The 144,179-nt window shown below is 45.0% G+C and overlaps 1 protein-coding gene across 1 annotated transcript; it reads right to left on the bottom strand.

The window, feature by feature from the left end:
* Window positions 1-68,657: 68,657 nt before the first annotated feature.
* Window positions 68,658-141,014, bottom strand: KCTD15 (potassium channel tetramerization domain containing 15). The gene is made up of 5 exons (XM_035120478.2): window positions 140,092-141,014; window positions 133,254-133,432; window positions 89,106-89,250; window positions 78,129-78,434; window positions 68,658-70,631 (listed from the first exon to the last, which is right to left on the bottom strand). Exons 2-5 carry the CDS (start codon window positions 133,415-133,417, stop codon window positions 70,476-70,478), a joined length of 771 nt encoding a protein of 256 aa, XP_034976369.1. The 5' UTR covers window positions 133,418-133,432; window positions 140,092-141,014; the 3' UTR covers window positions 68,658-70,475.
* Between the last annotated feature and the right edge of the window lie 3,165 nt (window positions 141,015-144,179).

Genomic DNA, 144,179 nt, shown 5'->3' with positions numbered 1-144,179 from the left:
CACCTGAAAGAAGAGGGCATTCCAAAGTTGATGTGCTTGTTACTATTGAGAACACCCTCTCACAAGTCGCCACATGCTGTACCTGAGAGAACTGTGTCACCGTGAGAAGAGCACCCCCCAGTGCCTCCAGCTTTATATGTCAAAAAGCACACTATAATACTTCACATGTGTACGAGACCTACCTTCCCATGCTGTTACTATGTTCCAAAGCAGGAACTATTTGGGTTGCCTGGGACCTCCCTGGGAGCTGACTTTCCCAAGACTGCTTCTTAACCTAGAAGCTTGGAGGACTGCACTGTAGCAGCTCCCCCCCCCCCGGCTACCAGCTAGGACAAAATTCCAAATGGCATACATACAGACAGGTAATTGCCTTCTGGACCCAGAAGATTGACCTGGGAACTGATGAGGCTGTGGGCGCTTGGGACATCTTCATTTTTTTAAATTTTTAATTCATCTTTATTCATTTTACACACATAGGAAAAGCAATACAATAAAACAACAGGAAATAACAGAATACAAAAAGGCAAGAAAACAAAAAGAAAAAAAGAAAAAGAAAAACATATATATAAAAGAAAAAAAGAAAAATCTAATAATCTTACATTCCTCATAACATTATAGACTTCCCCGGTTCCCCCCTCATTGATTCCCTATTTTGATTAATCTTAAAGCAGTTTTCACAATATTTTAAACTTCTTTTTAATATCTTCTCTAAATATCACCATTCGATTATAATCTATAACCATAAATTTTTATACCCTTATATTCTATTTATTTGTATCTCCCCTTAGCTTATAAATTTTTACCAACAATGAATCTCAATTTTTATGTTACCTCATCACTTGTAATCTTTATACACAATGTAATAAAAAATTCATCCCCCCTTCTCCAGGACCCAGATTTCCCAGATATCTCAGTGAATTCCATATTTCATACCAGTGTTGGACTTATTCAATCAATCCAGCCAAAAGTCACATAATTAACCTTTTTAACCCACTCCCACCCTTTCCCAAAACTTCCACCAATATTTTTTAAACCAGCTCTGCTGTTTCCACACTTCTCCTTCTCCTTCCCCGCACCCTCCATCTTCCTCCCCATTTTCCCAGAGGTTTCCTTGCACTCCCTCTCTCACTGGGAGTGCAATAGTCCCCTCTGGTTCTCCCTTGAGGAGTTCTTTGTTCCGTTCCAAATTCTGTTCCACATCTCCCACTTGTGGAACATTCTGCCAGTCTTCTTCTTCCTCTTCTTTGCAAAATTTAAATTCTTCAGGATTATTAATACTGTCTCCCATTTGTGGTTTTGCCTCTAACTCCCCTGGACAATCAAATAATGTCTCTTCTCTTTCCACTTCATTTTCCATGCAGCTCCTTGTGTCACTTAATTGTTTATTAATTTATCGCAATTGCTTCTTATTCTTGGCCAGTTCATGTTTAATGTCAGGGCAGTCTCGAGCAGGTTGGGCGCCCTGGCGCTGAGGCGTGGAGATCGCTCCGGCGCCCCCGTCCTCGCAGTGTGCAGTATGGCTTCCGCACGGCTTTGCCGCGTGGCGCCACACCTGCCAGCCCGGTGCCCTGGTGCCCTGCGCCACCGGGACTATACCTAGAGCCAGCCCGGTTTAATGACCAAAAGTTGCAAAAAGATCTTTTGCCAGTATAAATCTTGTGATGATGTTGAGTCTGCCATCATTCTTGCCTCTCAAATTCCATGGGAAAACAGCAAATAACAAATCCGGAAATGGCAGGGATCAAATTTCCAAACAGACACCATTTAAAGTCCAGTTCTGGCTGTTCTTCTCCATTTTAATTCTTTCATTTATAGCTCCAAATACTAATCCACAGTCTTAAACACCTCTTCAATATCTCCTTGTACATTATCAAATCCAAATGTCAATGAAATAATCCAATCTTGATGACAACAAAATTAAAAACCCATTCACTGATCTCTCCAGGCACCTAGATCCAGCTTCTGGGGGGATTTTTTTTTTTTTAGCTTTCTTTTAAAAGTCTTGCAGGCAATTTGCTTCAATTCAGACCTCTTTCCCCCAAGCCTGCTCCAGGCGAGCATTTTACAAGTCCAATTCCTGGTCAATTGATTGCTTCCTTTTCACCTTTCCAGCTAGGGGTCAGGTTACTGCATCACCATGTAATCAATGTAGGAGACCGACTTTCGTTTTTAGAGTCTCCTACCTTGGCCAATTGTTTAAAATTATACAACCAATCAGTCTTTTTACTCATGGTGCCCAATGTCAATTCTTTTTATTTGGAAGAATCCACTGCTCTCCGCTGCCGGCTCACTCGCGCCGGGGCTCTTACTAGAGCTTGCCGGGGAGTAAAGGAGTCGCTCTTTGGGCTCTGCCAAGCTCTTCGTCCCCAGAACGCTCGATCCGGGGCTCTTTCGGGGGGCCGCGTCACTCTCGCGGCTCCCCCCCTCAAAGCCAGGTCCCTCGGAGCTCGAGGGAAACCTCGCCAAACAGCGCTGGCGGCAGACCGGAAGTCCACTTGGGACCTCTTCAAGGCAGTGGAGTGAAAACTTTCCCCAGAAGGAAAGGGACGCACTTGAGCCCTTCTGCTGATCATAGGTGCCTGCGAAAGGATTAATTGTAGTGTTGTGGAGAGGGTGGATCTGATTACACAGATGGATGAACTTGTCATTCCCCCCCCCTCAATTTTTTGTTTTTCTACTCTGAAATTCTCAACCCATTTCTGTATCTGCTTGGGTTTTGCTCCCCTGCACATATTTGCAGACAATGTTTCCTTAATATATTGCATTTTTAGTATGTTAGTTTCACAAACATATGCATTTGTGTTTGTTATTCTTCCCCAACATATGTTTTCTGGCATGCGTTTCTTGGTTGGAGAACTGCATTGCAATATTCAGGGAACTGCAAATTTCAAAGGATATCTTTTGGTTGGCATACTAGTTTGCCTAAAAATGTGAACTGAAGTTCTTGTCTCACATCCCAAAGGTCTGAATGAGAAAAGGATCTCTTCTAACCCTGTGACTCTTGACTGTAAAATATCTAGATGCAGCAAGAGTGTGGGAACTGCACTGACAATTTAGTGCCCAGGCATGCCCTGTGTTAGCTTGTGGTTATTATTTCAGTTTGTACCTTTGTGCTTGGAGGAGAGAGGTGTATGTGTGTTTGTGCAGAGAGGAAGACTCATCCTTTTGTCCCTCACCTGGCCGGGGGGAGGGGACAAGCTAACCCGGTAATTCTGAGATGAACAAAGAAATACATTAGGCTTAGTTGATTTCTTGAAATTTTTGATGGTGCTGGTGGTTTCCTAAAATGTAATGGGGAAAGAAGTAACTACTGGAGTGTTAATGCCATGATCTGATCCTTACCATGTATTTATGCATAAATAAAACCTTATTTCATAGAAGCACCATCAGTTTCCAGTGAGCTGAAATTCCAAGGAAACTGCACCACTAAAACTTCTCACTGTCCAGAAGTGGAATACATGTGTGTAACAGTATACCATAGCTGACAAGTTCTCCCTTTTTTTAAAGGGAAATTCCCTTATGCTGAATAGGCTTCCTTATGAGAAAAGGGAAAACTTGACAGCAGAAAACTCAGGGGCTTGAAAGAAGATGAAAGGACTTTAATAGATTATTGGACAAGACCTGGACATTATTGATTAGAAAGCAGCGACAAGAGGAGGAGGGAACTTTCTGAATCTGAAGCATGGGAAGTCAATTTTAAATTTGTATAATTTGGCAGAAGATTTGGATTAATTGTTTAAATGAAATTTGTATAATTTGAGAATTAATGAGATGTTAAAATTGGGAAATCTAATAAAAATGTTTATTAAAAAAAGAAAAGAAAACTTGACAGCTATGCAGTATAGTGGTGCCTCAACTTACGAATTTAATCCATTCCGAAGGCACCTTCGTAGGTCGAAAAATTCATAAGTCGAAAAGCGCCATAGGAAACATAGGATTGCATTGGAAATGGAAAAATTTGTAAGTCGAAGCAACCCCATCTAAAAATTCGTAAGTCGAAAAAACCCTATCTAAAACCGTTGCTGTTTCCGTTTGGATGCCGATAAATTCGTAAGTGTGTTGCCATTTGCCCCATTCGTAAGTCGAAAAATTCAGTTGCCGAGTTGTTCGTAAGTCGAGGTACCACTGTATACACCTGTGATTTATCTGAAAATGGAGACAATGAATGTGCAAAAAGAGCAAAACGTTTACCCTGTGTTATCATGGCATAGGACAAGGCTGGGAACATCCCAGCATCCTTTGCAATGCTATAAGGCAGCCTCCCTGTTGTCTTTGTCCATGGAGTTTTCTTGGCAGGGATACTGGAGTGGCTTGCCAGTTCCTTCTCCAGGTGGATCACGTTTAGTCAAAACTCTCCACTATGACCTGTCCATCTTAGGTGGCCCTGCATGGCATAGCTCATAGCTTCTCTGAGTTATTCAAGCCCCTTCGCCACGACAAGGCATTGATCCATGAAGGAATTTTGAATTATGGTGCTGGAGGAGACTCTTGAGAGTCCCATGGACTGCAAGAAGATCAAACCTATCCATTCTTAAGAAAATCAGTCCTGAGTGCTCCCTGGAAGGACAGATCGTGAAGCTGAGGCTCCAATACTTTGGCCACCTCATGAGAAGAGAAGAATCCTTGGAAAAGACCCTGGTGTTGGAAAAGATTGAGGGCACTAGGAGAAGGGGACGACAGAGGACAAGATGGTTGGACAGTGTTCTCGAAGCTACGAACATGAGTTTGACCAAACTGCGGGAGGCAGTGCAAGACAGGAGTGCCTGGCGTGCTATGGTCCATGGGGTCACGAAGAGTCGGAGACGACTAAACGACTAAACAACAACAACAAGGCAGCCTCCCGCAATATGGTACCTTCCAATTACATGGTGCTGGGGCTGATACGAGTTGTGGTTCAGGTTGGGGGAGACTGCTATAATACAGTTTCTTTCAGATTGCATGGAGGTTCTTGACCAAGGGTGATCACCTGGAACATTAGATGGGTGGGCTGGGAGACCCGCAGATGTGTGGGGCTAATGCCTTGGGTGGCTGACTTTGGGTGGGGGAAAAAGCATTTGGGGAGGTCTTGTGGGGGGTCTGGGTTGGAGTGTGGGAGCCTCTGCTGCACTGAGGAGAGCAAAAACAAAAAACCCAGCAGCCAGAAGATAATTCTTCTTGACATTATTGTATTTATTATGTAATCTTTAGTCTATTATGTATTATATTTTATATTGCATTCAGTATTTTATATTGCATTTCTGTTTTGTATTGTAAGCCATTTTGTGCATTATTGTAATATAAAAGCAGGGTATAAACATCTAATCTAACATTCTCATCCTTCAGTCCAACTAATTAACATGTACATTACAGTGAATGTCTGAAATTTAGTGCATGCTGGCAGCCCCAGATGAAGTCTGAAAACTCAAGAGTGTGAAAAATATCTCTCTGTTTTGAATGTGTGTGGAATTCATCTGTGAATGGGATTGCTATTCTTCAGGCATGAAAGCTAACATTCATCAAAGCTTGGAAGTTCACTGTAATGTAATTTGGTGGTACTCTTCCTTTGTTTGAAAGTAGGATGCATATTGAGTGGGAGCCACTCAGATCAGGATTGTAACTTTATATTCCTTGTGATGATATAACACTTTTGAGAAGGCAATCTTTTAGCGTGGTAGGACTTATTCTCTGGAACTCCCTACCCATTGAAATTAGGCAAGTGCCTTTATTGTACTGTTTTTGATGCCTGCTTAAACCTTTTTTTCGTTTAGACATGCCTACGTTGACCTGTAATTTTTTAATGTACATTTGCTTTTAAAGTGATTGATTTTTTTTGTCTATATTTTGATACTTTTATTACGTCTGCAGTTTTAAAATTTTGTATTTATCACTACTTTTAAGCAATATTTTATATTGTTTTATGTAAACCACTTAGAATTTTTCTTCTTATTAAGTGGTCTATAAATCTTGCTAAAGTACCGTATAATATCTGCCAAGCAACAGTTACTACTCTATGGGATGGTTCAATTAAGTAAGCCGAGCATGGTTGTGAACATCTTGAGAATTGTAGTGTTTATCATTTTTAATAATATGCTCTTGACGCTTTTAAGTGGTGTTATGACTGTAGTATTATGTTTTCTTGTTGTAGCCTCCTTGTTGTTTTTCTATGGAAATACAGTTCATAGATATTTAAATAAATAAATCAACCTACCAACATTATTTTCCTCTTCGAAAAAAAATGCCTTCCAGTGGGCCATTGTTTCCAAGATGAAGGTACCCTTCTTGGAATGAACATCACCTTAAACAGACCAGTCAAACCGCCTCAGATAAATTCTCCTAAACACCTTTGAGTCTACTTGCAAGGAAAGCTTCCATCACATAAAGAACTTGTTCAGAACTGACACTGCGCTAGAGATGGCAGATCAAACAAAAAGGTTTTACCTACCCCACTCTTTCAGCGTGAATTGTTCCCCTAAATCTTGATAATGGAACACTTCTGGCTGGCTGTAGCCCATCATCTTGACATTTGGAATACAGATATATGAGAAGCATGTCATGTTAACAGAGCACTACAACAGGTATACTTTGTCTCAGTTGATGGGAGGATCGCATCATAGAGAATAATTCATACTGACAGTAAGAACTTGCAGATGGGAAATCTAAAATGGATAAGTCATTATAGAAATTTGTCGGACTGGGTGAGTGGACAGAGCAGAGTGGACTGGCCACCCCACTTAAACAAAACCATTGGGGGGGGGGTTTGTTCTGAAAGGTATTTCTTTCTCACCATACATCCCAAGTAGTGGTGCAGTTTTGATTTGGCAAAATGTTGAGTTTCTACCAGAACGAAAGAATGGGGGAAAAAAAATCCTAGTTCAGATTTTTTAATTAAAATGTAAATGTGACATTTCCCAATATGTTCTGATTTCTTCATCTTGTCACTGAAACTACATTTCAGGAACTTCAAACCTTTGTGTCCCCATATTGGGCACATTTTACACTGTGTGAAAGTATATAAACTAGAGAAGAAGAGAGTCCCCAGATTTACCAGTCGACCTGTTTTCATTCAAACCAGCATCATTCAATTACTTCAAAGGGTTCCACATGTTTCTCTTATGGCAATGTGATGTTTCTGGGCCAATTTTTCTATATCATGTTATATAGGATCTTGGTGTCTTACTACACCACAAGCTTAACTTCACAGTCAAAAGAGTAATTCATAAGGGGGGGGGAGCTAATGGTACCCTAGGCCGCATTAATAGAAGTATAATGTTCGGATAGAAAGGTATGCGGGGGGCACTGTGGTCTAAACCACAGAGCCTAGGGCTTGCTGATCAGAAGGTCGGCGGTTTGAATCCCCGCAATGGGGTGAGCTCCTGTTGTTCGATCCCAGCTCCTGCCCACCTAGCAGTTCAAAAGCACGTCAAGTGCAAGTAGATAAATAGGTACCGCTCCGGTGGGAAGGTAAATGGCGTTTCCATGTGCTGCTCTGGTTCACCAGAAGCGGCTTAGTCATGCTGAACACATGACCTGGAAGCTGTCTGTGGACAAATGCCGGCTCCCTCGGCCAGTAAGGCGAGATGAGCGTGCAACCCCAGAATTGTGCATGACTGGACCTAAAGGTCAGAGCTACTTTTACCTTCTTAATGCTCAGATCTAGGGAAGTAATAAATCTGCTCTATTCTGCTTTGGCCAGATCCCACCTGAAGTCCTGTGTCCATTTCAGGGCACCAAAACTTAAGAAGGATATTGTCAAACTGGATTGTGTGCAGAGGAGGGTGACCAAGATGATACAGGGTCTGGAAACCAAACATTATGAGGAACAGTTGAAGGGGTTGAGTATGTTTAGCCTGGAGAAGAGAAGACTAATAGGTGACAGGATAGCTATCTTCAGATATCTGAAAGATGGAAGATGGAGCAAAATTGTTTTCTTCTGCTCCAGAGGATAGGACCCGAACCAATGGATTCAAATTGCAAGAAAGGAGATTCTGACTAAAAATTATGAAGAACTTTATGACGGTAAGAGCTGTTTGACAGTGGAATGGACTACCTCAGAAGGTGGTGGACTCTCCTTCACATGAGGTTTTTAAACAGAGGCTGGGCAGCCACCTGTCAGCGATTCTAGTGCAATGCAGGAATCATAGCTAAAGGCGCGACTGAAGGTTATCTAGCTAGAGAACCCTGAGTTTATGGCTAGCCACATTTTTATCCAGTTGGGCAACACCACAATAAATGGTCAGAGCCAAAAGCATTTAGATGGAAATCCCAGATAGCAATACATTTTTGTCACATGCAGGGTGACCTTGATCCCCAAACAATCTCCCTGGCATGGCAAAAATCAGTCGTCACCCATGATGCATTAGTGAAAAGTATCCACTCTGCAAAATTATTCCACCTCAATCTCATCATGTCTTTGCCACTTCAAAAATAAGCATAATAATCTTTAGTTGTCCTAATCAGCTGCAGTTTTGTTCATATGCTAAATAATTGAAAAGCCATTTCTAAGAGGATAGATGATGTGTGATTCTTGGGGTTGATTTTCTGGGAAGTGACTGCCCAGGTACTTTAGAAGGTTACCACATCTGATTGAAGTCTCTTCCCCTTTATATAAGCAGCATAATTAATGAGGTTGTAATGAATTCAGGTGCTGCTGGTTTGTTACCTCGAGAGAGAGAGAGAAAAGTTACAAGAACAGTTTGAAATCTGAATTGGAAGGGGGGGGAGAAAAGGTCGTGATTAGTATTGATTGTGAAGTACTGTATTTTAAATTAATGTGCCTCATGTAATAGTTGGCTGCCTTTGCTAATTTTTAGACAGAGCTGGCTCCATGCTGTCCAGCTGTGCATTGCACATCCAGGATAAAAGTTTCACAATTAGCTTGAAATCATAATCTTTGAACTGAAAAAAGATCCTAATCATGGCAGTGGGGAGAAAATGTGCAGGAAATGTTTTTACTGAGAATTTGGTTTGTATGGAAAGCTGCACAGCATTCTTCACATGGAGGCAAACAGGACCATGAAACAGAAACAGACAACATACCGTATGCAGTATTTCATTCCTGTCTTTACATTGAAAATATATTTTCAGAACTTAGGGTATGCACTTTTTGTTCCATGGATGCTGACTTTTCTTCCAGCAGCTCTTGTGCTTTTAATACCAGAGTTACAGGCAGGACGTCCAAAGGTGAATTGTTTCCCACCATCACATCTTGATGCCATGAAAAGATTCGACTACTCAGTTTCAACGCATCATGTTTTCAAAGTGCAAGAACCTGAAAGATACTGGCAAACCAAGACTCTGGACCCTGTTCCTCTCTGTTTGTTGGATAATAAAGTGACCTGAATTTTCATTCATAGAATCATAGAGTTGGAAAAGATACCCAGTAGTCCAATCCTCTGCAATGCAGGAATGTCAACTAAAGCATCCATGACAGATGGTCATCTACCCTCTGCTTAAAAACCTCCAAAATAGTGTGAAATCATATGAGATCTATCTAGCTATACTGTATGTCATGCTCAGAGAAGCCCCCTTGAAATTAATGGAGTTAAGTCACTTCATTATTGGGATTGAAATTTGATATATTAAGTCCAAAGCTTTGTTTTGCCCCTATTGATTATAACGGGGGATCTAAAAATGACAAACTCCTTTCCCCATTTTCATATACAGTGTGGTTGAAAATTGCTCACACCCTGCTCTCAGAACCAAACCTCAGGGGAGAGCGAAAACCTGTGGGTTTACTTCAACATTGCCCCCCCCCCAATAACTGCAATTGGAATGTACTGGGAAATGAAGTCACTATGATTAAAAACTAGACCAGCTCATCAAAATGAAAGGTCACTCCTTCCATCCCTCCCCTCTCAAGTGCTATCAAACTCCTGGTTTAATTTCTCAGGGGAAAAAAAGGGTGGTGGGAAATTCTAAGAGGTGACATGATAGAGGTTTATGAAAAAATGCACGGGGTAGAGAAAGTGGATAATTCCTCCCCCCCTCTCATAACATTAAAACTTGAGGACATCCAATGAAGCTGAATGTTGGAAGATTCAAGACAGATAAAAGAAAGTGCACAGTTAAACTCTGGAACTCTCTCCCACAGGAGGCATTGAGGGCCACTAACGTGTATGGCTTTAAAAGAGGACTGGACAAATTTATGGAGGATAAGGCTATCAGTAGTTAATAGCCCTCCACAATCGGAGGCAGAAATGCTTCTGAATACCAATTGCTAGAAATTTCAGGAGGGGAGAGTGCTCGTCTTCAGGTCCTGCTTATGCGTTTCCCACAGGTGCCTGGTTGGCCACTGTGAGAAGAATGCTGGGCCAGATGGTTCATGGCCTCCTCCAGCAGGTTTTTCTTATTTTCTTATGGACGTGCCTTTCACTTTATGGTAAAACTGAGGTAACAGAGCTACAAAAGTCGCTCACCCCCTGAGCTTGCAAACAGCACAATCCAGCTTGGTAACATGAAACACTCCTGCAATCACCCTGATTTCCCTCGTGATTTAGGGTACGCACAGAGCAGGTGCCCACCCCTAGCAATGGCCTTACCCAACAAGTGATTTTTCTCCCCCCCCCAAAGATTTTTATTAAATTTTCACATAAACACACAAGCAAACAAACACACATAAAAATACACACATAACACAACATCTCCAACGCTAAATCTTGCGTATTATATTCCTCTACCTTAATATAGATCGCTCCGCCGAGCTAAGACTTCCCTCCCTCCCTTCCTTCGGCTTTGTTTCTCACTCTTATCCCACGCAGTTTCTTTTACCTACTTATTCAGAATCGGTTTGTAGGGTTTATTTTAGTCCTGCAAGTGCCTTTAAACTTCTACAGTTCTTCTCCATATATTCCACAAATTTACTCCATTCCTTTTGGAACCTTGCTTCCCCCTGGTGTTGGATCCCGTAGGTCAACTTAGCTAACTCTGCATAGTCCATCATCTTCATCCTCCACTCCTCAACTGTCGGCAAGTCCTGTGCTTTCCATTTTTAGGCCAATAAAGTTCTCGCCGTGGTTGTGGCATACATGAACAGTCTCTGATCTTCTTTAGCTATTTCCCCTCCCATTATACCCAATAAAAAAGCTTCAGGTTTTTTGGGAAAGGTATATCTAAACATCAACAAGTGATTTTTCTGTCCATTTTTTCATTCATGAAGCCATGCCTGTTGATACAAACAGCACTCAACAAAAATACAAAGGAACCATTGAAGCAAGAGGCCAGCACTTTTAATTTTGCTTTCAAAGCCTTCTCTTTTTTTTCAACTACAGGGAAATAGGTTTATACACAGCATCTATAGGAATAAAGGGTTACTTTTAGGTTGAACTATGAACCCCTCCAGATGTCCTTTTTAATTGCACATTTGTGGTGATTTGTGCTCGTGATGCTTCTGGTGCTGATCCTGCAACAAATACTGTTTCCGCCTGCAAAGGTTTGGGTTTTTTTTACACTCCTTCACTTCCACTCAGTGCAGATCCTGCAACTTCCTGCTGAAATGCCACAATTCTTTATAGCACCAATGTCCTGCTTTATTTTTGTCCCACCTTTGTTGCGCTACAGCCCCTCCAATTAGCAGGACAGTGGTACCTTGGTTCTTGAATGGCTTGTCTCCTGAACAAATTGGCTCCTGAACGCCGCAAACCTGGAAGTAAGTGTTCCGGTTTGCGAACGTTTTTTGGAAGCTGAATGTCTGATGTAGCTTCTGCTTGACTGCAGGAAGCTCCTGCAGCCAATCGGAAGCCGTGCCTTGGTTTTTGAACGGTTTCTGGAGTCTAACAGACTCCCGGAACAGATTAAGTTCGAGAACCAAGGTACCACTGTAAAGAGAAAGCACTGGGGAGCCTTGCAAAACCAAACTAAAGCATAAAAAATCTATCATGAATGCATTCTTACCGTGTCAGGCACACATTCCCTGAAATAAAAGACCAGTCTGGGGTGGCCTGTTTTGTTCATCATCATCATCATCATCATCATCATCATCATCATCATATATTATTTACATCCTGTCCATCTGGCTGGGTTTCCCCAACTACTCCCCAATTACTCCCCAGATTAGACTTCTGGGGTTCCTTCTGTGATTCTATGTTCCTCTGGCACTGTGACTATTACTTTCCCCAGGTCGACTTTAATAAATACCACTGATATAGCTGATGATCAGACATCATGTGACTTTTCTGAAAGTTAGTGATGAACCATGATGTAGATGTGTTTTGGGTAAATCGAACTCTAAAGAGTGAGACATTATGGAATGCAAAGCTCACTTGGATGATATCAAGCAATCTTGCAAGCTTAGAAACTGTTGTGGATACAACCAAATCCAGGGAAAGGTAATTCATGATGTAGCTCTCAACCTACACCACCAGCTGCCTCATATGGTGTATTTGACCTTTCTTCAGCTCACAGTTCTCAACTGAGGTTAGTGATCTACCTCATCCTTGTATATTGCTAGTGATTTAGCTTCCGCTAAAATTATACTGTAGCCTGGAAGTGGGGAACCCTTTTCAGCCTTAGTTAACATTCCCCTAGCTCACCTGGGGCAGTAGGCCACTGGTAGGTGGGGCCAAAGCATAAGAAATAAGAAGAGCCTGCTGGATCAGGCCAGTGCCCTAGTCCAGCATCCTGTTCTCACGATGGGAAAAAGGAGGAGGACCTGGGCACGAGAACTCTCCTTCCTGTGGTTTCCAGCAACTGGTATTCAGAAGCATCACTGCCTCCTGTGGAAACAAGTTCAGAAGTTTAACTATGTACTGCATGAAGAAGGACTTTCTTTTATCTGTCTTGAATCTTCTAATATTTGGCTTCATTGGATGTCCTCAAGTTTTAATGTTACGAGAGAGGCTTTGAATAGCTACTAGTCACAGTGGCTATGATCTGCCTCCACAGCTGGAGGCAGTAATGCTTATGAATGACACCACAAAGCCCTACCCCCTGTTCCTTTGTGCTCACATTTTACTCCAGAGCTATTGAAATATTTGTGAGTATCCAATGGCATCACTGCAGCTCAGCCACCTGCCAGAGGGCCTCATCTAAATAAATTGAAACTGGCAGCAGCTTTGACCTACAGGCTTCTGTGACATCACAGCATCTCAAGCAATGCCAGGGAGGCCAGGGAAACACCCAGCCTACCCCATATCCTCTACTTTGTTCTTTGTTATTGGAGTCACAATATTTTGGGGGAAATTGGCAAGAAGTCATTTTTCACCATGGTTTATTTGGTAAAATTTAAACTAAGCCTCATTCCCATTCTTACCTTTGAGGTTTGTGCCATAGAGCTGCCTTTGCCCTGGGAGTGAAGTATAGATATTGTGGGGTGTGGAGAGGGAGGAGGATGTTGACTTAAAAGTATGGAAACAAAAATTCTATGAAAAAAAGCTTGCTTTAGTTTTCTTTTTCCTCACCTTTCTGTAGCAGACATCTTTTCTGACTAAAATAAAAAAATTCCTTCAGTAGCACCTTAAAGACCAACTAAGTTTTTATTTTGGTATGAGCTTTCGTGTGCATGCACACTTCTTCAGATACAGTGAAATGGAAGTTTCCAGGCACTTATGTAGAGAAGGGGTGGGGAGGGGTGGGGATGGGGAGGGGGGATCACCCAGAAGGGTGGTGGAAATGGGTGATTGACTGACTGATAGCTGTTGATGACCGCAAACGACTGCAAATGGTTTTGCATGAAAAAGCAAGGGTTGAGATGGCTGAAGATCGCTTATCATGTATAATGAGATAAGAACCCGATATCTCTGTTCAAACCAGGTCCCTCCATGGTTTTGAGCTTGGTGATAAGTTGCAATTCAGCAACTTCTCTTTCCAGTCTATTTCTGAAATTCTTTTGTAGTAAGACAGCTACTTTGAGATCTTGTATAGAATGTCCTGGGAGATTGAAGTGTTCTCCTACTGGTTTTTCTGTCTTCTGGTTCCTGATGTCAGATTTATGTCCATTTATCCTTTGGCGTAGGGTTTGGCCTGTTTGTCCAATATAGAGAGCTGAAGGGCACTGTTGGCATTTGATGGCATACACAATGTTAGAGGATGAGCAATTAAATAGTCCTGAGATGGTATGTTGGATGTTGTTGGGGCCAGTAATGGTGTTGTCTGGGTGTATGTGGCAGCAAAGTTGGCATCTGGGTTTATTGCAGGCTCTGGTACCAGTGTCCATGTTAAGTCTGGTGGTTGTATTATTGTGGGTGAGGAGTTGTTTAAGATTGGGTGGCTGTCTGTAGGCAATGAAAGGTCTTCCTCCCAGAGCTTGAGAAAGGGAGCTGTCATTGTCCAGGAGAGGCTGTAGATCTCTGATGATGCGTTGTACTGTTTTAGCTTGGGAGCTGTATGTGATGACTAGTGGTGTTCTGTTATTTTCTTTTTTGGGTCTGTCTTGCAGCAGGTTCTCTCTAGGTATCTGTCTGGCTCTGTTGATCTGTTGTTTAACTTCATCAGGTGGATATTTTAGTTCTAAAAAGGTTTGCTGTAGATCTTTTCTGACTGTGTGGCAGAGATACCATCTCTGGATTGAAACCTATTTATTATTTTAATGAAAAGCAAGTTTGCCTGTGGTGAATGCATGCAGGCTTATGATACAATACCCTAGGGTGGAAGGGCAGGAACAATTACATTAATTCATTTCACGTAGAACTTTAGAATAACTAAACACCGAGGCACCTCCTGCCATTGCATGGCCCTGTTCCAGTAGCATACCCTCTGATGAAAATTGGGACACAGTATTCAACAACAACAACTTTATTATTTATACCCTGCCTATCTGACTTGTATATAAAACATAAAAACACATATAAAAACATAATAAAACATGAAACATTAAAATTATCCCCTATACAGGGCTGCCTTCAGATGTCTTCTAAAGGTTGTATAGTTACTTATCTCCTTGGCTCGGGGGGTCACATAATTCCATACCCTCCAACATTTCTCTGATAAAAACAGGGACATCCAAAGGAAAAAGGGGGGCATTCTGGGATCAAATCAGAAAAAAGGATTGCTTCTGTAAATCTGGGACTGTCCCTGGAAAACAGGGACACTTGGAGGGTCTGTTATATACACACCTAAAAAGGTAGGCCAGCTTTGAATAAAGGCAAATATTCAGACCTGCACCCATTTTCATTTTTACAATAAAATGATTTATAGTATTGCTGTTGATACTTAACTTCCCTTTTGTTTTTGCAGGAAAGCACTTCGTGATGAGAGGACCGCATTTGCAAGCTGAACAATATGAATCTTTACTGCTGTTCTGGAGGTGGTCAAGCCCCTTCCTTATGGAAGGATCCATTTCCTGCCTTCAAACTCACTGCAAATTTCAAAAAGTGTCTTTGTCTCCTTTGGGATCTTCATCTCAAGATGAACTCTCAGACTGGGCTGCCGATTGGCCACCTTGCTTTTGGCAGGGTGAGCTGTTTTTTTGCCCCTGAATTGCTACTGCCCCCCCCCCCCCCGTGCTAAAAAAGCATTCCTCTCAGATATCAAAAGCCCAGAAAGCATTCAGTGGCTACCTGTCCTTTTAAAACAGGAGGTTATCTTAAGAAGGAGATGCCTTAAGAAGGTCATTACTCCAGTCTAATTTCAAAGTGGCACCAAAATGAAGGGTTGCCTTTGTGTGGGATTAATTTAAAAAACCTCAGGATTTGATGTCAGTGGGAAAGAAGCAGCGTGGGATTCATAATGCTGCCTTCTCCCGCTCCTGGCCAGCGCCTGCAGCTAATTTCTTAGGAGATGAAAACTCTGACAAGCCCTTCAGTTAAGCTGAGAGCAGGCAGCCGTCCAGCAACACCCACAGGCCTTAGAGGCATCCTGTGACCCCCTTAGAAAAGTCACATTCACTTTGCTCTTGAGAAAGGAAAAATAGCGCTACGGGCATTTTGTTTTAAATCATGTGAAATAAGGAAATGTGAGGATGTGAAAATGAAGTGAAAAAACTTGGAATTCATTTCCTCCCTTTGCCAGAGACTCAAAAGCAAAAAAAGGAAAGAAAGAAAGCTTCATTTTGAAAGTGTGTGTAAAAACCGGATAGATTCACCAGTAGGCAGTAACTACAAAATGCTTAAGGTAAAATATGTAAATATGTAAAATAATCTCTTGAAAGCCATCTCCTTTTGCGCCTGAAAGAGTTTTTTGGGTGCTTCTTTTCTTTTTTTCTTTTTGTTTCGTTAAAGCATCCTTATTTCTGAGCAGCATTAATAGAAAAAGTTGCTCTTTAGCAAAACAAAACAAAACAACAACAAAGGCAGGCGACATTCAGAGGAAGAAAGGGAGGTTTGGAAATGAATCTTCACACAGATAAAGGGGAAGAAAAGGGGGAGATTTGCAACTTCCTTGTTCTTCAGCTGCCCTTTTAGTAATAATATGAATTATAATAATGTAACATGCAAATTACAGAATTCAATTTTTTGAAAGGGTTAGTTACACCATGAAGCAGTGCAGGAGGACAGTGCCAAGGCAGCCAGCTCTCTTGTTTCATTCTGGAGCCGAGTTTTCTTTTTTTACTACTCTTACGCCTTTCAACTCAGACATGCTTTTTATCTCTTTTGGCAAAGTAGATCCAACCCAATTTCCTTTTTCCTATGACAGAGGTCTATACAAAGGCATACTCTGATTTCAGCGTATCAGTTGGCTAAGCACCGCTAATCCTCTTCCAAACGCCTAACCTTTAATATAAGTGTTCTACCTTGGGAACCCATTGGGGATATTCAAATAAAAAATGTCTGGATATCTCGTCTTTAGAATCTTAAAGGCTCTCCAAATCATCAACACTTAGAGTGAATTACTATAATTATAGTTTAAAGAAAACATGTCTCATTTAAGCTTTTCTTTTCTTCTTTCTTTCTTTCCATGTGATGTGTCTGTTAATAATACTAATAATACTAATACTACTACTAATAATAATAATTCAATAATAATAATTCAGTAATAATAATAATAATAATGCGCAGAAGTGACTTCCGGTGCCGGGCTGCCCATGTCCGCATGTCTGGGCACCAGAAATCGCTTCTGTGCATGCCCGGGCATGCACAGCTTAAGCAAAATAGTGAAAAGTGAATTAAAATGTCCACTGGGGCAGGGAAGGAAGTCAATGAGTGTTGTGGGAACAGGGAAGAGGAATTGTGCCCCTCCCTCGTTGCCAGTGGGATATTACAGGCTCCCTCTAGCTGGGCGCATGGGCCAGAGTCGCACATGCCCATTCCACAGAATGCTTGCAATCGTGATGCATGGAGCTCCATTCATTGTTGGGGTAAGAGGTGCCCTTTCTTAGTATCAACATATATAGATTTGTGTGCCGGGAAAATGTGATTCCTCCAGCGGAAGCATTGCCTTCAGGGAAGATGATTAGGACAAATGAGTAGCAACTGAGCAAAAATGCAATTGCAAACCTAACGTGCGCAAACTCTGCAATCATCTGGAAATGTATTGGTGCCCAAATCATGAGAGGAAGATACCTGCTTTTTAAAGTAGCTGTAGCCACAGCAATATATAGACTGCTCAATAGTTTCTCTGTTGTTGCCTTTTGGTCTCGTAAAGAATAATAATACTGTACTGTATTCAGTGTGAAAGAAACCTCAGTTTTCAGCTTCCTGTCAGCTTCCATTTATTATTTTTTTTAAGGGAGGGAGGTTTTTAGGCTGCAATCCTACCCACACTTACCTGGGGAGTAAGTCCCTCTGAAGGTAACATGAGACATGTATAGGATTGCAGGGTTATTCTATTTCCCTGTTTCTTGCTGTTCTGTAAAATGTGCTCCGAAATCTTAGCCTGTGTCCAGAGGTGATGAAAAACAGCTGCCCCCCCCCATGAGTTTCGTTCCCTTTGTTCCAGTTCTAACCTTAAGATTGTAGAGGAAAGTCGAAAGTATAGTTAAGAGCCTCACTGCAGCATTTCACCTAATAAAAAAGATATATCAAAATATACGTTGATGATGTAAAAAGAGGCTATTTAAACCATATTATTCCCCCCCCCCACTTTGGAGTGCTGAGGAAATGAGATAGCTTGCTGGTGTTTTGCTTTCAGAAGTTAGAAGCAAATCTCTCTCGTTTTTGTGATCATTTCTCTTCTTTTAATACATTTCCCCTAGTTGAGGAGTATGGATCAGAAACTCACAAGGAAAACTGATGCCCTTTCCTGCAGCTAAATTAACCGGAATCACGTGGAAAACAATCTGAGCCTTGTATGAAAAGGGGAGCCATTAAAACTAGCCCAGAGCGATGGACTGCACCCAATATCAGTGGAACAGCACACACTGCAGATGTGGAGGGTGGCTCTCAGGCATACTGAGCTGTGTTGTATAGCTACAATTAAAATCAACTCCTCTGCCAAAAAATAAAAGGGAGGAGGGTAGAAGGAGAACATCAAAGACAGATTGAAATGTGTAGTTAGTAATAAGAGTGGTCTCCTCTTGAACCAAGCCCTGCAGCCATCCATGGCCCCCTTGTTAATGAGAAATTTTGACCTCTGGTTTGTAAGTTAAACTTGTAATCCCAGCTAATGAAGTAAATCAATCCCAACTTCAGACTGTTGTTCCCATTTTTCTTTGCTCACTGGTGTCTGGGAGTTTAGCATCCAGGTCTGCAAACATGATATGGAATTTTAAAAGAGAGAAAATAGTTTATTGCCTCAGATTCAGCAGACTTAAAGGTGGCTTTTGGCTGAGAAATAATTCAGATTTAACATGCGCTTGCACAACACACACATCATAACAGGTGGATGTTCTTAACTGCCTGTAAATATAATCTTATTGATTTCTTTATATTTCTGTCCTACCGCTTCCTCAGGGATGCCTTGCACAGCCACATATGAACACAGGAATTCCAGTTTAAATTGGGAAGCAATTTGGCTGCTCCAAAGTCTGTTTCAGGTATCCATTTATACTTTTCCCTGAAAATTTAAACTACGGTATTTGTTTTTACTCAGAAACACATCATATTAATTCCACACAGCCCAATTCAAGCATGCTTAGGATTGGAGCCTTAGTTGACAATGAGCCTTGTTCAGAGGCAATGGAGGAACCTTCCCATTTTGGCTTCTCTGTTTCTCATTTTTCCAGTCTGAAATCCAGTCCTCCACATTTCTGGCACGTCAAAACTCCTATTGACCGATCCCAATGGCTTCCTGTAGATGTTGATTGGCACATCCACTCCCCTTCCCTTGGGGGGCGGGCGGTGTTGTGGACCAGCATCCGGGACCCCCAGTGACCTGGCTTGGGGGCAGAGGGATGCCGCCCATGTCATGGGGATTCCTGACTACGTCATGTCTCTGGCTGTCCAATAGGCATGGCCAGGGACATGGCCGCAGGCTGTTTAAACTGTGGTGTGACAGGGGGCGATCTCCCAATATTACTTTCTGGACATGAACCTGGAGGTAAGAATAGAGTCATTCTGCAGAGCTGACCCAGAAGGACACCATGGTATCAAAAGCCACTGAGAAATTGAACAGTCTTGCACTTCCTCTTTCTGCCTTCTCTCTCTAAAGATCATCCATCAGGGCATCCAAGGTGAATTTGGTCAAAATGTTGGCCTGGACCCAGACTGGAATGGATCTAGATAATCAGTTTCATCCAGGAATATCTGCCACAGCTTCACCACTACCCTCATAATCACCCTCCCCAGAAAGGTGAGTCCAGGGCTGCCTTTCCCCCCCGAAGTGCCCACACCACCACCTCCTCACAGAAAGGTGCATTCCCCTCATCCTTAACCCACCTGGTCACCTTGAACCCCCTCTGGCTCAGTTTCACCAACCATGATGGGCAGAAATCAAGAAGGTAAGTAGTCAGCCACATCCATACAAGTCCATGTCATCTGGCTGCGTTAATGGAAAGTGACCCCACAAAAAAATCAGCAGAGAGGTAACACTGGACACCTCATTTGGGACTATAGCCATAATGGTAACATCAAAACTGCTGTGGAGTTGAGTGACTTTATCTTCGAAATGATGGGCTAGATCAGGCATTCCCAAACTTCAGCCCTCCAGATGGTTTGGACTACAATTCCCATCATCCCTGACCACTGGTCCTGTTAGCTAGGGATCATGGGAGTTGTAGGCCAAAACATCTGGAGGGCCGCAGTTTGGGGATGCCTGGGCTAGATGGTCACAGCAGCCTTCTGTTGCCTCCAGGGAGAGACCAGTTTGGAGACAACCCAAAAAGCTCCGCCAGATTATTCCTTGAAGATGCAATAGAAGCAGCAAACTAAGACTTCTTCACTGCCTTTATTGCCACATGGAAGGTACAGTTATGCAGTACTTGGTCATTCTCAGAGTGAAATCTACACCGCCGACTCTGTCACCTAGCCTTTGCAAGAGGAAGCCTGTCTTCACCCATGCAGGTATCACTTGCTCTGAATTGAAATGCCCAAGAGTTTCAATTTTGATTTTTTTAAAAATGAATTTGTTACTGTAACCTTCAGCAGATGATTTATTTTTACCCTGAGACTCATTACGACATGGCTGCCTTCTCAGGCACAAGCTGACATTTTTTTTGGATACTTGGGTAACTGTAAGTAAGCAGTAAGTTTAAATCTTTCCTCTTGTCTCAGAGGGGAATCTCCCCACGCAAGCAATGACATCTCAATCTTAAGATGGAAGCATTGTTGTAATGAGACCCAAGGTCTCATTGGAAAAACAGCAGTTGCTTGAGACCTAGTGAGCAAGGGCACCTACTGTTCAACACCAATAAGTAAGTTGCTATCAGGAAAATCATTTCAAGGACCAAATCATGCATGCATTCCTGAACATCAGCATCCCTACATATCATGCAGAGATTATAATATTGAAAAAGGAATATTATTATTATTTTATTATTTATTAAATTTGTAAACCATCCTATACCCGTAGATCTCAGGACAGTTCACAACACAGAATTACAATATAAAAACACACAAAATACATAATAAATTAAACCAAAACCAAAAAACTCAATAATTCCCCCCTTCCACAACACATTTTGAAAATGCATTAGATGTCAATCAGCCAAAGGCCTGGTTAAAAAGGAACACTTTCTCAAGACTCTTCCAGGTGGTTCGTAATCTATCAGAACCACCTTCGTCATCGGGGCCTGATAGGGACCCCAAGATCTCCTGCAATGCTTTTGCAAAGTTTTTTGCAGATAAAGTCGCTCAGATTCGGAAGGAGGTAGACTCCACCATGGGAGCAGGGCCGCGACGGGAGAGTGCTAGAGCCCTGTCTAGTCATGTTTCATGGGATCAATTCCAATCTGCTACCTCCGAGGATGTGGACAGGCTGCTTGGATGAGTGAAACCGACCAACTGTCTGCTTGATCCTTGCCCATCCTGGCTAATAAAAGCGAGCCGGGAAAGGCTGGGCGATGGGCTCCGCGGGGTGGTGAATGCTTCCCTCTGTGAGGGAGTCTTCCCAGACCCGCTGAAAGAGACGGTCATTAAACCGCTTCTTTAAAAAACTTAGACCCGGCAAATATGGCTAATTATCGCCCAGTCTCAAATCTACCATTCTTGGGCAAGGTGATTGAGTGGGTGGTTGCTGAACAACTCCAGACACGCCTGGAAGAAGTGGACCATTTGGATCCCTTCCAGTCGGGATTCAGGCCTCATCATGGGACTGAAACTGCCTTGGTCGCACTGGTTGATGATCTCTGGCGGGCTAGGGACAAAGGTGAGAGCTGTTTCCTAGTTCTGCTGGATCTCTCAGTGGCCTTTGACACCATTGACCATAACATCCTTCTGGACCGTCTAGAGGGGCTGGGAGCTGGGGGCACTGCTATACAGTGGTTCCGCTCCTTCCTCCTGGGCCATGTTCAGAAAGTGGGGGGGGGGATGAGTGTTCAGACCCCTGGGCACTCACTTGTGGCGTGCCTCAGGGTTCCGTTCTCTCCCCTATGCTTTTTAATATCTATATGAAGCCACTGGGAGAGATCATCAGGGGGTTTGGGCTGGGTGTTCATCAGTATGCGGATGACACCCAGCTCTACCTCTCTTTTAAATCAGAACCAGTGAGGGTGGTGAATGTCCTGTGTGAGTGCCTGCAGGCGGTTGGAGGATGGATGGCAGTTAAAAGATTGAGGTTGAATCCTGACAAGACTGAAGTAGTTTCTGGGGGACAGGGTGTGGGTGGGTGTGGGGGACTCCCTGGTACTGAATGGGATAAGTGTGCCCTTGAGGGACCAGGTGCGCAGCCTGGGAGTCATTTTGGACTCACAGCTGTCCATGGAGGCACAGGTTAATTCTGTGTCCAGGGCGGCTGTCTACCAGCTCCATCTGGTACGCAGGCTGAGACCCTACCTGCCCACAGACTGTCTCACCAGAGTAGTGCATGCTCTGGTTATTTCCCGCTTGGACTACTGCAATGCGCTCTACGTGGGGCTACCCTTGAACTGCAATTAATCCAGAATGCAGCAGCCAGACTTGTGACTGGGAGCGGCCGCCGGCACCACATAACACCTGAGAGATCTACATTGGCTCCCAGTACGTTTCTGAGCACAGTTCAGAGTGTTGGTGCTGACCTTTAAAACCCTAAATGGCCTCGGTCCTGTATACCTGAAGGAGCGTCTCCACCCCCATTGTTCAGCCCGTACACTGAGATCCAGCGCCAAGGGTCTTCTGGTGGTTCCCTCACTGCAAGAAGCAAAGCTACAGGGAACCAGGCAGAGGGCCTTCTCGGTAGTGGCACCCGCCCTGTGGAACGCCCTCCCATCAGAGATCAGAGAGATAAACAACTACCTGACATTTAGAAAATACCTAGAGGCAGCCCTGTTTAGGGAAGTTTTTAATCTGTTATATTTTAATGTGTGTTGGAAGCCACCCAGAGTGGCGGCGGCGGGGGGGGGGGAGAGACCTGGCCAGATGGGCGGGGTATAAATAAAAAATTATTATTATTATTATTATTATTATTATTATTATTATTATTATTATTATTATTATATAAGGCACCTAAAGGTATATAATGAAGGTGCCAGCCAAACCTCCCTGAGGAGAGCATTCTACAAATGGGGAGCCACTGCAGAAAAGACCCATTTTCGTTTTGCCACCCTCTGGACCTCTTGTGGAAGAGGCACATGAAGAAGGGCCTCAGGTGGTGATCTCAGGGTCTGGGTGGGTATGGAAAGAGGCGGTCCTTGAAGTATTGCCATCCTGAGCCATTTAACGCTTCATAGGTCAAAACCAGCACTTTGAATTGGGCCCAGAAACCAATTGGTAGACAGTGCAGTCACATCAAGATTGGTGTATTAAGCTCTGGTGTACAACAATTCTGCACTAGCTGAAGTTTCCAAACTGTCTTAGCAGAGGTGGGATTAGTTGTACCAGGAACACCATTGGCAGAAACCACTTTCTAAAAACATATAAGGACTTTTCCAAGTGATCTACCCGGTGGGAGTGGTGTAGACATTGTGCTGCCCAGTTTTTAAGAAAGCAGCACTGTAATAGTTTCCCCAGTCCATGTCTCCCCAACCAGCCTTAATATTGGCTACTTAGTTGTTGTATTTGCAGCAATCTTGTATCCCAGAATGAGTTTGCGACTGGTCTTAGTTGGGGTTGCTCTCCCCTGAAGGACCAAATTTGCATTTTGCTCGGCTCCCTCAGCCAGTAAAGCGAGATGAGCGCCGCAACCCCAGAGTTGGTCGCGACTGGACTTAACTGTCGGGGCCTTTATCTTTTTAAAATATATATATAGCTGATGGTGCTTCTGCTAACTACATCTAGCAACAAACCATAGTTTTCAACCATAGTTAGAAGCCTCCAGCTTGTATGGACTTCCTGATTTTCTATGCACACATAAGGAGAAAGGACATATTGCATCAGCTTCAAGCCAATGTCTGTACAGATGTAACAGTTGAGCATGGTTAAGGCTGGTAAAGCGAATTTGTATGGCAGAGGAGAGAGGTTGTGGGAGAGAAAGCATGGGCATAGGCAGGGGGCAGGGGGGCAGTCGCCCCCCCCAGAAGCAGGGCCGCTGGCCAGCCTGCCCCGCTGCCCGCCGCCGCCCGGTGCCGCTCCTTTTCTTTTACGTCTCCCTTCTCCCTGGCTGGCTGTGGGGCGGGTGGAGGGAAAGCCAGCCAAATGCTTTGCGCGGCTCTGGGACTTTCCCTCCGCCCGCCCCACAGCCAGCCAGCTAGAAGGGACGTCTCCCTTCTCCCCGGCTGGCTGTGGGGCGGGCGGAGGGAAAGCCCCAGAGCCGCACAAAGCGTTTGGCTGGCTTTCCCTCCACCCGCCCCGGCGATCGCGGAGGGGGAGGAGGGGATCGGAACAGCCCGATTTCGGGCTGATCCTGGCGCCCTCTCGCCCCTGCCGATCATGGGGGGATCGGAGCAGCCCATTTTCGGGCTGATCCTGGTGCCCCCTCACCCCTCCCGATTGCGGAGGGGGAGGAGGGGGTTGGAGCAGCCCGATTTCAGGCTGATCCTGGCGCCCCCTCGTCCCTGAACGACCATGGCTTGCCTTGCCCCACTGTGGCCCCTCCCCTCCCGTGCCTTGCCCCCCCGCCCCCCTAATTTTGATCCTGGGTACGCCCCTGAGAGGAAGGCCTGATTTGCCAACCATGGTCAAGGAATAATAACGATGGTTATATCTGCCTCATGATTCAGAATATCTTCACTCCTGGAAATCTGTTTCCCCCCAAGCATTAATTGTGTCTTATCTAATCAACATTGTTCATTTTTCTTCATCAAGCAACATTTTGTCTTGGACTATAAATGCGATATATATACTCACTGACATGTACATGGACCTGGATGCATACATGTACGGTATATGTGTGATAGTATATGTTGTTAATAGTTTGTGCTCTTTTTCCCCTGCCTCTCTTTTCAGGGGCCCAAAAATATTATGGATGGCTTGATCCTCTCTTAGAAGCTAATTGCAGCACAATATAAATGAGAGTTTACCATAACCTACTTTTCTGCACTCGATTTGAAAGCAGCTCGGTTAATTTTGACAACAAGTGGAAAAGCACAGCAGTGTCTCTATTCACAAATGATATACCTTGGTATATGGGGGATCCTGTTGAGAAGAACTTCACAAATAATCATGGTTTATTAGCTGCACAGTCTTTCCCCCTTTGTTTCTATTCATTTAATTTAAAGTGAAGCAACTCAGCATGCAAAACTAAAATTAGCTGCAAAGGGGGAGGGAAAGGTGGAAGTGAATAAACAGGAAAATCCATTAGAGTCGATGGGTTATTGGATCCCTTGCCATTCCCTCAGATGGCGGCCTATTAAAAGTGGTAATGCTTACCTCAGGCGTAGCCTCCAGGGCCAAAATAAGGCCAAGGCACGCATATTTCACATGCATCAGACAGAAGAATTAAATAGACCAATGTTCCCTAAAAGACTGAAGTACATCTCTTTCTGACGTTCATCTTGGGCAAAAATTCATTGATCTCAGTATGTCCCTTGGCAATTATAAAATATTAAACCCAAGTCACACTTTTCTAGTTGGCTTAATCCGCCCCCCTCTATTCGGAGCTTTCTATTTGATCAATCTTAACAAGTTAAGAATAACATCTAATAATAAAATAAAATAAAAAACCTGCAAATTTTTAAAAGTTTGTGTATTTGACAATCGTTTTTAGGTTTTATGATTTGCAATGCTGTTTTATTGCATTAAAATAGATCTGTGCCCGGCTTGGGGGGGGGGAAGTGTGTTGAAATCTGTTTCTGTTTCTATTTTAATGATCAGAGCATATTAATTTTTCTTACACCTTATTACAGGAAGTAGAAATTATATTTTACAGTGAATATTTTCTATTTTACTCACAGATTTTTTAATTACTAGGAAGCCCATCTTCCAACTGCTGCCTCTCCTGATATATTTTTTCCTCTTCATCGGACAAGGCTGTATGACAGGAACATGTTAAATGGCTACATTCTAATTCTTTTGAAGGTGATTAAAAAAACAACCCCTTATTTGTTGGCTTCTATAAAATGATTTGGCTGTTAATAGCTCTATGAAGTATTTAAAAGTGATCCAGTTTGTGGGAAAAAGGAAAAAAAACCTTTGAACCCAGAAGAGGAAACAATTGTGTCCAAACCTTGTTAAAGGTAAAAGTAAAGGACCCCTGACAGTTAGGTAACCTCAGTTTTGAATGCCCACTTATTCTACTATCAGAGAAGAGACAAAAAAGACTGATTTAATGATAGCAGAAACCAAAGTGTTCTATGACTGAGTGCATAGAGGGAAGCAGTTCTGAGAAGCACCAGCAGAGGATCAAAACTTAGGGCGGCAGCCATCTTGACATCGGTTGTTGACAGTCAGTGTAGACAGTACTAGATGGACCAATGGTTTGATTCGGTGTAAGGCAGCTTTCTGTGTTTCTATGTTCTTATCATTTTGCAAGGTTTCACAGAGAGTGGTGTCCAAAGACAGTCTTCATGTATCTAGAAACTCACTCCTGAACATATGAAGTCACCTTAATCCATGTTCAGGCATTCAAAGAATGGATGGCTGATTAAAGGAGTCACGGCCAACTCTGTGCCCTCCATATGTTTGTTGTTGGGCTACAACTCCCATCATCCTTGACCTTTGGCCACACTGGATGGGGCTAGTGAGAGTTGGAGCCCCACAACACCTGGAGGCAGCCATGTTAGCTTCCCGGCATAAAACAAATAGGGTCATAGGGGCCCGTCACCTGAATTTGCTTAGCAACACCACTGTGATCATTAAGAAGAACTTTCTGATGGCAAGAGCCGTTCAACATGGGAATAGATGACTTTAGAAGGTGGCGAACTCTCCTTCCTTGGAGATCTTTCAACAGAGATTGGATGGCTCTCTGTCCGGGCTTCTTTCAGCTGTGACTCCTGCATTACAGAGGGTTGGACTAGATTACTGTTGGGATCCCTCCCAACACTACAATTCTAGGATTCTATGCTTTGTTCCTGATTGTGGGGAGACTTGAAGTGAATTCTTCTGTCAAGCGTGCCTTACAACTATGGGGCCAAATGTCCTGTATTGCAGATCTCTCTTTGAAGGCATCCTCTGTTTGCAGGGCTGTCTGGTCCAAGTCTAGTTTAAAGATGAAGAACCCCAAGGAGGCAGGACCTACAGGGGTGGCCTGGAAGCTGCCAATCAGCAGCGAGCACCAGGAGAGCAGACTGAACAGCAACACATCAAGTTACCAGGCCACAACCTTCCACACTGCAGTGGTGGGGAAGGAAATTGTTACATTATTTATGCAGATACATTATTTCTAAGGCTGTGTACACGCTATGCATTTAAAGCAGATGTAACCCCCCCCCCCAAGAAAGAATGTTGGGAGCTGTAGTTTAATAAGGGTGCTGGGAACTATAGCTCCATGTGTGGTGAACTGCAGTTCTTTTTTTGCAGGTGTGTGCTTAAAATGCATGTTGTGTACATCACCTAGACATATAATTCAGGATATGCAAGTGTTATGAAAATCTGTGCCCTCTTTGCCCTGATTTTTTTGGGGGTGTGTGTGTGTGTGATGCCTAGGTAGCTTCACTAGCTTAGATACCCTTCAGATCTTCCTGCTCAGTAAGGGAAGGCCAGAAAGTAGAGCGGCTAAGAACTGGGATGATTCCAGGGGTGGGGCCAGCACATGCACCTCTAGCCCCCTGCCTCACTCAATGCTCTCATGCATTCTTTGAGCAGGGCTTCTTTATATGGAGCCTAACTGTTGGTCTACCTAGACCGTGTGCTCTCTAAAAAGCTGGGAGTGACTCTCAAGCTGGTCCCAGGCAGAAGGCCTCTTTCTGCCCGCTGTGTAAGGTCCTTTAAGTGAAGGTGCGCCTGCTGTTTAGCGGGCATGTTCTCTGCCACAGAGACCACCTGGTACCACCTGCACAGCAAGCATGTGCTCTCCCACTGAGCAACTGTCCCTCCTGTTGAGTGCAGGAGTACTTTTGACCTTTTGTCTTTGAACAACTGATTGCTCGGCTGCTCTACAAACTGCCTTTAGGAACCCTTCAGCTCAAAAGTGGTTTGCCATGCACCATGGGAGACCACAGAATACAAAAATGCCTGTCCAAAATCTTTCTTGGACATGAAGAATGAATGGTGTGGCCCTCTGTATATTAGAAAACTTTCAGAATAGGAAAAATTGAATTATTAAGGGATGCTGATAGCAGTGTACAAATATATTTGTTTTCTGTTGTAATGCCATTTGTTTCTGTTAGTAATTTTTTTTAAGAGAGAGAGAGAGAGAGAGCTGTTCACTGCTATCTAATTAAATGTAAACTAATTTGTAGACTGGAGGTTTTCAAAACAGTGAAGGCTCCAGTTCTTTTATTTTACACTCTTGGCATTCAAGAAGTTGCATTCAATATGATGCAGGTGATGTGTAGGAGTTGGATTAATTTTCAAAGGAAAAATTGAAACAAGCAAATTGAACCAAAGTAAATGATTTTCTCTGTTCAGTTAGCAAAGGTGATGATTAGCTGGTAAAGTTCAGCTTGGAAAAACTGAAGTGTTGATGGAAGAATTTGCCTGTGAGCAGAGCCCCATCCAGAGATATGGCTTTCTAAGCTCTTGACCCTTTACCCACCCGCTCCATGAGCAGAATGAAGAGCAGGAGGTCACTGGGCTTCCATTCACGTGTGCTCACACATACGCCTCTTCTGAATCCACATCAATCCATAAGTTTTTAAAAAAGAAATCTGCAAGGAAACCCATATCATTTTACAAAGTTTCACAGAGAATGGTGTCACAGTGTGCAGGTCTGGTCTGTGATATTTTGTTGCTCAAGCCAGAGGACAAGATGGTCCCCTCCTCCCCACTCCGTATGCAGAAGATGACTGGACTGGTGGTTGAACGTGACTGAAGGAGCGTCTCCACCCCCATCGTTCTGCCCGGACACTGAGGTCCAGTGCCGAGGGCCTTCTGGCGGTTCCCTGCGTTGTGGAGAAGCCAAGTTGCAGGGAACCAGGCAGAGGGCCTTCTCGGTGGTGGCGCCCGCCCTGTGGAACGCCCTCCCATCAGATGTCAAAGAGAAAAACAGCTACCAGATTTTCAGAAGACGTCTGAAGGCAGCTCTGCTTAGGGAGGCTTTTAATATTTAATAGATTATTTTATTTCATTTTTCTGTTGGAAGCCGCCCAGAGTGGCTGGGGAAACCCAGCCAGATTGGCGGGGTATAAATAATAAATTATTATTATTATTATTATTGCTATTCAACACTGGTGGTAGGATAGAGTCCTCCATTGCAGCAGGCAAGTTTAGGGCCCCAGGTCAGGCTGAGTGGTGAGCACAGCTCTGTCCTCCCAACAGGAGCTATAATATTATGATTCTATAATATGAATACCTTCCCAGAAGTGTTTGGTATGCCCAGGATACTGGGCTAGATAGGCCTTTGGTTTGATCCAGCAAGGCTGCTCCTATATTCATACCTGACAATTGTCCTGTGACAACAGGCAATCATGAAATTCCACCCACCCACCACCACTCCAAGTATCAATAAGTTTGCCAGTTAGGAAAGTGTTCCTGGCTACAAAATATTATGTCTTGAGTTCTGGGAGAAGGCAATGATGTTGCAACAGAAGCATCACATTGATTGCTAGCTGCCTGTCCCAACCTGGAACAACCCCGATGTTCTCTGCACTACAACTCCCATCAGCTCCAGCATTATACAAACCATGTTTCCTGGGGCTGTTGGGAATTGTAGTCCAAAATATCACCAGGCTGAGGAAGACTAATTTGTGACAAGCAGCAAATGATTAGCAGCTGCACGTCTATTGGGCAAAACCTTGCTTTCGTTTGTTTGTTTTGGGAAAGCCCTATGGCACATGTGCCCATTGAACCATCTTTTAAAAAATCTTCACGTCTGGTTTCCTGGGGTGCCATACTTTTAATAGCATCTGGACCTGCAGAAAATAACCAGGTTTCTTAAATGCCATCTTGATTTAAGGAGATTCCACGTTGCTAATAGACATGTTATGGTATTCACATGATAATTGCAGTTATCACATAATAATTTGAAATTGCTCTCATTGGTCCTAATGGCTCTCTGCCTCTCATGACCTAAGGCATTTACCTAATATTGAGAGCCATTCTAGAACTAGAGGAGCGTATTACGGCATGGGTGTTTTCTATTAGGTGATTGCTATTGAAGGCACGAATTGGCTTTTTTGTCATTTCGCCTTCTAAGCCATTCCCAAAACAAGGTATGTATTTATTATTTGTTATGTTTCTATCCCATTTTCCTTCCTTGATGAAACTCCAGGCAGTATACAGTGGGAGTGGAGGCAAGGTGATCTCCTATTTTGGCACTGACCAGACACAGACCTGCTTAGCTTCTGTAAACCTCTATTGCATGGCCTTCAGACTTGCAGCTTGGGATGTTGCAGGTATTGTCAAGTAGGGTAAATGATGGTTGGGTGAAATCACAAAAGAGTGTTGCTGCAGGCTTCCCTTCATTGGAATGAGCCCATGACCTCTTTTCATTACCCTGTCATTCATTATAGGTGACATGATAGAAGTTTATAAAATGATGCATGGCATGGAGAAAGTGGATAGAGAAAAGGTGTTCCCCTCCTCCTGATAACATTAAAACTCATGGACATTCGATGAAACTGAATGTTGGAAGATTCAGGACAGTCAAAAAGAAAGCCCTTCTTCATGCAGCGCATCATTAAACTATGAAGCTCACTCCCACAGGAGGCAGTGATAAGTGGTGGGCTTTGGGCTCTCAGATTTCAGTGGTGCCCTGTGTAATGCTAAAATTTGGTAACCCCCCCCACCTCTCTCACTCCGTTCTACAGCTTTATTGTGGTGCCCCCTGCAGCAAGGCACCCAGTTGCAACAGGTGCACCATCCTAAAACTGCCTTTGCAGTGATGGTCACCAACCTGGATAGTTATAATGGAAGATGAGAGAAATTCCTAGAGGAGAAGGCTATTCATGGCTGATAGCCATGATGGCTGTGCTCTGTCTCCATAGTTGGAAGCAGAGATGTTTCTGAATACCAGTTGCTGGAAACCACAGGAGGGGAGAGGGCTCTTATTCTAGAGTCCTGCTTGTGGACTCCTCGTTGGGGCATCTGGTCGGCCACTGTGAGAACAGGATGCTGGGCTAGATGGGCCATTGGCCTGATCCAGCAAGGCTCTTCTGATGTTCTTATCTTCAAATCCCAATTTCGCCCCCAATTCTTTGCCTTAAAGAATTTTGATGGTAGACATACTACTTCTGCTGCAGAACCCAATTACTGTTACACCTCATACCCACATTTGGGTTATACAGACACACAAATTTGGGTATGTGCTAGCATTGCTTTCTCTTATTTGTCATCTGCCTGCGTACTGGACTATGCATTTGCTTATAAAATAAATGGAATGGAATTATCATAAAACTCATTTTCTCCATCCATCGCATTTAGGAATTCTTAGTTGTTTGCAAGTGTTCCTTAATTAAATGTGCATTTCTTGTAATTAAATCAGAACTTTAAAATTGTTTACATGTTTTCACAGGTTGAATGTGCCATGTATGTGATGTTCTTGTCAAAAACTCACAGCTTTGCAACATATTTTGCGGTACAGAATGTGTAACCTCATTTGTTAAAATGGCTGAATGCAAAGAGCATCTTAACTACTCACTTAATTCTTTTTTTAAAAAAAAGGTTTTGGGTGGCTAGTTACCATAGTACTGACCCCACAGTCACCTCTCTCTTGTACCTGGGCATTTTAGATCTGCAGTCTTAGCATCCAGAATTGTTCCTTCCTTTGGAGTTTCAGCAGCTAAATAAGTTGCAGGCCCTTCAGCTATTCTCATAAAAATTTGCTTCCAGACAACATGGTCTGTTTATTGTGTAATAATCGAAATGGCACTAAATTGCAATGATTGTTGAACACTTAGGAATTGCATTAACCACTTAGCCGCTAAACTCATTTCTCTGCTTCTTCCTAGGTTCTTCTCATTCAGAAGTGCTGGGTTTTATTTCTCTCTTAGTGCTGTTTGCTTTGACACCAAGAAACATTGTTGCCTGTCACATACATCTTTTAGTCTGTTGGCTGTGACCTTGACTTAGAATTTTCCAGAGGTTTTAAAGAGCTGTGAAACTGATACAGTGTCTGAACACCCACACCCACACACCCCTCCACTTGGGGAGAGAAAGTGAGGATACTGTATCTGCTGTTGGGGCTCTTTGGGGGACATTTTGCTGCTTCAAGCAACTGAGAGGGTGCCCAGGAAGGATGCCTTTTTATGTTGCAGTATGTGTTTTCAATTGCATGCCCAGCATTCCAACATGGCACTGGATCCTAAAATGGATTGGACACTTCCTCACTGGGTGAGCCTAGTGCTATGGTCACTGCCAAAGAGACTGCCTGTATTTCTTGTGCACTTTGACCAGCCTTCAGGTTCATCCACACTTTCATTTAATGTGGATAGGGACCACTATTAATTCTCCATTGCCCATACGACGTTCTCCTCCAAATCACTGCATTCTCACACTTTCCCATCCTTCAATCTGGATTTACTCGTACCAGGGATACTCTAACAATAAGAGAGTATGAGGCAACCCAGATTGATGAAAGGGAAAATGTGGGATGGCACTGATATGGGGGAAGAATGTAATGTGGACAATGGAGAAATAATAGAGGTACAGGAAGCTCCTTATCCACATTAAACAACAGTGTGGATGAGTCCCTAGATAAGCCCTCTTCACTATCTCCTTTGAGAGGGGAACAATAAAGGAGAAGTAAGTCAGTGGCTGGGACCCAAGTGGCGCTGTGGTTAAACCACTGAGCCTAGGGCTTGCTGATCAGAAGGTCGGCGGTTCGAATCCCTGTGACTGGGTGAGCTCCCGTTGCTTGGTCCCAGCTCCTGCCAACCTAGCAGTTCGAAAGCACCTCAAAATGCAAGTAGATAAATAGGAACCGCTACAGCGGGAAGGTAAACGGCGTTTCCATGTGCTGCTCTGGTTTGCCAGAGCATGCTGGCCACATGACCTGGAAGCTATACGCCGGCGCCCTTGGCCAATAATGCGAGATGAGCACTGCAACCCCAGAGTCGGTCACGACTGGACCTAATGGTCAGGGGTCCCTTTATCTTTACCTTTAAGTCAGTGGCAGACCTCAGGGTCTCAAATTTCAGTGGCGCACTGAGTGACACCCAAATTTGGTGCCCCCTGCCTCTCACCTTCGATTCTACATCATAGTTGCAGCACCCACTGCGGTGGCCCCGAGACTCCATGCCCATTGCGGCCGAATCAGTTGCACTCCCAAAATCCACCTCTGAATAAGCTGTTTCCCTTCCTGCATTCTCTAGATTTCCTACATCTCTCGCTTTGGGATGTCCACTTCTCCCTGCATTTAAGCAATTAGGGGGTGTTATTTTGGAACTGGACTATAGTCAAACGTGAAAATTTTAATCATAGTTCCATAAAAAGTGCTTTACACATCTCATCTCACATATCCTTACAACAACCCTGCAGATGGCGGAGACGGAGGTAGAGAGGCTTGCCAGTTCATAGCTCAGTCTCCTCAAACACTATCATATAATGAAAAAACTAGACAAAATATTGTTGTATACATTTCTTTCTATAAATCTTTCGCTTTCTCCCCTCCTCATCTGCCTGGTGATAATGCTTCTACTTAATTACACACACACCCAAAATTTACACCCCCCCCAAAAAAAACCCCACAAGCTGGTGACTTCCAAGATGTATGGAAACTTTGTTAGTACGTTAAGTCAAAATATTAGAGGGGGATTTCCCTGAGAGGTGCATCCTCTGTGTTGATTTGTATCTCTGAGATAGGAATGGGAAGAGAGAGAGAGAGAATGAGGGAGGGCTGCTTTTCTTTCCATGTTAAACCATGTTGAAATCCTACAAAACCAACAAGGCAGCTGGCATCATGATGATGCGATGCAGGTAAGGAAGAGTTAACCGGGAGCAGAGCGGGGGATGGCTGGGGGGCAGGAGTGCTTCAGAACAGAGCAGTGTTCGTGCGAAGGCAAGTCATTTCCCGAAACACTGCAGACACATGGCCTCCGGCTGTCTAAAACCTTTGGAGACCAAAATGGCTCGCAGGAGTTAGAAGTAATAAGGTGTTTTTCCCTGCTTTCCCCTTCACTGAAATTCTGTGAGGTTGCTATAGATTACCAAAGGAACAATGTGGCTGCTTTCTCTCCCCCCCCCCTTCCTGCATGTGAGCACGCCTGTGTTTTATATGGGTATTAAGATCCATTACAATCTGACATTTTTAAGATTGGTGATCCTGTAGTTTGGTGTTAAATTGAAGTTGTTTGTTTTTGAATCTAATTCTTTCATTTTTCAAAGGTGGTGGGGAGGCAGCTATGCTGTACTGGGAGCTTATTGAGCTATGCCAGGATTTAGTGATTTGATTCGAATCTTTCTCTCTCTCTCTCTCTCTCTCTCTCTCTCTCTCTCTCTCTCTCTCTCTCTCTCTCACACACACACACACACACACACCTTGAGACACAATTATTCTTTTAAAAAACATCCCCAAATCATTCAAATTATCTGTGGCACATTATATCTGTGTTTCTCTCCCCTCCCTCTCTCTCTCTCTATCTCTGTGTTTCAGGTAGGTATTGGAGAGATCTGCAGATGCTTGCCTTAATGCATTCCTTACATGATACCGTTTGGACAATAGTCTGCCCAGCATTTCTTATACCTAATATAGCCTGTTCATGATTATGATAACTCTATATGTCTGCAGCAGCTAAATAAACACAACATCAAGTAAATTACTGCAGCTCTGCTCTTAGGGCCAGGAGGAATTCTGAAGGACATCTGTTAGCGCTTTCTCAAACGCCCGAGCCTCAGTCTTGGGTTCCAAACGTTTCTGTTGTTAATTACTACTTGAAGTATATGAAATAGCCGTGGAGATGTCCTCAGGAAGGCGAATCTGGTTTTGTCTAAATCTTCTGCCTGTCCTCGATTCCCTTGCCAAACCTCTCAGTCTGTTATTCTTAAATGGAAACCATTTTTATATACTTTGGTAAGTTGATGCAATACAATTGTGCCTGATTTTAAATAGATAGAAGTAGCAGCCTCTATGATTGCCTGTGCCGACGAATCATTGTAAGGATGTTCTGGTTGTTGTTGTTTAATGGGAAAGAATTACAGGTGAAACTCGGAAAATTAGAATATCGCCAAAAAGTGCATTTATTTCAGTAACGCAACTTAAAAGGTGAAACCAATATATGAGATAGATGCATGACATGCAACGCAAGGTATGTCAAGCCTTTATTTGTTGTAATTGTAATTATTTGTTGTTAGGCGGGTCAATTATAAATGGAATGTAATTAATGAAATGTAATAGTGATGACATTGGGACCAGGCGGTGCTGTGGGTTAAACCACAGTGCCTAGGGCTTGCTGATCAGAAGGTCAGTGGTTCGAATCCCTGCGACGGGGTGAGCTCCTGTTGCTCTCTCCCAGCTCCTGCCAACCTAGCAGTTTGGAAGCACGTCAAAGTGCAAGTAGATAGATAGATACCCACTACAGCGGGAAGGTAAACGGTGTTTCTGTGTGCTGCTCTGGTTCGCCAGAAGCAGGTTTGTCATGCTGGCCACATGACCTGGAAGCTGTATGCCGGCTCCCTTGGTGAATAACGCGAGATGAGCGTCGCAACCCCACAGTCGGTCACGACTGGACCTAATGGTCAGGGGTCCCTTTACCTTTAATAGTGATGTTTATTTTTGTATTATTGTAACTGTTTGTTTTATTACTGTGGAATTTCCAGAAGAAAGCATTTTTAAAAATTAAACGAAAAATAAATAATAATAAATTGCATTACTGAAATAAATAAATGCACCTTTCGATGATATTCTAATTTTCCGAGTTTCACCTGTATATGTGCATCTTAACATTTTGGGAGATAAGTGGAGAATTGTTGATAAGTATATTTCTGCAGCATCTAAATCAGTCTTTGCCAACCTGGTTCCATCCAAATGTTTTGGACCAGAAGCTCCATCAGCCCCAGCCAGAACAGCCACACTTGCTTGTTATCCTGCTGGCAGGTGAAGGCTGCTTTATTCTGACAGGCCTTTGGGAACTGAACTTTTTTTTTTAAAGGAAAGAGGTTTTTTGGCATTTTTAAAATTATAATTAAAGGTTTCCTTGAGTTACAGAAATATATGCAATGTTTCTCATAACATGTTTACAAATCAGTTTCATTTGTTGAGACATTGGGGAGAAAGAGGGGGATAGGGGGAGATGGGGGGGGTCAGGTGACAGTGTTTCTATTTTACTTAATATACATGGGTGTGTGTGTCAGCGTCGCTTGTGCAGGTTCTCTGTTGTTTCCTTGTGTTCCTTTGGTGGTGAGAGAGGTTTGGGTTGGCCTAGGGTATGGTTGTTCATTTGTGGTTGGCTGTAGTGGGGTGGGTGGGTGTTTTGGATCAGATTAGCCATACTGATTTGTATGCTGTTGATGTATTTTTGTCATTGTCCTGTTGGGCTGTGTATGTGATAAAGGGGAGGCATACCGGGGTGAAGTTGTCTTCTTTTATTTGTCCTTGTGTCAGTTTCAGCTTATTGGTTAATTTTTCTATTAGGGCTGTTTCCCACACTACAGTATTTGATACCATTGGTCCATGCTTACTCCTGACAGGTCTTTCCAGTGTCTGGTTATGGTGCTTCTGGTTGCGGAGAGTAAGTGGGTTATGAGTTCTTTGTAGTGTACTTGGGCATTATTGTCTTGGGAAATGTTTAGTAAGGCCAATTCTGGGGTCATTTCTAATGTTTGCTTGGCTATTTTACTTATTTCCCATATGGCTGTTGTCCAGAATAGTTGAATTTTGGGGCACTCCCACCACATGTGGAAATATGTGCCTGTTAAGGTGCACCCTCTCCAGCATTTTGGTGAGGTTCCTGGGCGTATTAGCGCTAGTTTTCTTGGTGTTAGGTACCACCTGCTGTAGGTGAGTTTTAGAGTGAGTTCTTTCCTTTTTGCTGATATGGATTTAAAGGGGGGTTTAGACCACATTTTGGTCCATTGAGTGGGGTTAATCTCATAGCCTATGTCGTCTTCCCATTTTCTTTTGATTGTGTCTAGGGGACTTGTTTTTAATAGTATTGTGCTGTTTTTACTATCAGTTATGTTTAATAGGATTTTTTAACATTGTTTTACTTCTATTGAAGTTTAATTACATTTTAACTATTATCTTTCATATGTTTTTAGCTTTCTGTATTTTATCTATGTCATTTTAATCTGTATAAGCTGCCTTGAGCCCCGGTCTGGGAAAAAGGCAGAATAATGATGATGATGATGATGATGATGATGTCCACCAGTCAGTCACAGCATTAGATGGAGCCAGTCACCATCACCTGCTCTACCACATGAGCCATACAATGGGGTAACCCGGGACAAACCCATAGTTACTACAGATCTGGGATTCTAACACCAGCACTTAAAAGGAGAGCGACATTAGCAACTTGTCTCAGACAACTAATTAATAATTGCCCTTTACATGTGAAGAAGATCTGAGGCCAAGAGAGAAATGATTAAACCTGCCATTGCTCCTTTTCTCCCCCTTTCAGATTCTGTCTGATTTTTATTTTATTCTATTTTATTGAATCACAATCTTCACTGTGCAGCTAATTCCTCTTTATGATTTGAAACATCCAGTTGAGGCCTTCTTAAAACAACCAACACAGAAAGCTGACTTAGCTACCCAATGGACATTCTTACAGTCAGCGTTTACTGGCAGACATTTACTCTTCAGGGTTGCAAACAGGGCATTCCTAGACCTACCAGGAGATGCTGCCGGGGACTGAACCCAGGACCTTCCGCACACAAAGCAGATGCTCAGCCACTTCCCCAAACAAACAAGATTTACCGTAGCTTTGCAGACTGTAAAAAAATCTGAACCTTTTAAAAAGGAAGACAATAAACTGCTGCAGAATTGTGGTGAACTGAACATAAGTTTGGCAAAATGAAAAATTGGGACGGGCAGATTTCTTAGTCCCCGTTTGGCAGTCTGATGGCCTCCATTTAGAGCCGGCTGTGGCAAACGTCCTTCTGCACAAACGGTCCTGCCAGCCCCCCAGCACCTTGGCAAGATGACAAACAACAAAGCCACTGCCACAGGAGATGTGGGGAGCTCAATGAGGGCATTATTCTTAATGATTAGCTGTGACATTTTCTCCCTCTGTCTGCAGTGACCATGTCTGGCATGGATTTTTCATACTTGAGAAACTCAGATGCTCTGGGCTGCTGTGTTGTGTGAGAATTTTTGTCGTCTGCTGAAGTGTGGGGAGGCAGAGCTGGACAGTGGGAGCATAGTAAGCTGCCTTATAACCAAGTTAGACAATTGGGTCCATCTTCCTTAGTCTTGCCTGCACTGGTTGGCAGCAGCTTTCCAAGGTTTCAAGAAGGGTTCTCTGCCAGCCCGACCTGGAGATGCCATTGGGAATTGAACCTGGGATCTTCTGCATGCAATGCAGATGTTCTACCACTCAGCTATGGCCTTTCCCTTGAAGGGCACCAGCAAGCTCATGGTCAGCCATGATGATTTGTCTGACTGGAGATGTAGAGTCAAGTGACTACCCATGTATGGGCCGGGACACCAGGCCTCCCTAAAGGGAGAACTAATCTGAGAAACTCCCTGGAAGGACAGATCGTGAAGCTGAGGCTCCAATACTTTGGCCACCTCATGAGAAGAGAAGAATCCTTGGAAAAGACCCTGATGTTGGGAAAGATTGAGGGCACTAGGAGAAGGGGACGACAGAGGACAAGATGGTTGGACAGTGTTCTCGAAGCTACGAACATGAGTTTGACCAAACTACGGGAGGCAGTGCAAGACAGGAGTGCCTGGCGTGCTATGGTCCATGGGGTCACGAAGAGTCGGACACGACTAAACGACTAAACAACAACAACAACAATCTGAGAAACTATTGAGTGAATACTCTCCTTTTATCTTAGGACAGGTGTCTGTCTCCTTCCAGGCAGTCTGGCTGGCCCAGAGCATCCTTCTGTTCTCAGATCAAAGATCCTTCTTCATCATACTACAGCACAGCCTTAGCCAACCTGGCCATGCAGGTTGGAGGCCAAAGGGAGCTGTGGTCCAAAACATCTGGAGGGCACCAGGTTGGTGAAGTCTGCTAGATCAGTGCCCATGTCAGTGGTGATGTGGCTGTCGAGTGCAAAGATAAAGGTTTTTCAAAACCGAAGTGATGAAAACCTTATAGATTTGAATTGGACCCAAGAATCCTTGCCCAAGAGACATCAAAACCGGAATGGAAGATACAACCTACACACGGCCCACAATACTCCGCTATCAAGCGGATAGAAAATTTTACTTCAGAAGAGAAAGCCTTAATGGAAATCTTGGAAAGGCTAGACTTATTGAGAAGCTGTTTAACAGGACTTAAGGTAAAAGTAAAAGGTAAAGGACCTCTGGACGATTAAGTCCAGTCAAAGGCGACTATGGGGTTACGGTGCTCATCTCGCTTTCAGGCTGAGGGAACCAGCGTTTGCCCACAGTCAGTTTTCCGGGTCATGTGGCCAGCATGACTAAACCGCTACTGGTGCACGGAGGACCGTGACGAGTGCCAGAGCGCACAGAAACACTGTTTACCTTCCCACCACAGCAGTACTTATTTATCTACTTGCAGTGGCATGCTTTCGAACTGCTAGGTTGGCAGGAGCTGGGACAGAGCAATGGGAGCTCACCCCATTGAGAAGCTGTTTATCAGGACTTAATTCGTGCAGTGCAGAAGAAGCAAGGGGCTTAAAATTAAAGGAATTTAAGTTACAAGTGATAAAGGAGATAAAAAAATGGAAAAGGGAGAACAAGTCCCAGGAAAGTCAAACCCAGAGATGAGATGGATGATGGTACAGTGAATGGCCAGATTATTCCCAAAAATGACCCAGCACAGTAAAGAGTTATGGCAGAAATAAATCTGTTATCAAAATATAATGTATGAAGTAAAAAATAGGAAAATTTACTCCCTCCTGTGACAAAAACAATTCCGAAGATGACAAATCTTGGGTTCTGGACAGGAATGAGATACTTAGATGAGGAGAAATTTGGATCAACACAAAAGGAAATTACTCTGGTAGCCAATTTAGAAAGGAGAGGCCCAGTGATTACTAATGTGAATATAATATATCAAATGACTGAAACCATTGGATATCCAGATACTACCTCGAGTAATGAAACAACAAAAAATAATGACATTGAGCTGCAACAAAAATGGGCAAACCTTAAAAATGCATTGCCCTGGGACTGACACGGATTAAATCGTTGCAAAACTAAAGCTAAATCAAAACGCCTGAAAGTTTGTGATGATTACATCCTTCCTGCTGCTAAACAGCTAAGAATTGAAGACTTTTACCCACCACAGACTTCTATTTCCAACCGCTTTCCGATTCTAGCATAAAGGGACAAAGATGACCCTCCAGAAACTACTAACGAGGATAAGGTGAGTGATATAAAATTTGCCCAAAAGGATGATGCTCCCTGGGCAGGTCAACCAGATGACCCAGGCCTGGGTATAAACATGCCATTGGAAAATGAGGCCCTGGAAGAAAATCTCAAAGAACCTTCACAGACCCTTTCTGAGCAGCAGCAGCAGCAGCAGCAGCAGCACAGCAGCAGCAGCAGCAGCAGCAGCAGCAGCAGCAGCAGAGAATTATATTAAAACATGACCTGTTAAAGGAAAGCCGACCCACGAGTAAGGAAAAATCTCCAAACCCTCTAAAGTCATCTATGATTCGACCAATCTGTGACTCAAATATTAAATGGAACATCTCAGCAGTGCCCTTCAAACTGAGAAACTTTCTCAGATCTAAAGATAATACACCTAACTTAACACCCTCAATAACTGAGGGAAATCAAACTAGTGAAAGCAATGGTGCCAAGTTTTTATTCCTTGAAAACCAAGAATCCCTGCAACTGAACTAGAAATTTCAAGCCTCACTAATGGACCTGAATTCAGAGGATATGGAACTTACTCCAACCCTCCCTAGTGCCCCTCAAATAAATGACTATGTCCCTCAGGACGGTCATAAACCAAATCTGTAGAACCTAATTGGCAATCAGCAGGTGACCACACTGGGATTTTTTGCCTCATCTCCTGGAACATTGCTGGATAGGGGGCAGAAAGCCCAGACTTAGAAATATCTTAAAAGCTTCGATTGTATATTACTTCAAGAAACCTGGTTAGCGCTAAGGTAAACATTTTTGGGTTTTCTTCATATAACTTACCCACTCATAGACAATTCTCCAAAGGCCGCCACAAAGCTGGCCTATTGATTTTAATCACATCTGGTCTGCCATAATATGGAACAACTCCTCTTGGCACTTATCCTCTATTAGCCCAGGCTTACCTATTAACTAAGGGACACGGGTGGCGCTGTGGTCTAAACCACCGAGCCTAGGGCTTGCCGATCAGAAGGTCAGGGGTTTGAATCCCTGCGACTGGGTGAGCTCCCATTGCTCAGTCCCTGCTCCTGCCAACCTAGCAGTTTGAAAGCACGTCAAAGTGCAAGTAGATAAATAGGTACCGCTACAGTGGGAAGGTAAAAGGTGTTTCCGTTGCGCTGCTCTGGTTTGCCAGAAGCGGCTTAGTCATGCTGGCCACATGATCCGGAAGCTGTACGCCTGCTCCCTCGGCCAGTAAAGCGAGATGAGCGCCGCAACCCCAGAGTCATCTGTGATTGGACCCAATGGTCATGGGTCCCTTTACCTTTACCTATTAACTATGAATAACCAACTGGTAATTTTTGTAAATGCCTCCCTCCCTCCCTCCCTCAGAAGACGTATCTGTAATCTAATATTTGTTGAGGGATGATACTCCCGAAACTACCAAGATTGTTTTGGGGTATTTAGCCGACATCTTTAAAGCTAAATCTAAAGTTGCCTGATATATAAAGTCTTTTATATATTGTATGTGTTTGGATTATCAATGTACCGGTATTTGGATGACTTTGTATGATTTTATGATTTTACTGTTTTCCACTTATGCAATAAATGCAGCAGCAGCAGTAGTAGAATGATGAGGCTCCAGTAATTAGATGCTTTGTTTTGTTTGTGAATCAGGATTCAGCTCCGGGGTGCCAATCCAGAAGAGCCTGTAGAACTGCACCATGAGTAATTTTAATCGAGGGTGAAGAATGTTTACATGGTGGGGGGAACTTGCAGAAAATGAAAAACTGAAGTTCCTTTTACCTATACAGTGAGGCATGGATCAGATCTGTTATTCATTAAGCTTGTCATCACGTTAAATATTGGAGGAAGGATTTTCATGTCTGTTCCCCCTCCAAAATAATAACTACTTCTTGCCTCTGAACTGCTGGACACCTCCTCTTTCATAGAGGCCCATTGGAATGAAGAGAACCTGCTGGTGCTGTGAGTGCATGGGTTGTTTATTTTGGTACTTCTGAAAACCAACATCTTCCTCTTCAGCTCATGCATACCTAGAGGATGCAGGTTGGGCGCAGCAGAGAACCACCCTCAAGCAACAAGGGGGCTGTTCCTGGAATAGGTTGGGGGTGAGTTCAAAGAGCAATGCCACTTCTTCCTCCTTTAAGAACATAAGATGACCTTGCTGGATCAGGACCATCTCGTCCAACATCCTTTTCTCGCAGTGGCTGACCAGATGCCTGTGATAGTGGAAGTAGAGCATCGCCATCTTGGCTAGTAGCCATAGATAACCTTGTCCTCCATGGATTTGTCCAATCCTCTTTTAAAACCATCTACGGTAGGTTGGTGGCCATCACTTCCTCCTGTGGGAGCGAATTCCATAGTTTTAACTATGCACAGTGTGAAGAAGGACTTTATTTTATCTGTTCTGAATCTTCCAATGTTCAGCTTCACTGGATATCCACAGGTTCTTGGTTTCTCCAAGCCATGCATAATTTTATAAACGTCTATCATATTGTCTTTCACTTGCCAATTCCCAAATTCCCAAACACTGCAGCCTTTCCATCCGGTTGATCGTTTTGTTTGCCCTTTTCTGACCCTTTTCCAACTACAATATCCTTTAACCCCCTCCTTTTCCTCTTCTTCTGCTTCACATGCAGGTAAGTAGACACAAATAAATAGTGTGTATGGTTGAAATAAGTCACAACTTGCTTGTACTAGAGGCTGAGGGAGCCAGAGGCAATGGGATATGCCTGATATTTCCTACGGTTCATTCACCATCCCACTGCTGCAGATTGTCATTCCTGATTGTGCCTTTGAAAGGGTGCAGCATAAATGTTCTTCCAGAACTGGAAAAACAAAAACAGTCCAGAATCCAAAGCTGTGTACACACTGCCCTTATCAAGTGCTTTTCCACAGCACCAAATAATTTATTTGGTGTGTGGAGATGGGGAAGAGTGTGGAAGGAAATTGGGAACGGGGGCGGGTTTTTTGTTTTAAGTTGAGGCATATTAAACACACACACACACACACACACACACACACACACACACACACACACACACGATATATTGTGTCCTCCCCTTCATCACTGAGATTGCAATAGGCACTCCTGGCTCTTCAAATGACCTTTTCATCTTAGAGAAATGTGGATATAGCACCTGTTGGATTACCTGGGCTCAAGAGCTGATGAAATAGAAATATATCCCACAAGTTCAACCTTTGCAACACATTAACTAACTAACTAACTAACTAACTAACTAACTAACTAACTAACTAACCAACCAACCAACTAACTAACTCATTACATTTATATCCCACCTTTCCTCCCCAAAACGCACAATGGTGTCCACAGTTCTCCTCCCCCACCCCATTTTATCCTCACAACAACCCTGTGAGGTCGGTTAGGCTGAGAGGCAGTGGCTGGCCCCCTAGGTCACCAAGCAAGCTTCACGGATGAGCAGGGATTTGAACACTGGTTTCTTAGGTCATCTGCCTGGTACTCTAACCACTACACCACACTGGCTCCTGTAGGAGTATAGGAAACTGCCTTATACTAAGTCAGACCACTGGCCCACCTAGTTCGGTACTGTCTACACTGACTGCCCTCTTCCAACCATCTTTTCAAGCTGGGACCCTTATCCCACTCTGCATCTGTATTGGAATTGTTTTCAAGATGTTTTTTTATTGTTTTATCATTTTTTCCGTGCCACCCTTGCCACCTGTGGAAGGGCAGGATATACATTTGATAAACAAACAAATAACACTGCTGAGCTGTGGCCCATCTTCAGACTTCCTGCCCTCTCAAGGTTTTGGACTGCACCTGTCCTGGCTGTGCTGGGTGTGGGGGGTGATGGGAGTTTCAGTCCAAAACATATGGAGGATTTCAGGTGGGGAAAGGCTTCATCATATAAGCTTGGCAACCTGCATTATAGGCATTTACTTGTACAAGTCACAGACTTCCATATGCCGTTAGCGTCTTAAACAAAATCACTTGAGAACAGCCTCTATTTTGGGCTCCATTTCCGAGTGTTCTTATCTACACGCTTTATGTCGGTGCCTCAAGATAACACTGAATAACATATTTAAACAATTCGTGTGTGAAAAACTAGAATTGTAGTTCATGAGCTGCTGTCTTCACACAATGGTGAAAATTTAACTCTTTTCCTTCAGATGCCATAAGCGCAGAATTTTTGTGAAAAGGGTATAAAGATAGCCATAGAAAGCAACAGAGTTGTCTGTCTCTTGTCTAAATCAGCCTTGGATTTAACTACCATAGTTGCCTGGTTGCCAAAGGTGAACAGGAATTCCAGGCAGGCGAGTGACAGCTGTGAAATGAGAGGGTTCTTCTCGTGCAATCCATTTTTTATGTTTTACTTCACCTAATACACGTGTGTGTGTGTGTGTGTGTGTGTGTGTGTGTGTGTGTGTGCATGCGCATATTCCGCTCATATAATGCATTTTCGGGTTGGAAAACTGCACCACAAAATTTAGAAAAGTGCAGATTTCAAAGTATAGCTACCTCTTGGTGCAAATATTGATTCTTGTAGTCCAACTTGGGTAAAGGTAAAGGTAAAGGGGCCCCTGACCAACAGGTCCAGTTGTGTCCGACTCTGGGGTTGCGGTGCTCATCTCGCTCTATAGGCCGAGGGAGCCAGCGTTTGTCTGCAGACAGCTTCCGGGTCATGTGGCCAGCATGACAAAGCTGCTTCTGGCGAACCAGAGCAGTGCACGGAAATGCCGTTTACCTTCCCGTCGGAGCGGTCCCTATTTATCTACTTGCACTTTGATGTGCTTTCGAACTGCTAGGTGGGCAGGAGCTGGGACCGAGCAACGGGAGCTCACCCCATTGCAGGGATTCGAACCGCCGACCTGCTGATCAGCAAGCCCTAGACTCTGTGGTTTAACCCACAGTTTGTATTAAAACAAGAACAGCACCAATTTACCCCATTTCCTTGTGTAAGGGAGTATCTTTGACTGCTGGTCATTCCTGTTGGTGTTTAGTAACTATATTGCAGCAGTGTGCAGAAAGAAGAGAGTCTGGGAAAACTGCTGGTTGAAGGGATAAAAATAACGTCAGGTTTATTAGTCATGGCAAACATAGCCAGTCTAACTAAGCCTAGGTTTTACATGTGGCCAAGATAGGGCCGAGAAGTTAACACTAGCTAGCATATACTGCCTGAATTGGGAGAAGAAGCGGGAAGGAAGTGAAGCCTGGAAGGAAGTGATTTATTTTGCCAACAAGTTCTTACTAAAAGAGAAGGAATCAGGAGGAAGAACTGGTTGGTTGTCTTTCTGGAGCAAGTAGCTTATTGCAATCACTGTTATTTTTCCGTCCCTTAGGTTAGAAATGAGGTGTGCAGTGCATAGGTTGGCTTGCAGGCTGACATTCATCACCTCACTGGTTAAAGCCACAGTGGGCTTCTTTCCTGATGCACTGTCCTTTTAACAGAAACTGCCCATCATGACTCTAATTCTGAAGCCAATCTCGCAGAGGGTGGTAAGCTCCATTGGATACATGCTCACCACTCCAGAGCTTCTCCCTCCTGCAGAAGATAGTTCGGTGGCTTCCCTTTGGCTCAAATCTGGGGGCTCTTCTTTTTGGAGCTGGTGGATCTATCATCCAGAGAAGGCTTGCCCCCCACTGTAGGATGGGGGGCAAAGTCCCTTCAAAGTTTTGCCCATAGCCCCCTGGAACAAGGGTAACCCCACACTCCAGAAGAACCCCAATTCTGTTGTTCCATGGAAGAGGCAGCACTCCTTGCTGAATGTGGCTGTGCTTTGGCAGTGATGTGTTGTTGTTTTTTTAAAAGAGATGGGTGGTTTACCATCCCAATAATTTCAGTCCTTTCCTCCTCTTTGCTTTTTAAGAGCTGGTTTTGCCCATCTGCCACCAGCTGTAAGTTCCTGCCAAGGAAGGCCGGCTGTTAGACGTAGGCTGGATGAGGGAGAGCCTTATGGCTCCAGTGTGTTTCTGAGTGAGACCTTTTAAATCATGAGATGAGCATAGAAATCTGGAAATTTGAAAGCCCAGGGTAGTCCGTCTTCCTTTTGCCTGCAGGCTTTGGAGCCGTGATGCTCTTCATTTGTCTTGCTTTCAGAGAAAACTCCATGAGCGAGAGAGAGAGAGAGAGAGAGAGAGAGAGACGAGAGAGAGACGAGAGAGAGAGAGAGAGAGAGAGAGAGAGAGAGAGCGACTAGAAGCAGCCCTTTCATTAGCAGCTGAATGTCTCCTCCGAAGGTTCCTTTCAAAGGGCTCTGCAGAAGCTGCCCCCAAGAGCCTCCCGGGGCTGCAGGTATCAGGATATGCAGTATCAGTTGCTGTGGTGGATGAAGTGGCAGTGGTACCCTTGGAAATCTGCTCACCAAACAGAAAATCAGTCAGTTTGCAGGAGAAGGCCTGTGGACCTTTGGGCATAAGCTGAGCCTGCTAGATCATGTCCATCTAGTCCAGCATGCTGTTCACATTGTGGTCAACCAGTTGCTTGTGGAAAACCCTTGAGCAGGACTTGAGGGCAAGAGCAGCCTCTCCTCCTGCAATTCCCAGCAACTGGTCTTCAGAGGCAGAATGCCTCTGACAGTGGGAACAGAGCATAGCCATCATGGCTAGTCGATAGCCTGCTTCTCCATGCATTCACCCAGTCCTCTTTTTAAAGACATCTGAGTTGGTGGCCATCACTTTCTCCCGTGGGAGTAAGTTCCATAGGTTAACTAACTAGGACTTTCTTTTACCCGCCCTGAATCTTCCAACATTCAGCTTCATTGAGTGCTCACAATTCCACAGGGAAATATTCCAAGGTGGAACAACCCAATGAGAGTCATAGTGGTGGGGAACACTGGACTCATTCACTGCAATCCAACCTAGAGGTAAATGGCCTTTAGTCCATGGAAACCCAGTGGGCTTTTTCACACACTTAACTCTGTTGGAGTATGGGCCCATGGGTGGCTGAGGAGATAAGCATCACTGTGCAGCGTGCCTGAACAGGATTGAAGTGGGCAGGAAAAGAGTTGAAAAAGAGAAAAGTGTAGATTGATTAGCACAATCCAGTAAGATTAAATGTGATTTTTTTTGGCATGATCAGCACTCCAAAATGAGCAGAGCCTCATTAATACTTGAAGAGTTTGAAGCTGTCTGCCAGGTGAAATATGAATGCAACAATGTGAGATTTATATTGTGCAGATGTATGAATGGAGGTTTGCAAAGGGCAAATCTTGGAGCACAAACACACTTGAAATTGCCCCAACAAATGGAGACATGAAGAAATCAATTTAAATTTAAGCTTTCTGTTTAACCCTTTTAACACTGTAAGTTTGGTCTGGGTGTTGGGAAACCAGCAGATTTTGATTTCATTTCATTTGTTAATTGCATGTTTCACGATATATTATTTATTGTAACCTCCCTTGGTGGTCTTGTGACAATGGGTGGGATATAAGTTTTAGAAGCAAGCAAGCAAGCAAGCAAGCAAACAAGCAAACAAACAAACAAACAAACAAACAAACAGGTGCAGACCTGAAAATAACCCCTATGTCTAGTTTCAGGATCTGATTGAGAATGTTGAAAACTTTCTTCAGGGAACGATCCAGGAAAATTCAGTGTTGTAGAATTTCCGGTGTGCATAACAGCAACTAGGGATGGAAAGATCTCTCTACAGTATGTTGGTTCTTACAGAGTCACATTTTTTCCAACCTGAAATTCTGTTCTCCACATTTCTGCGACAATTTCCATTTTTTTTATAAAAAATCATCATAAAAATTATTCAGCATTTTATTGGAAATTATTCCTAATAAACATCTTTTTGTCTGCAGTTTTGAATAATCCACACATTTTTGCAAGCGTTTTCTCCCAATATAATGCATTTTTGTAAGTTATTTTCACTTGCACACTTTCCACTAAAATATGCCTTTTTGTAAAAAAAAAATTGGTTGGAGAACTGCATCACAAAATTCAGAAGTGCGAATTTCATAGGTTGTGTTTGAGTTTTCATATTGTTTCGGAAAGTGGAAATCTATTAGTTTTGAGAGGGTGGGAGTAAATAATTCCCATTTTGCCTCAGGTGGTGAAACAGGATGCGCCCCCCCCCCGGTGTGGATTTGATAGATTTGACTTTAAATGTGAACTTCCACTTTTTGAAGGAAGCCTTCTTGTCTCTCATAGCTTCTTAACACTGCTCACTAAACATGCTGGCATCCATTTGGCCCAAATGGTCCCTTTCTCAGTTGACCTTCATATATACCTACCTACCTACCCCTAAGTATTTTAAAGTGACTTGACCCTCTTAATCCAGAAAAGGGGGCTGCCCCTAATTAATACAGTTCTGAGAATGCTGTTCCTTTCCTGTTAATGGTGTTAGAAGGTCTTTGTGGAAGGGGCTAGAGAGACAAAGGGAGAAGGAACACCTCCAACTGTCTCCGTGTTCACTCCAGAATAACACAACTCATCTGGAAGGATATAGTGCTTTGTCTAGGTAGCACACTTCTGCTAAAACACACACAACAATTAAAAGGTATCAAATGTATTAACTGTAGTTCTGAAAGTGAGACAAAGTTATATTTTTCAAGGGCATGATATATATTTTTAGGAGTTTCTGCCCTTGGTAGCCAAAACTGTAGTCATCCAATGGATGCTACACCCTGACAAAGCAGAGAACAAGTGGCTCAGTAGTGATGAGAGAAATGCAGAAATATGGAATAAGAGTTTTGCACTCTTCAGCTAAAGTGTCATGCATTTTAGTTCCTTACTCTTTATGGAGCAAGCGACAAATAAATTGGAAAAAATAATACACATCATTGGGGAGCAATTCAAAATAATTTGATACATCTAAGCCTTGATGTTATTTAATCTCTTAAACGATTTAAGTAGAAAAATAAATATTTAACAAATGATTTCCCACAAGGGAAATGAAACCATGAAATCATGGCGATTCGGATGACACTGGAGCCAGGGTGCCTACAGCTGTCAGTGTTTTGCAGGAGGGATTCAATGGCAAACTGGAATTTAGGTTTGCACAATTAAAATGGATTAAAGCACATGTATCCCTTAGTGCAACAAATCTTCATTTTTTGGGGGGGGGGCACATAGTTTTTGTGGTTAGAAAGTGATAGGGATGAGTACTGGAAAGTGTGGGATGAATAAATGATTAACATGAAGATGCATAAACACGGCACAAGCAAATCGGGATGAATGCATATTGCCATATAACTGCCCTGCAAACGAATGCTTTGCAAAAATGTGTAATTTAGGCAAAATTGCATGCAAAAATGTGCATATTAGTAGAAATTTGCACTAAAATGCTGTTGAATTTTCAAGAGCACTTTAAAAAAAAGATGTTGAAATGTGGAGAACTGAACTTAATATTGGAAAAATGAGAAACAAAAATTGAGAGATTCTCCCATCTTAGAAAAAATCTGTATTTTTTGTGTGTAAATAATTTTTATTGAGATTTTCCACCAAATTTTTAATATTCAGAAAATTCAGATTACATTTTACATTTTCAATTTACATCCCCGCCCCCCACGACTTCCCCCAACTTCCCTTTCTGGTTTAGAGTATATAATTTCTGTTCTGCATATAATTTTGTGTACCTTCTATGTTAATGTACAGTAAGTTTATTTCCTAATGTATTCTTAACCTCTTAGTGTTTACTGTTTGTATTTGTTCATTGTAAGTGTATTATTCAAATCCTGCAAGTGAGTTCATTTCAATGCATTGCTTTGAGAGAACCAGTGTGGTGTAGTGGTTAAGAGCGGTAGACTTGTAACCTGGTGATCCGGGTTTGCGTCTCTGCTCCTCCACATGCAGCTGCTGGGTGACCTTGGGCTAGTCACACTTCTTTGAAGTCTCTCAGCCCCATCCACCTCACAGAGTATTTGTTGTGGGGGAGGAAGGGAAAGGAGAATGTTAGCCGCTTTGAGACTCCTTCGGGTAGTGATAAAGCGGGTTATCAAATCCAAACTCCTCCCCTCCTCCTCCTCTTATATCTTAAAAGGTTCCCAATTCTTTTAAAAGTCATTACTGTCTTTATCTTTAAGTCTCTCAGTTAAGTCTCTCATTTCCGCGTATTCCATTAACTTTTCTTGCCATTGTTCTTTCGTCGGTATTTCCCCGCTTTCCCATCTTTGAGCTAGTAGCATTCTGGCCGCTGTTGTCGTGTACATAAATAGATTCTTGTCCTTTGGTAAATTTTGACCTACAATACCCAATAAGAAAGCTTCGGGAGTTTTGACAAAGGTTATCTTAGAAAATCTGTAATTTATTTTTATTTTTTATAAATTGCATAGCAAGCTGCAAAAATTCCTAAACGCAGCAATTTCACTTTGACAATTTATGTTTGCTTTTTAATCCCCCCTGCCGATTAATGTACTTTTTAATATTCTGTAACTATCACATTTTGTTTCTGGTTGGTGGGCCGTAAGTGAAATGAGATTTGGATTTGGATTTGGATTTGAACTTGGTCCTGCCTCAAAGAAATTCGGGATTTTAGTCCTGCTAGTGTTCCTTTAGAGTTCAGCTCATCAGCTGGTTTTCGCTTTTGTTTCTGGGCCCTGCAGGCGATTTTGGCAATGATTTTTAAAGGCACAATAGAGCAGATCCTTCCAGGTGAAGGTTCATTGGGCTGAAGTTGCTTTGTGAAACACATTGCCTCTGTTGTAAGTCAGACTTCGCATCTGTCTTTCACATGCAAGCAGCACTCTGGAATACTCTCTCACTGCATCAACTCCGGTGGAGCCACATCATGTGATACAAACAGAAAAGTGTTCCAGAACAAATTGAATGAGGGATTTCTCTCTTTCTTTGTGTGTATTTGTGGCTCCAGTACGCCTAGCCTTCTCCACATTTCATAACATTAAAAATGACTGCAGCACGTCTGTGAAATGTTGCAACGGTGTTGGTATTTAAGGCACTTGTAAATACCCGTGCAAATCAGTCCCCCCCCCCCTGATCATTTGACTGCAGGGCGATGGGTGTGTTCCTATGCCTAGAGGAAGAGAGGTGGATTTGCATCCAAGAGGGTGTAGTAAGGGAGCATGTGCCAAAATAGAGTCTTTAGGAGCAGTTGCTCACAGTAGAGGAGTCTACGCAACAGGAAAGGACAGGCTTGCACACTGAACCAGTTTTGTACATAAGTACTGCTAACCGAGATTTGCATTTTTTTTTCATTCAAAAGAGAATGTTACAAAAATATCACCTGGAATCATCTCTGTTGTCTGCAGAATCTGCTAATTAACATACCATACCCTATGTTCTTCCGATTGTTATTTATTTTATGAGCTGAGCATTTTGCAATCTGGGCACTACCTCTCTGAAGTGACTGGGGTTGCAATCCTAGGCACACTTGTCTGGGAGTTACCCTAGGAATTACTTCTTGAGTAGACACACCTCAATCACACTGTCAAAGTGCTTTCAGTCGTAACTAACTTCCATTTCTAGCCTGCCTTTAAAAAAAAGGATGGGAATAAGTAAAAAAATGAAATAATAATAGTAATTTAAAAATTAAATTCAAACAATACCCTAAATCCCATAAACAACATAGCTTAAAACTGATCATACACAGCTGCAAATGCATCCCCAAAGAGAAGTGTTTCCATCTTTTGTTTGGACCCATTAAGTTTGTTCTTGGTGTTTGCTCCCAGGCTTTGGAACTCCCTTCCTAGAGAAGTTAGGGCACGGGAGAAGGGGACGACAGAGGATGAGATGGTTGGACAGTGTTCTCGAAGCTACGAACATGAGTTTGACCAAACTGCGGGAGGCAGTGGAAGACAGGAGTGCCTGGCATGCTATGGTCCATGGGGTCACGAAGAGTCGGACACGACTAAACGACTAAACAACAACAACAACAGAGAAGTTAGAGTGGCTCCCTCCTTGCTGTCCTTCTGCCGGCCTTTTTATTCCTACAAGCTTTGGGAACCGACTACTTATAATTAAAGGGCTGGTGCCATGCTGTTTATATTGCAATTACCTGCATGTTTTTAATAGATCTTTTATATTTGTATATATTGTTTTAATTCTATAAATGCTTAAATGTATTTTGATGGTTGTTATTTTCCCCAGTGTTTTTAGCTGTTCCCATTTTATCTGCAAGCTGCCTTGAGTCCCTGTCAGAGAAAAAGGTGGGGTATAAATAAATGTATAATAATAATCACACATGCCCCACGACCACCATTCCTGATCTAAGGAGGATTGCCTGGGAGGAGCTCATTTGATGGCTCCCAACCACTATCCCCAGATAATAATTTGGCTGCTGTGTGCTGCCCTCTTTGAAAGTCATACTCCGAGCAGACGCACTGAAATCGAAGGAGCTGGCTGTGAGCACGACTTAGAATCGATTCATCCTGAAGTTTCCACACCGTCCTCAAGGACAGCCTCACATGAAGAGCTCCCTGGGCCTACTGCAGTGAGCAGGCAGATTCAGTGAGGCAAGGTGACCCATGGAAGGTGCCTTGCCCAGGTTCCGGTTTCCGCCTGCAGGAATGGCGGACCTGTTTTCCATCTCTCTGACCTTCGTAAGGAATTTGGCGGTTGCTAGGGGAGTAAATGGCAACCCCCTACCCTCTCCGGGGGTTACGGAGAGGGGCCGCTGGCCCGCGATGCCCCCAGACCCACTCCAACTGTTTTTGGAGTGGGGGGAGCTTGGGCTGAGCACTTACGAGGGCCAGGACTCCCGGACGCTAATCTGCATGGCGGGGATTTCCATGGTTAAAGAAGATAATTAGGCTTAAATCTATGGACATACTTCAGAAGGAGGGGAAGAAGCGCTGTTTACTGCTGAGAAATTTATGCTGCTGAGGGAGAGTAGTCAAAGATTGTACAGCATCTGGAAGAAGGATTGATGGGGACGGAGCGATAAGGGAAGTGAGTTTTTATTTTTTTTCTTCATATTGTTGCCTCGCACCTTCCCGGACGCGATGTCCTGGCTTGTTTGGAGTGAAAGAGAAGCAAAAGACTGTGTGAGTTGAACTTTATAACTGTTGTTACTGAGCATATTTTTTAAAGATGTGGAGTTGCCGATGAGAAAAGCCCCCCCCTAGTCGGACGGAAGGAGTTCTGGACGCGTTCGGAGGATTTATGAGCTGTGACGCACTTTAAATTGGAGCAGCGACCTGAAGCTAAGTTCAGCTATAGGGCAAGGAGATCCATTAATTTACCAAGAGTTTATGGTTTGATGTTTGGGTCTCCTGCCTGGAAAAGCTGTAAATTCTATAATGATCGTAAATCTTCATGGCTATGAGAGAAAACGAAAGTGATTTGAGCTTTTTAAGATGGCGCTGCTTCGTGCTGCTTCGACGCAACAGGGAGCTCCATTAAGAAGATTTATGGGGAGGCTGGACTGATTAACTCACACAGGAGAAAGAACATCTGTGAAACTTTGTTTGATATTTATCTCAGCAGCTGGGAAACAATCGGATGAAAGTGGAAAACATCTATGTGACTGTAAGGGGAAGATCTGGATTATTATGAACTTGGAGGATGATTTGAACTTTAGAAAAAAGACGGCAGTGGACAGTTGCGAGGAATTCCCAATTTCTTGAAGCATGGGAACCCAAATAAAAAATTCTTTAGATGATTTGGCATAACATTCGGTTTGATTGATATATATATGTGTATAATTTGAAATATTGAATGTGATATAATTGGTTTTAATTGGAAAATTAATAAAAATATTTTTTTTTTTAAAAAAAAGGAAGGTGCCTTGCCCAACAACCCTCCCCCAAGCCTGGAGCCAAGATTGCTTCTTATTCTGATTGATCAAGGTCCTAGGCCTTAACTGAATTGTCCTAAAAAGTCACACTAATCTGACAATGTGGAAGGCATTCACGGAACTTCTGAATCACAAACTAAAGGCTCGTCCATACTTCTGCTCGTCCTGTGCCTAGAAAACATGGGCTCCACTTGTCCCATCCTTGCCCCATTAAAAACCACCCTAAATGGCCTCGGTCCAGTATACCTGAAGGAGCATCTCCACCACCATCGTTCTGCCCAGACACTGAGGTCCAGTGCCGAGGGTCTTCTGGCGGTTCCCTTGCTACGAGAAGCCAAGTTACAGGGAACCAGGCAGAGGGCCTTCTCGGTAGTGGCACCCACCCTGTGGAATGCCCTCCCACCAGAGGTCAAAGAGAACAACAATTACCAGACCTTTAGAAGGTATCTCAAGGCAGCCCTATTTAGGGAAGCTTTTAATGTTTGATGGATTTCTGTATATTAATGTTTTGTTGGAAGCCGCCCAGAGTGGCTGGGGGAACCCGGCCAGATGGGCAGGGTATAAATAATAAATTATTATTATTATTATTATTATTATTATTATTATTATTATTATTATTATTATTCTAAGCACAGGTCTGAGTGGTTTTCCATTTGCCCCATCACTTTCCCTTGCAAAAAAATCCCCACTCTTTACCGCTGAATTGGAGCAAATGTCACTCCACAGAAAACCCAACTGATGTTTGCTCCAATTCAGCAGTAAAGAGCAGATTTTTCCTGGAGAAAAGCAGCAGGACAAGCGGAAGTATGGACGAGTCCTGAATGTGCAAATGAGGTATTCATTACGCAGTTCAATCAGCTACTAGCCACAATGGTTATGCTCTGCTTCCTTCCATAGTCAGAGGCAATAAATGCTCCTGAATCCCAGATCCTGGACACCACTGTGCTCAGGTCCTGCTTGGCTACTGTGGAAACAGGATGCTGGACCCGATGGATCATTGGCCCGACCCAACAGGCTCTTCTTACATTCCCACCTGCCACCCTATTGTCGTTTTCGTCTGTGGATCTGCAGACTGGAGGCCCCTTGAACTTGTGTGAGCTTTCCTCTGTCTTTCCTGTACCTATGCATCACTGATGGGTCCAGACAAGCAATCCCACTGGCCTGCCCTCCTTCCACCTGGGCGTATGGGAAGATGAAGTGATAATGCTCTCTGTAACGTTCTGCCATCTACCTTTCCCCTCATGGCCTCCATATGTCAGGAATACTTACCTTCTTTCCGTCTCCCTCCCTCCCTCTCTCGCTCACCCCTCCTGCCAATACTACATTCTGTATGCGGCAAGGCAGGGCTGAACTTCAACCGCTACATGACAACCAAGATCCAGGGAGGTATCTCTGCATCTTGGCTGCACGCTTCTTGCTTTTGGGCTCTTGCTGGAAGTGGTAAATCTGCCATGAGAATGGGCCACGCAGCTTGGAAAGAAACAAGCCAGTCTGTTTTATCATTATTGCCTTGTCTCTCTGGGTCACAGAGAAGCAATAGCCTCAGTTCAAGATTGTGTTCAAAGGATAGATGTCAAGACTGACTTTCTTTCTGGTAAAGGAAGGATGGATAAAATATTAACTGCAGCCTCCTGTTTGCCCTCGCCTTTTGTTTTTCCTGAAAGAAGAATCTTGCAGCGTATTTCCACAGTTCTCTAATTTATTATTTTTTAAACCATAGATTTTTTTTCTCCCTTTCTTCTCGGAGGTGGAAAGTGAAAATAACGCACATTCATTTAACCATATGAAAAGAGCCCAGCCGTTCTGGATTAATCAAAATACTTTGCAACCATGGAGCAGTTAGAGGTAATTTGGCTTCCTAAAAGGAGAAACGCACATTCTGACCATTGTTAAGGCTAAGTTTCAGGTTAAGTTTTTTTTACCTTGCCAGTCAGAATGTGACACTTATTCCATTCATCTTACACATGCTCAGAACCAAGCACTTGGCTTCAGCCGAGATGCAGGGCACCATACTAATGCCCATGAAATTTTGATCGAGTCTTTATCATTTCTATCAGTCACAGAGCAAGTCTACTTTCACCAAAAATGTTCTGCTCCCCAGCTTGCCGATTTGAGAGAGGTTTCTTTTTCCTTTCCTTTCCTTTCCTTGGAGTATGCAGTCAGCTGGGAAGTTTTTTGGTGGAGACCCCACTGAAATGAAAGGGAGAAAATTGTGTCATAGTGGCCGAGATGGTGGCCACTCAGGATCAAGTCCTGTCTCTCAAGAAAGGGTGGGATATGTTCTCTGTATCTGATTCCATCGAACGCTCATTACAGCAGCAGGGGCATGAAATAATGGAGCGTAAACAGTTTACAGTTATTTGCTTTCAATATATATTTTTGCTCTTATTACTTGCTGTCTTAACAGAAAAAGACAGTGACACGCATTTAATGCAAAATGGATACACATGCATGTATGTATTTTCACAAACCTTCATTGCTTTCTTTTCTTGACAGTTTTAAAACTAGGTTTGTTTTTTCTCTGGATCGTTAAAATTATCTTAGTTAATTTCAGTTCATTTATTTCATATATAAACTGCTACTCATAAAACGTCATGAAGCAATTTAACAATTAAAAAAAGCCGCTGACCATAAAAACACACATAGAAACAGTTTTCAAGTCCAGTACATATATGGACTTGGATTCACAATTCTCCACTTAAAAGGCATGTTGGAAACAGAAGATCTTCAGCAGGCAGAAATATAATCGAAACAGTGCATGTATGATATGTAAGAAGAGGAAATTCCAATGGGCAGTGGGTGCCTCAAAGCTTGTGCTGATGCCTGTGAGAGCTCTGCTCTACCTCTATGTCCAGAGGCAACAATGCTTCTAAATACCAGCTGCTGGAAACCACCGGGTTCAGTTTGTGGGTTTCCCCAAACAGGCAACTACCGTATTTTCCAGCGTATAAGACCACCAGGCGTATAAGACGACCCCCAACTTTTCCAGTTAAAATATAGAGTTTGGGATATACTCGCTGTATAAGACTACCCCTCTTCCTATGATCGTCCGTGGGCTGGACATGCCCGCGCTGCCCATATCCAAAATGTCTGCAGTGCCAGAAATCGCTTCTGCGCATGTCTGAAAGCCGAAAATTGTGTCTGGACATGTGCAGAAGCGATATCCGGCACCGCGCCGCCCATTTCCAAAATGTTTGCAGCCCCAGAAAGCCGCTTCTGCGGCTGCGTATAAGACGACCTGGCATATAAGACGACCCCCGACTTTTGAGAAGATTTTCCTGGGTTTAAAAGTAGTCTTATACACAGGAAAATACACTGCGGGAGTAGGATGCTAGACAAGATGGGCCATTGGCCTGATCCAGCAGGTTCTTCTTATGTTATTATGTCCAGATTCCTTTATTGTACAGAATAGACCTTCTGATGAGATGGTATATGCAGGAAGTTCTCTCTGGGAGCACACAGTGATGATCGATTAGGTAATCTGGTCCCAAGCTGTGTGGGACTTTGCATGCCAATACAGTGGTACCTTGGGTTACAGACGCTTCAGGTTACAGACTCCTCTAACCCAGAAATAGTATCTCGGGTTAAGAACTTGGCTTCAGGATGAGAACAGAAATCGCGTGGCGGCGGCAGTGGGAGGTCTCATTAGCTAAAGTGGTACCTCAGCTTAAGAACAGTTTCAGGTTAAGAACAGACCTCCGGAACGAATTAAGTTCTTAACCCGAGGTACCACTGTACCAGCATCTAGAGCAGCGTTTCTCAACCGCTGTTCCGCAGCACACTAGTGTGCCGCGAGACGCTGGCTGGTGTGCCGCGACGTGCAGCGACGAGAAGGGCGATTTGCATTGTCACGTGCCTGGCGGCCGCCAATGATCAACACTGACCCGCCGGAAAGGAAGCCGGCCGGGTCACAATGCGGGGGCGAGCGCAGCTCTCAACAGCCACTACCACGGGAGGGTGGTTTTAGACAAACTTAAAGAAGCTGGCTGGATGAGCTCAACCTGAAACTTGCTGAGCAAAGGATTGTGCTGGCAGAGAAATCAGTGGCTTGTGAAGCCTTATTACAGGAGATTGCAACCAACACAGCAATTGGCAAGTGTTTCTTACAGTCATAATTATATAGTCAATATAGGGCGGCACAGAGTTAAATTTTTTAACTTTTTTAATGGTGGTGTGCCTCGTGATTTTTTTCATGGAACAAGTGTGCCTTGGCCCAAAAAAGGTTGAGAAACACTGATCTAGAGCATATCCTGGTATTTAACTACCAGCCCATTTGATTCTTTCAGTAGCAGTGCAACATGATAGCAACATTCTGCCCCAGTGAGCTGCTGAGCTGCTGCATTTTGTACTAGCTGCACCTTCCAGGCCAACCTTAGGTCAGCCCTGCGTAGAGCAATTGCTTACAATATAGAAGATTGCAAGGAATTCATTCCAGGGGCAAATGCGTTGTTCAAAAGAAGCTGGATGGTGTTTCCCTTTTCTTTTTGTAATGCTATCATGCTCCAGTCCTGGGCTCCCCAGAAAAGGCCTGATCCAAAAGGGCTCTTCGTATGTTCTTAAACCTTTGAGAATTAAAAAAAGACTACACAGAGTCTCAAGCACCTGAAAGACTAAAAAAAAGTCTATTCGTTTTCAACAACCTCCTCCATCCAATCCATAAATTAACTCACTATACTTTTAGGCTGTCCTTCATCCTATTGGGTCCCAGATTGGTGTGCAAGTAATACAGTGCAAAATATCAACGTAACACTACATTAAAAACCGGATGAAAATATGCAACTGTGCATTAAAATAGTTTTGCTCTCTTTCAGGCTGCCTGGCCAGGCAGGACCCTGTTCTGTGTGCAGATCCTTGAGCCAATAATTATCCTGATTCACAAAGATCCAAGAATGGAATAACCTGCATTCTGCTGGAATTGGAAACAAAATGAAAAAGAGGGAGCCATTTCCTCACCACCAATAGAGTTGAAAATGAGTTGCTTTTGGGGTGTCCACTTCTTGCTCTTGGCCGCTGTGGGAAATAGGTTCTGCAGGTTTTTGTACCATCCCCAGAACCCTGTGAAACCCGTTCAATGAGCTGTGATAAAGGAGAGAAATGGGTGTGATAAAAGGAACTTTATAATGGATTTCATATACATTTATGCATATAGAACTAAAGGAAACTAATGATATAGGTGGGGTTTTTTTGTTTTCAAAAATGTGTACATTATTCAAAACTGCACACAAAAACGTGTTTATTAGTAGAAATTTGCACTAAGATTCTGATGAATTTTTATGAGGATCATTTTCTAAAAAAATAAATTGAAGATTGCTGCAAAATATGGAGAACTGAATTTAAGATCGGGAAACTAAGAGAACACAAACTGCATATCCTTTCATCCCTGATGATATGCTGAATGCTTGTTCATGTATGTTTTGTTATAAAAAATCAAATAAAATAAATGAGTGTTCAGACCACACAAAATCTTCTCGAGCCACTTCCAATGCTGCCAGCTGCACTGATTTTAATGTAACTGGGTGATACCCTGATCCTGAGACAGTCTGAGAGGGTGGCGGAGTAGTGGTTAGAGTGTTGGGACAAGATCCTGGGAGATCAAGGATCAAATCCCCATGTAGCCATGAAGCAAACCGGGCAGCTTTGGGCCAGTCACCATATCTCAGCCTAACCTACCTTGCAGGGTTGTTGGAGAGGTGTTTCCCACCTTGGTCTCTGTGGTGGAAAAGTGAAATATAAATGCAATAATAAAATAATATCAGGATAAAAAGCAAAATTCCTTTCTGTAAAGGGCCAACCCGACACACAGAAGCATTGTTTAGCTTCAGAGGATAATGTTGGAGCAGTGCTGGGCGATTCCTCCCATGCCTGATTCATATTCTCTCTCTCTCTCCCCCCTCTTTTCTGTCCATCTACCAGCTGTGGATTGTTGCGTGGCCTCCAGCTAGATTGCTTTAATCTGGCACCGCATTAGGCCTTTGTCTCCAAAGCCCCGAGGGTGAAGTCAGGCTTTCTTCTGGACTCATAAACCCATCCAGCCAAGCTATTACGACAACCGCAATCAAAACCTCTTCATTTATGTACAGCACCTTCTCTCCCTCCCCATTCCCCCTACCCCCACTAGACTATAAAATCAGGATGTGGATTGTGCTCTAATCCTTTAGGGGGGAGGGCTCCGTTGCACTAACCCAGCAGCAGCAGTTTTCAGTGCTTCATGCAAACTGTGATTTCTCTCTGCTGTGACAAGCTCGACAGTGAGGCAGTGTCGCTTAGTGGTTATAGCGCTAGGCCAGGGACTCAGGAGAGGCCCACCTGACACATGCTGATGTACTTTTGGGTGCCAGGCAAAGGTTCTAGGTTCCATCCCTGACATCTCCATGCCTGGAACCCTGGAGGGGTGCTGGCCAGTCAGTGTCAGAAGCTGATTGGTGGTGATCTCCAGGCTTACGGATGGGGGACTGTCCCAGCTCTGCCTGGAGATGCCGGAGGCTGAAACTGAGACCATCTGCACGCATAGCAGATGCTCCACAAACTGACCTCTGGCCCTTCCTCAAAGTCTCCAGGCATCACTCAGTTAGATGGACCAGTGGTCTGATCTGGGAGCTTCATCTGCACACTTCTGGCTTCTCCCCTCACATGAGACATTTTAAATGTTTCATTTTATATCCAGCTACTGTATTGGCCTGGATATAAGCTGCACCCGAATATAAGCCACACCTTTAAAATTGGAGGGGAAAAACAACCCTGAATATAAGCTGCTCCCTTCCTCGCTGCTCCTGGCTGCATACTAGATGTGGGGGGGGGAGCTGTGCTGGGTTGCTGGTGTCCTTTTCCCTTCCTCGCTCTCCCCCTTCCCGGCCTTGGGGGAGAGGATGGGGGACTACATGTGGGGCGGGCACCACTTTGCTGCGCTCCTGGCGCTGTTTGCCCCGCGCTCCTGGCTGCATACCATAAGGTTGCAAATTTAAGCCACACTTTAACTTTTCACGGTCTGACTTTGGGGGGAAAGTGTGGCTTATATTCAGGCCAATACGGTACTTCATTCTTGCATGCTTTTATTCTGGTATGTAAGGTTCTAGGGCAGGATACAACATTAGAATGCAACTTCCAAAACAGTTTAAAAAGTTACAATTGCAAATAATGCATTTTTTTTTAAAAAAAAATCTCTGAAAAGAATTATCTCCAAGAGATGCATATAAATTTTTGTTGTTTGTTGTTTGTTGTCGTTTAGTCGTGTCTGACTCTTCGTGACCCCACGGACCAGAGCACGCCAGGCACTCCTTTCTTCCACTGCCTCCCGCAGTTTGGTCAGACTCATGTTCGTAGCTTCGAGAACAGTGTCCAACCATCTCGTCCTCTGTCGTCCCCTTCTCCTAGTGCCCTCCATCTTTCCCAACATCAGGGTCTTTCCCAGGGAGTCTTCTCTTATCTATTTATTGCTAGCCAATTTGACACTTAGCCTAAATGAAGTCTGTTTTCATAGCTGATATTATTTCTGATAAGCACCTTCTCCTCGACTCCTCTTTTTCTTCCGAGAGGTCCCACAACATCTTCCTTCCACTAGGGACTTACTTCTACAGGCGCAGCTTGGTGCTCATTTGCCGAATGAAATCCTAAGCGCATGAAATGTGTGCGTCTGCGTCCCAGCTGAATTACCTTGAGTCGTGACCAATTGTTCTCCAAAGCTACTCAGCCTTTTGCACATTTGGAGCAGCTGGTGAGTCAAATGAATAGGATTTTTAAAAATAGTATTATTCCCTGGTGCTGTGTCTTCTGAAAGCAGCAACACAATTGGGATCTAGGGAGAACAAGGCAACAGAAGGAAGGAGGGGTTTCAGAAGCTCTCTAATGCTCAAAATGAGGAGGAGTGGACATGGGTGCCCCTCTTCATAATGTTCCTGCGCATGTGTGCACCCCTGTCAGTTTGAGCTCTCATGTGTTCTTCTTTGAATGCCTGAAGAAGGCTGGAATCTTCCAAGCTGCAGTACTGAGATCTGCTTTTAAATGCAGGGCTCACCTGATTAACCTAAAAGTGTGCCTGGATGGCTCACTCAGATTAATTTGTGGGAATGCTCCCCATAGCCCGTAATCTAGGGTGGACCCTCCATTAATATCCAGGGCTAGCAGCTCAGAGAATGCTGTGGCAAACAACCACTGGGAGGGATGGCTATGTTGGTGAGAGATACAACTATGTAGGAAGCCAAAACCTGTTATTAATCACAGATTTCAGTTTCCCAAGAATCTCAACCTCCTCCTCCTCCTCCTAGTCCTGCAAATATTAAGCTTGAAAGCATGTGGTTTTTATCGGGTGAAATCACAGGAGGCACAGGGATTTCCAGCAACTGAAAGCTACAGAAATCAGCATTTTGTGTGTGCAGAATTTCTATTATTCATTAACTAACTGTTGATAGTGGAGCCCCTCTGAAGGCCAATAGAGCTCCACTCACCTTTCCTTCCAAACTGCAGCCATCGTTTCCCCACTGGACACAATGCAACTGGTTTTTCACCTCCTCAGGTGAGAAGAAGAGGGGTGAGGCTGTGTTGCCCCAAAACTGGATGGGGCTTGCTGGGATGTGGCCAATGAGGGTTGTGCAGCCATACCCTCCAACCATCTCTATTTTCGGGGGACATTCCCAGAATTACAGAAGCCACCCAGACTTCTGATTTGATCCCGCAATGTCCCGGGGATACGCTTGCAGTGGTGCTGTGCTCTCGCACGAGTCTGCTGACTTGTGTGGCATCAAAAGATGTGCATACCGCTTTTCATCAGGGGAATGTTGGAGGCCATGTGTGAAGCCAGCCCAGCCCACAAGGCTCCATCTTGTGCAGAACTTTGGCTGATAACCTATTGAGGGCAGCACCAACCCAGCCCCTTTGCTGGCTGGCTAAGAATGACCAGAATCTTGGGGGACTATGACTGAAAGATAAATGATTGGGGCAGGGGGAGAACATTTCAGGGGGCTGTGGCACAGGGCTGGTAGTTCTGCAGAACCTCAAATAACTCCTTACTCCCTGCAGACATTCTCATGTGCTGAAATCCGCAGGGGTAGTTCCTCTGCCCTCATAGGCATGGTGGGTGGTCTCCTGGGAAAGGGCCTTCTCTGTGGTGGCTCCTAAGCTGTGGAACTCCCTCCCCACAGAGCTGCACCCAACACCTTCATGGTATAGCTTCTGAAGGATGCTGAAGCTGCATTTCTTTACCCTGGCTTTTGACACTTGAGGTGTATGTTTTTAAGACCCGCCTTATTTTTATGGTTGTAAATTGTTTTAAATTGCTTTTAACGTTGTGTTTTAATGCTGTAACGTGCTCTGGGACCTTAGGGCGAAGAGCAGGTAATAAATAAATTAAAATAATATTATTAACAACTAAAGAGCACAGAAAGAGCTCTGCTGGAAAAGACTGACGGTTCACAGGACCTTTTTGATTGTGGTTCCCAGGTTGTGGGATGCCCTCTGTAGCAAGGTGCACCGGCCCCCATAATTATTAATTTTCAGGAGGGCTGTGGAGAAAGTAGCTTTTTTTGTTACAGCTTGAAACAAACAGATGACAAGCAACAAAAAAAGGGAAAAAGTAGAAGAAACGTCTATTTGCCCAAATGACGCTTCATATGAGCAGGAAATACTAAATTCTCCTTTAAATATACCAATTGTACATAGTGTTTACAAACTCCTTCCGTTTATTAGTTTTATGTTGTCTTGATTATTTTTTCCCTTTACATTACTGGAAATGCCTCCATTTGGGCTAAACTTAAAATGCCTCATCTGTACATGTTTGGCAAAGGAATAAAACAGTTTACTGAAAGAACACATTGGAGTGACAAATAATTCATCGGAAGTGACTCGCTTCACATTGTCGTGGAGTCATAAGCAATGATCAAAAACTTTTCGTGTTAAAATATTAACAGAATACCCACAAAGATATATTAATAACTTGGAGCTCTGAACATTCTGCCATTGCTCTTGCCAAACATGCTGTAAAGCTGTCAACAAACATGGATGCTGTTTACGCAGCCAATTAACTCCCGCCGTTTCTGGCTTAAAGCAGATTTCCCCAAGTTGCCCAGCAAAATGTTTCCTTTTCCTTTATCTTAAGAGGAGGGGAATGGGGAAAGAGTGATGCTCTTGCCCAAGTGGGCTATGCAGGGCTAACATGGTCAGGTTGGGTGGGGTGGGGAGGTTGGTGGCACACCCTGGCAGCTGGACCACTGAGAAGAACCCCACCGCCAACCTGGTTCTGCTCTTTTTCTTCACCCCTGCAACCTACTTGCTTGTTCACCTGCCTCTGGCTTTGGCTCAGATAAGGCTTGGGAGGGAGGAGTGGAGGCCGCACCCTGCCCTGTTCACTAGCTCTCTGCTCAGCCAGCAAGCTGACAGGAGCAATGAGCAAGAGGAGGCGCAGCAACGGAGAATGATCATGGCAGTGAGGAGGCATACCCTGTTGAGAGAAGGGCCCCCGTGGAAGGTGCCTTCCCCAAAGACCCCCGAGACGGGAGCTGGCTACGAGACTGTGCATATCAGGGCCCAACATCCTTCGCACCATTTTGAGGGATCCTGGACCATTCCTCTCGAACAATACAGCACACCCCTGGTACTCCCAGCAATGCTGCCACCCAAAGTGCTCATTCGAGGTGCTCGTTCCGTTGCAGCAGCTTGAAGATCAGCACCTAGGGAATCAGGGGGAAATACCTCTTTTTCGGACCTCGTGCTCAGCAAAAAAAGGCATCCTAGCTGCATGGTTCAAGTCAGATTCAATTACTCTTTGTTTGCCTTCAAACACGGATGCCTTTGCTGAGCACCAGTTGGACTAGGGATGCAGCCTGGCAGTTCTCTTTGTTTTGTAGGGCGCAGTCTGCTGCGGTGTAACAATGGAGAGGAAGAAAAGGATGGGGGCAGCTGCCACTGATATTGCTGTTCTAAGATGCACATTATTATTATTTTTAAAAAATCACATGCAACTGAAACAAACTTTAATTCGGCAACCTGAAATCTCCAAGTGAAAAAAGACGTCCCGATGTTAAGTTTTCTTTTCCAGGGAGGGCCTCCGTCTCCCAGCGCAGTGATTGCTTCCACATGGCGCCCGCCCCCCTTTTAAACTGCTGTTTTGCAAGTAAGTGCCATGATGTCATGGCTCAAACTTTTCCATCGGCTGGAACCATTTATGGTGCCACCTTCCCCAAACTGAACAAGTAACTGAAGCTGATTCATGGAAATACTTTTTTTTTTTAACACACACAAAAAACCCCCCAAACCCCGAGGACATCAAAATGAAATAAAGAAGGGCTGCAAATATTTTGAAAAAGGGCCTTCTGAGAAAAGTATGAAGGCTTGGGGCCACTTCACACATGACATTTTACCTAAATGGTGAGAAAGGGAAGGTATCGCATGGCGATATTGGATGCGCATCTCATGTTGGGAGCTGTAATCGGGAACAGATCTTCACACATGGTCATATGTATGCTCCCTGTTGCATCTATAAGCAAATACAGAGCTAAGATTCTGCAAGATTCTGATTGATTCTGATGGATCCTGTGCCTGTTTGGGAGAACATATGGAGCTGGCCTAAGTGACCAAATAAAGTTTGGGCTTGTTGGCTAAACTCGGGCAGGTTACAATTTTCCAGCCTTAGTTCTGCTTCTGGCTCAGCTGACAGGATCCATCTCACTTGGTTTCTCTCTCTCCCACGCACCCCCTGTAGTCATACTTCCATGCTTCATCTTTTTTTTTTTTTACTGCTGCCTCAACATTTTCACAGGAGTTTGTGCCCAGGACTTGAATGAAATATAGTGCAACTGTTCTGACTCCCCCCCACCATCAGCGCTGCACAAATTGCATACTAGTCTTGACAGAAATTCACCTGTAGATGCAAAAAAAGTTCCACAATGAAAACCCTCACTTATTAAATAAGGATTGTTTTGGAAACAGAGACTGTGTAGAACCCCATAAAATTATTAACGAATCACAAAAAAAGAGCACAAACAAGTGAGTCTAATAGCATCTTAAAAACAGACCAATTTCTGTTGGCCTAAAGCAGGCATCCCCAAACTGAGGCCCTCCAGATGTTTTGGCCTACAACTCCCATGATCCCTAGCTAACAGGACCAGTGGTCGGGAAAGATGGGAATTGTAGTCCAAAACGTCTGGAGGGCCGAAGTCTGGGGATGCCTGGCCTAAAGCTTTTTGTGGACCAGAGTCCACTTTATTAGATGCATGGGGTATTACCTTGAGTCTGAAGTGGACTCTGATCTGCTACGTCCCTGTGGTGTTGTGGTTAGAATGCTGGGTTAGGATCTGGGAGTCCAGGGTTCAAATCCTCAGTCTGGCACAAGACCACTGGGTGACTTAGCCTGACCTTACAGGGCTGTTGTGATCAAAATGGGGAGGGGGAGGTCCTTATTGGAAAAGTGGGACACAAATGTAATAACTAAAAGCAATAGCAGCTCATACCATAATAAATGTGTCAAATCTTTAAGATGCCACAAGACTCTCTGTTGTTGTTTTGCTGCAAGGGCTACCTCTCTGGAAGTTTTGAGTACATATCCTTTTGTTTACCCCCCCCCCCCAAATGTCCCAAATTTCTGTGTTGAGGGACATAAATCATGTAGCTTCTACAACTTTTTACTTTCCCAAACTAAACATTCTTTGGAATGTATACTGGGGGGGGGGACCCTCAAATTGACGAACTTGCCATTAAAAATGAACAAATGTAATTTTCTGGGGAAAGGGTTACTGACAGTTGAAGCTTTCCTCCATTTTTTATGAAGACAGAGGGGATGATCCCCCAGATTCTCTTACTTGAGCATCACTGGAAATGAATAGGGAATGTGCAACAGCAGATATTCTTCTTTCTTCCAGGGAGGGAAACTTTTAGCGGATAATGCCGAGGTGAAAGAAGCTGAACTCCCAGTTTGCTGACGAATGTGTAAAAGTAAAATAAGATTTCTGCATATTTGATCTTTGACTTTATAGGAATGTCTGTGACATAATAAACAGCAAAGAAATTGTTTATAAACTCACAGAATGATCTTCAGTTTTGCAAAAAATCTTGAGGTAAGGGCAGGGGAAGTTATACAATATTAAGTGTATACAGTACTATACAATTCAACAGGCATCTTACATACAAAAATGATGGCCTTCGGATGTAGTCTTTTTTTTTATTCAGAGTGCCATAAAAGTAGAAAAGATGTTAATTAAATGCATTTTACAGTGGCAGGTTTCTTTGCAGGTGCAGCAATTGTTCTGCATAGGTAACATAGAACCATAATAGCTTTTGGGGAGATTTGGAAAAAAAAGAGTTGACTGGATATGGAGACTCAACTTTAGCTGCATCAATAAGACTTGGTGTTCAGAATACCCAGCTACAGTTGTCAACTGACCTACCCCACTCCCACCCCCAGGTCTGTTGTGTTCTTGTGTCTTTTAACAGCAACTGGATTCACAGAAGTTAGCAGGTGAGGCTTTTCACAGGATGGAGATAGAGAGATTGGTATTATAACTACTGCTCTTAAAAGTGCAGCTACAAGGTTGGCAACCCAACATTGTACAAAGAACTGGCACCTCCTTGCTGCAGTTCTGTAGAAGCATCCTTGAAATCAACAGGAGGGAGTTATCCAAGAGCTCAACTGAGCTCTGGAGCAATGCCTGTTTATTCCAGTGAGTCCTGAGTGGGTTCCTGGTAGCTTGTTACAACATATATCCTTCAACTTCCAAGGACAGAATCATAACAATCTGGGGTGCTTCAAATATTAATACTCTTCAGAGTACAGTGGTACCTCTGGTTACAAACACTTCAGGTTACGTTACGAACTCCTCTAACCCGGAAGTAGCTGCTCCTGGTTGCGAACTTTGCCCCAGGATGCGAACAGAAATCGCGCGAGTGGGAGGCCCCATTAGCGAAAGCGCGCCTCAGGATAAGAACGGTTTCAGCTTAAGAACGGACCTCTGGAACGAATTAAGCTCATAACCAGAGGTACCACTGTAGACTCATTGAAATTGATTGACATGACTAACTTAAGACTCATCAGCGAGTAGAATTTGGTTGGCTACAGCCCTGTCTATTGCATTAGAACACCTTTTTTCTGCGCACATTACAGAAAAGATGTAATTTGATATTTGTGACTAATTAAGACTATTTTCTTCTGAATGGAATCGGCGTATCATAGGCAGGGTACATTTGTGCTACAAGCTGCGAAAGGTTAAATGGCTGCTTCCTCTCAGCAGGAAATCCTGGGATCTGTAGTTCTGGGAAGGGAAGAGGTTAGGGGGCCTTGAGCAGGCAATTCTCAATTCAATCTATGGCCACATTTGCAGCATAGATTTAAAGCACTGTGATACCACTTTATAAACAATCATGAATTCTGGGAGTTGTAATTTGGTAAGGGTGGCTAAGAGTTGTTAGCAGACCCCTATTCCCCTCAGAAAGCTACAGTTCCCAGAGTGGCTTAAATACCCATCCATCCATCTTCACAGGGAACTCTCAGAATTGTAGCTCTGGGAGGGGAAGCCAAAGCTCCCATAATTATTTGGGGGAAGCCATGATGGTTTAAAGTAGCATCATACTGCTTTGAACATGTGGTTCGAATGTGGCCTATGAACAATGTCACTAACTGTGCAGTTCTAAGGCGTATGGATGAGATGCCAAGGTGGTTCTACCACCTTATCCAATGCTCTGCAAGGTTCATGCAGAAAAATGCTTCACATTGCTATCTTCATCTTTCACCCTTCCTCTCATAAGTCAAGAGTGTGACTAAACATCTCTACAACCTTGTGGGACTGGGAGGGCATTGGACCCAGCCACCCTCCTGTTGCCCTGCTGACACTGGAGTTCCTGTAAGGTTTCCATGGGTGTTGCAATTCCAATTACTTTTTTTAGTTAATCTGCAGCGCCAATCCCGCCATGATAAGAGCCCTGTGCAATCAGGATACGATCAATAGGATCACAGCTGTGGGATCTGCCTGCTGTCTTTTAAAATAAGCCTATGCAAGATATAGAGTCCTCATGAGCCACAATCAGTGAGTGGAAGTCAGGGGTGGGGCCAATGGGTGTGATTCTGCTTTCCTCACCCACATGCTGATTGCACATTCATTTGTCATGCTTCTGTCATCAGATCTGCAATGCTGAGATGCAATTTCTGCTGAGTGATGGAAAGCTCACATCTTCTGAACCTTGAGTCCCAAACAACATTAATAACATTAGTTTTTAAAACATTTATTATAATGCAGGAACAGAAAAGCTGTGCTCCCTTGCCAACTGTTTTTGGACTCCAACCCCATGAGCCCCAGCCAGTACAGCCAACATCAGGGATGCTGGGAGTTGAAGTCCAATGACATTTGGAGGTTACTAGGTTCCCCATCCTTTGGGTAACAACTCCCATCAACATTGCTGGATGGCTGGCATCTGAAGGGTACCAGATTGGTGAAGACTGCTGCAATGCATCACACAGAGAAATGAGCTCATGAGACAATGGTCTGATTCAATCAGGCAGAAAAGGTGTTCTGCTTGTGTCCTATATATTCTCAGAGCAACAATAAAATTGGGTTTTAAAATGAGGAAAGAAAAGTCGTAGCAGCTGCATGGGCCATTTCCACTTTTTGGATGACCCCCCAAACTTAAAATCTGAGATGAATGAAAGAACGCCACAACCTTAACTCAAGTTCCATGGCAGTGCCTGTTTAATGCTGAACAATCTTATTTAGGAACTTGCTTTGAGTCTCCATTTCCGATTTTTCTTTGCAAATGTTTTGCTGCAATTCAATCTCGTCAGTTGTGGGCAGACAAGGCAGCAAACGTCAAACCACTGCATTTATCTCAAAGGTGGGTTGTGCGGGACTGAAAAGAATTTGCCAAGAGTTCATTCAGCACCAGAAGAATACAAATCGGTCCCCGTTTGGGGTGGCTTCTGTACACAGACAACTGGAAGCGTCGTAGAAAAATAAGCCATTTGATACAATGCGCAAAGGCAATCACAGAAGGGTAACGGGGGTGGGGGGTGGGTGGGCAAATGGAGATGCAAAAGCCTGTCAGACAGGATAGGACATGGCATTCATCGGGGGCAGGGGGGCAGGGAAGACACTTGGCACGATACCGTCTCCCTCTGGGCAGCTCCCATGTCCTTGATCCCACCAAGGGAGGAGGAGGAGGAGGAGAAGGTCCCCCAGAATATCAGATGGTGCACTCCTTCAATGGGCATATTCAAATTGCGTTAAATTGGTCCTTCTACCAAAGTCCAATCAAAGGCCAGTTCTTCACTGAAGCTTTGTCTTCATTCCGCACGCTTTCCTGCCGAGAGGACAATCCCACAAAACCTCACGATGCTGGGCAGCCCAGCAGTTGACTAATAAAACAAATGAAATTATTATTAATATTATCATCATCATCATTATTATTTTGTATGCTGTCTTTTTGCTTCCAGATAAAGAGTTCATGGCTGGCAATGGTGACAGGTAGTTTCAGAGAGATACCACTCGGGCAGCGTCGCCCAGGTTAATACTGTCTTGCAAATCCTTAGTGTTTCCACACGAGACTATTAAAAACACTTCTACGTTCACAAAGGAAGGGGGGAAGGGGGTGTCTTTAGTCCAGGGGCTCTTGCTTTATCCTGATTGTGGTGTTGGCCTGCAGTCTCCTGTCCTCGCGACATAGTACATATTCGCTGAACTGAGAGGAATCCACGCCTCCTCCGCAGGACGCTGCCACGTTGAAGCCCTTCTGGAACAACCGTTCAAGCACCTGAGGGGGGGAAAGCACCAGTTAATATTGGAGAAGGCTCATGACTCTGAAAGAACCAAAGGAATCCCACTGAACTGAACTGGACGTAGAGTCCTATATCCACCCGTGGGAGCCAGGACACACAATGAGGTTAATGGGCGGCAGTGCAAAGGTTATGCACAGTTATTTCTTTGCTGAAGTCTCTGTCCAGCCCCACATATAGGACTCCGCATGTGTCAACTAGGGGTTTCATTTCAGGCACGGGGAACATTGCATTCGTTTTCCTGATTAATATGCTAGTGCTTCTGTCCTGTGGTCTTTTCACACTGCAGTGTTTTGAAATTGTGAATTGTGTTATGATTTTTTTTCTAACCCATACACCAGCATGTTGAGCTAGATTTCATTCACACCAGTGGGCGTGGGGTGGCACAACAGCAAACCACGTTGGACAATGTCGCTGCTCCCCCAAACCTTCCAGGTGTGCTTTTCTTCCCCCATTAAAGTAGCAGAGAGAAAACGGCATGCCGCTATACGGCCCTAAATTTCATCACTTTACTCCCATGATATTCTGGGTTAAAGGGGCTCCAAGCATATAATTTTTGTAGGAATCAAGTAACATGGAAATGAGTGCTAAGCTTGCCCTAAATCCCATTAGTTTTCCGGAAGTGACTTGTATTGCTGTATGAAAGTTCAAATATAATTCAGAAATTAACAGGGAAACAGTGAGGAAATGGTATAAACTGCCATGTGAATGCAGCCTTAGACTCTGAAAACAGAAAATGGCCAGCCCAAGGCAAACAGCTGCGCTGGCTGAGGCTGATGGGAATTGTAGCCTAAAAGATCCAGGGGGCACCAGGTTGGCAAAGCCTGCTTTAGAGAGCTAGTGACAGTCACAACCAATATTAAATAAGATGGAACAGCAGCCTGACTCAGGGTAAGGATCAAAGCAGAGACGATGTAAGGGTGATATCATGAACGTCCCGGCTCTTTTTCTTCACCCTTAGGAAGGCCCCATGTGTTGTCACTGGTGTAAAATGTTAGACAAAGGCGATTTGTAGCTCAACTTTCCCCCTGTGGCTAAATTTCTAAATTACCTGAATTTCTTCAAAGTGCTGTCACTGGTTACAGACTCACAATCTAAGAGACTCGACACAAAAGGAAATAGGAATGGGGTGGGAGGAGGAAAGCAGCCTTGGCGCTCCACTGGCTAATGGGTGGGGCCAGGTTGGTGTCCCCATGGCCTTCTATTGACAATGTCTCCTTGTCCAGCCTGACGACAACCCTGTGAAACAGGCCAACTTTAGGAGCAAAGTGATGCTCAGGGATGGAGTCTGACTCATAAAATGCTATCCATTTTGCCCACAGATGATGACACACTTGGCTTTCCTTTTCCAAAGCCATCTCAGCTTCCTGCAGATGGACGCTATCTGGACTATTTCATTCGTGCGTGTTGCCCTGCAAAGTATTTTGGTCTCGTGGTCCAGAGGTGGTGAAAAGGGCCCCCGAGAGCCAGCTAGACTCTGCATGATACATTTCTGGTCTTTTCAGGATCTCCCAGCATATTATGCAGCGATAATTCTATAACTTATTCCTAAATGACTGCAGCGTGATTAAAGTCTTGCTTACAGCAAACCTCTGCAGAAAAACCCAAATATTAATCAAACAAACAAGCACTCTGCAGGGCAGTTCAGTACATTATGGAGTAAAATACTGGCTGGTAGTGATATTGATGCTACCTCTTAAGGAAAAGCAACGTTGGGACTTCAGTCATCATAAAATGAGGCCATAACTCATCATTAATATGCTGTGCTGAATGGGGGGAGAAAAAGCAGCAGGCTGTTATGAGCATCTTCTTTACTGGTGTATCCATTCTTGCCGCTAAGGGATTTTCCTACCAAACAGGTTGGGGTATTCAGGGTGTTTGTGTGCTGTTAAAGTGCCTGTGTTTATATTCCTGCCTGTGCCCTTCAGCCACCTAAAGTAAGTCCTCACCGCTAATCTCAACTGGGCAGCCAGTCAGAATGGCTGCTCAGCACCCCAACTCTGGGATGCCACTTGGTTTGTGATATCAACCTGAGCTTTGAAGGGATTCAAGGACACCTCCATGGCCCAGCAGAACTCCAAGCTTCTACTTGGCTCCAAAAAGGGTGTTTTCCCCCTGCATCCATGAGAAGAGCCTGCTGGATCAGGCCAAAGGCCCATCTAGTTCAGCATCCTGTTCTCACAGTGACCAACCAGGTCCCCCAATGGGAATTCCACAAACAGAACCCCAGCACAAGAGCCCTCTCCCCTCTTGTGGTCCTCAGTAACTGGTATTCAATAACATTTCTGCCTCCGACCGTGGAGGCAGAGCATAGGCATTGTGGCTAGTAGCCATCAATAGCCCTCTCCTCCATGGATTCATCTAATCCGCTTTGGGTGGCCACCGCTCCCTCCAGTGGGTCCCATCGTTAAACTATGTGCTGAATGAAGAAATATAATACGAAGCACAAACGTCATTGTTTCAAAGGACAGCCAAGCATGATGAGCATTCTCTGACAATAAAATGCTACAACAGGCTTATAAATAAATGTTTGTTTCAACAACTTAAGAACAAACAAGGCAATTCAATTACTTGAGAATACAAAATTCATAAGCAACGTAGCGACACACAACAAGGGGATTATCAAATAATACAAGCTGTCGTTGTGTCAAAAGCGATACACCTCATTCCACGCCTCCCCAACTCTGCTCTGGCTGCCAATATACTAAAGCAAGAAGGCTGGGAACCTTTTTGCAGTTGAGGGCTGGGCAATGAAAATACATGTCGCCGTGGTAGAGCAGGCTAGCTTTTGTACCCATCGGCATGCCTCTCTATCCCCCATCCAGGGAAGGAAGGCCAAGGAAGCCGTAGGCTCCCAGCTGGTGTTAAGGTTAGCGACTGCTTGCAAGTTTCCAACAGGCATCTGGCTGACCGCTGAGAGAACAGGGTGCTGGATTAGATGGGCCATTGGCCTGATCCAGCAGGACTCTTCTTAAATTCATAGGTTCAGTGCTCTCCCCAGAATCCTAGACCTACCGAATCCCCTTACAGAGCACAGATTATATGGCTTGCCTAAGGTGATTATAAATCTTTTGGTGAACTCCCCCATCCTTTCCTTCCTCCTGCTTTCAATTCCAAAGTCTCCGTTTCACTTTCTTTTGGTAGGCAACAGACAGGCTTCCTTTCCGCCAGCCACTTGGGCTTCCCTAGTCATGCCAGGCAAAGATGAGCTTTGATCTCTTCTCATGGCTTCTCTTGAGTCCTGCGAGCATTGACTGGCCCTGGGACAGACGCAATGGCTTGGTGTTCGAGGAGGCAAACATCTCACTTCGCTATGCAAGAATGTGAAAGGACCTGAGGGAGAATGAGCAAAAAGCCTAGAAAGAAAAAATACCTTTTGGGGGGTTGAGATAAAAAAAATGAAAGGAGGGGTGGGGTGGGGAGAGAGATAACAGTGCAGCTTCTTAAAGCACCCGGAATGACCATCATAACAGTTTGGGAGAAAATTAGATGGGGCCCACCTTACTACTTGGTACATGGAAGAAGTGGAATAGTGCCCTGCTGGAAAAATGCCCTGCTGGAAAAACTAACTAATAAGCTGAGAGTCCTTAGGTGTGAAAGAAATAAGGATGATTCCGTACCTCTTTGGTCTGATTTTATTTCATTTCAAGAAGGAACATGGTAGAGGACCTCCCCCAACCCCACCTTGGCCTATGAATGAATATGGCTGATTCAGCAACTCAGGGCATTTGAATATTTTAATTGATGTTTTGTGACCACAGATAGACAGATATGTTTCTGAATACTAGTTGCTGCAAACCACAGTGCTCTTCTGGTTGGGTCCTGCTTGTGGGTTTCCCAGAAGAAGCATCTGGTTGGGCAATGTGAGAACAGGATGCTAGACTGCAGAGGGCATTTGGCCTGATCCAGCAGCCTCTTCTTATGTGCCCTTCCCTTGCCACACTTTCAGGCTGCAAGCAACCCAAAGCACGCTTCCCCTTGATGCATGTTTCACTGAAATCAATGGGAGCAATTTCCAAGTTTCACAGTGTTCAGAACTGAGACGTCTCCCGTTGTTTCTCTGGGGCTAAACATCTCCAATTCTGCCAGTCTTCCCTCCCGGAAACTGCCTTCGAGATAGATCCCTTTAGAATCATTCTCATAGCTCTCCTCTCCCAATTTGTTCAAAGCCTTCTTGAAGTGTGCTGCTACCCAGAAGGAAACACTCTAAAAGAGATCATCTCTGTGGCGAGCTGAGCATGATTTCCCAAGTTTCGGAAACAGAACATCTCTTGTCATAAACTGGGCCTCTTAAACCACAGTGTTATATGGCTGGATTTGCTATCTGTTGTAAAGATGCTTACGGTCATTATGTTTTTGCAAGGAAAAATGGGATTTCTGGCATCTGTGATTTTAACAGAAAACCTACAATGGGAGGGATGCATGTTGCACCCCCCCCCCAAAAGGTCCTTTCCAGCCATTAATGTTCAGGACAATAAGTCATGAATTAGCAACAAAAATGTGAAGCCCTGACCCCATAATTCTTAAGAACCAGTGTAGTATAGTAGTTAGAATGTCAGACTAGGGCCTGGGAGGGCAGGGTTCAAATTCCTACTCGGCCACTGGACGATTTTGGACCAGCCACTGCCTCTCAGCATAACTCACCTCACAGTGTTGTTGTGCGGATTAAATGAGAGCAAGAATTGTGTACGTCACCTTGAGCTCCTTGGAGGAAAAGGTGGAATATAAAACCCTACAGGTTTTCCAGCATGGAAATGCAATTTCTTTGGTTTTGTGTTATGCCATGCTCCCCACGGCAGCCATTTTGTGACCGGCGCCTACAGCACTGTTTCAAAATGTCCTCCCAGTCTAAAACCTGGACTGACCTTTGCTGTGTTAAGTTTCCCTCATCAACCTTGTTGAAAAACTGGTTGGTTTTATTTATTTACTTAAAGGCGCTTCTATTTTCTTGATCTTTAAAAATCGGCATTGTTCAAACATAAAACAGAATTATAAAAAAAGATGTAAAAATAGGAATTCACAAATAACAAGATTGAATCTCATTGGCCAGGGGAACTCTGTGCCAAAAGATATGTCTTCATGTAATGTTGGGCTTGCAACTGATGCAACTGATGGGACGCTGCCTCCATCAGAAGGAAGGGCATCCCACAGGGAAGGGCAAATGGCAGAAAATGCCTGCTTTCTAAGTTCACTGCCCTGCAATGTTCTGTAAGGCGTGCCTGCTACTCTGCCACTGAAAATAGGCTTTGAAATGCATCACAGGATAATGTAACATATATCCTGAATTATTTTTCAGGTAAAATGGACAGCAAGCTCACAAGCACCCGCTTCTGCGACACCACAATTTGCAACACCTGATGTTTGCAGCAGACAAAATTTGCAGGTGTCGCCGAGAAAGAGTCTATACATAGCAGAGGGTGTTGTGCGTCTTCATTAAACAGAACAGCACGAACTCCATCCTCTGCTCTCGTTCAAGAGCCGTGCATTTTAAAAAGGTCGTACAGGGCTTAACGATTCCATTTTCTGAGAAAGCATTTGTGACTAGGATGTGGGGAGAGTCCCCTCTCTCCAGTTATGAATTCAAGCCAGTCTGGTTACCGTCTCCCCCCCCCCCCAATTAAAAATCGTAAAATGGAATTTAGAATTAAGAAAGTATCCAGGTGCGGAATGTGGACCTTCAAAATTCTAACCCAGCCTTTGCCCACACCTGGCACCTTCCAGACGTTTTTGACAGCAACTTCCCTCAGCCAAATTGCAACATGAATCATCTGGAGGGCATTATGTGGGCAAAGGCTTTCCTGAACCTCGAGGACAGATTGCTGTCATAGTTTCAGATCCCCTGCCTAACCATCAAAATAGGAGTGAATATCAGCAAGCCAGAGATTAACACTGAAGACTCTGTCGCTGTGGAGGGCTGGGATGCTTGTTAACCTGAAATGAATTCTAGGCCATTTAGATTTAAATGGGGCAGGGAACAACCCGGGGGTATAAAGCAACAAGCTCTGCCTTACAACTTGTTGAAGAGAGGAGACCTGCCTATCATGGTCTACTCTAGCCCAAGAGGTTGCCAACCTTTTGGGGCATGTGGGTACAGCTGTAAGCTGGAGAAGCTGTTGTGGGCACCATCCCCAGCCACCTATTCTATTGGCTGCAATAAAACACTTCTTTCAAATGTATTTTCTGTGGAGGAAGGGGGCCCTATGGGTGCCAGTGAAGGCTTCTGTGGGTGCCATGTTGGCATTCCCTGCTCTTGCATAAAGGATAACAGACTGGGGAAATGATTTGCCTTGTTTGGGTTGACAAAACCAATGTTTTTTTTTACTTTACTTTATTTTTTAAAGGCCATAAGCCAGCTTTTTGAACTGCATACTACTCTTCACCTGGGCCAGGTATTCAGAGCAATAAAATTCCAACCACCCTAAGTGCCGCAGTGACATGTTCTGCAACTGACTTCACTTGGTTTCTCGCTGTAACATAAAGCCCATTTGCTCTGCCCAAAACATGATCTGCCAATGGAGGCCTTTCCACACTCACTCCCCCCCCCCCATGCCCAACATCCTGAGACAGGCAGCTGGATGCTCAACGCTCCCAATGGAAATGCCCTCATTGCTCTGGTCCTTGCTAATGAGTGTTGAACCATCAAGGCTGCTCAGTGCCAAGGTCTGCTGTAGGGTAGCCCTCCCATGGGCGAGCTCCCCTATTTGGGGCGGGGGGAAGAATGCCGCTCAGAGGGGTTTGCCAAATTGCAAACTTACATTTCCCACATCCTACCTATCCGTCTTTCCTTGTTTCATATGTTAATTTTAAAATCTTAAATAAAAAATAAAAAGAAAGAAAAGGAGGGAAAAAAATAACTAACTCAATCAAACCCCCATAAAAAACCTTTGAGTATAAAGTGGAACACATTTTGTTTAAAATACTCTGGGCAATTTTTATAGAACATCCTCTTGGAGGGGAAAAAAAGTGCAGAGATCATTTTTTTAAGTCCATCCCGGAGGCTCTATCATTTAATTATGAGTGGGACATAAATTATGCATTTACACATTGTTGCGTTTTCTATAAAGTGGCATGGAGAAGCGGCTTCCCCCCTCCCTTTCCTCCTTTCCCCTCTTCTCCTTCTTCTTTTTTTGTAGTTTTGGTACACTCTTTTTTCTTCCTAGGGGCACTTTGGAGGGAAGAAAGGACTGCGGGGTATGAGCTGATGAAAAAAAATTAGCATTTGTCAGCCTAACGCCATTATGAGATCAGCATGGTGCTAACACACACAAAAATCTAAATCTCTCTTTCTCTCCTCCACCAACAACTTAGACTTAAGGGGAAAGAGAAGGGGGGAGAGAGAGAGGAAAAACGCCCATGTTCTCACCAGGCAAAAAAATGCCTCCTTCTGCCAGTGACAGAGGCAATTGGGCAGCAGGGACTCATCTGCTTAGTACTGAACGCGAAAAGAAAACGGTAGAACGGATGAGGCCCATTACCTGCACAGAATTCAACCGACAGTATCCGTTCAAAGGAAACCTAATGACGTGGGTGGGGTCTTGGTTCCAGCCTGCATTGACTGAGTTGCACATGACGTCCCCTGTCTCCGGGAAGATCTCCTCGATCAAGGCCTTCTCTCCGCTCAGTGCAATCCTTTCCCCGAGATCCGGAGTCACCCTTACAACCAAGCAGTCACAGGGCTGGAAGTGCTTCCTTTGTTCCTTCTCCTGCTTCCATCGCTCCAGCTCCTTGATCATCGGCTGCAGCTGGTAGTACCTGGCCTCTTCGTATAAAAGATTAAAATCCTTTTAAAAAAAGGAGAGAAAGAGAGCTTACGTATCTCAGCACTTATGGGTTTCATATATCTACATCCAAATCTCTATCTCTATCTATGTCTATACTGTACAGTCGTACCTTGGAAGTCAAATGGAAGTCTGTTCGACTTCCAAAACGTTCGAAAAACAAATCACGGAAGCTCCTGCAGCCAATCAGAAGCCCCGGAAGCCCCGTCGGACGTTCGGCTTCCAAAAGAACGTTCGCAAACCGGAACGCTCACTTCTGGGTTTGTGGTGTTCGGGAGCCAAAACATCCGAGTACCAGGGCGTTCAGGCTCCAAGGTACGTCTGTATCTATATCTATACACATGCGTAGGCAAACTATGGCCCGGGGGCCAGATCCGGCCCAATCACCTTCTAAATCCGGCCCGCGGATGGTCCAAGAAGCAGCATGTTTTTACATGAGTAGAATGTGCCCTTTTATTTAAAATGCATCTCTGTGTTATTTGTTGGGCACAGGAATTCGTCGCCCCCACCCCCAAAATATAGTCTGCCCCCCCTACAAGGTCTGAGGGACAGTGGACCAGCCCCCTGCTGAAAAAGTTTGCTGACCCCTATCTATACACATAATCTGTCCGTGAAGAGGAAATTATGCATGTAATCTCCAACGGGCTTTGGGGAAATGTGCATATCTCAACTGAATTTTGTACATTCTCTGGTCAATGTGCACAGTCTAAAAAAAATGCCTTCCCTCCATCTCTAGTTTTGGAACTGTGCAATCTGCACCCTGCAGGCTGCTTCTGTCCACTTCCTGATCTTATGGGGATCACAATACCCTCTCTCAGATCAGCCAAGCAGTGAGAAGGGGCGCTTCCCCCTTGAAAACGATTATTTTCTGGCAGTCTAGCCTTTTCCCACCACTCTCAGTTGTTCTTCAGTCAGCTGAGCAGCACAAGGGGGACTGCAGGGAGAAGACCCGTCCCATCCTACAAACCTGACAGATGGACAGCAATCATTCCCTGAACAACTGACGATTTCACGTCACACTCTTCACTGCTACAGCACAATTCAATACAATTCAATACAGTTTCTCTCAATATCTTTTTACAATCCCCCTAAGGGAAGATGCTACTATGACCCGAACCAGGGGTAGGCAACCTAAAGCCTGTGGGCCGGATGCGGCCCAATCGCCTTCTCAATTCAATCCACGGACGGTCTGGGAATCAGTGTGTTTTTACATACTGTAAGTAGAATGTGTCCTTTTATTTAAAATGCATCTCTGGGTTATTTGTGGGGCCTGCCTGGTGTTTTTACATGAGTAGAATGTGTGCTTTTATTTAAAATGCATCTCTGGGTTATTTGTGGGGCCTGCCTGGTGTTTTTACATGAGTAGAATGTGTGCTTTTATTTAAAATGCATCTCTGGGTTATTTGTGGGGCATAGGAATTTGTTCAACCCCCCCCCCTCAAAATTTAGTCTGGCCCACCACATGGTCTGAGGGACAGTGGACCAGCCCAAGGCTGGAAAAGGTTGCTGAGCCCTGACCTGAACGTTGCAGATGGGGGCTGAAGCTGGGGGAAAGGGAAGCTGCTGAAAGGAGGTTCATGGTAGAGGTGTGATTTGAAACTTCCTGGTTCTTAGCTGTGTGTGTTTTGGTTACTATGCTAAATGAGCTCTCATGGAAAAAGAACACTCACCCGCCCATGGAAATCTGGCAAGCAAGCTGACTGCAAAAAAAAAAAAAAAAAAGCCAGCCTTTGGAATTCCCCACTACAGGACAGTGTTCAGGCAAAGCATTTCACAATGTTCCTCAAATACTTGGCAGCCAGCCCTACGGCATGACAAGAACTTGAATGGAGCTTGACTTAACCACACCCACAGAGTACAGGAAGTCTCATCTTAATATCTACAGTACAATGATAAGAGTCAGTTGCAAAGCTAAAGATCTCACTGGGGCTAGGAAGGAGCCTTCTTTTGACCCCTCCAGAAGTTTTGGACTGCAACTCTTAGCATTAGTCCAATGTAGCATCCAATTTCCTTTTGAATGGGTTGAGAGAAACCTGCTTTAAGTTAGCAGAAGCCTGTCTTAAAACTTGGCTTTTCCTTCATTCTCTGGTGTAAAGAAAAATATGCAAATTATTTCTGGTGGCTTTTCTGCTTTTCATTTGGCATCAGATATATTATGTTCTGGGATCCTGTTAAGACTCTGCCAATCTTAGGGTCCTGGTAGAAGATGAGAAGGAAGGAAGATTCTGCACTTAGGCAGGAAGAACCAGCTGCACAAATATAAGATGGGAGACACCTGGCTTACTAGTAGTACAGGTGAAAGGATCTAGGGGTCTTGGTGGATCACAAGCTTAACATGAGTCAACAGCAGGTATCCCCAAACTTCGGCCCTCCAGATGTTTTGAACTACAATTCCCATGATCCCTGACCACTGGTCCTGTTAGCTAGGGATTATGGGAATTATAGGCCAAAACATCTGGAGGGCCGAAGTTTGGGGATGCCTGGTCAACAGTGTGATGCAGAAGCAAAAAATGCTAATGCTATTCTAGGCTACATCAACAGAAGTATAGTGTCCAGATCAAGGGAATCCATAGTACCACTCTATTCTGCCTTAGTCCGACCACACATGGAATACTGTGTCCTGTTCTGGGTTTTCACAATTTAATAAGGATATTGACAAGCTGGAACATCAGAGGATGGCAACCAAGATGATCAAGGGTCTGGAAACCAAGGCTAATGAGGAATGGTTGAAGGAGCTGGGTATGCTTAGCCTGGAAAAGAGGAGACTGAGAAGAGAGATGATAGCCATGGAAGATGGAGCAAGCTTGTTTCCTCCTGCTCTGGAGGGCAGGACTCAAACCAATGACAAGAATGGAGATACCAACTAAACATCAGGAAGAACTTTCTGATAGTAAGAGATGTTGACAATGGAACAGTCTCCCTCAGGAGGCTGTGGACTCTCATTCACTGGAGGTTTTAAAGCAGAGGTTGGATAGACATCTGTCATGGAAGCTTTAGCTGAGATTCCTGCATTGCAGGGGGTTGGACCTTGGGGTCCCTTCCAACTCTACAATTCTATGACTTTCTCATTTTGATCTTTGTCAACATTCCTTTTGAGAACATTATATATATATATATATGAATATATGAATGATGCCTTCCTTGAAGGTGGTGTTTCTTGGTTGAATAGTCTGCCAATTCATGCCCACCCCCACAAACCCCTTCAGTACACCTTCAAAAGTTTTCACCTACAGATCACACAAAAGAGTTGCATCCTCTCCCAGTAATGCAAAATTTTCCAAAGCTGCTTCCAATTTGTTTCTGGCGCCTTTTCAAAGAACTTGCTTTGACCTACAGAGACCTTGGTTCCTAAAGGATTCCCTTTCTCCATATGCACCTAGCTGTAGCTTACAGTCCTTTGAGTAGACCCTTCTTCAAATGCCCCATTAATCTGAGGTTTGAAGGGTGGCGGGGTGGCGCAGGGGGCCTGGAACTTTGCACCCTCCCTTGAGGAGCCCCACATGCCCTAGTGACGGGCCCACCCCAACCTTAGAGGACCAGTGGCCTAATACCACACCCACTGTTCAGAAAAGGAGCCGGATGCCTGATTATCACACCAGTGACTTTTAATTTTGTCCTTTCACCCAAGAGAAGGGCCTTTTGTCCATGTTGACAGGGCAGCACCCAAGACAGCCTTGAAAGGCAGGTGTGAGATTTTGTTCCCAGACTTGCTGCACCCCGGAGTTTGCTAACACCCCTGCTAATCTGATGCTGCTCATCTGATACAGGCATGATTTCACTCCCACTTTGTTCTGATGACTTAGGGCAGAAAATGACAGAGAATCCAGCCTGGAAAAGTGCTGACATGGAAAGAAATGGCAAGGAAACCTGAAGCACCTTCTTTGCAGCTCCCTGCAAGGGGCAAATGGCAACCCACAGACTCCATCCACTAACAGAGTCCAACTAGCTGAGGTGTGCTCATTGGCTGCTAATGTTAACAATTCTCCGGTTCAGGAGTCTGCATACGAGGCACACATTCACATAAGCCTCTGCTTGGCTGTAGTAGCTCTATCAGCTGCTACAGGCATCCGGAGCCCCTCCATTCCAGCCTTCTCAGCAGTGCCAATGGTGCTCCCCTGAATATGGCCATTGGGCTGAGAGATGTTCTTGCTTTAGACCTTCCTGTGTTTAGCACAAAGGTCTGTGCAGGGTTTCTTAGTGCATCTTAGGAAACCTGCAAAGATATTCCTTCACACTTAAGAGGCACAAGTATCAAGGCACCTTGGGACCTTGGTTGCCACCTCCCCCTGCCCCAAATTTAAGCCCTCTCATGTACAGATGAAAACCTGAATGGGTCTTCATTCATCCATCAGTTACACTAAAAACGACTGAATCCTGAATAGAAGAATATGCAGGCAGCCACCAGTCCTTAGCGTGGGCTATGGGACTCCTGTGGCTCTAAGTTGCTCTTGGGATTGGGCTACCTGCCTAGAGACATCCCTGTTCAGGAGGCAAAGAAAAACAGCTGCTTTGAGCAAAAGATAATGGGAGCTAATAAGGGTGGCCCAATCGGGCTGGATGCACCAGTATGTTCTCTGAAATGAATGGAAGCCCCACAAGAGTATGGCAGCCCCATATTCATTTGTCTTGGACTCCTAGGATGTCCATGTGTGACGGCAAATGTACCTGGAGGCATCATGCAATCTCTACAGGGAAGCTGTTGTTCTGTGTGCGTTTGTAGGTCCGGGACAGACCTTCTTCTTCAGAGTAGACATTATCAATTGAGGGGGATCAGTCTGGATGAAACCCTGGGTCCCTTCTAAACCTGCAATCCTGTATCTCTGAGGCTAGAATCTATAAGAGGGAACCTGTTGGACTGGTCAAACCAGTCTCTTTGTCTATTTCTTCATGCAGTACATAGCTAAACTATGGAACTCATTTCCCCCAGGAGGAAATGCTTTAAAAGAGGATTAGACAAATTCATGGAGGAGAAAGCTATCAGTGGCTACCACCCATGATGGCTGTGCTCTGCCTCCACAGTTGGAGACAGCAATGCTTCTGAATACCAGCTGCTGGAAACCACAGGAGAAGAGAGTGCTCTTGCGCTCGAGTCCTGCTTGTAGGTTTCCCATAGGCATCTAGTTGGTCACTGTGGGAACAGGATGCTGGACTAGATGGGCCGTTGGCCTGATCCAGCAGGCTCTTCTTATGTCAAGGTAACGACCTGAACTGCTCAGCTAAGTACCCAACTTCTGCATCTTAAGTGAGTTCCGTTGTCAGAGAAATAAATGGTTGGGCCTTCCCCACCTGGCCGGCATGTAGAAGAACAATAGCTAGGTAAGTTGTTGTGTGTGAAATCAAATGGAGAAGCAAGATCTGTTGGGGTTTCAATGCTGTCAGCCTCTCCATCCAATGCATAGGTTATATATACAGTGTGTGGAAATAAAACCCATGCATCCTAAAGAAACCACAGTCTCCGCTGACCTTCGTTCCAAGGAAACCAAACCCTGGGGGAAGTGCTTGGAACTCCTGGAGCCTCTTACAACTCGGTAGCTGGGTTGGCACTTAGCAATACAGGTGCTTGTGCCTGGGTCTCAGCGCATGTAGAGTGACTGACGCATGCTAGGTGAATTGCAGGGGGTGGGGGACAGAGGAAGCCTGTAGAGCCAGGTCTGCACCCCATACCTTCTGCTTGCTACATGAAACAACTTCGCACTCCTCTGACTCAATGGAGCAACAGCAGTGAGCAACAGGAAGGACCCCTGAGCCAGCAATTGCTGCCGTATTTACAATTCACAAGCCCATGAAAACTGTATTAACTATTAGGAAAAGGTGCTCTCAAGGGGTGGGGGCGGGGGCTGTCAAAGGTAGAGCACTTTCAAGTCTCATCTTATTAGCAACTGGAACTGTAGTTAATATTCACTGTAAACACACCAGTCAGATGCGATAATAGAGACTCGCTAGCTAGGAACACATATGCAGCTGCCTCCGTAGCTCAGCCTGAAAACAACACTTAAAAATTGCAATCCTCAGAGGCAGAAGTTCTCAAAGTATATATTTGGAAGCGGTCCCGCCGAAATCTGAGGATCGACAACTTCCTGTGTGGTTTGCACTGTTCTGCCTCCCAGCCAACACAAAAATACTTCTGTAGTCCTCTGGTCTCAGCGTTTTTTAATTCTCTCTTGCACTTTTAAGTACAGGCAAAACAAATGTGGTGTAGTGGTTAGAGTCCCAGGCTAGGATCTCGGAGACCAGGGTTCAAATCCCCATTTGGCTATGAGGTGACCAAATGGGGTCACCTAAACTACCTCACAAGATCATTGTGAGGATTAATTGGTGTGTGTGCTTGATGAAGCATGTAAGCCACCTTGCACTCCTTGGAGAAAAAGGTAGGATATAAATGCAACAAACAAACAAACAAACAAACAAACAAAAAATTCCTTCCAGTAGCACCCTAGAGACCAACTAAGTTCGTCATAGGTATGAGCTTTCGTGTGCATGCACACTTCTTCAGATACTTCAGATACTCATATGGATCATTGGAGCCACGGAGAACCAGCACAGCTTGGCTCCCTGCCTGGGGCAACCCAATTCTGTGTGGAGACAGGTGACTTCCAAAACAATGAAAAATAGCCGAGCTGTTTTTATTTGGGGGGGGGCACTTATCTGACTTTGGAAGTCCCACACTCACCGTCCTCTCCCTCCCTTTCAGCAAACTCGGCTCCTCTGATTCCCCACAAAGCCCCTCCTCTGTAAAGGCCCCTTACCCATCTGGGCTGGTGGTGGGAGCAGCAGTAGCAGCCCTCAGGTCACTCTGCAGTTAAGAGGCAAGGAGGAAGGTCTCTCATTCTACCCCTCCCTCAGTGTTCTTGGGAAATGTAGCTCTGGGAAAGCAGTCCAGGGTGCTGGAGGGGGAGTATCATTGGCCTGACTAGCTGGATATAAAATTTCCACCACTTCTAAGGTATAACCGCATGTCCTCTTTTTGCATTGTTCAACTCTCTAATGTTTCAGAAACTACTGGCTGCCAATTAGCTACTGGACTGGCTTCAAAGTGCTGGCATAGACTGGGACCTTGATGCCTCAATGATTGCCTCACTCCTTATATATCCAATGGATAACCGCTTTCTGCATGATCCTACTGCAGATACCATCTCTCTAGGACAATGGTTCTCAAAGGGTGCAGCATGTCACATTGGTGGGTCAGGAAGATTCAAGGACAATCAAGGAAACATTTAAACATTTCAGTGTAGCATAGCATAGCGTAGCGTAGCATAAGATAATATAGTATCAAAATTAAAAAAATTATTTGCAGAATATGGTTAGGTACCTTTTCAAAATGAGAGCAAGGAACATCAAGTGATACTGAGGACAATCCTAGCTGTGATCCAGAATTGCCATTCAAACAGAGTGCTGGAGAAGACTCGTTTAATTCAACACCAGTAGCAGGCCCAAGCAAACCTCCCAAAAAGAAAGTTGGTCAACAATATGCGGAGAAAGTTGGTCAACAATATGCGGAGAGCTATTTGAGTCTCAGTTTCATGTGAAAATGTCCCTCAGCCTACGTGTTTGATCTGTGCTGAGAAGCTTTCCAATTCCAATATGGCCCCAAACAATATGAAAATACACCTGTTGTTAAAACATGGAAATCTGGCAAATATTTCACCAATAGTTTGAAAGACTTTTGGAACAGCAGAAATGCCAGCTCATATACATATGAGTAAAAGTCTCAGATAAGATGTAAATTATATCTTACCAAGTGGCTGACTTGATTGCTCAACAGACAAAACTACTGTACATAACAGTAATAGCTGAAAAATTGATTAAGCCTGCCTGCAGCTTGATTGTGGAAAAAATTGTTTGGTGATGATGCTGAATGACAAGTTATGGAAATTCCTTTTGTCTAATGAGACAATTTGCAGAAGAATAGTTGATATGTCAGCTAATATTGAGAAGTGTGTTTCCAAAAGTATGAGGAATTCTGAATTTGCCATTCAAGTTTATGAATCTACTGGCACAATTAGAAAAGCACAATTGCTTGCCTCTATCAGATTCACTCACAATGATGAAATAATTACACAGTTCCTGCTTTGCAATGAGCTAGCAAAACATACCAGAGGACAATATATTTTCCAACCCTTGTCTGAGTATTTGGGGGAAAGAAAAAAAAGATTTCATGGGATTCTTGTACTGGAATTTGTACGGATGGAGCAGTGTGTATGACAGGGAATGTGAGAGGCTTGGTGGCACTCATCAAACAGAAAAATCCAGATGTAATATCAATATGTGGGACAAGAAGCTACAGTTAGAACTGGATATGGAACAACTGATTGGTTCAAAATTGGGAAAGGAGTATGACAAGGCTGTATATTGTCTCCCTGCTTATTTAACTTATATGCAGAATTCATCATGTGAAAGGCTGGACTGGATGAATCCCAAGCCGGAATTAAGATTGCCAGAAGAAATATCAACAACCTCAGATATGCTGATGGCACAACCTTGATGGCAGAAAGTGAGGAGGAATTAAAGAACCTTTTAATGAGGGTGAAAGAGGAGAGTGCAAAATGTGGTCTGAATCTCAACATCAAAAAAACTAAGATCATGGCCACTGGTCCCATCACCTCCTGGCAAATAGAAGGGGAAGAAATGGAGGCAGTGAGAGATTTTACTTTCTTGGGTTCCATGATCACTGCAGATGGTGACAGCAGTCATGAAATTAAAAGATGCCTGCTTCTTGGGAGAAAAGCAATGACAAACCTAGACAGCATCTTAAAAAGCAGAGACATCAACTTGCCGACCAAGGGCGTACCCACCGCGGGGCAGGGAGGGGCCGCTGCCCTACTCTAGAGGCAGGGCCGGTCGGGCAGCTGCGGGCAAGAGTGGCGCTGCCGGCGGGGCTGGTGGGCAGAGGCGGAGGACAGCCCAGCGGAGCGCGAGTTCGGCACCCGCAGCAGTCTCTTGTGCCCGAGCCGTGCGGAGTCCACACAGCCGCGCTGTGTGGGAGGGGGCAAGGGCTGACGCTCCCGACGTTCGGTAGACCTTTGCGCATGCGCAAAGCGGGGCGCATGCGCACAGCGCGGCTGTGGACTCCGGCGGCCGCCGTGCAGGGCGCATGCGCACAGCGCGGCTGTGCTCAAAGGTCTCCCGAACGTCGGGAATCGTTCAGCGCCTGCCAGACCGCTGCAGCAACGGAGCCTCGGATAGCTTCGCGGAGGCCGGGGCTTTGCTCCAGACCTCCACGGAGGCCCCGATCCAAGCCTGGTTCCCTTCTCTCCCCCCCCCCCGCCCACCCCCAGACTTCCCTCTTCTCCTCTAGGCGGCCGCTGGTTTTCTCCCCTTCGCCGCCGTCGCTTCAGGTTTATTTTGATTTCACCTGGGCTCTGTAGCCCCGCCCACATTCCCACTTTGTGGCCCCTCCCCTCCCGTGCCTTGGCCCCGCCCCTTGCCCCCCCTAGTTTTGATCCTGGGTACGCCCCTGTTGCCGACCAAGGTCCGTATTGTTAAAGCTATGGTTTTCCCAGTAGTAATGTATGGAAGTGAGAGCTGGACCATAAAGAAGGCTGATCGCCGAAGAATTGGTGCTTTTGAATTATGGTGCTGGAGGAGACTCTTGAGAGTCCCATGGACTGCTAGAAGATCAAACCTATCCATTCTGAAGGAAATCAGACCTGAGTGCTCAGTGGAAGGACAGATCGTGAAGCTGAGGCTCCCTGAAAAAGACCCTGATGTTGGGAAAGATGGAGGGCACAAGGAGAAGGGGACGACAGAGGAGGAGATGGTTGGACAGTGTTCTCGAAGCTACCAACATGAGTCTGACCAAACTGCAGAAGACAGTGGAAGACAGGAATGCCTGGCGTGCTCTGGTCCATGGGATCATAAAGAGTCGGACACGACTAAACGGCTAAACAACAACAACATCAATTCACTGGTTTGTTTTTTTTTTACACAGAGAGGCATTAACCACCAAGAGCTTTCTAGCTGATTAGAAGTTGCTTCTAGCTCAGGGTATGCACATTCTGAATTCCATCAAAGCAAAAACACTAAAAAAAAAGGTAGTATGTGGCCAGCTTCTGGTGCTTCTTTTTAATTGTTGTTAGATCCTGATAAACAAGCTAAAAATGAGTAAGTAAAATTGGCTTAGAAAAACTGATCCTGCCTGGGGCTTTGCCCATCCACTTCCCTTTCCCTTTCTGGCATCTATGACAACTAGTGGGCCTGTTTCTTAAGCTGTTGCATCTGCAGCCTAGTGTCCGACAAGCACCTTAAAGAACAGAAAGGGCACCCTCTGCCAGAGCATGCAAGCTCCTGTCACTCCAACAACATCAGACCCAAGGAAGCCGAACACAAGTCGGGCTTGGCAAAGCACAGTCCCTTTAACAATAACACCAGCAACATCTGGGTCATGTGCAGACAAAACCCCACAGTTCCCTAACTATGTTTAGAAACCCTGTTCTAATCTGGTTTACAGCTAACTACGGCTAACCTTAACATTGGTGCATACCGAGAGTAAACCACAGTTAGTCCCCAAAACTGAAAGGGAGAGGATGGAAAGGGGAGGAGACCACAGACCCATGCAGCCAGCGTTTTTCCAGCCTCAGCATGGTGGGGGACAGTACACCAGAGAATACAAACTCACTCTGAAATAAATGGCTTAATAAGAGAACAAACTGATTACAGGTTTCTGGCCTGTCTTACCTTAAAGTCTTCTGGGAGCAGCAGTTTCGACGTTCTTAAGAAGCTTAAGATGTATCTGAAAATTTCACCATCTCGATCAATGAAATAATGTTGTTTTAAACTGTCCAACACAATAGGTTCTGTGCCATTAAACAGCCGGCTTATTCTGGGAGGGGGAGAAAAAGGAAAAGGGGTAGGCACAAAATGGGAGTGGAAGGTCACATGATCTTGCGAGAATCACAGAATCTTAGACAGTAGTTTAGCAGATCTGTTGCTGAATCTCAGAAGGCTCTTTTATGGTCACCTGGCCCACCCTTTGCCACCAGGGTTCCTTTGTGATATTTTGGATGCTGGACCTGACGAGAATTATGGTCCAAAGCACGTGAGGGGCACTAGGCTGGCAAAGGATGGCCTAGTCCTACCTCAAACTCCAAGTCAGGAGCTGACAGAAATAGAGTTCACAATGCACAGTAAACTGTGTATAGCACACTCCCCCATTTAACCAACATTATCTTTATTATGGTGAGTTCATGATTAGGGTAACCCCAAAGATTAACCCAAATTTCCCACAAGGGGAAGGCCACCTGTTACCCACAAAATTATGATTATTATTTTTAGTAGTGGTGGTAGTAGTAGTAGTAGTAGTAAGATCACAGGGCAATTCACGATATAAAAATACAAATTAAAACCATAAAATATTATAATAAAACAAAAACAAAACAATACCCCCCCTTCCACAGACAGCATAGAATATTAATCAGCCAAATGCCTGGTTGAAGAGAAATGTTTTCGCCTAAAGATATGTAATGAAGGTGCCAGGAGAGCCTCCCTGGGGAAAGCATTCCATAAAAGGGGAGCCACTGCAGAAAAGGCCTGCCAACCTCTGGACCTCTCATGGGGGAGGCACCTGAATAAGAGCCTCAGATGATGATCACAGAGTCTCTGGGTCAATTCATATGGGGAGAGGTGGTCCTTGAGGTATTGAGGTCCTCAGCTGTTTAAGGCTTTACAGGTAAAAACCAGCACTTTGAATTAGGCCCGGAAACTAACTGGCAGCCAGTGCAGTCGGTTCAGGATCAACACAATATGCTCAAACTGTCATGACCCAGTGAGCAACCTGGCCGCCAAATTCTGCACCACAGCCATGACCCAGACAGCCCCAAAGTATTCACTTTTGCAAAAGCACACCCTCAAAGAATCTGTCATCCTCTCCTGTCAGTCGCGCTGTTGCAAAGCGTGCTTCGAATCCTAAAAAGAGCCCTCTTCTCAGACTACACTGCCTTCCTTGCAGAAGGAATCCCTCTAGCTCCTTCTCTTTCCCCTCCTAATTTGCTTGCATCTCTCAGGAACCACAAAGGTCCCACCAGAATCGCTAGAGTTTGGGTGTGATTTTTCCACTCGGGTAGTTTGGGGACAGGCAGCTGCCTGCCTCCCTGCATGGCCCAGATCGGAAAAGGCTCTTTTTGATGTTGCGCTGGTCTCCCACTTCATGTATAATTTTCTTTCCACTATCGCTCCTAAACCTGGTGTTTCCAGTTCCTTCTAATTTAGTAATCATCTGCAGATTTCATTAGTGTGCCATCTACTCTCTTCTGGATTAATTACAGAGATAGCTGAAGTTGCTGGAGCTCACACAATTCCCTGCTGAACGCCAACGGAAGGTCGCACCCTTCTCTGGCACCCACCCTTTGTGGCTGGTCACTCCCTGCCTTGTTTACAGATCCACCACCGCAGCATTGAGGCAGGTGACACAGGTACATGGAACTGTTTGGCATTTGAATTAATTAAGTACTTGCCCAATATGTATTTGTAAATCCCAGTGCACGGTATATTTCTCTCCTGCTCCCCCTCTCCTCTCCTCGCCACCACAACCACTAAGCCACAGCTATTATGAAACGGTATCCAAATGAAGCAACTCACTTTAGGAATACAGGTGGCGACTATTTTTTACGTGCCTAATAGATGTGTGACCGCTAACGGGTAGGTACCTTTGGACCTGGAAGAGGGCAGAATGGGATGGGCTTAAGTGCATGGTAGCCAGGGGCGGAACCTGCACAGAAAATGTTTGCCGCCTGTATAGAATGTCAGGCACATTCATATGATACACGGAACACGGGTACGAGTTTGCCCAGCTCGGAATTGTCATTCTCCAGAGTTCCAGACAAGATTCACTCCCAGCCCTATCTGAAGATGCAGGGGATTGAACCTGGGGGGTTGTGCATACAAAGCGGTTGCTCTGCCACGAAGCTACAGCCCTTCCGCAGCTCGGTGGCAATTTCTCCCCTTACACAAGCTGGGGTCAGCAATTGCTATCACCCTGGAACGTGGGCAGCTCCACACTCGGCACGCTGGCCTTCCGTCACAACAGCTTGTGTGGATGGCTTGCCTGTGACTTGCATTCACAACCCCAGGAACGTTGGAGTTCCCAGCATGCACACGCAGGTTTCAAGACGAGGATTATGTCCCCAGCGCTTGATGTGCTGCCTACAGAGAATGTTTCTGGAGCCATCCTTATTTTCTCAAGATCGCTTGCTTTCTGTCTGTTTCTCAGCTCAGGGGAAGCCCTTAGGCCAGGGGTCCCCAAACTACGGCCCCCGGGCCGGATGCGGCCCAATCGGCCTTCCAATCCGGCCCGCGACGACTCCCGCCGCCCGCTGCCGCCGCCCGCTCTCACGGCGCGCGGCGCAGCGACGATCTAAAAAATCGGCAAAAAATCGCCGAAAATCCTTTGTGCGCATGCGTATGGGCCTCTCCCGACCCGGAAGAGGTCATTTCTGGTGCACTTCCGGGGCGGGGGAGGCCCATACGCATGCGCACAAGCGATTTTTTTCCCGCCCGTGTGCGTGTGCGCATGCGCACGGGCGCGCCCTCCCCCGCCCTCCGGCCCGCTGCGCGCGCACTCCCCTGCCCTCCGGCCCACCGCGCGGTCGGCGCGGCGGGCACCGGCCCGCCGCGCAGAAAGTCTGGGGACCCCTGCCTTAGGCCATAGGTCTATTGCTCTGATGATTTGGGGCGACATTCACAAAACACAAAACAAAATAAAACAGCATTATTTTTTAGGGAAAGAACTTAACCAACAAATGATTTTCACATTCAGAAATATCCGAGAAGTACTTTGCACCCCCAAAGCCGCTTCTCTGTTGTTTTAGCAACCTGAAGACTGAACTCCAGCCTCCTTTTAGATCAGGGGTGGCCAACTCCCAAGAGAATGCAATATACTCACAGAGTTAAAAACTGGCAGTGATCTACCCCCTTTTTGGGGTTCAGGTCAAAGTTGTTGAGTTTTTTCAGGGAGGAGGTAAAATGTTGAGCTTTTTTTAGGGGAGCCACAGTTGTTCAGCTTCTTTGGGGGGAGCCAATGATCTACCAGTGATCTACCGTAGACATCCAGTGATCTACGGTAGATCACGATTTACCTGTTGGACATGCCTGTCTTAGATCATGGTTCTCAAAGGGTGTGGCAAGAGAGGATGGCAAGTGTGGAGGGAAGATTCAAAGACAGATTCAAAGAAACATTTAAATATTTCAGTGTAGAACCTCACACCTTGCATTGAATTTATATATACATATGTAAAGGTATATATGTCAGAGGCTCGTTTATAATTATATTTTGGGAGTGATTCATGTTCATATGTAGTTGCATTGTTTTCTACTTTCTGGATGTCCTATGATCATATAATAAAGTAGCTATTGCTATGTTATAAATCAACTGTTATGAGTTGTTGCTTTTTGTTTTCCAATGTATCTCTTACCAATAATAATAAAAAGGTGTGGTGCAAGAAACTCTTTATTCTGAAAGTGTAGCCCAGAGAAAAAAGTTTGAGAACCACTGCCTTAGGTCTTGGGAGTCAGGAAAGGGTTAACTGCATCTGGGCACTCTGTGCATAACTGGAGCTGGAATTCCACTGACTCTTTCTTCCTTTTGGTTAAAACTGGAATCAATTAGTGGGGGATACACTGATAAGACTTGTGCTCAATCTTGTACTGAATTAATTGAGCAATGCTGTAGCTTTCAAGAACATTTACAGTAGTGATGAAAGTAGATTAGATGTTTGCTGGGACTCCCATAAAGTTACGACTTTAATTATGAATGTGGGCGAGCTGTTTTGCTGGTGTTCTGTGCCTGCCTTTTCCTGCCTCCTTTTGCCCTGCATCTCCAGATGTTTCCTTCCTCCTGATTTTTCTTCAAGGCAACCTACTGACTGATTGCACACAGCCTGAAAATGGGGGAAGGCCAGTGTTTTTTGTTTTTCTGGAAAAAAAGGTGTGTGTGTGTGTGTGTGTGTGAACTCACCATCAAGTTTGCTTGTTTATTGCTGGCCCAGTCACAGTGCTACTCCCCACCTGCCGGGCAGTGGCTAAATTCAAGACGTGATTAATAAACTCAAGCAGACAATGATCTGGATTAGAAATGGCCACAACTTGATTGATTAAAGCTATAGGTGGATTTTTTGCTGAGGCATTGGGTAAGGGAACTCCGTCTATACCAATGACAAACTTTGTTGTTGTTTAGTCGTGTCCGACTCTTCGTGACCCCATGGACCATAACACGCCAAACTTAGCATGACAAACTTAGTTGGTCTCTAAGGTGCTACTGGAAGAAAATTATTTTGTTTTTGTTTTATTTTGTTTCGACTATACCAGACCAACACGGCTACCTACCTGTAACTCAGTCTACGGTATATCTGTTCCAGCACCCCCCCCCCCAAAATAATATTTAATTTAAAAAGGTAAGGGAACTCAGTTCCGCCGAATTCCTGCCCCCCCCCCAAAAAACCCTGAGCAAGGACACTCAGAAAGTGACAGGCTTCACCTTCTGCATGGACTAATGGCTGAAAGCTTTCCAGTTACCGGTATGTCATTATTGGGTGGACAGGAAACTTATTTTTTATTTAGTTATTTTCTTACGTTTTCTTACACTTTCCTACCTTTCTTCCAGCATGGACCTCAGGAGGGTCTCAGGCAGCCTCCCACCCAGGCACTGACCAATCGAGATCTACTTAGCTTCAGCAAGGTGATGGCCTCAGACCAAAAACCCTATAACCAAACAGGGCAAACTGGAAGTTCACACCTGTGGGCATTATATCATCTTTAGTGGCGATTCCTGCAAGGAAGGGGGGTGGATTAGATGACTCTTTGAGTCCTTCCCAACTCTACAATTCTATGAATTCGGTTTCACTGCAAAAAATCCTCAACCATGTGCTGAAGAACGAGTAAAACTTAAGTATTCTGTCTACTTATTTCTAAATTTTTATTATTTTTAGCCCAGCCTTTTAGGGCCGAGCTCTCACCAGGCAACTTTCAAAGTAAATTAGGATTAAGAACATTGGAATCAAAATAATCTCAAAACACAGAAGAACTGGAAGAAGAAGAAAAATCAAGCCAAAGCTTGGCAGTGGAACAAGAATGTCAGGGCTGATCGAAACACTACCTAAGTAGAAATGAAGCCCACCCCAAAGGTGGAAGGGGAACTCTAATGATACAGCACCACCACTGAGAATGCCCTGCCCCAGATCCCTGCTAACTCAGTATTAAAGCCTCAGTCTAGCAGCCACGGGCGACCAGAAATTTCACGCAGGTGAGCTCAATCATCCTCACTTCAACCCCCATATCTGTGATCATCAGTTATTTCCAAAAACCTTTAACGATCCTCAGTTACAAGTTAGTAGGCATGGATAGTCCTTTCCTCCATGAATTTGTTTCATTCTCTTAAACCCATCCAAGCTGGTGTCTATTAATGCCTCCTGCGGGAGTGATTTCCACAGTTTAACTGTGCACTGAGTGATGCTGTGGTTGCCTCTTGCATTGCAGATTCTGCAGTCACCCCTAGGGAACCCCACCTTTTCTTCCTGTCCTCCTGAATATCTGAAGACAAAAGAGAGCCACGGTTGAACTTCTACCACTAATAATGGGTTTTTATAACAATATAATCTGGCAGGATCCACCGGGGACATCTCTTCTTTCTCATATTGCCTACGTCGCCGATCAGGTTTGTGCTTCTCCATAGAGAGGTCATCCCCCCCAAAAAAGTGACCAATAATTACAGCCGAAGTTGAGTTAGCAAACATATGGGGAAATGTTGTATGTTCCCATTCAGTAGATTGGTTGGGCACGCTCCTTTTGGCGTTTAGATAGATACCTTTGGCCAAATTCCATCCAGGATATAAAACTGCAAGCATAATAAGCAACCATTATGAAAAGTTTGCAAATGACGAGAACAGAGGACAAAGTATTCCCATTCTTAATATGCACTTTTTGAGTGGGATAATTTAAGAGGCAAAGTATTTTGGATACAAAATTGCAAGTTATTTGATGGGTTGAATTCTGCCACAAAGAATGGACTTTATGATTTATGGCAAACTTTTCGTGTATGTAAGCTAGGTTGCAGATTGTTGGAATATACGATAACGCTTGCAACTGCAAAGTAGCCAGCAGGATATAGATGTAAAATCAAATCCAGACGGCCTCAGCTGCCAAAGAAGCTACAGAGAGTAAGATTTAGGGGGGAAAACCACATGTGGGCGTGTGGAATTGTATGCCTTCAATGCTATGGAGATAGGAAGTAGGAAAAGGGAATCTTTACAGAACTGTTTGATCTGAAAGGGTTGGAAGATATGGCCCCAGTTCTCTAACTAGCAATGGGTAAAACACACACAATAAACCCTACTTCCTGAACCTCAGTTTATCTGATCGTGGCTATATAAGGTTAGGATTATCAGAGAGGAACTCAGGGCTGCATTTATGCAGCAATTGGCCAAGAATCCAATATCCAAAGAACTCTCACTTTTGATTTTAAAATACAAAGTCTTAAGCCCTTACAGTTGTGAAGGTGGTAATTTAAAATGTGGGGTCAATGCCTGCTTGGAACCTCCGGAGCCAGAGATGGGCCTGAAAATGATTTCTAGTGATCGGGGGAAATAATTCATGGCCCAGCCTACTGCCCCCTGCAAAGACTAACAAATTGGGGATAAATTAAGTAGATAATAACTGCAGAGCAATTATGCAAAACTGAGAGAGATTGCACACATGTTTTCAACTTGACTTGCCAGTGTGCAAAGGTTTTAATTTAATGTTGTTTATTTTGGGAATTTATATGCCACTCATTACAATGCAATCTCAGCAGTTGTGTGAATGGCCATATTAATAGCACCACTCAATGAAAGTCAGAGAGGTGAAGTTTTATTACTTGGTAAGTGTCTCTGGAAGCTGATTGGCGTTTGGGGCAGGCCTTACTCAGAAGTAATGCAGACTCTTCTTATGTTCAAGCAGTCACCTGGTGACTGTTTTAGGGGTGCCGAGCAATGAATCAGTGTGTGCTCAGACAGGTATACCCCCCTACCCGAATCTGATATAGCCCTGAGGCTGTAGTGTCACACCTCTAAAGTCATGCTATATTGAGGGTAGGAAAATATTTTGTGCTGGCCGTGCAGACCCATCACTTCGACATTTATGGCTACTAGCCTCCACAATCGAAGGCAGGGATGCTTCAGAATATCAGCTGCTGAAAATTGCAGCAGGAGACAGTACTCCTGTGAAACATGGATGCTGGATGAGATCGCCCATTGGCCTGATCCAGCAGGCTTTCCTTAGGTTCTTTTGTCTACACCAGAATTATAACAAGAAAATCCTTTGATGACATCACAATTTCACTTGCCAGACAAAACGTAGGACAAATATGCATTCCTAAACTCCAGCACCACCTCTGTGGGGTAGGTGGGTGCCTAGAAATGTTTCAGCTCTCCCTGATGTGTCAGGAAAAGGCAACCCTAAATCCCCCATTCCTTTCTGGTCCTCCCCTTGTGCCCCCACCCCAATAGCCTGCTCAGATTGCTGACTTCTACTAGCAGCTTCTCAGTTGGCTGGAACGGCAGCAGTGTTTAAGTCTGCGTCTCGGGAAGAGAGCACCGAGAACATTAATTTTGGCAATTAATATTTAACTGCTCCGTAATATTTGTGCTATTTATAATTTATCTGTTTACACTCATTAAAAATGGATGCTGTAGACAGTTCCCTTGCCCCGTGTCAAATTGTTTCGTAATTGTGCATTTATGGAAAATATGCCCTGAAAGGTGTCCTTTTGGATTCTTATTTGTCTGGGCGCCCCGAGCGCAGGGCTCTCGCATAGCTCTGTCGCTCCACTTTCCCCCTGCTCCGCGGTGCTTTTCTCCACACTCCGGCTGTTTGATCCCAGACACAACAGGAAGGGCAAAGCGAAGTTGACAAGATCTCTGAGGCCTTCTCGGCACTTGATATGGAGTCTGTCAATTGTGCTTTGCTCTTCGGCTCAGACGTGGAGCTCAAGCGGCAGAGGTAGGAAATCAGGACACCGCCAAGCTGGAAAGAAGATCTCAGTGGGAGGGAAACTGCACCCCCCCCCAAGCCAGGGAAAAGAAATGCAGGGGGCTTTTCCCCATTGTTTCCTGAGAGCCACACAAGGCTGGTCCAACAGCGATATCATGCTTCTTCTTCTTCTTCTTCTTCTTCTTCTTCTTCTTCTTCTTCTTCTTCTTCTTCTTCTTCTTCTTCTTCTTCTTCTTCTTCTTCATCTTCGTCTTCTTGTTACATTTCTATCCCACCTCCCACCTTCCTCCAAGAAGCTGAAAATGGAGGTTCACAGCCAAGTGGAGATTTAATCTCTGGTCTGCAAGGTCCAAGCCTGAGACTCTATGCCACACTGCCCCTCACACCAGCGAGGGATGGGCCAAATATTGTAGGACTGTGGAAACAAATGCTCCTCCACTCGACCCGATCATCTCATTCTGTCCTCTGTGGCCGGTCACAAATTTCACAGCTGCAGAAGCCACCGACTGCTTGAGCGATGTAGCAGTGTTTCCTCTTACCTTCCAGCGCTGTGCTGAGAGATTCCACAGCAGAGCGTGTGAGGAGAGGGAGAAAAATAGTGTGTTCTAAGCAACGTGGGAATGAGTTTCCTTGTTCCCTTCCCAACAAATAAAGAGCTTCACGGCCTTTGAAAGCGCTCCTCAAAAGGCTTGACGGATGAGGGGAAACATCACAGCCTGTGAATGAACCTGCAAAGTCACGTCAGCAGCACTGTACTGTTGGAGGGATGTGCCCTGAGAACTATTGGAGGGATTTTAAAGAGGCAAAACAGCCCAGAGTCCTCATCTGGGAAAAAGGCGGGATACAAATAAATAAAGTAAGAATAATAATTTGATACCTGAAGTGTGTATTTTTGCAACCCAGTAATTGTAATTGTGTTATAATGGCTGCAACCCGTTTTGGGACCTTAGGTGGACAAATGATGATGATGACGACAACAACGACAACGACAACAACAACATCAGGCTGCATGAGAAATGGTTTGGGCCTCAGCTCTCAATCTCCAAAAAATGGTTAACCCACTCTCCCAACTCTCATAAGGTGGTGGAACTGGAATGGCAGAAGCAGCGGTTCCGCCCCTGGCCTTCCTCTCTAAAATCCCCAAGTCTCTCATTCATATCTCTGAAACTTCCAGTTGCTCAGGGGGAAAAACCAACCAACCCAAACCTGGTGCTGATCAAGGGCAGGCGAATTGCCTCAAGGAAACCAGGGAGGAAGCAGCAGTAGTTTTATCAGTTATCGAGACTTTCCCAACAACGCCAGCTCCCAGCTACGCCGAAGAACTTGCCACAGGGCTTTCCTGGGGCCAAGAAAGGTGCTCCAAACTGCTTGCACGAAACACTCTTTTCTGAATCTTACCGCAGCCTGAAAATCGTTAAGTATGAGGCATGCCTAACCAATGAAATAAATGAAGGTGTGCACGATTCCATCAGATTTAAGGACCAGCGACTGTGTGAATGATTAGTTTGCTTGCACCCAAAAGCAATCCAGACCCAGCTGCCTGCTCTTAGAAATGTAGGAATCTGCCTTATAGTGAGTCAGACCATATGCCCATCTAGCTCAGTATTGTCTACATGGACTGGCAGAGGTTCTCCTGGGTTTCAGACAGGGGTCTTTTCCAGCCCTATTCGGAGATACCATTGGGGGTTGAACCTGGGACTTTCTGCATGCAATGCAGATGCTCTACCACTGAGCTGCAGCCCTTCCCCAAATAGTTATTCAGATTTGCAGGGCTGTAGCCACCTAAGTTATATTCACAGCAGAGCCATTGAAATGAATGGACCTGAGTTAGGTCACATTGGCACCATACGTTGAAAAAAGCTTTACAAGTTCCTTGGGAAGAGGACTGGTTGTTAAACCATTCTTGAGAACTGTAGTTCTGTGAGGGGAGTAGGGGTCTCAAAAGCAACTCTCAACACCCTTAACAAACTACAGAATGTGGGATGTAATCCACTGGAAGCAGTCAAACACAACATTCCTTATTTTCCTAGAGTGGACATGCAAGGGGATGTTTGGTTCAGACAGTCGAAACTTCCTGTTCCTCCTGGGCTGGAGCATCCTTCCTTGCATGTGACTGGTGGGTGGGTGTGACCTTTCCAGACGTGGTAAAAGGACAAGGCATGCTTCCACTCTCCCTCTTTTCCATCTTCTTTTCGTCGTGTAAACTTCCTGGAATTAACTGCTGGCTGCCAGCCAAGCAGTCCCTCAGGTCATCTCCCTTATGGGGTAAACCTGTTTTTATTTATTTGTAACTTTAAGCTTTAAGCCTGCCTTCAGGGATCACACTGTGCTCTGCCTGATCATGAGTAAACTTTCTTTTTAGGAGGGATTCAAGGGGTCTTACCAAATATTAGAACACGTTTCAATCTGGACAAGCCAGATTGAATTGCGTATTGTTTTATGAAACTCACATGAGTTTGCAACTAGTGTTCTGCTGTGTAAAGGGGAATGCACTCTGCTAAGTAAAGGAACTTGCTAGCGCAAGTTAGGAAGGAGATTAATAAACAGTATTATATCTCCTGCCACCCTGAACATTCCCACACAGAATCCCACACAGTGCTTCTTGGGGGCTGTGGGGGAGAGTTGCAAGTCTGGTATCATAGCACTTTAAGCATATGCTATAGATGTGGCATAGTCCTACCCATCAATTTCAATGCATCTATTTTGCGCGTAACTATTGCCAACGTGCAAGTAGATAAATAGGTACCACTACAGTGGGAAGGTAAACGGCGTTTCCGTGTGCTGCTCTGCTTCGCCAGAAGCGGCTTAGTCATGCTGGCCACATGACCTGGAAGCTGTACGCCGGCTCCCTTGGCCGATAACGCGAGATGAGCGCCGCAACCCCAGTCGGTCATGACTGGACCTAATGGTCAGGGGTCCCTTTACCTTTTTATTGCCAGGTGTAACCTAAACATTTTAAAGTGACGTTTATCTCGCTTTCCTCTTTAGCCAAGAGCTCAGGTATGGATTGTGTACCTGCTACGTGCTCCCCACCTCCCCAGACATCGGAGCCACAAAAAGTGTGTCTTTCAAATGACCCTTGATCACTTCTCCTGAAAGCCAGGAAACACAAGTGGAGTTTTCCCTACCCTAGATATCTCTGGCCATATGCAGGGCACTAGAGTTATTTAGACAGATTGCTATATTGTGATTTTATGCTTAGATCTCTCTCTCTCTCTGTGTGTGTATTCCAAACCCTGTTCATCTGCACTGAGGTCTGCTGAAGAGGAGTGGAATACAATTTGCTTACATAAATAAAAGGACTCCTTCATAAAATTAAGGGCAGATGTCAAACAAACATGAATATCTGAGTGTGCCATGTGTGCTTCGGCCGAAATTATCAGGCAGTAATAGCGTGGGGTTTGCCTACTTTCAAACCATGCCCTTATTTCCTGATTTGTGACCTTTAATTGTAGTGATCCAATTAATGGTAGGATATAAAGTGCTCTGGATTCTTTCACTCCTGCGTGTAACCGTGCAGGGTTAAGGCTTCTCTGGTTGCCCCCCAAGGGCAGGAATGGCTTCGATTTGCATTTCCTTGCTTTAGGAACTTTAAAATTATCCCAACCTCATGCACAAACTCTGCACTTAATGGGGCTTTCTCCCACTGAATAAATTATGCCTCGCTTTCACCCTGACAGTCGAAAACTTCCTTTCCTTGCACATATACCCAAGAGAAAGTCCTCATCTGCACCACACATTTAAACCAGTATCGTTCCACTTTGAACAGTGATGGCTTCCCCCAACATCTGGCGGGCACCATGTTGGCTGCCCTTGCATACAGGGGTTGCTTACTTCCTTTTCGCACATATCTAGAGGCAGATGAGGACCAGGAAGGTGAAAATTCTCTTACCCAAGACCTTGGAACGCATGGAGTCAGATATGGCAGGGTGGGCTGATGCAGAGGAGCAGGGACTGCGTTCTAAGAGCCACTGCAATCCTGGCTGCTCCCACAAGATAATAGGCTTTCTCCATCTCTAATTTTTGTAATAACACTGCGTTCCTACCTTTTGACTTTGATGCTGGAGTGCCACAGGAGCATGTTACTTCTTCAGCGCTTTTGATGGATATTACATCCACTAACTACCGGTATTAAGCACCTGGAGGAATGACTGGATCTATTTCTACCGCCGAGATTTAATACTTTTATATTTTTGAGTGCAGATGAGAATATCTATTTTTTTTATTATTTTTTTTGCCACAGATGGGAGCTGGCTGTATGCAATCAAGACATATTTTTAAAAGTCAATGTACCAAAGAGAGGCTGCACTGAGAAATCTCTTTTAAAGTTCCCCATGCATGTGTGTGTGTGTCAAACTTCCAGGAACAACGGATGAGGGGATGAAAGAGAATTGAGAAGTATACGCAGTGCGCTCCTGAATTTGAATAATGAATCCAATTAGGGTTTTTTCCCCACGACTGATACAAATGCTGATCCAACTCAAATCAAGTGGGAAATTCGGACAAAAATATTTGCCAGCTATCAAACAGGGCAGGCCTCTGCTATTAAAGCACTTTTGGATTGCAGAGGTGGGGCTTGGCTTGGCGTGAGCAGGCCCTGCAATGAAATAACTTACAAGATACGAGTCCACCAGCCCTGCTGGAAGACACCACAACCACATTCACACAGCCATTTATTCCATTTCCCCAATGGTTCCCTAACTATTCACTTCCATATTACAGCCCAGGTCTCGCAGGATCATAGCTGCCAAGTCTCCCGTTTTTCGCGGGAAAACCCCGTATTTAAACCCGTTTCCCGCTGTTATCCCAAATAGAGAAAAATCCCGTAAATCCCCCGGATTTCCTACCTGCCAGGGAGGCTCCTTCTGCGCATGCCTGGACATGCGCAGAACTGATTTCGGGTGCCACTCTGCCCATGTCTGGGCACCGGAAATCGGGCAGTGCTGGCACCGGAAGTTGCTTCTATGCATGTCCAGACATGCATAGAAGCGACTTCCGGTGCCATGCCGCTGCTCATCCCGGATTTTTCTTACCGGGAGTTGGAGGGTATGTGCAGGATGCAAAAGCCACTTCTGGAAATGCAACAGAATGCAGTGCTTGTTTCGTGCTCATTTCCATGATACAGTATTTGATTCCAGAAAGAAAGAAAAAAAATACCTGTTTGCAGCTCCCTTTACCCAGAAAATCATAGGAGTTAAAGTGACAAAATTTGGGGCAGTATATCAGAAAGACAGTTCCACGCTGCTGTTTTCATGGGGGAAATCACAAGGGAAGAGATGCAGGCTTGTGTGGAAGGGGTGGGAGAACAGTGATGCAGTTCAGTGCTGCTCATTGTCGTGTCACATCACAGCCACTGGTGTGGATGAAATTTAGCATGACATGCTGGTATAGCATTCAAAAAGCCACAGTTCCATAACACAACAGGTACTGCAGTGTGAAAAGGACATTAGAAAATTGCACAGAAGCACTAGCATTATAACCAGGAAAACAAACGCAACAGTCCCCAAATCTGAATATGCCCACCCCCCGTTGAATCTTGGGGAGACTTCTTACAAGCTCCAGCTGCACAGTGCAGGTGGTGGTTGGCTTGTGGGTGGGTGGGGGGAGAATCCCTGCTGTGAAATGCCATTCTGAAGTTGCCACTTTGGGGTTGCCATTAGAGTGAGGCACTACCCTGAGCCCGTTTTCACAGCCCTTGCCCTAGCTTCCGCCCAGACCAAGGTGACGGAAGCACTGACTTGAGAAAAAGGGAGAGATCTCGATAGAGGCAGAGAAGACACCTCGGCTCAGCGACGGGCAATGGGTCACAGCAGCCGCTATGCTCGGCCTCAACAACGGGCAGAGGTGAGGCTAGCTGGACAAGCAGCAGCGGTCCAAATTTAAGATCAGGTCAAGGAGATGAGAACGGCACAGAAGCAATGAAGTTGTTCCAATGGGTTGACACACCCACCTGCCAAGCTTTGAAAGCCGAGCCAAGCTGCGCTTACTCACAAGATTCTTAGGCCTTGTGAGGTTGCGCATGTGCAGGAGCTCATTGCATCAGGGAGGATGTGCCTGTTCCCAGCAATGGGAGTACCACTGGGTCCGGTTGTGCCCCTCCCTTCTGACTCTCCACCCCTAGTGGTGGGCTGATGCCACCCTCTGCCCCTTGGATTCTATTTGGTGTTCTCCTCTCTCCAGGACAGAAGAGGGGAGATGGGAGTCCTGCTTCCCCAGCAGGGGTAGCCACATCCTGGGGGGGGGCAGTATCCACCTCCTCCAGCCTTTGTACCCCATTCTCAGCTCCTCCCATGCCATCTTCCAGTTACCCCTCCATACCCGTCACTGCCTGGCACTCCACTCCTGAGCCAGGAAACACATTGAGCCTCATGACAACCCCCAGCTTGGTTGGATGTGTGTCGCTTGGTGGGAGATTGTGGAAGGAAAGTTGCTGGCTGCCATGTGGGAAAAGCCAGGGTGCATGTGTCTTCACTACCCCAGGTGGGAGATGGTGTAGGGCCTTGGATGCTGACTATGCAGAGCCTCGGAACCAAACCACTTGATACAGGTGCATCATCTGGAACAGAGTGGTGCATCCTATGCTAGGCTTCCTCTTTCATATTCTGCTTAGCTTCAGTTATTTAATTACATTGGCTTTTTGCTTTGTTTCATTTAAGCTACTCAGTTAGCTTATCTGTATTGTTTTACACAACACATTATTATTATTTTTTGGTACTTATTTATAGCTGTTCCTAATGTGCTTTGAATTGTTATACAGATTGTTCATTTGATAAACTGTGAGACACTCTGGCCACATTTTTGGTTGGTGGGGTGGGGAGGTGGCATTCAAATGCGCTGAAACACTGATGGCATTGCTGCGCCTCTTAAGAACATATTTATGTTTCCAGGGCCTTTGAGAGTGCTTAATTTTAGTGGGCTGTTGTGACCTTAATTCAGCTACGTTTTTTAAAAAAACCTTTTATTGAATTTTAAAAGTTGCTTATGCTTTTAGGGTTACTGAACACCAGCCTTGAAACTTGACATGCAAAGAGATCGAGAAGCATTTTGATAAACAGCAGAAAAATATCCCATAATTCGCACCACGGAGATAGTGGACAACAGATGGGACCCATCAAACATACTAATCATCTGTAATAGGCCACTTTTGAGAGGCCATTCCTTTGAGGGTAAGGAGACAGATGTATGCATGCATCATAAAGAGAGCTTGATTTATCTAATAAGAAGGGTCAGGCCCCAAACCTGGGGAAGACACAGCCTTTGAGGCCTCAAGATGTTTGGGACTACAGCTCTCCCATCAACCCTCAGCATCACACAGCCGTGCAGGCAGGGGCTGATGGGAGATGCAGTCCAAAACATCTGGAGAGCATCAGGATGGGAAGGCTGGCATAGGCTCTGGTTACTCAATGGCAACAGAAGCATCACATGGTCATGCTCAGAACACCTTTTATCAATACAGTTTTATGTGGGGTCGCCTTTCTCCATATATGCCCACTTAACCACTTCTATCTGCAAAACAGGCACTTAGCACATTTATTGAAGCATCTAATATGGCAAAGTTCAAGTACTAGAGCAGACACCCCCAAACTGCGGCCCTCCAGATGTTTTGGCCTACAACTCCCATGATCCTTAGCTAACAGGACCAGTGGTCAGGGATGATGGGAGCTATAGTCCAAAACATCTGGAGGGCTGAAGTTTGGAGATGCCTGTACTAAAGAATAGGCTTTGCTCTAAGTTCAATCCAGGTAGGGCTACAAAAGAAACCTCCTGGCTGAGAGCTGCAGAAAGCTGTGTTTCCTTAAACAATGCAGGGCCGGATAAGAGTACCTGGGCTAGTGTAACTCAGCAGGGCAGTTTTATATGTTCAAGAAAGAAATCCACATGTCAAAACAGAATGTTTGAGAAATTCCAACAGAAGCTGATCCAATTCATTATTCTGCAGATTTTCACACTCCTCTGAATTTTGCAATACAGTTCTTTGTTTATAAAAGCACCAAACTGTGTAGTTTTAGAATAAAATACATTCAAAAACATATGCATGGAGCTAAAATGTGCATTTTAATACACATCTTCGTGCGGGTTCCTTCGCAGATTAATGCGGGACTTATGGATGAGCAGGTTCAAAACCGAGCACAAATCACAAACTGATCCACCTATCCCTACTCAAAACACATGCACTGCAGATGGTAACAAAACTCCAAAGGGGGGGGGGGTCTGGAATGTGAGAGCATGAGGGTTGGGTAGCAGGTCAGAAGGGGGCAAAACAGGACTGGGGAACCTCAGGCCCTCTAGGCCTCTGTATTTGGATTCTTCTCAGGACACACTGCTCACTGGACCTGCACCACACGCTTCCTGAGTTTAGAGAAAAGGTGAACAAGAGGTGAAATGATAGAAGTTTATAAAATGATGCATGGCAAACTAGGGAAATTACTTCCTCCGGAGGCAGCGATGGCCACCAACTTGGATGGCTTGGGAGGAGGATAGTGTGATGGCCTGGGACTCGGACTCTGAGCCGGAGGAATCGCAGCCTGTACTGGACCCTCTGCCTGGGACATCGGCTGAACCAAGTTTACGGCCTGTTCCTGAGCATAGTTGCCAAGTCCTGATTAGAAAAATACAGGATCAGCAGCGCCGGCACCAGAAGTTGCTTCTTCCGATGCCGGAGCTGCCCAATTTCCGGTGCCCAAACATGGGCAGAGTGGTACCGGAAGAAACCCGGGGGAATTACGGGATATTTTGCCATTCGGGATGACAGCGGGAAACGGCTTTAAAAACGGGGGTTTCCCGGGGAAAACGGGAGACTTGGCAGCTATGGTCCTGAGGAGCCTCAGTCTGCTCAGCCTACCCTGCAACAAGCATCAGCTGAGCCGAGTCTGGGGCCTGAGCCTGCCTTGGTTCCAGATGCAGAGGATACCTCGTTGCCATCAGCAGGGTCGTCACCAGCAGCTGGCCCACTGCCGGCTGGGGCTGAGGCGGCTCCTGGGTCCAGTAACCCACCGGCGTCACCCGAGCTGCAGAGACTCAGGGCTGATAGAAGAAGAGACCTGAGTACTCGCAGGAGGAGTGCTCGCCTCCAGGCGAGGCGAGGAAGTGAGTCGCCAGGAGATCGGGGTCATCCATTACCCCATTTTAGATAAAAGGCGGCCAAACCCTGCCCCGGGTTGCGGGAGCAACATTGCTGGTTGCTAGACCCTGCCAGATCCTGAAGCTGAGGCTCCAATACTTTGGCCACCTCATGAGAAGAGAAGACTCCCTGGAAAAGACCCTGATGTTGGGAAAGATTGAGGGCACTAGGAGAAGGGGACGACAGAGGACGAGATGGTTGGACAGTGTTCTTGAAGCTACGAACATGAGTTTGACCAAACTGCGGGAGGCAGTGCAAGACAGGAGTGCCTGGCGTGCTATGGTCCATGGGGTCACGAAGAGTCGGACACGACTAAACAACAACAGACCCTGCCAGTGTTCCTGCCTTCGATCCACCTTGCTTTCCTGCCTGTGCTTCTGACCTGCCTTAGTTCCCGACCTACGTACCTGTTCCTGACCTCACCTGACACCCTGCCCTGCTCCCGGCTTCGGCAACTTCGGACTGTCTCGACCCTGAACCTTCGAACCACGGAGCGGACTTTGACTACGCCTCTTGGGTAGTCAACCCTAGGGACCAGCACAGATAGGCCAAATTCACGGAGGAGGCTATCAACAGCTACTAGCTTTGATGGCAATGCTTCTGAAAACCACTTATTGGAAACCACAGGAGGGGGAGAGTTCTCTTGGGCGCTGCTCCTACTTGTGGGTTTCCCACAGGCATCTGGTTGGCCACTGTGAGAACAAGATGCTGGACTAGATGGGCCACTGACCTGATCCAGCAGGCTCTCCTTATGTTCTTAAATAAAATGAGTCACCCCTTCTGTGGCCAGGGATTGCCAACTGTTCCCATTTTGGGGAGTGTTCAGTATCCTAGGCTTGTTCCCTCCATCCCAAAAGGTTGCTGTCCTGTGCATGTTGCCTTAGCCACCACCGCTCTGTCTGGGCCCATCTTTTCACCCCACACAGTGGCGCAGAAGCTGCCTTGAGATGAGCTCTGCCCGAGAAGCAGAAACCGCACGTAGACATGGGGGCCCTGTGCATGAGTATGCCTGTTTCCATGAGGATTTACTCAGTCCTATTTGAATATCACATAAGCAGGTAAAAGATTAAAAAATATATAATCACATCTATAAAACATCCTGTTTTATAAGACTATTGTGGCTGCTGCTGCTGCAGAGGGTCCCTGCGCTCTTTTATGTTTCAAGTAACACAAATTTGGGATGTAGAAACTGGTGTCGCGAGCGAAAGCTCTTCCCATTAAAACAAATCCCTCAACCAACATTTTCGTGTTCCTTGGCTCCCCTAAGGGCCTAGCTCTGCAGGGGGAAGAGCTCCTCTCTCTTCCCAGTATGAAGAGACTTGAAGGCACTCAGCACCTGGAAGGATCAGCCCACATTATTCATCCGTTTGAAAATCGTAACTCTAACAGTCCCCCTTCTTGCTTCGATCCCATTGCTATTTCATTGCTCTCTCTCCAGATTTCCCCTCTTTTGCAGCAGTAGCAAAGAAGTTCCACATTGCACCCCTAAAACATTCTACTTTCCTCTATGTCTCCATGGTGGTCTTGTCATTGGACAACAACTCCCATCATTCCCAGCCAGATGCTCTATCACCAAGCTATGACTGCCCCTTCTCTCTCAAGCAACCAGGGTTGAAAAGAAAGCGAAGGTTCTTTTTGGCTGGCCGGAGGGAGGAGAGTGTATGTGAGCAAGACTGTGTATAGCAGTGGTGGCCCAACTTGGCCCTCCAGGTGTTTTGGGACTACAACTCCCATCATCCCTAGCTAACAGAACCAGTGGTCAGGGATGACGGGAATTGTAGTCCCAAAACATCTGGAGGGCCGGGTTCGGCCACCACTGGTGTATAGGTATCATCTGAATGTGTATGTGTGTGAACTGTATGTCGACACGCACAGGGCTTGAGAGTGTAGCCATGTTCACTTCTTCTTGGACAGCGTTTCTCAACCGCTGTTCCGCGGCACAGTAGTGTGCCGCGAGACACCGGCTAGTGTGCCGCGGCGTGCCGGGCTGCCAGGGGCGCCGAGCCGCTGCGCCCGCGGCAGTCGTCCGGCGCCCGCGGCAGTTGCGCCCGACTCCCGAGCCGTGTGGCGCCTGAGGCGCCCGTCATCACAGCCGCGCTGTGTGGGAGGGGGCAGGGGCTGACGCTCTCGTGGTCTCCCGACTCTGCCAGCCAGGTCTCCTCCCGACGTTGGCAGCCCGGCGCAGCTCACGGGGCGCCCAGGGGCCGTCAAGGCAGGTGCTCGGCTCCCGCCGGTGACCCTTCTCCCGCCATGGCTGCCGTCGCGCACCCGGCTGGGATCCAAGCAGGCGGCCGCGGGGCGGGTGTGTCGCTGGGTCCGCTCCTCCCTCGGCGGGGCTCTGAACTCCGTGTAGGTGTGTTTAAACTTTTATTGATGAAAAGTAAACTCTTCAGCATAAGTCTGTCATGATATTAACACGTATTTTCATTTTAGGCAGGCTAAATCATTTCGATTAATGACACAGCACTTCCTGTCGAGAATCCCAGCAAAACAGTTTTGCATAGGTGTACGCCACACATTTAATTAAAGTGCGCATCCAGGGAATCCCCCCCCCCAAAAAAAACCCATTTATTGAGTACATAATCATAAAAGGACATCATTTTTATTCATCAAACTAATGAAACTATTTCTTTTAAATTAACAACCAAACTTTAAAAATATAATCTTGTGAGACACAAATTACTATCTTTTTGGCAAGTGTTTCTTACAGTCATAATTATATAGTCAATATAGGGCGGCACAGAGTTAACTTTTTTAACTTTTTTAATGGTGGTGTGCCTCGAGATTTTTTTCATGGAACAAGTGTGCCTTGGCCCAAAAAAGGTTGAGAAACACTGTTATTGGACATGCCCACCTTAGATATGTGGCCCCCAGAGCAGAAAAGGCTCTTTCATTCCTGGGCTAAAGCATTTCGGTAGCAATGGCTGTCAACTTCAATGGTTTTAAAGTGAGATTAGGCAAATTCAAGCTTTCAAGGGCTACTGGGCAGAGAGGCTACCTCAAACAACAGGGGGAGATGGTTGCACTCATATACGCTGCCTCTCTGTGCACTTCCCAGCCCCCGTCTGCATTGCACATTGAAAGCCGTATCATACCACTTTAAACAGGCATTTATTTATTTATTAAAATGTACACACCACCTGAAAAAACTCAAAGCAGCTTACAAAAAAGATAAAACAATAAAATCATCAGTAAAAAATTTACATAGTTGCAGGTAGGTAGCCGTGTTGGTCTGATGTAGTCGGAACAAAATAAAAAAACAACCTTCCAGCAGCACCTTAGAGACCAACTAAGTTTGTCATTGGTATGAGCTTTTGTGTGCATGCACACTAGGTATCTGAAGAAGTCTCTCTTCCTAGGCAATTATAACTATGTGGGTCCCCTACCTAATGAGTCTCAGCACCCATCGCAAACTACAAGATTCTTTGAGGGAAGCTATGTAAATTTGTCATTGGTATGAGCTTTCCTGTGCATGCACACTTCTTCAGATACCTAGTGTGCATGCACAGGAAAGCTCATACCAATGACAAATTTACATAGCTTCCCTCAAAGAATCTTGTAGTTTGCGATGGGTGCTGAGACTCATTAGGTAGGGGACCCACATAGTTATAATTGCCTAGGAAGAGAGACTTGTTTTTATACAACTTTGGGAAATGCAGCTCTGTATGAGGAATGGGTGAACAGGGATCACCTCACAACTCTCAGCACCCTTAATGAATTACAGTTCCCAGGATTCTTCAGGGGAAGCCATGACTGTTTAAAGTGGTGTCATGCTGTTTTAAATGTATAGCGTAGCTGGGGCCCCCAGAGGCATCCGGCCTGCTCTGCCCAAAAGCAGAGTGCTGGATCAGGCAGACCCACGGTCTGGACCAGCAAGGGTTTATTTGCGCCATCTCACATCAAGCACCCAGATGTTCACGTCCCGCAAAGGCTGCAAGAGTCTGCACCGCTTTCTGTCTCACAGTTCCCACCCACACTTTGCACTCGGAAGGACTCTGTGCATTATCAAAAACCCAACTTGTGGAGGAGACAGTTTTGCTGCAAAACACATTCAAAGCCCAACTATCAAGAGGTAACGCTGCGTCTCTTGCATTTTTACAGTGACCTCGGGACATGATTTCCAGCAAAGTGCACCTTATCTTTCTCTCTCTCTATACCTCCTCCAGGAGACTGCCAGATGCAAGGATTAAAACAAAAAAATCAATAAGAGAGAAGCCCTTTCCTTTTGAGCAGAAACAGACTGTTGTAAGTGAACACACCGACAAAACACTTTCAGCTGGTTTTGCCTGCTATACAAAAAAATGGATCAGCTTCCACAAGAAGCATCAGTTCCAGATTTTTTGGGTGGGGTGGGGTGGGAAGCAGGAATCTTGGGCAAGCACCACCCTGCATTCCTTGCCACTTCCACCACTGCCCATTCAATGCCCCTCTCACTACGCCTCCAATCCCCAGCACTGCACAGGAGGAGACGTCAGTGGAAACCAAGGGAAGGGGCAGGATTACCCTCCCTCTGATTCTCAACATTGCTCACACCCTTGGAGAGGAGAACAGGCAGCAGCGGCAAGACGGGTGAAAGGGGTTTTGGTGGGAACCTTTTGAGAAGTGAGACACGTCCTATCTGCATAGCCCCACCCTCTCATCTGCATAGCTGGACCAAGATTCCATAGCTTGATCACCTTAGTGTGTGACGGACTGTTAGGGATTTTGCTTTTATCATTGAGACAAGCACAGAGCGGGTATAGGTAGGCTGGCTACGTTAAACAACATTCTGCCATGTCAAAGCCTGAGTACAGTTGCACCTTGGAAGTCGAACGGAATCCGTTGCGGACGTCCGTTCAACTTTCAAAACGTTCGAAGCTCCTACAGCCAATCGGAAGCAGCAGAAGCCCCGACAGATGTTCGGCTTCCAAAAGAACGTTCGAAAACCGGAACATTCATTTCCAGTATATCAAAAATTACTGATTTGGTTATACTATCAGAAATACAAAGACAGGTAATTATGAAATTATTGTTTATATTTTGACAACTTTTCTGGAGTACTCTATTGGAAGGAGAAAAAGAATCATTTTCTTAGTAACAATTTAAGCAATTTATTTAACTGAAACAGTAACATTATAGCATATGTATCCATGTTTGTTAACTGATGTGGTTAAACAATTTTAAAAAAAAACTTAGACTGAGTTTTTTTAGCACACATGAAAAACTTAAAACAAGTCCTTATTTCCCAATAAATAGCCTTAGGACTATAATGTAACTTAAATAGAAAACTATCTTTAGAAAGATTTTTCCTCCAAAAGCATTTTATTTTAAAAATCTGATTTAAATAAAAAAAAACTGATTTATCAGCTTTAAATAATAATAAAACATCCTTTAAAAAACCCATTGATTTTTATCCACCCTGCACAGAGTAGATGCTTTCTGGTGGTTACCTGAAGGCGCAAATCATCAAGCATGGGGCCTCACATGGAATGACAATCCACCAACAACTTATATATTTATTTTAGTAACTTGGTGTACATCAGGCACCCCCAAACTTCAGCCCTCCAGATGTTTTTCACTACAGTTCCCATCTTCCCTGACCACTGGTCCTGTTAGCTAGGGATCATGGAAGTTGTAGGCCAAAACATCTGGAGGGCCGCAGTTTGGGGATGCCTGGTGTACATCAGCCCATTGGCTTTGCCACACATTCACTTGAACATAAGCTAAAGCCCCTTTAGCGCTTTCATGCTCAATAAGGGATGTCTGGAACCTAAGCAAGCAGGGCTGGTGAGTGCCAATTGTGACTCCTGCACAGGAGGGCATTTTCTGTTCAGGTGTGATATTGCAACACAGTGGGGATGTGGAGTGGCATTGGGTCATCGGGACAGATTGGGGATCATACTGGTTCACTACCCAGCAGCCCTGGGTAATCCCATTGCCCATTTTGGGACCCACTGTTCTTAACGTTGTGCTTTAATTGTTGAAAGCTGCCCTGGCTTGGCCTGAAGGGCAGATGAGGAATTTGGTGGTGGTGGTGAGCATTGATTGGGATGCCTAGATGTACGTGGGAGGTAACAAGGCAGGCAGATGCAGATGCGGGTGCCACTCACAGGCCTCAGCTGGGGGTAGTGGTGTTAGCACAGCAAAAGCTGCCCATTGAAATCCAGGAGAAGTTGCCCATTGAAATCCAGCAGAGAGAAGTTGAGCCCATTGACAGTGGCTACCTCTTGCTGCCTACAAGGCTCAGGGGACCCAGAAGGGCAGCAACCAGGCATGGATGTGGCAGTAGTGCAGACTGCTGGGAACTTTCAGCCACAGGCACCAGCCTCCTGGGCCAGGATGACGACGCATCAGGGACGAAGGACCAGCTGATTAAGCAGCATCAGCCCCTCTCTTCCTGCAAGCCCTTGCCCATCTGCCAGAAAAAAGGAGAGGAAAGCGCCCCCATCCCCAATGCTCAATACAGTAGAATTTCCTTTTGAGTAAATTGTCTGCAATTGAAGCTAGTCATTTTTAGGGGCTGGCTGTGTGGAGGGCACCAGGTTGGGGAAGTCTGATTTGCACGGCTGCCTTAGAAGCCGCAATCCCAGACCTAAAATCAACGGGAGATCTACAGTCTAGAAAACCAGTTCCACAATGAAACACACAAGTCTGACAGTGCGACCTTATTGCCAAAATAATATAAAATCTGAAACGGAGCCACGTTACCTTTCTCTGACCTTTGAACAGCAGAAACTCAAAAGCCAATGCACTGCAATGTGCCTGTGTGTTTGTTCCCCCCCCAACTGTGTTTAAACAAATGGTGTGTGAGTGTGTGTGAAATCACATGCTTGTTATGATGGCTAAGCCGGTCTCTTCTCGCTTCTCCAGAGGCCCTCATTCCACCGATTTCCTTGTGTTGCAGCACAGAGCAAGGGCGGCCATCTTTGCGCCCCAGGGGCAGGAATTGCTCCATTCAGCACGGCCTGCCTTGGCAGCACTCAAATTGTCCTAATCTCATGCTTTTAACTCTGCACTTAACAGGGTGGGTTTTTTGTCATTTAATTTGTCTTCATATTTATGGGGTTCTCAGATACTAATTGCACAGGTATATATACTCTACCTAAGTATTTCCAGGTGATGCTACTAAGCAACTGAAATGGAATGTGGTTTTTTTAAAATGAAAAAAATCGAGGTTTTCTGTAATTCCTCTTCTACCCTTTTGCCTAACTGCCTGCCCACCCCTTCCATATTTCGTTCCTATTGTCCTCTAGGAAACTCTTTACATCGCTGACCTTTACATGAGAACTCCCTAAAGGCTTTCTCCCTCAACTTGAATTGGATCGAGTCCTCCGCAGCCCCTTCTCTACTGAAACAGAACGTGGCTTCCTCAAGAAAGGCACAGTCTAAGAAACGGGAGTTGTGCATGTATATGTGAGAGATGCATCACGATTTAAAAATGAAAAATAAAGCCTTTCAACTTAAACTTGTTACACTGCACTGCAATCAAGACTCGGAAAGCTGGCTGCCGTGGCTGCAGAGGTTTCCAAGTCCCTCCCGTCCCATTCGCAGGCTACAGATTGGTTTAAAAAACATTAGGAATATGTGATAATAAAACAGCAACACAAACACAGAGCATGTCTGCAATTATTTAGCAACTGCCACCAGTGAATTTATCCACCTAGATAAATTATCATATGTGTGAGAGTGTGCTCGTAATATGCGCTGAGTTGTTTGTGGGGTTTGGGTTTTTTTTAATTTTTTTTTAAAAATGTCGCCTTTGATGCTGCTAGAGCCTTCGCAGGTTTTCTCTCTCTCTCTGAGCAATCACAGTCTGTCATGTAAATCTCCACCCAGGTGTCAATGTGTAATATGGCCTCTTTTGTGTTAGGAAGGGTGAAAACATGAATGAGAAACCCAGAGGAGACGGCTCTGAGACACCAACGCTCTGATGTGTTGCCTTGTAAAACACAGCATTAGCCTGGCAACTCTAGAACGACACTCTTGGGAGAGTTGGGGGCTCATAGAGAGGCCGGAACTACTGGAACCTCTTTGTGCGCACCACTGAAATGAATGGTACCTGGATAATGAATGTGCATAAGTTTAGCAAGGGAGGAATGAATGGTCACCCTCTTATGAACATAGGAAGTTGCCTTAAAAGGAGTCTGAGGCTTGGCCCTCCCAGCTCAGCGTTGTCTACACAGGTGGGCAGCAGCTCTCCAGTGGTTCAGAAAGAGATGCTGCCAGGGGCTGGACCCGAGACATTCTGCATGCAAAGCAGGTGCTCTCCCACTAAGCTATTGCCCTTCCCCAAGGAAATCTCTGCTCATTTCCATGGGGTTTGCTTAGGTGTGGGCTCCTGGTGGCCTGGATGATGCCTCAAGAGGAATAGTAACCTCCACATGGAGTCCATTCATTTTAACTAGATCCTTGTGGAAAGCATGGTGAAACCCCCTCCCCCCCCCAGCTATGATACTGCTTTTTAAAGCAAAGGTCTTCAAACCATAATACAGGGTGGCGGGGGGACTCTGGGGTTCCTCAGAAACTTATGAGGGTCTCCTGGATTCTGCAGTTGCAGAAAGTTTGCGGAATGTTGACGCACCTTCAGTTCAGACTGGGGAACATGATACCTTGTGTAAACCGAATGTGTGTTCTAGAACAGAGGTAGTTGCATTTAGAGAAATACAAGTTGGCTCCAGAGGTACAGTTGCCCAGGCCGGTGTGTGTGTGTTTCTGCAGCAGGCTCCCTGTCTCCAGCATCCTAGAGCCACTCAATCAGCATGAAAGGGGTGCTTTTTAGCCACGAGGAACTCTTCTCACCCTTTGTGCTGATTGGAGGCACTCAAGGTGAAAGGAGATGCGTCAGCTGCTGAGGATGGTCTGCTAGGGTCCCTCTAGAGAAGCACACCGAGGAGGAATTGCTCTGTATGCTCCAACATGGAACATTTAGGAACACTGAAAAAAACACGGGCTTCCGTTTCAAGAAAATGGTGTGCAAATTCTGTGAAGTACAATGGGACTTCAAGGAAAACACAACTTAAGTCACTCCAAAGTTAGATATTGGAGGACTCCAAATCATTTGCTTATGTACATGCACAGAAATTGGTAGATCTAGCTGAGTGGCCACACATGGAGATCTACACTGATCATTGCAATGCACCCCAAATTATTATTATTGTAAAATCTTAGAAGGTTGTCTTGTCTAGTCTGCAGACATCTTTGTAACACAGAGTTGGTCTGCTAATGGGTCTGGTGCCTGAAGCCAGCTCCCCATAGAGCACATCCTTGGGGAGCCTGCCATCTTCCATTCTGTAGACATGGCCAAGCCAGCATCTCCATTGTCTCCCAAGACAGATAAGACAACAACGAGAAGGTTGTATAATCTTAGAAGCGGGTGTGGTTATGAGGGTGTGTGGCTGTGACTATCACAAAGGGACTCCACACTGCTGAATCTTCCACTACACAGCTGCATGATGCCTCATCCCCATTCCATCTGCAGATGCCAACTGGACTGGGAGTTAACTCTTACTTCAATTCCTGGTGATAGGACAGCTTTTGCACTACATCAGAGGACATCAGGATAACTTAGGGGCAGAACGAAGGCAGTCTGTGCATACAGCACATACGGCTCTGACCTCCTTCAAAGGGAAACAGCCGCGGGTGGGACCAGCTCAGAAAGAATGCCTGGGCAGGGGGGCTACAGCTTCCGTCCCCTTCTTACCCTGAGGCAGTAACCTCAATCTGCCTAGTGGCAGGACCCATCCTAACCCTAGAAACCTCTGCACCATCCATGGTCCTACAGCAGACCCATTTACCTGGCTGACAGGTAAATGGAGAAAATGTTTCCCAAAGGTAGAAACTTTGAGAGCCACCACTTTAAATAACGAAAGCAGAAATGTTGAAATTTCAGCACTGGTGCTTTATGTTACTATTAATAATAATAATGCATGTAATAATAATCTATATATAAAAAAAATGTAAAAAGGGCATGTGGGTAGGTCTCCACTTTTCTCCAAAACCGCTTGACCGATTGCGTTCAAATTTGGACACAATGTCCCATGTGAATGTCTGAAGGATCTTAGAAAGACAAATGTCTTTCAAAGAAAAATGTCACACCTGGGGTGGGTAAGACCCCCCCAAAACTCCTGTTCCAGAACACACAACTCACCCTAAAGTGCATGCTGGGAAAAGAACCAGGTTGCAAACCAGCGCCCTCTAGCGGCAGCTACAGTGGTACTGCACCTATAAAACCTTCCCTCTCAACAGTACCTCGGCTCCCGTTTACATACTAGGCCGAAGCCTTTACAGACTCGGTCGAATGGAGGTACTGACTCGCCTGGGTGGGGGTTGGGGATGGGATAGGTCAGGACATGGTGGGGCCAGTCACAGGGATGAGCCAAGGGGTGGGGGGAAGAGGGGGCGTGATACGTCATGGGTCGGGACAGGGTGGGGGGAGTCACAGGGACGTGCCTCCGTAAACAGAACACGCGTAAAACAGGGGGACTCTGAGTCTCCATTTAATAGACTGAGCCACAGCAACGCGTGGCAGGGTCAGCTAGTAATTATTATAAAAGAACACAAAGACACCAAAAAATGTAACAGAGGACAAAGTAATACAGAGTTGTAGAATAAAAGAATAACCAATGTAGCAAATTACAATCTTTACATAGCACTTTTGAGAGTTCAAGGTGGTTCATGCCCTTTATATAGGTAAAACTTTAAAAGTAGTCTTGTAAGGTAGACCCGTATTATTATCTCCACCTTGGAGAGGGGGGTAGATTTAGCTATGGCTCAACTAAGATCATCTTGGGGATTTCACATTAAACCATAGCTGAAAAGAAACTATTGGTTTATCATGAATGAGCAGTGCGCTGGTGCAGGCTGAGCAAAAGTTCCCACAGCGCTGCTTCCCTGCCGCTGCCGCCGCCATACCACAGACAAAACAAACCTTATTCTGCTGTCCAAACCCGGGCTTGTGCTTTGCTTGGATGAAACAATGAACAGCAAGCTAAGAACGAACTGTGTGGTTTATTTGGAGTGACACAAACCACAAGCCTGGATGACACAACATGCCAGATTGTGGCTTGTTTCATCCACTGCACAGCAGCAACTGGGGAGGCGTGCTGTGGGTGTTTCTGAGCAACGCATATCAGTACGCTCCCCCTTCACATTCAATCATAGCTTGTTTTAAACCATGGTTTAATGTGATGTGTGAAGTAGGCCAGAATGTTGACTGATGGATAAGAACGTAGGGAGGAGCCTACCAGATTAGGCCAGTGGCTCAACTAGTCCATAGCTGTCAAGTTCTCCCTTTTTTTAAGGGAAATTCCCTTATGCTGAATAGGCTTCCTCGCGAGATAAGGGCAGCTATGATCTAGTCCAGCATCCTGTTCTCACAGTGGCCAACCAGATCACTGAGGGAAGCCCACAAGCAGGATGTGAACACAATAGCACTTCCACTTCCTGTGGTTTCCAGCAACAGGTTTTCAGAAGCATTTACAGCCTCTGACTGTGGAGACAGAGCACAGCTATCATGGCTAGTAGCTGTTGATAGCCTCCTCCTCCTCCTCCTCCTCCTCCTCCTCCTCCTCCTCCTCCACTAAATTGGTGGCCAGCACTGCCTCCTATGGGAGGCAGTTCCATAGTTTTAACTCTTCATTGCATGAAGTAGTACTTTCTTTCATCTGTCCTGAATCTTCCAGCAGATTCTTAGTTTCTGGTGTTCGGACACACACATGCGGCTGAATCGGAAGAAGTGAAGGCTTTAAACCAGTTGTCCTTCGTGCTGAGCAGTGGCCAGATGGAGTCTAACACATAGTTGCCAAGTCTCCCACTGAAAAATGCGGGATCAGCAGTGGCGCGGCACTGGAAGTCGCTTCTATGCATGTCTGGACATGCGTAGAAGCAGCTTCCGGTGCCGCTCTGCCCGATTTCCGGTGCCCAGGCATGGGCAGAGCGGCACCCGAAATGGAGCCTCCCTGGCAGGTAGGAATTCTGGGGGATTTCCGGGATTTTTTTCTATTCGGGATAACAGCGGGAAACGGGTTAACATCCGGGGGTTTCCCACGAAAAACGGGAGACTTGGCAGCTATGGTCTAACAACATCTGGAGGGCCAGTGGTCCCTTACGATGGTAAGCTTGGCATTCTTGTCATGAAAAGTACCTTTATTTGCTATTAATGCAGACTTCAATGGAACTAGCTTCTTTAAAAATCTGGTCAAACCAGCCAAACTGTGCTTTGATTGTGACACAATTAATTCATTCCTGGCAAAGTACGATAAGCCAACCTGGCATGTTTTGGCAAAACAGCCTGACAAAGATGGTGCACTATGGGGAACAGACTGAGGGATGGACCTGTTCATTCACATCCAAAATGTGTTTTGACTATTCCAGACCCATCAATTATGGGTTACCAGACAGTACACCCTCTTCCTCCTAGAGTAGCTCACTCTCAATTTTGAAGAAATTAGCAAAAACCTGTTTGGGAACATGATTTTATTTAATTAATTTATATACCTCCCTTCATGTGAAGATCTCAGGGCGGCTCATAACTGGAGATGGCTGTTATTGATCTTTACTGCCTATTTATTAATTGCTTTGTTTTACTGAATTGTGGTTCTATTTCCATATATTTTCAGAAATTGGACTGCTCCTCACCCCACCTCCAAACCCCAGAAGATTGGGTTAATTTTCAGGGGATGATGGACTAAACATGTGAGGTTGGTTAGGGGAATTTCATCCTGATATGCCAAATGGTAGTGCCCTTATGCTGTATGATCTAATAACAGGTAACAACTGGAAGATCTGATTAACAGAAATATCAGGTAAAATGGAGAAAGGCCCTCAGCACTCTAAATATTGTATTTGCAGCAAATATCTAACAATAACCTTGAGATTTGCAACAATAGGGATTATGGACTAACAAACATCTCTGAAGGCATTATGAATGGATCAATCAAGTTTAAGGGGCCAATTGCCTGTGCTTTATAAATCATTATGAGAGGCAGAAGACACAGAAAACAGAGTGAAGCAGATGTGAGAGGGAAGTCCGATTTCTTGCTGCAATCCTGCATGCACTCTCCTGGAAATAAGCCCCACTGCACAGTGGGAGTTACTTTTGCGTAAACATGCACAGGGTCACATTGGGGCTGGGCAACCATTACAGGAGAGGCTTGGGCATATGTTAGTGCCCATCACAGTAAACTGTGGTCAGTGGGATACACCAAACAGAGAGATCCTTCCCGAGAGCAACAAACCATTTGCTCAGATAAATCATGACTGGTAAGACAAGAAAAAACCTTGGCTTAATGTTGTGGTTTGGCTGGAGAAAAACAAAGTACAACCCGTTCAGATGTAATACTAAGCCAGGAGTCATAGTCTGTTGTTCTGACAGTATGCTACTAACCATTGTTTACTGTGACATAAAAAATGCTGTCTTTGTAAAAAAAGGTAAAATGTTTTAATGTTGTTAACAGTTATTGCTCTTCAAAACGCCTGTTACTTATTATTACTATCTTAGCTCACCGTTCACTTTCAGGCTGATGAATTCTTTAAAAATAGAATTTCATGAGTTTGGCATTTAGAGGGATTAGGGATTGGGTTGTATGTACGGCCAGGCCTACTCAGGGTAGATCCATTGAAAGCAACGGACATGAATAACATTGGTTCCGTAATTCCAGCAGGTCTACCCTGAGTAGAACATAGCTCCATACAGCCCTACATTATAATATATTATACATTGCCATTGTTGTGCACAATGCCTGACAGACTACACAAGTCAGGTCCCAGCTCCAAGGGGCCTACAATCTAAAATTTGACACAGGGGAAACCACAGAGAAAGGGGAGAGAGGTGGAGATAGGTGTAATGAAGGGAAGGATGGGCAATTATTTCAGTTACACATGCTTAAAAATTGTTTAGTCGTTTAGTCGTGTCCGACTCTTCGTGACCCCATGGACCATAGCACGCCAGGCACTCCTGTCTTCCACTGCCTCCCGCAGTTTGGTCAAACTCATGTTGGTAGCTTCGAGAATACTGTCCAACCATCTTGTCCTCTGACGTCCCCTTCTCCTAGTGCCCTCAATCTTTCCCAACATCAGGGTCTTTTCCAAGGATTCTTCTCTTCTCATGAGGTGGCCAAAGTATTGGAGCCTCAGCTTCACGATCTGTCCTTCCAGGGAGCACTCAGGGCTGATTTCCTTAAGAATGGATAGGTTTGATCTTCTTGCAGTCCATGGGACTCTCAAGAGTCTCCTCCAGCACCATAATTCAAAAGCATCAATTCTTCGGCGATCAGCCTTCTTTATGGTCCAGCTCTCACTTCCATACATCACTACTGGGAAAACCATAGCTTTAACTATACGGACCTTTGTCGGCAAGGTGATGTCTCTGCTTTTTAAGATGCTGTCTAGGTTTGTCATTGCTTTTCTCCCAAGAAGCAGGCGTCTTTTAATTTCGTGACTGCTGTCACCTTCTGCAGTGATCAAGGAGCCCAAGAAGGTAAAATCTCTCACTGCCTCCATTTCTTCCCCTTCTATTTGCCAGGAGGTGATGGGACCAGTGGCCATGATCTTGGTTTTTTTGATGTTGAGCTTCAGACCATATTTTGCGCTCTCCTCTTTCACCCTCATTAAAAGGTTCTTTAATTCCTCCTCGCTTTCTGCCATCAAGGTTGTGTCATCTGCATATCTGAGGTTGTTGATATTTCTTCCGGCAATCTTAATTCCGGCTTGGGATTCATCTAGTCCAGCCTTTCGCATGATGAATTCTGCATATAAGTTAAATAAGCAGGGAGACAATATACAACCTTGTCGTACTCCTTTCCCAATTTTGAACCACTCAGTTGTTCCATATCCAGTTCTAACTGTAGCTTCTTGTCCCACATAGAGATTTCTCAGGAGACAGATGAGGTGATCAGGCACTCCCATTTCTTTAAGAACTTGCCATAGTTTGCTGTGGTCGACACAGTCAAAGGCTTTTGCATAGTCAATGAAGCAGAAGTAGACGTTTTTCTGGAACTCTCTAGCTTTCTCCATAATCCAGCGCAAGTTTGCTATTTGGTCTCTGGTTCCTCTGCCCTTTCGAAATCCAGCTTGCACTTCTGGGAGTTCTCGGTCCACATACTGCCTAAGCCTGCCTTGTAGAATTTTGAGCATAACCTTGCTAGCATGTGAAATGAGCGCAATTGTGCGGTAGTTGGAGCATTCTTTGGCACTGCCCTTCTTTGGAATTGGGATGTAGACTGATCTTCTCCAATCCTCTGGCCATTGCTGAGTTTTCCAAACTTGCTGGCATATTGGGTGTAGCACCTTAACAGCATCATCTTTTAAAATTTTAAATAGTTCAGCTGGAATATCATCACTTCCACTGGCCTTGTTATTAGCAGTGCTTTCTAAGGCCCATTTGACTTCACTCTCCAAGATGTCTGGCTCAAGGTCAGCAACCACACTACCTGGGGTGTACGAAACCTCCATGTCTTTCTGGTATAATTCCTCTGTGTATTCTTGCCACCTCTTCTTGATGTCTTCTGCTTCTGTTAGGTCCTTACCACTTTTGTCCTTGATTATGGTAATCTTTGTACGAAATGTTCCTTTCATATCTCCAATTTTCTTGAACAGATCTCTGGTTTTCCCCATTCTATTGTTTTCCTCTATTTTTTTGCATTGCTCATTTAAGAAGACCCTCTTGTCTCTCCTTGCTGTTTTTTGGAAATCTGCATTCAGTTTCCTGTATCTTTCCCTATCTCCCTTGCATTTTGCTTGCCTCCTCTCCTCCGCTATTTGTAAGGCCTTGTTGGACAGCCATTTTGCTTTCTTGCATTTCCTTTTCCTTGGGATGGTTTTCGTTGCTGCCTCCTGTATAATGTTACGAGCCTCCATCCATAGTTCTTCAGGCACTCTGTCCACCAAATCTAAATCCTTAAACCTGTTCCTCACTTCCACTGTGTATTCATAAGGGATTTGATTCAGATTGTATCTTACTGGCCCAGTGGTTTTTCCTACTTTCTTCAGTTTAAGCTGGAATTTTGCTATAAGAAGCTGATGATCTGAGTTACAGTCAGCTCCAGGTCTTGTTTTTGCTGATTGTATAGAGCTTCTCCATCTTTGGCTGCAGAGAATATAATCAATCTGATTTCGATGCTGCCCATTTGGTGATATCCATGTGTAGAGTCGTCTCTTGTGTTGTTGGAAGAGAGTGTTTGTGATGACCAGCTTGTTCTCTTGACAGAACTCTATTAGCCTTTGCCCTGCTTCATTTTGAACTCCAAGGCCAAACTTGCCAGTTGTTCCTTTTATCTCTTGATTCCCTACTTTAGCATTCCAATCCCCTGTAATGAGAAGAACATCCTTCTTTGGTGTCATTTCTAGAAGGTGTTGTAGGTCTTCATAGAATTGGTCAATTTCACTTTCTTCAGCTCCGGTAGTTGGTGCATAAACTTGGATTACTGTGATGTTAAAAGGTCTGCCTTGGATTCGTATCGAGATCATTCTGTCATTTTTGAGATTGCATCCCATTACAGCTTTTGCCACTCTTTTGTTGACTATGAGGGCCACTCCATTTCTACTACAGGATTCCTGCCCACAGTAGTAGATACGATAGTCACCCGAACTGAATTCGCCCATTCCCTTCCATTTTAGTTCACTGATGCCCAGGATGTCTATATTTATTCTTGTCATCTCATTTTTGACCACATCCAGCTTACCTCCACTCATGGTTCTTACATTCCAGGTTCCTATGCAATATTTTTCTTTACAGCATCGGACTTTCCTTTCGCTTCCAGGCATATCCGCAACTGAGCGTCCTTTCGGCTTTGGCCCAGCCGCTTCATCAGCTCTGAATCTACTTGTACTTGTCCTCCGCTCTTCCTCAGTAGCATGTTGGACGCCTTCCGACCTGAGGGGCTCATCTTCCAGCGTCATAACTTTTATATGCCTGTTGTCTTTGTCCATGGAGTTTTCTTGGCAGGGATACTGGAGTGGCTTGCCAGTTCCTTCTCCAGGTGGATCACGTTTAGTCAAAACTCTCCACTATGACCTGTCCATCTTGGGTGGCCCTGCATGGCATAGCTCATAGCTTCTCTGAGTTATTCAAGCCCCTTCGCCACGACAAGGCATTGATCCATGAAGGGGTGCTTAAAAATATTAAATATCAAATATTTAAATGAAATTATTGGACATAAAACACCTTTCAATACCAGGAACAAGCCATCTTTTTTAAGGGTTTTGGTAAATCCCAAACCCAAGATTTACTTGGGACTTTACTGGAAAGATAATTTCCTGTCCTATGCAAGTTTACGTGTAAGGAAGACCCAAGGAGTTCAGTCAGTTATTCCTGGATGAGTATATATAAGGACTGCAGCTACAGGCATTGCATCTGTCTCCAGTGGGGAAAATAAAAATCCCACTCAACTCAGCAGGGCTTAATTACAAGTAGTTCAGGCTGGATATTTTTAACTGTCAAGGCACTCTAACTGAAATTTAGGTTATAATGGAGATGGCGAGCAACGTTGGTGGGGATGCGGGAGGAAAGTTAAGTGCCCTGGACCTGGATCAAGACCTGCATATATTCCAGTTTTACTTCCCAGAGGGCTTTTTCCTTATTGCCCAATTAAGTGCATGTGCATAAGAACTTAAAAAAGTAAGGAGACTCCCTCCCACCTTATTTCTTCAAACAGACGCCTCCACCAACCACATAGGAACCTCAAGCATTGTTACCTTTCTTTCAGTCTGCAAAATCTGATGACAGAATCATTGAATCGTAGTGTTGGAAGGGACCTCTTGGGTCATCTCGTCCAACCCCCTGCAATGCAGGAATCACACCTGAAGATTCCCTGACAGACGGCCACCCAACCTCTGCTTAAAAACCTCCGATGAAGAAGAGTCCACTGCCTTCTGAAGGAGTCCGTTCCACTGTTGAACAGCTCTGACGTCCAGAAAGTTCTTCCTACACTTTAGTTTAAAAAAATCTCCTTTCTTGTCATTTAAACCCACGGTAGGTCTCAATGAAAATGAGTTGGCTTCCATCTTGGTCATGAAAGGTGTTGCTAAGAAGCTTGGTCTCAGTGACATTTTAAATATCCTCTAGCAACTACGTATTTATCTGGGAAAGTGAACCAAGCCAAAGTTTAGGGGGCACAGGCAAGACCATTCTTTAGAATGGGTGTGGGGAACCACTGGTCCGCTTGAGGTTACTGAACTACAATGCCCATCAACCTCGTCAAGAACAGCCAAGGATGATGGGAGTTGTAGTCCAACAACTGGAGGTCCAAGGGTTCCCCACATGTGCTGCTGCGATATTAAAAGGAGTGACTCTCGTCTGTTGTGCCAAGAGGTATGAGAAAACCTCAGGGTAAGCTGTCGTAGAGTTCTGGCGGAGAACAGGAAAAGAGCCTGCTGGATCAGGCCAATGGCCCATCTATTCCAGCATCCTATTCTCACAGTGGCCAACCTGTGATGAATATGAAAGGATTCAAGCTCAAGAAACCTCTCCCCCTCCTGTGGTTTCCAACAACTGGTATTAAGGACACTGCAAAGGCCAGGAAACCATTGCAACTGCCCATGAAAGTTAGAGGCCTCCACCAGATTATGGACACAGAGACCCTATTTGCATACCACACACCTTTGTGATCACCACCCATGAGAAGCCTGAAGTCCTGCAAGTCCTCTCTCCCTCCACCCCTGTTCTAGGAAAACCCCTTCTCTTGTATTTCCAAACTCCGGAGGACCAAAACCCCAAACTTAAAACCATGTTGAGCCCTTCTAGGCCTCAAGCAGTTTGTTTGTTTGTTTACTGCATTTATGTGCCACCTTCTCCCTCCAAAGTGCACAGGGTGGTGTATATGATTCTCCTCCTCTTCATTTAATCTCCACAACAACCCTGCGAGGTAGGTTAAGCTGAGAGACAGTGACTGGCCCAAGGTCAGCCCAGTGAGCTTCATAGCTGAGTGGAGATTTGAATCCTGGTCTCCCTAGTTCCACACTCTAACCACTACACCATACTGGCTTTGCTCCACCTCCCTGCACCCCTAGTTCTCCTTTGACCCCCTCAGTGCTTATCAATTTTGTACTTGACCAGTTAAGGCTCAAAGGGACCCAGTAAAGAATAGGTTGCCCTCAGCTCCCTGTCACAGAGGAGATTCCTTTGCCATGACGTCTGAGTTGGCTTCCACCTTTAGATGATCAGGGCGAGAAGTCAAGAGAATCCTGGTGTATTTCGGCTACCTAATTCTAAAGGCTGATCGCCGAAGAACTGATGCTTTTGAATTATGATGCTGGAGGAGACTCTTGAGAGTCCCATGGACTGCAAGAAGATCAAACCTATCCATTCTGAAGGAAATCAGCCCTGAGTGCTCACTGGAAGGACAGATCCTGAAGCTGAGGCTCCAATACTTAGGCCACCTCATAAGAAGAGAAGACTCCCTGGAAAAGACCCTGATGCTGGGAAAGATGGAGGGCACAAGGAGAAGGGGACGATAGAGGATGAGATGGTTGGACAGTGTTCTTGAAGCCACCAACATGAGTCTGACCAAACTGCAGGAGGCAGTGGAAGACAGGAGTGCCTGGTGTGCTCTGGTCCATGGGATCACGAAGAGTTGGACACGACTAAACAATTCTAAAGGACACTGCTAAGTGGTTCTTCTTGTTATCCTTGCATCTAGGAAGTATATCAATGCCTCTATGAGCCACTGAAAGAGGATACAAACATATGCTCCCCTCTGGAATAGGCAAAATCTCTGGCTCTTCCTCTCTCACCTGCTCCTAACCCATTCTTTACCTCTCGGTCTACCTCACTAATGAGATTTCCCATGGTACCCTGGTTAGATGATACTTTGCACCTAGAAAGTTTTCACTTCCCCAATTTGCTGGCTTTTATGTCCACTGTACATTTCCCCTCCTATTCCTTATTTGGCTAAAGAATTACTGCTCTCTCCTTTTGAATTATCCTGAAATCGCTGCTCCTTCCCCATTCTTTCTCTCTCACCTCTTGCTTGTTAACTCCAAGCACCCCTACCTCTGGAGCTTTAACGACAGAGCTGCCAATTGGGTTTAATGTTCTGTATGTGTTGCTATTTTTATTGCATTTGTTGTTGTTATGATCATCATCAAGAATATTTTTTATTTGCGTTATTGCAAAACAACTCAAAGCAACTTACAATCACAACAGAAATATCAAAAGCAATTGCAATAAATGCAATCGACAAAAGCCTTTAAGAAAAAATCAACGAACACATCTATACAAACAAAAGGCAGGTCTAGAAGATCCTGCCCCACCAAAAAAAAAAAAACCCCACATTCACATATGGTAGAAACCCCTTCACCCAAGGGCCAAAACAAATGCCCAGGTAAACAAAGAAGATTTTGCCTGGTGCCTAAACTAGACAAAGAGGGCACCAGGAGAGCCTCCCTGGGGGTGAGCATTCTACAAGAGGGGAGTCACCACTGAGAAGGTGCTTTATACCAGGGGTGGGGAACCTGTGGCTCTCCCGACGTTGCTGGATTCCAACTCCCCTAAGTTCCAGCCATCGCGGTCAATGGTCAGGGATGGTGGGACTTGGAAGTCCAGCAAGATCTGGATTGCTGGAGGGATCTCATTTTCTCCTCACAGCAACCCTGCGAGGTAGGCTAGGGTGAGAGAGTATGGCTTGCCCAAGGATGGATTTGGATGCAGAGCTCGCTGGGAGAAGCCCACATCCAACCCGACACAAGGGAAAGAAGTGTGACCTGCCTTGAAGGTTTGTTTGCCGAGATAACGTTATCTCACAAACATCCCAAGAGGTTATTGTTTTATTTATTTATTTCACAAAAAATTATTCACTGCTTAATGGAGGGCGGTGGTTAACCATCAAAGCAGCAGCTTACAAAAAAGATAAAACAATAAAATAATCAATAAGAAAAAAAACTAACAGCAGTCATTAAAAACTTTCAAGAAGTTAATATAACAGACTAAAAAAGACTGAAGCTTGCATCAACACCTGCGTAGGCTTCTCTAAATGAAAAAGCTTTTAGCAGGTCATGACAAGAGAACAGTGAAGGCACTTGCCTGAAGTCAATAGGCAGGGAGTTCCAAAGTTTTTACAAATGCAGAATGAGTATTTTGTGGCAGCTATATCAGTTCCAGTACAACTGCTTGAAAAGGTTAAGTGGGCACATATGGGGTAAAGCGATGTCGTGGGTATCATGTGAGAAAGATTCATCCTTTATCGTTTAGCTCCCTATAACGAAAGCAAAGTACCGAGTGGGTAACGTGCAACATATTTTGCTCATGAATCAAGAGAGCAAAGGAAGTACACAAACCACCTCTGAACTCCTGTGAACTCTTAAGGTTGCTGTGCTTAGTGCAAACATCAAATTATGTTGTCAGTAAGTCTGCCAGTTAGCCATCATGTGAAGACAGGAAGGGACTATCAGTGCCCTGTGATTCCCTCCTACAACCTCCCTCCCTCTACTCAAAAACTGGGCCCAGTTCTCACTTTGGAACCAAGAAAAAAAAAGGGGGGGGGAGCCTCTAGGGAAGAATCAGCTGGCAGTGGAAGGGTTAAGCTCCCCCTGCACTGCCACCACCAATTTGGCCCTGCAAATGCCCTTCCCGCTGCTACCCATGAATATTAAGAGACAGTGTCAGTGTCCCGCTAGGGTGTGTCATTTTAGGGGATGAAACTTAATTTTTCCAAATTTCTTCAGTGAACAGAGTCTGGCTATTCAAGTCTGCTATTATTTTTGTGATTGGACAACATTTAGCTTGGTAAATCTATGCTTGATTAAAAAGCATATTAACTGCTCTTGGAAAACCAAAGCATTTTCATTATACCTTTTGAAAATGTCAGGTAATGCAAAATAATAATAAACATTAAGAATAAAAATAATATTAATATATAATACAACTGCAAGTACTTGGCTATCATTTTTGAAGATTTCTGTGCAATTTTACACACATTTTACTTATCAAGCAAAGCTAAATTGGTAAAATTAATTTAATCAAAATATTTTTTGAATTCCCAAGTCATATTACAACTTTAGAACCCCTCGTTTTTGGAATTTGAAAGTTGAAAAATTCAGCATGCCCTAGTTCCCGCTCCCTGTTGCCATTTGTCTGACTGTGCTATTCAGACAAACAGACCATCCTCTTTGACTGGTCCTTCTCCAGGGGTTTGTACTGTAAACTTATTGGTTGTGATTCTTTCATTGCAAGGGGTTGGACTAGATGACCCTTGGGAGTCCCTTCCAAGTCTACAATTCTATGATTCACCACTCCGAAATTAAACTGAGGAATTAATTTTTCTCAAGTCTCATTTTTCCACGTTTCATACTCATTTCTCTTCAACAATTCCAGTGTGGGTAATACTTTAACCATTTCCAGTTGTTATTTTCCCTTCTTTCTTTCTTCTTTCTCCCCCCCCTCCACTTTTCCCTTTAATCATGAAACAGATGTTTGGGGCTGCAGCACTTTCTCTGAACTTCTGCGTACATAATATCAGCGGCTTCCAAACCTTCTGTCTTCAAGCATTTCTCCCCACACTGGCTTTTCAGCTGATGGACAAGGACTGCAACCATCATGGCTAGTAGCCATTGGTGACTCTGTCCTCCATGCATTTGTCTAATCCTGTTTGAAGCCATCCAAGATGGTGGCCACCACTGCCTCCTGAGGGAGCCAGTTCCATAGTTTGCGCAGTGTGAAATAGTACTTTCCTTTATCTTCCAACATTCACCTTTGTTGGATGTCCACAAGTTCTTCTGTTATGAGGGAGGACTTTTCTCTGTCCACTTTCTCAGTGCCATACACAATTTCATAAACCTCTATCATGTCGCCTCTTCTCTAAACTAAAAAGTCCCAAACACTGCAACCTATCTTTATAAGGGAGTCACTCCATCACCTTTATTTTATTTTTTTTCATTCATTCACCTTCATCATTTGGGTTGCCCTTTGAACCCTTTTCAACTCTGCAATATCCTTTTTTTTAGGTGAGGCATGTACTTCCATAGAGCTACAGAAGTGTTCCAGAGCACATGCAGAGTTCAGGCAGGGCACAGTTGGCCCATACTAGCACCATGAACTAAAAGCGTGTCTTACAATACATCCCACATCCCCACTACCCTTCAGTATGACTTGGCAGGAGACCAGCCATAAGGTATCTTTCTGCTCCCTTCTATCTTCCTGGTCTCCTCGTGGCTGGGAATGATGGGAGTTGTGGTCCAAGGCATCTGGAGGGTGTCAGGTTGACAAAGGCTGCTCTATGAGGCCCCACTGAAATGCACTATACCAGGCACCCCCAAACTGCGGCCCTCCAGATGTTTTGGCCTGCAGCTCCCATGATCCTTAGCTAACAGGACCAGTGGTCAGGGAAGATGGGAATTGTAGTCCAAAACATCTGGAGGGCCAAAGTTTGGGGATGGCTGCACTATACATTTCAAACAGAGCCCTATCACTTTAAACAGCAATGTCTTCCCCCAAAGGCTCCTGGGAGCTGTAGTTTGTTAAGGTGGCTGAGAGTTGTTGGGAGGCCACCCATTCCTTCTCTCAGAGCTAAAATCCCCAGAGTTCCCTGGGAAGAGGGCCTGATTGTTAAGCCATTCTGGGAACTGTAGTTCTGTGAGGGGTATAGGGGTCTCCTAACAACTCTCAGCACCATAGCTGTCAAGTTCTCCCTTTTTTAAAGGGAAATTCCCTTATGCTGAATAGGCTTCCTCGCGAGAAAAGGGAAAACTTGACAGCTATGCTCAGCACCCTTAAACTGTAGCTCCCAGAATTCTCTGGGGGAAGCCATGACGGTTTAAAGTGATATCACAGCGCTTTGTGTGTATTATGTGAATGTGGCCACTTATATCAGGAGTGGCTAACCTTTACTGACCCAAGGACCACAACAAGGGCTGGCCAACCCTGAGGGCTGTATGCCTCCTTCGCATGCACACACGGATGTGCATAAACACATTCAGATGAACACACAATATTCAGACCCCAGCACTATTTTGCTAATTAGCAAAGAAGCAGAATGGAGTTCAGGGGTGGAAGAAGAGAAGTTTGGATTTGATATCCCGCTTAATCACTACCTGAAGGAGTCTCAAAGCGGCTAACAATCTCCTTTCCCTTCCTCTTCCACAACAAACACTCTGTGAGGTGAGTGGGGCTAATAGACTTCAGAGAAGTGTGACTGGCCCAAGGTCACCCAGCAGCTGCATGTGGAGGAGCGGAGACGTGAACCCAGTTCCCCAGATTACGAGTCTACCACTCTTAACCACTACACCACACTGGCTCTCCTCGCTTTACCTTCCCTCCCTCTGGGGCTCCACCACTGTGAAGTCTTGGGAAACAGAAAGGAGTCCTCCTTCCTAAGACCTTCCTAAAACAGCAGCACCCCAGAGGGAGGAAAGGCCCCCTTTAAAGGTAAAAAGAGGCAACTGATTTAGAGACATGAGGTGTTTTGGACACCCAAGAAAGCCGAACAACAGCTAGCAAAGGATGAGGAAGAGGAGCAAGCTGAACACAGATTAACAACAAAAATAAAATTCTTTTCTTTGCAAAAAAAGGCAAATGTGGGAGGCACGTTTGTAGGGGGCAGATATGACCTTTGGGTCTGCTACCCCCACACGGAAAAGTTTTTGAAGAACCCAGTTTGAAAGCCTCACAACCCAAATCTCTCAGTTGCGTTGTTATATTAAGCATATTTATGCACTGGGCTGATGCTGTCGCAATAAACTTCAAATCAGCACCTTCAAATAAACATCCCCTTAGAAATCAGACAGCAGGGGAGAGTAATTAATCATCTTCGTAGTTTAAATGATAAATATTTCAGGCCATGATTCTTTCCTACAGGTCGTTAAAGTATTTCACTCCATCTACCCCGGAATGAAATCACAGCCATAGTGCAGGATATCTCTACTTTGGGTTTAGAGGTTTGCCAGAATCAATGCAAAAAACTCAAATTCAAAAAGAAATTGCACACAAAAAATGAGCTTTCAGCAAACACTTTATCCTTCTGAAGAGAAATCGCATGTATTATCTCACAGCCAGACTCAATACTTCAGCTGTTTAGGCAGAGATGGGGTACCTGTGCCCCTTCAAATGTTGTTGGGACTCCAGCTCCCATCAGCCCCAGCCAGCATGGCCAATGGTCACAGATGATGGGAGTTGTAGCCCAGCAAGACCTGCACTGAGGGGTTCCCACACATTATGCACCAAAACAAACCCAGGTTTGCTACCAAGTGCAGTCTTGACCAGGCATCCCCAAAATTCGGCCCTCCAGATGTTTTGGACTACAATTCCCATCTTCCCCGACCACTGGTCCTGTTAGCTAGGGATCATGGGAGTTGTAGGCCAAAACATCTGGAGGGCCGCAGTTTGGGGATGCCTGGTCTTGACAGTGACATGAAAGCTGCAGACAATCCTGGCCCTCTGAGCAGTGAACCTATGTGATCTACGTTAGCAATCATGTGCCTGTCTCACCCATACGCCACATGTTTAGGTGCACACTTATAGTGTGTGAAGCAGAACCTCTGACAGCCGAGGGCAAACATGGAGTCAGATCGACAGACCCTGGAAGACATTCACTGGAAAGTTCTTGCACAAAGAACCTACAAAAAGCAATTGAGGATTTTCTCAACAGCACAGAAACCATGCATTGGGCTTCTGTAGGAATTTTTCTAACAGATTTATCCCTCAGTCTGCAGACATGGTACCAATTTTGAGACCTGAAGGGTCTTCTTTTAAATGAGAGCTTGGGAAGTTTTGCATATGTAGCTTCCTCTCTTTTCAACTGTGAGTCTCTGAATCATTATAAAGGATGAACCAAGCCTCTGTTAATTGCCACTGCACCACACAATTGGACCAGTGAATTGCAATCCACCCCCATCTATCTGATGCTGACATATTCTGATGCACATGACAATTAAATCCCATCCATCATTCAGGGTTTTTTTTTGGGGGGGGGCGTAAAACTTAATCCAAACACCTTCCCAGGACAGCCTCTTCCCCAGAAACTCAGCATCTTGACAACAAGCTTTACAAGATAGGTGGGTCTTTAGCATCTAACAGCTAGAATGGTACACAACTCAGATATGTGTAGCAACAAACTTATGCGCAGCTTCGAAAAAGATGTTTGCCCTGAAAAGCACCAGCAAACACTACAATTCTGCACGTTTGCTTATTAATTTCTTTGGGATTTGTGTGTCTGTAAGAAAGTGCTTAGAGGCAAAGATCGCACATAAATGGGACTTATTTCCAAATAAACTGGAAGGACCAAGAAATGACAATGCAGTGGAGAATCGTCAACAAATTACTCTCTCTCAAGTCAACCTTGAGCACATTAATTCACATATGAATACAATTTCTTTCAGCTGCACTTCCTTTTTCTGTTTCTGAGCTCAGGATTACTGCAGATGAAAGAGACTTGCAAATTAAGCTCCATCGAAACAATTTCAAAACAAAAGTGACTGGAGAACAAGTGAGCAAATTCCCACTGGTGACAAATTCACTGAAAAGGCACAACCGGAAAACTCTGCGAACTCTCTTTTGGGGCTGCCAAGAGTGTGCACACACCTGGGTTAAAATCACCTTCCAAGGGGCACATTTATTTAGCTACAAAGCAGGGGTACTGGCGAAGGCGGACAGCAATCGCAACAGGTGCTTCAAACACAACATTGCAAGACAGAAGGCGGGGGGAATGTATCGGAGGGTTCGATCTGGAAACAGCACAAGCATTTCGCGGTTTTCGATTCTACTCGTCTTAGAGCTGAATTCCTGCTATCAAAGAGCATAAGTTCCATGCATTGGACGCTGCCAGGAAAAGTGTTGACCTTACCTGGAATCTGGGTACTTTGTCAAGGTGGCCAGGCTACTGGTGTACATGTGTCCTCCTACATCAATGTGCACGGGGGCGTTGGATTTGGTGAGCTGTGCTGGGAGAGGGATTCCTTGGGAAGCCAATGGAGAAACCGGAGACCGTGTTAAAGACAGCCGGGACATCGCTCTGCCTTCCTCCTAGAAGCCCCCGACAGAAAAAAGAGAAGAAGAAAAAAATCCTCTTAAGCACAGCTGTGCTTTACCTTGATTCCAATGAGATCACAGATCTAATAAGATCATTTTTGCATCTGCCTGATCACATATTCAGCTAACAAATTATTGCCACCTTCGTAATTAAGTGTATTTGCATCATACTCTTCAAAGGACCAGCGGGCAGAGAGAAAAGATGCTTATTAGCAATAAGAAATCAAGCGGGGGGGGGGGATCTTTTTCAAGGTGTCAGCCTCAAGGGGCATAAAACAAACTGCAAAATTCTAATTAAAGGTCGCGGGCTTATGTGTTAGATGTGAAATATCCCCTGACAAACGAATAACCAATTTGTGAATTGGGATTCAGGGGTTTTTGCAAGTTTGTCTCAGTAACGAGACACCTCTAAATTAGTGACTTCCTCAGTACCTAAGGCATTTCATTTAGACATGTAGTAAAATTCGCATCAAACATAGACCAAATTTTTTTCTTAAAAAACCCCCAACTACCTACACAACACAACTACTAATACCCCCCTTTTTTATCTAGAGGAAAAGCCTTCTAGCTGAAGAGGAGGATAGAACAAAAAATGTCATTTAAATAGTGACCACTGTTACCCTCTGTATACCATTTCCAAATATATTGTGTTCTCAGCTGAAGTCATATATTAGAGACCTATCTAGGAATACAGACAACAATCCTGTTTATAGTCAGTTCTTTCTTTCTTTCTTTTTTTTAAAAAAAGGAGTTTAAACTCAAAGACTTTCTTTCCATGAATTTATTCACTAAAATTCAGATTTCTATGAAAATGTCAAGAAACTTTGATTGCCCTCAGCCTTCGAGAGAATAGCAATCAGATTTTAAACTTTGACAGACAGCAGGTACTTCACTTTGCTTTAATGCTTAGAAGCTATTCCAACACGTAAGCGGTATATAAATTAATAAATAATAATCTGGATAAAACAATACTGTCACACATACATGCAACCAACATAAAATCATGCGAGACATTCCAAGTGGCACAAGCCTATACACTTCATTTCTAAACACACACACACACACACCCGCGCATTACAGCAAAATATGCCAAATATTACAGCTATGAAACATTTCAGAGAATAATTTAATTTACTTGGTATTTTGATTTGCAGTCACAACACAGAGCATCTATATTCTGCTAACATCTGACAGGCACACCCTATGCAATATTTCACAGAGATTTTCCATTTCTTACAGACTCCTTTGACTGTACTTCTCAGAATCCAAAGTCTCCCTTTTTAACATCATCGCACAAGTATGACTAGCTCGGGGAAAAATCACCCCAACAGGCAGCAAACACTTGCTTTTTCCGAATTGCACAGAAACTGATTGAAAAGTAATTTTGCGACAATGTTACAATGAATATAAACTCCACGTTTAATAGACTGTTTCGCCACTCTGCCACCAGAAATACATCACCCCATTAAGGATCCACATCCTTTCCTGTCTTGACACGCAGAAGTGCAGAATGGACATCTAACGTGAGCGCTACCCCAAAGATTAGTGCTGTCCCAGAAACTTCAGCCAGTTGGCAGGAAATTATCATTAGCATTTTGACAATAGCACCACCTTCAAGGAGATGGGCTGAATTCTTTAAAGGAGCAAATGACTCTTGGTTCTTGCCCTGAGCCATCTCAAGCAAACATTTCACATCATCAGCGGAACTATGGTACTTGCTTTCAACAAATAATTTAAGAGTGTCAGCCCCATTGTCTTCTGGCATTTCTTCCTGCTTGTAGATGCCCCATCTCCCCAGATGCCTAGAAATTATCCCAACACCAAAGAACACAATAAGCTCTTATACATACTAGATTCCTGGGTTTAAATTTTGGGGGGTCTCCAGCTAGAAGCTTGATGTCACCGCTGCCTGTCTTTGTTCTGACCCCAGCTAGCCTATTATCCCCTAATAATAGTGTTACAGGAGCTGCCTAGGAAGTCCCTATAACTAAAGGCAGCAATTTCCTTCTGAATAATCAGTGTTCTGCCTTCCTCCTCCTTCAGAATGAAATCTTAGCACAGAGAAAGCCCTTCAAACAATTCTTACTTTGCAATGGTTTTATCTTGCAATAGAGACTTCTGGCAAGAAATGACAGCCGCTAGATAAAGGCAGAAGGCGCAGACTGTTCCGATTTGCAGAAGCAGGATTCCCATTGAATTTACAGAAACAAGAGTGTAGTCCAAGTGCTCCAGCTAACCTACAACAGCAACATCTCTGTCTGAGGGTCCCTCATCCAAAATATGTCCCCTTGGAATCAAGTTCCACTCTAGGAGGCATAACCCTGGTAAGAGTGATTAGGACTGCAGGCTCCCAGCTTCATCACAAGCATTTTTACTCAGAAGTAAGTCCATCTGTTTCCAATGGGGCTCACTTTCCAGCAATTTTGCATAGGGCTATAACATTAATTTCTCATTCTGGAAGTCAACTGTGCAATCTAGTAATTTATACTATTCCCTTGCATGGCTTTTTGATTTGCCTCTGTGCACTGTTGAGCTGTCTCTCACTTGTTAGATGCAGAAAAAAATTTATTCAAGTCTGCAGTCTACAAAATTGTGCAGATGCTAATCTAAACCTAATGGGGACCCAGATCTGAATTCAGAGTGGACTAGAAAGTTGGGTACGCAGATTACAAAAAACACCACCCAGGTTTTTGTTTGTTTTTTGTACCAGAAGAGGGATATTATGAGCTGTAAACATGTAACTGACTCTTTTGCTCTCATTCACTTAAAATGACATTTTTTCTCAAGCACTGTATCTATACCATCAAAAAGTATTCAAAGAAAGGTAAACATTTTTGTATTTGTATCTGAAGAATCCACTGAAAGAATCAAACTGTCTTTTGGTTTACTGCTTCTGAAATGAACTTTTGAAATATTCTGAGGCAGTCTCAAGTGAAAGTTTTTACAGAGTAATTAAGAATTTTGTGTGTGTGTGTGTGTGTGTGTGTGTGTGTGTGTGTGTGTGTAAACTAAGCACACTGTATTAGTTCAAATTATCCCTGTGTGGTTTGTCTACACAAGAAGAGGATCTCTGGGAGTTTGCTGAAGGCAGAGAGACTGATTCACTGGGAAATTCTCCTGCGCCAGCCCTGCTTGAAATGAATGGGCAGTCTTGCAATGCTCTCATTCAAAAGAAAGCTCATTGGATGATGGCAACAAACCAACAGACCTGATACCCAAACTGCCTCCATGTTGGTGTGCAGAGCAGCTTTCTAGCATCTCTCACCAGGATCTTCCAAAAGGCAGCTTATTTCTTCCCGCCTTCCTGTGCTAACTGCCTAAGTGCTGCTTGTAAAAACTATTTGCCCGTGGAAAGTGAAATAAGCACCATCCTATGCTCATTTACACACAAAATGATTTTGTGTCCCATTGAGCTCACAGTTGTTCCGCTCTCTAGGGGTGATTAAACTAGCTAGGCTGCTACAGCTTGCAATGATTTCACCGAATCGCTTCCCCATGAAGTTGCTTCTTTGCTAAGCTGTTATTTTAACCATAAAAGGTAAACAGAAGGCAGTTGTAAGAGCTCCATTCAACTCCATGCCCAGGGCTATCACCCTGGGGCAGAGAATGCTGAAAGACTGCAGAAATTTCCAGGGTGTTGCCTGTGTCTTCATTCTCTCTCTCTCTCACACACACACAAGCCTACAGGAATATTATTCATTTAATATACACTCTAGATGCTACAATTTGAAATCCTACCCCCCCCAAAAGACTTCAAAAAAGTGCAAAATAAGTTTGGGATGGATAAACTTTCCCTTTTTTTGTACATACACACCCTGGGGGGCGGGGGCATAGTAACCAATACTGCTGATGATGGGGTGGGGTTGTGTGTTTTTGGAGGGAAAAGGGAGAAATATATATATCCATATATCTGAAAGCAACTGCAGAAACTAAAAGGCAAAGCAGGTAAAGGCCAAGGGAGGGAAGGTGAGAGGCTGCAAACAAAAAGAAACTACAGCAAATGGTATGCAGGGATTAAAAACCAAACAAAAAGGGGGAGAAGCAGGCAAAGAAAGGAGCTCCAAAAGAAGGACAAAGTTTAAATCAAGGCACACAGACACTTAAAAGCCTACAGATGGGAAGCCAGACTAATTAAGGATGTAAAAACGCTTTTGTTTCTAAAGTTTATTGTTGCCAGGATAAAAAAAATTAATTGAAACTAATGCTGTTATTCACTCATGCAGTTTAATTCCTTCATGCCCATTTAAGAGATGAAATGAAAACTGCGGGTTTTTAAGAGATGCCTTGAAACAATGCAATATACTTCCCCCCCACCCTTCTCTAGGATGCAAAAGGGACATCTTGCTTTCAGCCAGCCAGCCGTTTATCAAAAGCTTCAAGTGCATCCAAACTACTCCAGCTAAGGACTAGACGTCCAGCAGGAAAGTCTGCAGGAGTCCCCCTGGAATGAAGGGTGGCCTGGCACAGCTTCCCTTCCCACCTCCACCGCACATTCAAGGGAGCTTGTGCAGGAGACCTTCCTGGGCTGCACCTCCTGCCTTTTTATCAGATCAAATCTAAAACCTGCTCCCTGGCCCATCACTGCATTGGGCTCTCTTGGTCAAAGGGAGGTCTAGGGCAACACCTGGATATAAGCATTTTGCACAGCACCTTTTCTGCGCCCCCCCCAGCCCTTGTCCTCAGGAGAATATTAGTGCTCCCCTCCCTTTTGCAAGTGTCTTTTAACCTTTCCGTAGAAAATGTGCCCGTGGGTTAAGACATAGAAGGCCTGGACACCTTTGTCTGTGCAAAAGATGCTCAGCTCTCCACAGCTGGGAGCCTTTAAAAGGATGCAGGGGGTGGAAGAACTGCACAACCAGGGAGTTGACAGCTGAGGTGTAATCTGGTCATCAGGAGTGTAGCAGGGGTGCAAGTTCATAGCCTCCTGTCAATATCTGCCTAGGTGTTTTTATGGGAATGGATGGAGAGTTCAGCCAGAGCTATTGCTAGGAAGCGGCTTCCCTTAAAAGTTTCCAGCTCGCTTAAGCACAGAACTTGGTATGAAAGGTGCTTTCTGTCCCTCCATCCTATGTGTGCACACAAACACAACACAACACACAAGCGTGCACTTTCCTCAGCAGGAAGAAGTTGCACGGGTCTCAGCTGAAACTTCCCTCTATATAGAAAGTACAGCCTTCTGTAGGCTCACGTGGAGGGCCATCCCATTATGTTGAATGGGCCCCAGGCTAAGTTCTGTATCAGAGAGCAGCCTGGGGGTCTTTAAGACTAAATCTCAGCACAAACTAGAGCAGGCATCCCCATCTGCTCGCCAGCGGGCAAGTGGCCCCACACATCCAAACACCACGCGCCGGTCCCCTTTTTGAGCGCTGGTCATCCTCTAAACAGCATTCAGCGAGGCTCGCTCCAAACTTTTGGCTTTGCCAAAGAAAAGCTCCCAGCAGTAACGGGAAGCAGCCCCGCTCCCCAAACAAACAAAAATCAAAGAATAAAATTAAATTAAAAGAGCAACATGGCGCCTTTTCTTCTTCTTTCACAGAAGCAGCAAAGCAGGCAGATGGAAGAGGGAGAGAGTAGTGTCTCCCCCTCTAGAAAGGGGAGCTCCAGCCCCAGAGCAGGGCTTGGGGAGCCCCGCGCGCGGCGTGTACCGACAGCGCAAACCGACGATCGCCGGCAGTCCTGGGCCAAGCCGGCTCGGCTCGCCGCCCTCTCCTAATCGCTGGCGCCAGACTTTCATTCACAGCCCGCCTGCCTGCCTGGGGCTTTGGCTCCCCCTCTCAGCCGCTCCCCTCAAGCACTTTTCCATCATCATCCTCACCATTTCTTTGGCCTTTTGTGCAGAACCACCCCTCGGGGAAGGGGGCTTCCTAAAGAAGGGACGCCCCCCTTTCCCCCCAGCCGGGGAGAAAACAGAAAGCACCAGGAGCGCCAATATTGCCCCCCGCCCCACCCGGCACTCACCCCCAAAGCAGCCGGCAGCCCTTTCTGGCGCCCCTCATCGTCACCCCAACCACCGATTCCCCCGGCCCCCCCCCGCTTCCAAAGCTGTCAAGGCGCGCTCGCTCGTGCATGTACCATTCAAACGCCGCGGGGGCCCCAGCGAGCGCCGCGCGCTTTCCTCCCCACGCCAGCCGCAGCTCCCTTGGCCCCGGATCTTTTCCACCGCCTCCCCCTTCCCACCCCTCTTCCAGCTTCTCCAGCTTGATGCTAGGAGGGCAGCAGCGAGAGGCGAGCAGCCTCGGGCTGGGGGGCTCCAGCCAAGCTGGCCATCATCGCTGCTGCCTCCTGCCTTTTTTTAACGGGAGAAAAATAATAAAAGGCAAAGCTACACACATACGCGCGACCGCGCGGAACAAGCGCGCGCACGGAACCATGCATGCACACGCGTGCACACACACACACACAGTGCAAAGGAAGGGTTTGGCTGGAAGTGTCACTGTAGCTTTAAAAAAAGGCAGCTGCACACACAAGACCCAAGATCCGAGTTGAGTTGCAAGAACCACTTGGGGAGGGGGGGGGATCCCCTGCTTTGGAAGGCGCGCACGGTGCAACCAAGGAAGGAAGCAGAGAGAGGGGGAGAGAGAGAGAGAGAAGCAGGCAAGCAGGAGGAGCCCGCTCGCCCGCCTTCCCCCGCCAGCCCGGGTCGCCCGCCTTACCTTGAGCGCAGGCGGCGAAGAAGAAACGCCGACGAGCTGGGCCAAGCCCCCCGTCCTCCGCGCTGCGCGCCGCTCACTTAGCGAGGCGGAGGGAGCTCGGGGCGCCTTTGTAGGTTCCTCTGGCTGAGCTGCCTCCGACCCTGCTGCCGCCGCTGATGCGATGCAATATTATTGTAGATCTATTTGCCCAGGCTTCTTCTCTCTCTCTCTCTTTTCTTCTTTTCTGTTTGTTTTGCCTCGTCTGCGCGGGGAGGGGAGGAAAGCGGGGTGGCGGAGGAGGAGGGGGATCAGGGAGAGAAGAGCCTTAAAACAGAGGAGCCGAGGCTGCTCGGGAGAAGAAAGGCAATAATCTCCTCTCTAAATAACGCGGGGAGAGGAGGGGGGAAAGGGAGGGAAAAAAGAAGGGGGAGAGAGAGAGAAAGGAAACCGCGAAAGGGAGACGGCGGCAGCAGCGGCTTCTCGCTCTGGGCTCTGAAAAAACGCCTCCGGCTCCGCCGCCACGTTAGGCTGCAATTAGCTCAGCCCTTTTCGCTCTCCTCTCGCCTGGGCTAGTTTCTCAGGAAAAGCCGATCTTGGCCCCAACCTTCTGCAAAATCTGCCCTCCCCCACGCCGGATTTGTTGTTATTTATTTTTTAAAATTAACTCTTTCTGTGTCTTGCTTTAATTTTTAAAAAGAAAAAAAATCCTGTTGCAAATCTGCCTCCTCCCCGTCGCACCGACTTCCCCCTGCAAAATCGCTCCCCCCCCTTCTCCTCGCGAGCACCAAGCTTTGGTCCTGTGTCGAAATCTCGCCTCTTTTTTTTGCTAACGGTCCTGCCTCTTCGTCTTCCTTGGCTGGGGGCTGGGGGGGGGAGGATAACGGTTTGGCGCCGCCGGAGTCCTCAGGGCCACGTCCCTTCCAGAGAGACTTTAGTGCAAAAGAAGGAAAAGGTGGGGGTGGGGGCGCGCGAGGGAGGGAGCGCGCGCGAGGGGGAGCGCAAAGCTGATTTTAATCACTGTCATTTGGTCTGATGTAATATTTCCCGGGGCATTTCCCAACTAGGCATAAATTTGCAGCTCCCAAATAAGTCAGGCAGGGCACGTTTTGCACATCGTTGGAGTCCTCCCTCGTTACAACGAGGGGAGCACCCGGGCCGCTGTTGCACTTCTTGATAAACTGGAGCAAGTTTTGGAGACGGGTTCCCCCCCCCCTCTTTTAATTACAAGACGAGCTCAGCGATCGAGGGGCTCAAATGGAGAGCCAAGCAGAATAAGCCTTCCCTCCCCGTTTCGATGACTCTTCTTTGGGGATCCGATTTTGTTTTATTCTCTCCTCCCCGACCCCCCCCCCCCGCGCCTCGGCTTGCAAACGCTCCCCCAATGCCCTGCAGGCCACTGGAAGCGAATGACGTCCACGGCCAGGCATTGTGCGGCGGGAGAAAAGCGCCCTGGCAGGCCGCCTCGGGCCAAATGCGCCATTTCCATTGATGGCGCACGGCGAGAGATGGAGATGTCTGTTGCTGCTGCCGCCGCCGCCGAGGCTTTGCCCAGGCAGGCGAGCAGCTCCAGGGGCGCTCCTGCTTCCTCCGGCCCGGCCGCAGCAGCCTGGTCTGGCCTCCTCCCTGTGTACACCCCCCCCCCCGCGCCTGCTGGAAGCTTTCTCTCCGCCTCCTCCCTGCGCCTCCAGCCTTCGCCATAAACTTTGAACAAAAGCAGGTCGGATTGCGGGCCAAGCGTTTGTGCAGCGCGCTCCCTCCGGGGGAAACCGCCTCCAGCCCTCGGCGCCCCAATGAGGAGCGCGCTTGCCTCCCCTTGGCTGGCTGGCTGGCAGGAGCAACTTTCTGCCTGTCTGCCTTTCTTCCTAACATTCATGGCCTCCCAAACTCCTCAATGTGCTCCCGAGGAAGGAAAGAATGGACTCTCCATCGGCTTCGGCGTGCGCAAAAAAGACTACAGTCATCTTACCCCGGGCTTCTCCCCACTTCCAAATTATTGGAGAGGCATTTCTTGATAGAGGGGGTTGGCCTGGGAAATACTTATTTGATAGCTTGTACGTTGTCAATTTCACAGATATGAGCGCCATCCCTCCAGCCTGTCCTGCCAGTGATCGGCTGCAGCTGCAGGCGTTTATTTCCTCTCATGGAAGGAACAAATGAGATCCCTGTTGGCCAATCATCCAAACAAAAACGCGCATAATTCTCCACTGCCCCCCCCCTCCAGAAGTTCCTATTAACCACTTTTCCATGCGCACACATTCCAACTAGACCAAGCCGAACTGATGGGAGAGATGTGCATCCCCACCCTTCGTTGCCCTCCCAAATTACAATGCTTAACTTCAAGTCTCCATTATTAGTACAATTTCTCCAGAATATCCTTCTTTTTAGCTTTACTGTAAAATCTGCACTAAGGACATCAAAATGTGTGTCAGTGTTATAGAATACAGCAGTTCAAGAAATTGACAGACATAACTAGGAGACCTCAAGTATTCACTTATAGTCATTAAAATATGGGGCCAGAGAACTTTAAGAAAAATATCCATTCGTGTGTGTGTGTGTGTGTGTATTCATTCATCTGACCCTGGCTTCCCCCACCTGATGTTTTCCATACTGAGGCTGATAGGAATTGTAGTCCACAACATCTGGAGGACAAAACTTGGGAACAGTTCTGGTCTATTGGAGCATCGCCTTCACTTTCAAGTATGTTAAGTCTCCCCTGTGTTCCTCTCTGTTCCAGGGAGTTCTGTAGCAGTTCTTACCTGGGATGTTAATCCCGAGGAAACTATTCCTTCTCTTTAGATTTTATATTACTGACTGCCACCACTTTCCCCAGTCTTACTTTCCAATTCTTATGCTCACTTTCCAAATCTTTTTTTGAGTACTGTACAGTAAGCCCTCAATTTACATGGAGTTTATATTCTGGGGATCGTGCCTAAAGCCAAACTTGTGTATCGTCAGGTTCAATGGTGCGTGGGATTGCCAAAAATATTTTTTTCTGGAACTCCTTTCCATCCCCTTTGTCATTTTTTGGCAGGCGCGTAAAGCTGAATATGTGCAAGTTAAACACATGGAATTTGCAACCTTACTGTATGTTCAGAGTCTAAGGTTCTTGTATTAATTTACAAAGCCCCAAACAACTTGGGTCCTGGGTACCTCAGACATCGCCTGATCCCTTTTATCCCTGCTCGATCACTGAGATCTTCTGCAGGAGGGTCTGAGTTGGCAAGCCTACTCAGTTGTTGTCATGAGAAACTGAGCCTTTAGTTCTAGTTACAGTTGGTCTGAGTCGAAACAAAATAAAAAAATTCCTTCAGTAGCACCTTAAAGACCAACTAAATTTTTATTTTGGTATGAGCTTTCGTGTGTGCATGCACACGAAAGCTCATACCAAAATAAAAACTTAGTTGGTCTTTAAGGTGCTACTGAAGGAATTTTTTTTTATTTTGAGCCTTTAGTGTCATCAGCCCAGTCCTGTGGAACACCCTGCCACTAGAGATTTGGCAGGGACCTTATGTGCCAACTTTTAAATGCCTGCCAGGCCTATTCTGCCAGGCCTATGCAGGCAATTAAGAACACATTCTTCCACAATGGTTAATTGATGCCTGCTTTTAATTTTTTATGGTTTTATTGTATGGTTTAATGTTTTTATCGCTGTAAACCTTTTTATTTTTGTATTACATTGCAGTATACAAATACTTTTATGAATAAATTTTAAGAAATATGTCATACTGTATTTGTGACACATGTCTGTTGGATTTAAACTAAGTTTAAACTTTAGCGCCTACTAGCCACAAGGAGGAGCAACTGCAGAAAAGCTATGCAATCTCCCCCCCCTCCATCATTGCTATTGTTCTGCAAAAGCTAAGGACAAGGTGAATAACCTTTCTTCTTTCTAACTTTTCCAACAAAAGTCAAGGCCTCATAATTTTGGTCTACCCACTCTTGGTTTTCCTGATGCTTCTCCTCATTACCAAGGGATACAAAGGAAAAGACGCAAAGCCTCTTTAAAACTGAGGGTTCAGGGTTTTTATTTTTATTTTTGGTTTTTTAAAAAAGTTATCTTCTGTAACAAGGATAAACAGAAAGTTTTTTTTTCCTAAGGGGAATTTATT

The sequence above is a fragment of the Zootoca vivipara genome, chromosome 6, assembly GCF_963506605.1.
Source record: "Zootoca vivipara chromosome 6, rZooViv1.1, whole genome shotgun sequence".
Lineage (NCBI taxonomy): Eukaryota > Metazoa > Chordata > Lepidosauria > Squamata > Lacertidae > Zootoca > Zootoca vivipara.
The sequence above is the reverse complement of the archived record's forward strand: the minus strand, read 5'-3'. Positions and strand labels throughout refer to the sequence as shown.

What these genes read in the sequence shown, in the direction of transcription:
- KCTD15 (XM_035120478.2), bottom strand. Translation starts at nt 133,417, where the DNA reads ATGTCCCGGCTGTCTTTAACACGGTCTCCGGTTTCTCCATTGGCTTCC. An exon ending in ACAAAGTACCCAGATTCCAG is followed by an intron (nt 89,251 to 133,253) that starts GTAAGGTCAACA and finishes TCCCCCTCCCAG; the next exon opens with AATAAGCCGGCTGTTTAATG. An exon ending in TGCTCCCAGAAGACTTTAAG is followed by an intron (nt 78,435 to 89,105) that starts GTAAGACAGGCC and finishes TTTTTTTAAAAG; the next exon opens with GATTTTAATCTTTTATACGA.